Here is a 142830-nt window from a genome sequence, read left to right on the forward strand (position 1 = left end):
GTCAGAGATGCTGGCAGGGCACCAACACCCCTCCTCCTCACAGGGCACCTCTGTTACCCCAATTAGCTCCGAGTGGCTGCCTGGGGACAGACGCCCACTTCCCCATGTGCCTGGGATGGGCACATCCTGCTCGGGGCCAGTGCTGGCCTGGGCCCAGAGCCAGGGCCATGACCCAGGTGCTCTGAAGGGCTCCGTGGCTGCGGGTGTGACAGGATGAGGGGCAGGGAAGGGCATATTCTCCTCTGGACAGTGCTCTGGGCATGGAGCTTGGTCGGGTTTGGCATCTGCGGGGAAAGGGGTATCGGGTTGTGTGGATGTGGGCATTGTCACTGCTGAGGCATTCCCCAGCCCTCAGCCTTGTCTGCAGGTGATCAGCATTGCCCAGTGCTCCCCAGCGTCTGCAGTGCCTGAGATGCCAATCAGCCATCTGATCACATGTCCCTTGTTCCCCTTGTTCTCCCACGTGTTGGGTTTGGGGCCGGGCTCAGCTCTGGGGTGTCCCCCAGGGAAAGCTCTGGGAGGGGAGGGGCAGCAGGAGATGGGGGATCTGGCACTGGGGGCTGTTGGAGGATGGATTGTGTTGGACTGGGGGTTGTCCCCACAGGGTCCCCAGGTGCCTTTGGCTCCCTGCCTGCCCCCCTTGGCCCCCCAGGTGCCTGGGCCCTTCCAGGGGCAGCTGCCCCGTGCAGGAAGCTGGAGGGATGCCGAGCAAGGGGGCTGGATCTGTGCCACAGGTGGGGTGGGATGGACTCTGTGCCAGGGCTGGGCTTGTGGCCAGGGCTGGGGGCTGTGCCAAGCTGGGCTTTGGCCTGGGGGCTGTCAGGGAGGGTGCGGGGAGGAGTCCCGGCAGGGATAAAGGTGCTCCTCACCTGCTGCAGCCTCAGGCAGCGCTGCCCAGAGCGAGAGGAAGATGAAGGTGGCTGTACTCAGCTTGGCCCTGCTCTTCTCCATTCTCCTCCATCCACAGGCCAAGGTAAGGCACCAGCCAAACGCTGTCCCCACATCCTGCCCTTTCTGGCCTCCCATCCCACCCTTTTGGTCCCTCCTCTGTGTCCCATTCAGGGTCCCCAGCTGCCCTCCCACTGACCATTCCTGAGGCCTTTCCTTTCATGTCCCCCCTCAATCCTTCGCCTTTCTTCCTGGCCACTGCAGAGGGGTCCCCTTGTACAATTCCCTGACTCACCCCCCAATCCCACATCATCCCCCAGTCCTGTTGGTTTTGTCCCGACCTGTCCTCATTCTCCTGTCCCCACCAACCCCTCCCTTGCACTCCCATGTCCCTACACCTCAATTCCTTTCTCCTCCCCTGTACCTCACACGCTGCTCCTTCCACACCCCCAGCCCTGTCTCTTGGACTCTCAATGTTTTTGGGTCTCCCCCCACCTCAAACAGATCTTTTTGGAGGCCCTGAATTCCCATCCCTCTGCCTGCACCCTGCTCCCTGCACCCGTGTGTCACCCCAGCCCCACAAGCTCCAGTCCGGACCCAGCCTTTGTTCTCCTTTCCAGGCACTCCTGGAAGGAACCCAAGATGATCTGCGGGAGGTGAGTGGGCTGCTGGCATTGGAGGACATCCCCTCAAGGAATTGGGGGGCAGTGCTGCCCCCCCATCCCTTGCTGGCACCGGGGACATCCCAGTGACCAGCGAGGTCTACTGGTCTCTCTGCAGTTGGATTTAGACAATGTCGCAGTCCTGGAGACACCTCTGGTGGGTACCACGAGTTCTGCCGGTGCCAGACCCTCCCATTGCATGGCCACCACAGCCCAGACCATCCCAGTGTGTCCCAGCACAGCCCAGTGCACCCCTCCTGACAGCCCAGACAATGCCCTGCCCCAGGGCTCCTCCCCAGTGAAGCCTTTGCCCAGGGCCCTGCTGCATTCCACCCCTGTCACCCCAGGACCCCCTGGATGAGCCAGGACGCAGCCCCTGCCCCAGCTGTGGCTCTTGGCCAGGAGGCCAGTGCTTCTGGGCAGCAGCACAGCAGCTCCTGCACCCCATTGCTGCCACAGCCCCTTCCCCAAGGCCCCCCTGCTCTCCCCTGCCTCCCAGTGCAGCCCGCTGCCCCCATTGTGTCTCTAACGCTGCCTTTTCCCCAGCCCCCTGTGGCTGAAGAGCTGCGGGCTCTCCTGCGGCAGAAGCGCCTGGCTGCCTCTCTGGATGCCTAGGTGAGCCGTGCCTGCAGGGACAGGGCTGGAGACAAAGCCCATCCATGTCCCAGTGGGCTCCAGAGGTCACGTTCTGGGGTTTGTCTTTTAGGGTGTGAAGGACCAGTGTACTTTTTCCTCCAGTGGCATGAGGAAATGATCATCGCTGGAGGAAACCCCTGAACTCTTTGAGCCCTGGGCTATTTTCCCTGAAGAATCAATCATCAAGAATCAATAAATCCTTTGAGCAAAGCTTTGCTCTGTGTCCATGTGTGTCCATGGATCTGGATTTCCTCCTTTCCAGTGGTCCAGGGAAGTCAGGCCAGGTCTGGGCTTTGCTGCCTTTACACAGTCTGTGCCTTCCCCCAGACAAATGGTGTGTTGGGAGTTGTGCAGAGTCCAGGGGGAGTGGGCTGACGGGGGGGTGGATGTCCAAGTGGTGAGAAAGGCAGTGGTTCACTGTCAGCATGGTAGGAATGACCTGGGTTTAAAAGAAAAAGAAGTAATTTCAAAGAAACTTTCTTTTACAACTTTTTCTCCCCGTGAGAAATCACCATTTACTTCTCAATATTTTGAAAGGTCTATTAAAAACTTAATAAAACTTACAACAAAAGGACTAAATAAGGAAAAAGTTACAGCGCTGGGAGCCTCCCCCACTTGGTGGCTGGTAACCACGTGGCTGGCTCATCCACACAATGGCTGCTCTCCCTTTTATATCCTTGCTGCTGCAACAGGCAGCCCTAGCTCCTTCCAAAGGCTGTCTGTTGACTCTTGGTCACTATCCATTGGTGTAGACTGCTTTCGTGGAACTGCATTGGAGGGCAGGTGTTGCTAAGCCGTGCCTCTTAGGAACAATCTGCCCCTCCCCAAATGCCTGGACTACCAATATCAGCCCGGGATAACAATGCTGGGTGGGGAGGACACATTGCAGTAACATAACTATACATCTGTACAACTTCTCTTAACATACTTATCATGTTCACCCTTTAACTGGGAGAGCCAACCATCTCATTACTCATCTCAAACATTGTGGCATTCACATTCTCTGAAAAAATCCCTTTGCCCAGGATTTTTCTCCTGGGAAGCTGAGAAGCCTCAGAGAAAAAGGAAAACAATTCTTATCTCATTTGCTTTTCCTGTGTTGTGCTCATGTGCAGAATGTGTTTGGAGATTGTTTACCCACAGGTGATTGTTTAACTGGATTCTGGTGTGAGTTATTTTGACTCATTGGCCAATTATGGCCAAGCTGTGTCGAGACTCTGGAAAGAGTCACAAGTTTTCATCATTATCTTTTGAACATTCACTAAGAATCCTTTCTCTGTTCTTCAGTATAGTATAGTATAGTATAGTATAGTATACTTTATTATAAGATAGTATTATAAAGTAATAAATTAGCCTTCTGAGAACATGGAGTTAAATGCATCATTCCTGCCTTTGTTGGGCAACCCTGCAAATAGAATATTACACCCCCAAAATTCTTGATTTACTCAAAAGAATTTAAATGCCAAAAAAAATCTTTCTATGTCAAAAGTATGTTGAAATTATTTATTGGTCTTGAAATTTGGTTTCCTGGCGGGATGGGGCTGCTGGGTCTACCTGTCCACGGGGCACTGTGGGGCTCTGGGGTTTCCTGGGTGAGGGGCCCTACACGGTCACCTGTAATGCCTGGCCACGGTGGGGTAGAGCCACCGCAGTGTCCTGGAAAAGGGTGAGTGGTTCTACCTGGCTCTTGGGTCGTTCTTGGCCGCTGGGTCCATCGGCTCCAGCAGGACTTGGGTGAATTTTAGGGTGGGCCAGGTGGATCAGTTGTCCCCGGCCATCCTGAGAGCTCACCAGTCATGTTCGCTGACTCCAGTTCCAATACTGAAGGAACCACTGGTGCCAGCATCGCCCCAAGGAAGCCTCACAGCAGAACTGGCACAGGGCATTCCCCTGGCAGAGGGGCAGGGAAAATGTCTTGGCCATGAGCAGCAGAATGGCCAGAAAGCTGCTGGTGCAGGAGTTGCCCACCCCAGCAGATTGAAGGCAGGTTTGGGTTGCATTCCTGCTGTCCTGGCAGTGAAATTCTGAGCAGAGGGCACAAAGGTGTCTTCTCCTCGGGGCTCACAGGTGACACCGAGATGCTGTGGGGGAGCTGAGCCCTGCCTGAGGGCAGACTCAGCCCAGCAGGAGCCCCGGACTGACACCGCGATGGACTACACAGCTGGCTCAGGGGTGCTGCGTGCCATGAGTGGGGAACAGCTTCCCCTGAAACAGGGAGAGCTGAACCTTGGAGCCACCTGCTCCACAGCTGGAATGGTGTCAGCGTCAGGGAGCAGACTAAAGAGGAGAGGGAGGCCTTTGGTGTGAGATTCTGAGGAAGCTTTACTCATCAGAGGGAACAGGCACCAAAGAGCTTCAAGCACCAGTGTGCTCAGGATTTTATAGAGCACTTGAACTGTGGGTGGGCATGATCGCTGAGCCAATAGGGAATCAGGGAGGGAGGAGCAAAAGGAGGGGAATACATCTCAGGGACCAATGGGATAAGGGGGTGGAGAGGGCAGGTCACATGGGCCAATGGGGCATCATCCATGAGGGGAATTCCCGAGGGGCGGAACCTGCAGGGGAGGGGTTTACAGGAGACTGACAGGGAAGGGTCCAGAACAGGGGCAGAGTTTACAGGGATGGATAGGGAAGGCACTGGAATACAAGGTGGGGATTATAATGGTTGAAGGGTAAAAGGGGAGGGATATAACCTGGGAATATCCCAGCTTGGGGAAAGACAACACACAGGGGGTGAACTGGAACAGACCATCCAAAAAGCTATGAAATAAAAGGGCACTGCAACAGCGCCCGATATAGAGGGATGCAGGACACGTTTTATGGTGCAAAAAGAAAGGATCGATCCTGTGCTATTTTTATATGGTCTTTTTATAGGCCTTTTCGTAGGGTTTTAAGAACATCCCCTGTCTATCCCCAGTTGGTCAGCAACAAGTTGTTACCCAGTATTGATTGGTCACTCAAATCCCTGGTGTGTATGTGCAAGAAAAGTTGTTTGTGAGAGATACTTTTCATTTTTCTGTCTAAGAGGGAAAATACAGTTTATACGGGTGGCTGGTGTTTATCACAGTCTTACAGCTCTTTTTCAGGGAAAGTAGGTTGTTTTCCACAGTCCTAGAGCTCTTTCTCAGGAAAAACAAGTTGTTTTTCACTGCTCCACAACTCGGTTCTCACAAAGAGTTGTCAGCTTTCTCATGGCTTCTTCCTCTTGCTGGGATTTATTAAAAGGCCTTCAAAGGATTCACCTTGAGCAGGACAAGAGCCCAGTTGAGGCTACACTCAAAATGGATGACTGGTCAGGAGTTTTCACACTTTTATAAGGTTTGGTCCATTTAAATATTGGAGTTAGTTGTCCAGTTACAGCCTCAGATTATGCAGTCCCATCCTCCCAGTTTGCTTTCCTCAATTCGCTGTTATTTGCACTTTTTGTGCCTGAAGCTGCAACAGTGTCCGGTTCTGGGGCTGGAAAAGGATTGTTTTGTCTGACTACACTGTGAAGAGAACTTGCTAACACTGTGTATGAAGTCCAGAGTTACAGACTAATGCAGTAGAGAATCTGGAAATATGACAGCTAAAACTGAAGGCATCAGCCTGTTCCATGTTCCCTTGGTTCCATGGGGATCCACAGCATCACAATGGCCACTTGTTCCCACGAGATTCCCTGATGTCACCATGGTGTCCTTGGACACACCTGGTCACAACTGACCCATGGTTCCATGAGGTTCCCCAGTGTCACCATAGTCACTATCAGAGGATGGATGAGATCAATGTCCTGAGACACCCTGGGATGAGCTGTCAATCAGTCACACAGTGGGTACAGTGCTAACCCAGCCCTGATTGCCTGTGTGATCAGAAATCCCACCTGGGGGGAGGCCCACAAAGGCCTGGAGGCTTAAAAACATGGAGTGCAAGGTCAGCCCCTGGCATGGACTCTGCCTTCTCCTGGGGTTTGTGTCTCACCCACACTGGAACCCTAGGAGCTGTTAGTCATATGTGTGTCTTTCCATAGAGCTTCTGTCTTTCTGTCTCTCTCTCTTTCTTCTCCTTCTAATGCTCTTTCTATGGAACATTTTTGGATACCCTAACAGCTTGCGTGTTTTAATGTTTCCAGGATAAATGGGCTAATTTAATGAAGTTACTGCTATGATAAGTGTTTTATGTGTAATTTGATGTTGCGTTAAATCCTCTTCCAAAGTTCTTGATTTTTTGCACTTTGCCAGTAAAATTTTGTGTCATTTTGACCTCTTACGAATATCTGCTTGGTGTTTTTCCTGTGCACCAAACTCGAGTAAAGGTGGCAGATGAATTGGTGAATTGGCACGCAAACCCCAAACGGAGCCTAGGGTGCGTGGAGGATCGGGGCAGTGTGAGTCGCACACAATCCCTGGAGTGCAGGGACACGGGTCCCTAGCAGGGTTTAGGGTGCCCCGAGTACAGCAGCAGCACTGAGTAGAGCCAAGAGGGCCCCAGTGCCCAGGGTGGAACGGCGGTGCTGGGGGTTCAGTGTGCCGCAGGTCAGGTAGAAACCATAAACCCACTGGAGGTCCCTGGGGGGATTGGGGTCGCAGGGCAGGGCAGGGCTGGGCTTACAGGGCAGGGCAAGGCTGGACCTGCCCCTCCCCCCCCACACACAAAATGTTTAGAGCCAACAATCTCCTCCAGTCTATCACAACAGGCAATGCTGGAGGTGAAATCCCAATTGTGCCCACAGGCACCTGGCTGAGAAGGACAGTTCTTTCCATGGGAAGGAAAGCACAGAGCCCCAAGATTTGGAAGGCACGTGAGAGCCGCAGTAGGCCAAGGCCAGCTAGACTTGTCAGTAATTGCAGAGTTTGGATTTAGGGAATTTGCAGGTGGAAACCCAATCTCGGCCATGGGCACCTGGAGAAGCAGGACAGTTCTTTCCTTAGGAAGGAGAGCATGGAGCCTTTCCCAATGTTTTGGGGACGGATGAGAGGTGACCCTTGTGAAACTACTGCCAGCCAGACTTATCCTGGCAATATTCCTATGGGAACAATCTCTGGATATAAGGAACTTTGGAGGTGAAATCCCAATTCTGGCCATGGGTGTCTGGAGCAGAAGGATAGTTCTTTTCCATTGGGAAGGAAAGCACAGAGCCCCAGTGTTTCAGCAGCAGATGAGAAGTGACCCTCAACATGCAAAGGTCACTTGGACCAGTCAGGCAGTCCATTGGAAGCCAAAGCAGCCAGACCTGTTCTGTTTTCCCTTGGTTTTATGGGGCTCCATATTGTCACAATGGTTCCTTGGATCCATGGGGCCCCGCAGTGTCATAATGGTGACCTGATTCCATGGGTTCCAGCAGTGTCACAATGGCCCCTTGATTGCAAGAAGACCTGCAGTGTCACTGGCCCCCAGGTGTCATAAGACCCTGCAGTGTCACGATGGTCCCAAGGATTCCATGAGCCCTTGCAATGTCACAATGGTCTCCGTTGTTCCCCAGGCCCCACAATGTCATGTGACTCCTCTGTTCCATGAAGTCTGCAATGTCTCAATGAACCTTTGGACCCTGGGGCTTTGCTGTGTCACAATGGTCTCCTCTGGCTCCACAGTGTCACAATGGACCATTGATGACAGGAGGCCACTCTGTGTCGCCCTGGAGCTTTGGTTCCATGCAGCCCTGCAGTGTCACAATGGTCTCCTTTGGTTGCCCAGTGTCACAAAGGACCACTGATGACATGAGACCATGCAGTGTCACAATGGACCTTTGGTTCCATGCAGCCCTGCAGTGTCACAAAGGCGTCTTGGTTTCACGCGGCCCCACAATATCACAATGCTCCTCCCAGGGTCACAATGGTCTCACTGGTTCCATGAGGCTTCACAGTCTCACAATGCTTTGCTTATTCCATGGGGCCTCATAGTGTCACAATGGTCTCCATGAGTCCCCTGAGTGTCACAATGGTCTCTGTGATTCCATGGGCCCCTCAGTGTCACAATAGCCCTTTTGTTCCATGAGGCTGTAAAGTGTCTTAATTGTCTTTTCATGGTTCCACGAGGCCTTGCAATGTCAAAGTGAACCTTTGGTTCCATGGAGTCCCACAGTGTCACAATGGCTGCCTGGTTCCATGACACCACAAAGTGTCATAATGGTCTCCATGGTTCCATGAGGCCCGGTGGTGTCACAACGAACCCTTGGTCCGAATGGGGCCTCTCAATGTCACGATGATCCCTACATTCCATGGAGTCACACAGCGTCAGTACAGTCCCCTTGGTTCCATGAGGCCCAGCAATGTCAAAGTGGTCTCCTTGACACCATGAGGCCTCACATTGCCAAAATGGTCCCTTGGTCTCACAGGGCCCCACAGTGTCACAATGGTCCCTTGGTGTCACAGGGCCCCACAGTGTCACAATGGTCCCTTGGTCTCACAAGGCTCCACAGTGTCACAATGCTCCCTTGGTTCCATGGCCCTGTGCTGCTGCATTCCCCCCTCCCCTTCTCAGGCCGCCCTGCCAGCTGAGAAATGCTCCTTGGGCCTGGGCCTTGGCCAGCAGCCCCTGGGCTCAGCTCCTCTGTAGCTCATCACAAACACTGTCTGCTCCAGCCACTGCTGCTGCCCAACCAGCTCCTGGTTCCTTTAGCAGCAGCCCTGGGAACTGTTTTTGTTCCCTCAGTGGCACAACATCCCTGTTCTCACACTGCCAAAGAAAGCTGTTGATGCCAAGTGCGGCCAGGATGAACCATTGCTGGGACTGCAGCCCCTCTCTTGGGGCCCTGCACACAGCGCTCCAAAAGGAGCCCTTGGAGCTCTCCTGGGCCAGCGACTCCCTCTGAGTGGGGCCTCTCCCAGCCGGGAACTCTCCTGTTTGCTGCACTTGGGGATCCTGAACAACGACAGAGCCTGGGCCGATCCCCCAACTCCTCCAGGCTCAACCCTTTGCCCACTGGGGAGATGCCAAAGGATCCACAGTGAGCATTTCCTGCCCTCAGGGGAATTTCTCACAGGTGCCTTGCACTGACTCTTTGTGTCTGTGTGCACACACGAGTGCTTGTGCTGGGGAAATGTGGCAGAAATGCTGCTGTCTGAGGGGTTGTTGTGCCTTGGATAGCTGAGTCAGTCAGGCCAGTAGGGAAGGTTAAATCACAAGGCCTAAGTTAAATTAAATGCTGCTGCGAGTTTTTCTTTTGCTAAGTGGTTACCTTTAATATAAGTTTTATGTTAAGTTCAATATTGTTAAATGTTATTCCTCTGTTAAATTGTGAAGTCATAGGTTTAAGTTAGGTTACATGCTGTTACGCTCTGCTCTTTTGCTAAATTGTGAAGTTGAAACTATCAGTTAAGGTTAATGTATAAGTAATGTCCGGTTAAGTTTGAGCTCTGTTAAGGTTTCAGGCCGTGTTCCTTTTATCCTTGCCCTTGCTGTCCTTGTGTCACACACACACACACAGAGGGACAGTTCTGAGTTAATTTCTGGTTTGATTTCCTGGATTCTGTTTGGTTTTGTTGTTGCTTTGTTTCCCTGGTGTGCCTGAAGAGTCCAGTCAGGAGCAGAGCGACTCTTGCCAAGGAACTTTGTGCTGCTGTTGGTTAATATTAAATCTGGTTTGTGCTGATCCCTTGCTGGGGATTTTTCAGCGCTCTCAAGCCCTCGTTCGTAACAGGGTGAAGGAGCCCTGGCCCAGGCTCTGGCTCTGGGGGACACAGGGACCCTGCTGGGGGGTCCCTGTCCCCCTGTGCCACCCCCAGGGCCCCGGCCCCCATCCCCGTGTCAGGCTCTGGGGTCGATCTCGTGGAACATCCTCTGGGGGAGGCTGCGGGGCCGGGGGCGGGGGGACCCGGGAGGACAGGGGACCCCGCTGTGCACGAGTAGGGTTGGACTGCTCTGGGGGGAGCTGTGAGGGGGGCCGGGGCAGAGTGACCTTCCCAGTGACCTCACACAGCTCCCGTGATGTCACACAGCCCCCGTGATGTCACACTGCCCCTGTGATGTCACAGAGCCCCTGTTATGTCACACAGCCTTCTCTGTGATGTGACACTGCCCCTTTGATGTCACAGAGCCAACTCGATGTCACCTTGCGATGTCATACAGCAGTGCTGTGACATCACAGAAGACTGATGTCACAAAGTCACCCTCTGATGTCACAATCTGTTCTGTCATGTCACAGCCTGCTCTATGATGTTCCACAGCCACCAGGTGATGTCACAACCAACTCTCTGATGCCACAGAGCCACCCTCTATGATGGCAGACTGTGTTCTATGGCCTCAGACCCTACTCTGTGATGTCACAGCCAGCTCTGGGATGTCACAGAACCTTCAAGAACCCTCAAGAACTCAGTTCTATTGAAACACTGAAGTTTCTTGTACTTTGAAGAGATCCCTGTAAGGGACACGACAGGGAAAGTGTCCCCAGGCCCCAGGCAGAGCAGAGAACTGCAGGCACTGATGGCAGCTGCGGACAAAGAGAAGCCAAGCCTTGGTGCCCTGGAGCACAGCAGGGTCTGTGTCACCAAGGGCTGTGAGGAGACACCTTGTCCTGAGGCACTGGGGCCTCCTGGCACAGCCCCAGTCAGGCTGGGCACTGTCACCCCCTTGTCCTGTCCTCAGCATCTCCCCCTAGCCCACATCCCAGTGGCCTCAAGGATCTGCTGGAAGGAGTCCCTGGGGAGCCTTGCTCAGCAATGGCCCTGGGGGCTCCTGAATGCTCCCTGCAGGGACTGCAGGTTTTTCAAAGGACTTGGAGTTTTGCTTTTGCTTTGGAGTCTCTGAGAGCTTTGTGCAGTCATGGCCTCCAATTATGTGTTGTAGTTAGTTCTTAGAGAGGCTTTGTCAGTAACACCACTCAGTGGGGCTCATTAATGCTTCAAAGTACTTCAGTTCTTTCAAGGTACTTGGTGTTTCCCTTTGGATAGACTCTGGGAGATATTTGTCCAATCATGGCCCCAATTATCTGCGTTAATTAGTCCCTGGAGAGCTGTGTACTGACACTCAGTGGGGCTCATTAATGCTTTGAGACACTCAAGGTGCTGAAGGTGCTTTGGATTTTCCTTTCCACACTGAGTGTCTGAGAGGTTTTTGTGTCATCCTGGCCACCAGTTCTCTCCTGCAAGGAGTGCATGAGGAGCCTGTGTTGGAGAGGGACCTCAGTGGGAGCCATGAATGCCTGGAGAAACTTGGGGTGTTTCCTCTGCCTTTGACTCCTGGCAAGGTTTGTGCAATCTCCTGCCAGGCCCTGATGTTCAAGGGCTCAGCTCCAAATGCACAGTGAGGCTCATGAGGATCAAGCAAGTCCTGACAAACCCTGGCTCTGCCTTGATTTCCCTCTGCTCCAGTGCAGTTCATTAGGACGGTTTCCTTTGACAGTTATGGAGAAATAGTTCAAAGAGCTTCCAGGAAATATGTACTCCTATTTTAAAGGGTGTCTTTTATTGCTGTTCCTATTACACAAGAGGTGATTGCAGCATTCAGTGACTGATATTGATCCAGGGACTCTCCTAAGGAGCCCTGGCCTGCTCAGAGAAGCTGTGCCTTGAGCTCTGAGCCAGTGTAGACAACCTTGCTCCACATTCCCCAAGCCCATTGTGTCTCTCCTCACTCACCTGGAACCTGCTTTGCTTGAAGAACTGGCTGCACACAGCCAAAGAGGGATTTTCCTTCTTTGATTTTTGAAGCAATCTAAAACTCCTGAGTTTCCCCATTGCAAACAGACATGCTCCTCAAGTGTGTGCCAAGCCCAAGCTGCCACCAGGAGCACTCCAGACCTGCCCTGGGCCAGCTGTGAGGGTGGATCATCATCCCAACATGCAGTGGTGCCATTGCAAGGGACTGTTGCCATGGACACTGCAATGACCCCACTGCTGGGTTTGGGTGCCATGGCAACCCCCATCAGTTCAGGTTTCCTTGGAAACCAGCCCAAGGAGCCATTTCTGCAGCCAGGTTCCATGGCCACTTGCCTGCAGAGCTGTTGCTGTCCTCAGCGGCCATGGCAGCCCTGGGACAAAGCGGTGCCAGGGCTGTTCCAGGTACAATTGCAGTGACACTCGTTGGAGCCACCAGGTGCCATGGCAATGGCCACGGGGACCCGTTCCTTGGTTTGGTGCCATGGCAACCAATGTCGGAGCTGTTGTGATGGTTGGTGGCCATGGAAAGCTGCCCTGGGCCCTTGCTCAGGGCTGGTGTCAGTGCCCAGAGCCAGAGGGGATCCCTTGCTGGGGGCTGTGCCATGGCCACCTGCCCTGTGCCGCACTGGCCGCTCAGGCACCAGGAACCAGCAGTCAACGGCACTGCCAGGGCCAAAGGCCAGGTCAGCCAGACAGAAAGGGGCAGGGCTGGGCACTGTTTCCATGGCAACCGGCACTGGGAGGACACCTGGGTCACCTGGCCTGGCAGTTGCCATGGAAACCCCTGGCAGGCACTGAGGGCACAGCCCCTGGCACTGAGACACTGCTGGGCCGGGTGCTGAGCACAGGGCTGAGCACGCAGAGATGGTTTTGTTCTTGCTGAGCTGCAGCACAGCCAAGGCCTGTCCTGCCCCTCGTCCAGCCACGCTGGGCAGGGGCTGGGGCTGTGGGGGAGCTGGGCAGGGGACACAGCCAGGACAGGGGAGCCCAACTGACCCCGGGGTACCCAGACCAGAGCACATCATGCTCAGGGTATGAAGGGGGGAACAGGGAGGAAGGGGGGAATTTGGGAGTGAGGGCTTTTGCCTTCCCAGGGAACACAGGCAAGAGGGAGCCCTGTTTCACCAGTGGGCAGGGTCACTACCAAAGACACAGACACCAACTGAAGGAATTGTGTCATTTATATCATCCACAGATGCAAAGATTTACAAAAGGATAAGCTCAACAAAGCACATCATCATTAGCAAAGAATTACAAAAGAAGCTCAGCAATCCATCATAAGCCATCATTACATTTTGATGACTGACCTCTTGGTGAAACACTAGAGGTGTTTGTGGCAGACAAAGATTCTGGCTGACTATCAAGGTACACCTTACAGACTTCAGTAGTACTTTAGTGAAACCATTCTTCATTCTTTTTTCTCAATCTCATTCGAGTTAGGAACAAGAATTCTGTTGTCCATGGAGCTGGCACCTTTTTAATTCCAGAATAATGCCCCCAGGCCCTTTGCTGTTCAGCTTTACCATGCTGTCTGTGTCTAACAAGGCTTGGGGGGCCCTTTCCCCTCTGGCTGGAAGGGGCTGGGTCCCAGTGCCTGAGGGGCATCCAGGCTCCTGGATGGAATTCCTGTGCAAGTCCCTCAGTGTCACAGCAGCCTTCACAGGGAGCCCCATGGATCAGAGCATTTCCCAAAGGGTCCCTTGGGGCAAACAGGGAGATCTGGTTTGGCAGGATGTGTAAAACAATATCCTGGCAGATCTCCTTGTTCTCACACAGAATCCTTGGCTGCAGGGACACATTCCCATTGTTCCTGCCCAGGGTTCAGGACTCAGAGTTGTCTTTCCTAGGAGCTGCTCCTTCAGCTGCCTCGGGAGGGCCATTTGGCCTCTGGACCAACACTCTGGCTCCATTATTAGGGCTGCTGGATCCAAACCCTTTATCTCCACAAATGGTGGTGACTGGAGCTGGATCTCCTTTTTTCACAATTGTTCTTAAAACTGCAATATCGATAATCGTGCTACCCTGTCATGGGGTTGAATAATCCAATCCTGGTCACTATTGTTTAACACAATTACTGTAATTTCTCCTTGATATTCTGCATCAATTCCTCCTGCCATGACAGGAACACTTTGCAAGGCCAAGCTCCAAGGGAGCAGTTACCAAAGCAAAGTGTCCTGGAGGAATCTGAATTCCTGTTTCAGTACTGATAGCTCTCATTTGCTTTGAATTTATCCTAATGAATTCCAATGCATGAAGGCCCAGCCCTGCAGCCTCTGGGCTGGCCCTGCCAGGGGCCATCACAGCCAGAACAATTTCCCAGGCAGCCCAAGTCTCACTGCCAATGGTTGGATTTGCAAATTGGGGGCAGCCGTGCACAGCCAGGGGGTTTCCATTTCCCCCGTGGGCCATTGTGAAGGGCATGGAGCACATCTGGCAGATGGGTTCTCCGTGGTTCCCATCTCCTCATTTTTTCAACTGCTCTTTTAACAACCCCTTCACCCATGAAACCAATCTGGCAGCTTGTGGATAGTCTGGTACATGAAAAACCCTGCAGGCAAAATCACAGTATTTTTCACAGCAACAGACAAAGCACTCTGCATCACAGTATCAGCAAACCCTGTAAAAATCACCAATTTCCTCCCTTCCTCCTTTTTCCATTGTATACAATCTCACAAAGTTGACCACTGACTTTAAGGTCATGGCCAGTCCTCTTCTGTAGGGTATTTCGTGTTACATCCCTGAGCAGCCAAAGCTACCAAATTAGCATTGTCAGAACTATTTCACATTATTATTATTTTATATGTACATATTGATATAGAAATATAGATATAGATATGTAGATATAGCCATATATATAAATATATAAACATATATTAAGGTCTTATCATACTATAAATCTGTATATAGTTATTTATTATATTGATATTTCACTTGCTCAAGTCCATCTGAGCATAAGATTAAAACCTTCTTCTGTTGCTCCATGTGGGAGCATTCCAACAATCATTGTTCCTTCTGAAGGTGCTGTTTCCTATGTACTCTCAACAAATTCACCCTCGTCTGCCCAAATCCACATGGTCTTTTCCTTTTTCATGTGCAATTTTTGGATGCATTTGAAGACATCCAGGGGTTCAACCTCTTTTACCCGACTGCCCCACTGCTCCCACAGGGCTCTGACCTCAGCCCACTCCAGAGCCAGAGAACTCCAGGGAAGGGCTTCCCAGCTGGGAATTTCTGATGGGACTGATTCCTCACATTAATATTGAGCAAGTAACATTTTGTTTTCATCTGGCCAGACTGTGCCAGTTTTGTTTTACCAGTGGGCAGGGTCAGCACCAAAGACACAGACTCCAATTGAAGGAATCAGTGTCATTCCCTGCAGTTCAGAGCAGCAAATAATCACAAAAGGAGCAGCTCAGCAATGCACCCAACCATCCTCACCAAAGATTACCTGCAGTGATTAAGAAAGATCCAGCAGCATTTACCCTCAGCCTTTACCATCCCCCAGACCCACACAGCAGCTGGGCAAGCTGTCACAGCCAAGGGCTGCAGAGCCACTCCGGGGCACTGGGAATTCCTGCAGGTGTCTCCAGCCCCAGGTGAGGCTCCAACCCCGCTGGGAGAGGGCCCAGCTCTGACAGTGCTGAATGAACAAACTGACAGCACTGCTAGTGTGGCAACATCTGCTTTCATCCTCCTCTTGGGTCCCTCCCAAAGCCTGGCCAGAGCTCGAGGAGGAACCAAGGGAGGTGACATTGATCCTTCAGCCCCAAACAAGGCCAGATGTCAGATTTCATGGCCTTGTCTGGCTTCTAAATACACAAAGGTCAATACATGTTTCACTAATGAGTGGCTACATCTATTTCAGTGCTAATGATCATGCACATTTCATTAGGGAGCAGATACAAAGATAACGTTTGGTTGGAAGGTTCATCCAGAGGCCACCTCTGGCTCAGGGCCTGCTGTCCAGGCCTCACTCAGGGCTGGTGTCCAGGCCTTGGCACTACAGGGACGTGTTTTAGTGCTGGGCTTGGCACTGCTGGGTGAGCGGCTGCACTGGGTGAGCTCAGAGGGCTTTTCCAACAAAAAGGATTCTGTGATTCCATGATTCTATCCATTGCATTGAGCTGGGGCTATTTTAGCAGCATTACTTGGCTCCAAAAGTTCCCTCTTGCCCAGCATCTGTGGCCTAAGGCTTCAGCTCCTTCAGCTCCTGGTGCTGAGCTGCTCATGCTGAACAAGACAAATCAGAGAGAAGAACACAGTCCATGCAATTCCTTCTGGGACATGGAGAGGGGAGGCTGTGCAAACAGGAGCATTGTTTGGTGTGGCCTCCTCTCTGCCCTTCACGCCTTTCAGCGCTTTGAACCAGCCAAGAGCTTTCTCCAAGAGTGCAATGGAGCAGCTGCTCCTGCTCCGAGGCCTGGCTCTCTCCAGTCTCTGCCCTTGCCTGGTTCTGTCCCTCTTGCTGTGCCCTCTGTTCCCCCAGGGCTCGCTGGCTGCTGCCCAGGACTGTGGCACTGGCACAGATCCAGTGCTCCAGAGCCTCCTTTCTGTGCCCTTGGAGCTGCCTGGGCACAGCAGCCTTTTCCATCTGGAAGCTCCCCATGGACAGGGAGTGCCCAGCTCTGTTCCCTGCACAGCCTCCAGGAGCCCAGGGCTGCCATCTCCAGTCCCTGCTGGCACTGGGGGCTCCCAGGTGCCTCAGGCTGCTGTGACACTGCTGCACATGGGAGGGAAGAGGGGCAGGGGCTGTGCTCAAAGTCAGCTCCATGTGCTGCTGCGGCTGCTGCTGCTGCTGCTGCTGCTGCTGCTGTGGGGTCATTTGTGCAGCCCTGGCCCAGAGTCAGGGATCAGATCCTGCCAGTCTCTTCCAGCCCTGGCTGCTCAGAGTTTGGGCCTTGGAGCCTCAGGTGGCCAAAGGCAGCTGCTGCTGATCCCTCTGTGTGCCCGTGTTCAGAAGTGCTGCTCCATCAGTCTGTGCCCAGCAACGGGGAAAAGCCTCAGCCCTGCAGGGCCAGGAGCTGCCGGGCTCTGCCTGCGCAGCTCAGCCAGCAGGAAGGGAGCTGCTCCACACGGGAACCAGGAGCAAAGGACATTCCTTTGATAGGACATTTTTTCTATTTAAAGGAAAAAAAAGGAAAAAGGAAAAAAAATAGGTAAATTGTAAAAGATAGGAATAAAATCCAGGTGTTAGTGAAAAAACAAAACATAAAGGCAAAGTTAAATTCTTTGCATTAAGAGGTAAATGATCTTTTTAAAAAGAGAACTCAGGTATTTACATTGTAAATGTGCTGATGGCATGCATCCATTTTACTGACCTCAGCAGCGTTTTAAAAGATTTTGGGCTTTGTTTCCAAACATTTGAAATTTGTATTTTAAATTGTGCTCGAAGCAAGAAGAAATTGCTTTGTGCCCTTCCAGCTCCAAGCAGGACTGGGAATGGAAACTCTGTCAAACCCCAAATCCTTCAGAAGATCACCTTCCTTCTCAGCCTGGGAATGAGCTGCACATTCCCTTTGAAACTGTCAGGGATTTCTTAGAGACACAAAGTCCCACTTATGGCTTTTTGCTCTGGTTTGGCAGTGCAGAAGGGCAATTCTCCATCCACCAGCTCCAGACTGCACTGCCTCAGGAGCACGGCCCACTTGCCAGCTTTGGCCCACTTGTGGCACTTCTAGAGGAGGAAGAAAGTGCAATTGCACAATTCCAGCCAATCAAGAAGGAAGAATGGGACAGACAAAACACCCTGTGCAGATCCAGGCGTTCAGCTGGGACTGTGGAGAGTTTGGGTCCTTGCCAGTTGGATGTGTGTCCCCAGCTGCAATCTCTGGGCCTGCAGCAGAGTCTCACTCACCCGCCAAAGCAGAAAGCTCAGGCACTGTGCTCGCAACGGGCTCGTCTGATGCAGAGCTGTGACAGCCATGTCAGGGCAGAGCCAGCCCAGCTGGGCCTAGGGCTGAGCCCAGCAGAGCCCTGGCAGAGCCCAGAGCAGCCTCAGCACCCGCAGAGCCCGGCTGCAAGGAGAGAAAGCAGAAACCACCCGTCAGCTGAGGGCTCCTGTGCCCTTGTGCCAAGGCCTGCGGTGCCCAGGCCATGCTGGCTGTGCCCAGAGCTGTGCCCAGAGCTGCCCATCCCTGCTGCCTTTGGCAGCAGAGCAGGAGGGCAGCACATGTGCCCAGCCTGCAGCCAGCCACGGCACATCCAGCCCTCAGCAGCTGCCCAGAGCAGGATGCTCCTGTGCTCGCTGCCAGCTCCCAAAAGCTCTGATCCCACCCTGCCAAGCACACAGGGACCCACCTCACACCAGCCACGGCTGCAAGAAAAGCTGCTCCCAAACCACGGCCTCAGCCTTCTCCAAGGGCATGGCCCATCCACACCACAGGTGCTCCCAAGCACTTCCCCATCCACACTGGACCACCTTGAATGCTTCCTCTGGAAAAATAAACAACACATTATTGAAAAGAGATTAGATGCAAAAAGGGAAAACAAGAAAAACGGTAAAAACTCTTATCTGTGTCAGGGCCTTGAGGAAGACCCAACCCCCACATGCCAGGGAAAAACCCAGCCATGGGTGAGGGAAGCCCACACTTTCTCTCTTCCCCTCTGCACTGCCGCCAAAAATCACAGTGACCCCAAAGCAAACAAGGGCAGTGAAGCAGCCCAAGCCCTTCCTTGCCTGCACAGCAAAGCAGCTGTGCTCAGGTTCTGGAGTCCCACCTCTGCTCCCACCATAGGGGTTTGTTTGTGTTGGCCTGGCTGCCCCAGCCCCAGCCCCAGGCACGGTGGGTGCTGGGGGCTTTTGGGAGGGCCAGGAGCCCACTCCCATTTCATACCCACCCCAGCCGATGCCCCAGCCCTGCCAAAAGCAGCTGGGCAGCCACTGAAGAATGAGTTGCATCTGCCCCAGCAAAGGGGGAACCTTTGGTTCCCAGCCAGGCTGGGCAATGCCCAAATCTGAGAGCATCCCCCTGCATGTGGACTCATCTGCAAATTCACTGTGGAGCCTGGCTTTGAAGAAGGTGCCAGAATCAAAGTCCATCATCTTCAGCTGGCCAGGCTGAGGAAGAGCTTGTCATCCTTGGTGTCCTCCTCACTCTCTCCAGCAGCAGCAGCCCCACCCAGTACAGCTTCTCCAGGGGCTTCTTCTCCTTCCCTGGGGGGAGACCAGGCTCTCAGGGCTCTGCCCAGGGCCCCAGCTGTCAGGGAACCAGGACAAGCAAAACCAGCTTGGATGGCGGCCACCAGTGCTGGGCAGAGCAGCTCAGCTCCAGCCCAAGGGCTGCGTGTTCCCATCCCATGACCCCGGTGCAGTGACACTGGCAGCACAAAAAGGGCTGGGTTCCTTTGCTTCTCATTGCCAAGGCATGTGTGGAGCTGGAACTTACCAGGGCCCTGGATCAAAGTATGCCTGTGGCTCTCTCCCTTCTTCTAGGGCAGATGAATATCCTGCATCCAAGGATGACAGAACAGCTCTTCTAATGAGGGCCTTTCCAAGTCCAGCATGGATAAACACCGCCTGATCAGATCTTGGCACTCTGGGCAGAGAAACCAGAAACCACCACTTAGTTGGAGAAGGCTCCTATTGGCTTTGCCCCACCATTCCCATGCACAGGCCATGCTGGATGTGCTCAAAGCTGGGCCTAAACTTTCCCATCCATTCCCTGTTTTGGAGGAGAGCAGGACATTTGCCACCTCCTCAGCAGCTGCCAGTGCAGGATGCCCACGAGCCTGCTGCTGTCTCCCAGCACTGGGATTCCCCCCGTGCCCAGAGATGAGGATCCACCTTGAGAGAGCCGTTCTGGCAGCGAGAGCTGATGGTCCCAGCTGATGTTCTGGCACCTCCTGAAAGGGTGCTCCCCACAGACCATCTGGTGCAGCAGGATGCCCAGGGACCAGATGGTAGCTGGCTTGCCATAGTACCAGCCAAAGTGGGTCCATTCCGGGGGGCTGTATGACCGTGTTCCTATGGAATACAGATGGAGTTCATCAGGGGGATGAGGCTGTTCCCAGAGCCTGGCCCCAGCATCCCTAGGCATGTGGGGGCTGCCCCAGTGGCACACAGGGTGAGCATTGCCCTCTCACCAGCACCTGGGACTTGTGTACAGACTTGGGGTTGGAAAAGAAGCCACTGGTGTTTCAAGAGGGCAGTGGAAGCCCTGGCAAGGCCTGACCATAACAAGGAAGAACCCACCCAGTGCTGGGAAAAACCATGCTCTCATCCTCCCTACCTGCATTGCCCCAAAAAACATTATGAACCCCAACAGACCAGGTGAGTGGAGCAGTCCAAGCCCTTTCTCACCTGCACACCAAACCGGCTGGGCACAGGTTCTGGTTCTCCCTCTCTGCTACCCCCACCCACGGGTATTTTTGTTGGGCTGGCTGCCCCAGCACCAGTTCTGGGCAGAGTGGGGGGCAAAGGCTGCCAGCAGGGCTGGAAGATGGCTACCCACTCAGCCCTGAGTTTCAAAAGAAACTCGCTGAAGACTCAGTGACATGAAGGGCCGCAAAAGAGAGAATCCCTGCTGGCACAGTCAGCTTGGGCTGGGAGATGTTGGGTCATGAGATGCTGGGCCCAGGAGCCCTGCGTGGGCTCACCTGCAAAGTGCGTGTAGGCTGTGTCCTGCAGGTAGGTGCCACAGCCAAAGTCAATCAATTTGGCCTGCCCGGTGGCCACGTCAACCAGGATGTTCCCTGGTTTGATGTCACGGTGCAGGACCCCGCAGCTGGTGCAGTGCCGCACGGCCTCCAGCACCTGGCGGAACAGCTCCCGCGCCTCCTCCTCGGGCAGGAACCGCCGTGCCCGAATGAAATGATGCAGGTCCTGACACCGCTCTGGCCGCTCCAGCACCATCAAGATGTCCTTGGGGAGCTCAAGCCACTCCAGCAGCTGGACCACACCGGGGAAGCCAGTGGACACCTTGGCCAGCAGCACAATCTCCAGGGGTGCGCTGGTGCCGTCAGGCTGCGGGAGGAGCACAATGCCGTCAGTGGAGCCGATGCCGTGCCGGGGCTCGTGAAGCCCTCAGCCAGCCCGGGATGCTCTGCGCCCTGCGCTGGCCCCACGCCCGCTCTCCCTCGGGGCGCCCTGGCGGCTCCCACCGTGCCGGGCCTCGGCTCATTCCCGCCCGGCACGGTCCGGCTGCTGCCGCTGGCCCTGCTCACTCACCAGCTTGCCCCAGTGCAGGACGCGGTTCCGTGGCACCCTTTTGATGGCCACCTGCAAGTCAAGGGGAGCAGAGGGCTCAGCTCACCGCCTTCCCTGCCCAGCCCCATTCTCTGCCCTCCTCCTCCTCCTCCTCCGCCCCCTCCCCTCGTCCGCCGCTCACCGGGGCGCCGTCCGAGAGCCGCGTGGCCGCGAAGACGCTGCCGAAGCCGCCGCGCCCCAGCAGCGAACCCAGCCTGTACTGCTCCTTCAGGCCCTGCTGAGTCTGCCCTGCGGGCGGGACGCGGCTGTCAGCGCTCGGCCCGGGGCCAGCAACGGCCCCCGAGCGCCTCTCAAGCGCCCCGGGCCGGCCATGCCCAGGCGTTCGCTCCCGGGAACGCGGCACGGGAGGCTCGGGGCTGGCGGCCGCGCTGCCGAGAGGCGGAGCTCGGGCCGGGGAAGCCGCAGCGGAAGCGGCGGGAGCGGCCGCGCCGCCTGTGTCCTCCGCGGGCCCCGGGAAGAGCCGGGGCCGGGGTCGGGACTGCACCCTGCCTCGGGTCCGGGGCCGGGCTCGGGCCAGGCGGAGCCGAAGGGCGGCGATGCCGCCCCCGCACCAGGCGCTGATGCCCGCCCAGCAGCGCCACCGCCAGTACGGCCAGAGCCAGGCGGAGGCGAGACCGCGGCGGGACGGCCGGGCCCGGGGCCGGGGGCGGGCCGGGGGCATGGCCCAGCCCGGCAGGGGACAGGGAGGCGGGGAGAGGAGAGGGACGCCGGGCAAGGGACCCCGAGAGAAGGGCGCCCGACAGCGGGAGAGAGAGAGAAGAATGAGAATGAGAGTGAGAATGAGAATGAGAATGAGAATGAGAATGAGAATGAGAATGAGAATGAGAAGCAGTGTTTAGGGTCTGTGGTCTTTTTTCTGCCGACGCTGTTGCTGCTGCTGCTGCCGCTGCTGCCGCCGCTGCCGCCGCTGCAACTGAGGCACCGGGGCCGTTCGTCCCCGTGTCCGTTCCCCGCTCGCCCCACGAGCCCCACGTTCGAGCCCCGCGCGCCCTGGGGACAGCCCCTCCGTCTGCCCAAACACGGGAACCTTCCAGCGCTGAGCCCAGATGCAGAGCCCTGACTCCTGCGCACTGGCACAGCGATCCCCTCGCCTGCTGCTGTGCATTGTCCTTGCTGAGGGTCAAACACTGTCGGGGCACCTTCCCTTGGGGTAGGATTCCTACCTGAGCCCAGCACTGCACTTACATGTCCAGTGTTGCTTTCCAGTAAAAAGAGGAGAAGGAAAACTGTGTGTGGCTCATGGTATTTTAGAACGCCTAAAAATCCCTAAGTCACTGATCTTAGAGGTGAGGTACATCTGGAATTACTGGGATGCAGCATGGAAAAGGGGAGCATAGAAATAAATAGAGGAAAACATCTTGGATTGTTTCTTCCATTTTCATTTCACTTTTGGAAAGCTGTTTCAGTTTTACAGGAATCTTCTCCTGTCTGCTCTTCCCAAGAATTTCTCATGGAGAACAAGGTCAAGCTTCTGTCACAAGATTTGCCACCAGGAAATTATGCCACTGGTGAAGTTTTCATTGTGACTGTTTGTGCTGGCTTAGGGCAAATTTTGGGAGGAAATCTCCAAAAGGAATACATCTAGAAAGAAAGTTCAAGCAGCCCCTACCCCTACTAGTTCAGGAAAAGACTTCCCTCGAGAAAAGTGAAAAAAACCTCAGTTTATTAAACAAGTAAAGTATTCACAAGCATGAAAAATGAATAATATTAAATAAAACCTTGGACAGTGCTGAAGAGATGGAAAATTCAGAAAGTCCTTGTTGTGGGTTGTAGTTGGGTCACTCGGTCTCTTCTAAGTCCCTCTGGTGCTGGAATGCAGCGTCCCAGAGCTCGGGGGGCCACAGGTGTGAGCTGCAGGTGTTTGTCTGGGTTTTCAGTCCAGAGCAGGTTTAAACAGTTCCAAGAAAAAGGAAAGTCACAGTCCGAGGAACTTCTCTTCCTAAGGTGGCTAAAACCAAATTGCTAGACCTGGGCTGTGAAGGCATCGGGAAATTTCCAAATCTGTGCACTGGCAGTCTAGGCAAACACTAGATCTGGATGGTGCTGGAGTCAGAACCTTGAAATTTTTAAATTTTAGATTTCTGTGCCAGCAAATCACTGGACTTGGGCTGTGCGGGCACCAGGAAATTTCCAAATCTGGGTACTGGGGCAGCAAACACAAGATATGGGAGGTGCCAGACCCAGTAGCAGGAAGTTGCCGGGTTTTGGATTTCTGTGCCAGCAAATTGCTGCACTTGAGCTGTGCCAGAATAGGGAAATTTTCAGGTCAAGGCACTGGCAGTTCCAGCAAACCCCACATTTCAGGAAGGATTGGATCTGGACCCTTCCCTTCCCTTCCCTTCCCTTCCCTTCCCTTCCCTTCCCTTCCCTTCCCTTCCCTTCCCCTCCACAAGGTGCCAGAGGGGCTGGACAGCAGCCAGGCAGAAAGGGACCTGCAGGGACTGATGGACAGCAGGCTGGGCATGAGGCAGCAGTGTGCCCAGCTGGCCAAGAAGGCCAATGGCTCCTGGCCTGGCTCAGGAATGGTGTGGCCAGCAGGAGCAGGGCAGGGATTCTTCCCCTGTGCTCAGCAATGCTTGGGCAGCACCTCAAGTGCTGTTTGCAGTTCTGGTGCCCCCAATTTAGGAAGGACATGGAGGGGCTGGAGCGTGTCCAGAGAAGGGCAACAAGGCTGGGGAGGGGTCAGGAGCACAAGTGCTGTAAGGAGTTGCTGAGGAAGCTGAGGTTGTTTATCCTGGAGAAGAGGAGGCTCAGGGGAGACAAGGTGGTGTCAGGGCACAGGCTGGACTTGATGATCTCCATGGCCTGTTCCAGCCTTGCTGATTCTGGGATTCTCTGGAACCACCCTTGGAGCAGTTGCAGGATGAGCCCTGGGCCCCCTCTTGAGAAGCTGCAGCAGCCCAGGTCCCTCAGCTTCTCCTGCCAGCCCCAAAGCCCATCCTGTCAGTCCTGCAGAGCCTCTGCAGCTCCTCCTCACTGCCCAGAACAGGGAGCCCCAGAGCCAGACACAGCAGCCCAGATGTGCCCCCTGGCCTGGGGTGCCTCTGGCAAGGGAGCAGCACCAGGCACTGCAGGAGCCTGCAGACAATTCCTGCAGCACTTGTAGGATGATCCTGCTGCCCAAAGGGACGTTTATGGGGCCAAGTCAGGAACTGCAATGGGGAGTGGGGCCAGAGTGGGAAGGGCAAAAAGGGATGAGCTGTTTGCAGGGGAGGGAAGAGGGGTGGGCAATAGGAAGAAATTTGCAGCAGGAAGAGGAAAGAAAGCAAAGGTGAAGCCAAGGAAATGCTCAGGGCAGTTTGGGCTTGGCTGCCAGGCAGCCCTGGCTCTGAGCAACAGCATCTGCAGTGGGACAGGGAACTCCCACCTGATGGGAACAAACTTTCTTGCTGACTGCAGAGGCCAGGACAAAGCTGAGTGGTTTCCCTGGTGTCCCCCAACCCTTGCTGGCCCCAGGGGCTGATGGCATTTGTGCTCCCTCACGTTCATGTCCCCACACCAAGAGCATGGGGGTGCTCCTGCCTGTTGTGTGCAATGCAAAGAGGGGCTGCTGAGCCAGTGCTGCCGTGTGTGTGCCTCCAAGGATGGGGCACCTGTGTGAGCTGGGGGAGAGGCCAGGGCTGCAGAGGGGGGATGTTGTTGGCAGCTCCATGAGGATGCTCTGGGACGCTGCCCTGGGCTGTGCAGCGCACTGGGGATGGATCAGCCCCTGCTCTGCTGCTCCTTCCCATCTCCCCCAGGGCCCTTGCAGAGCCCCAGCAATGCTGTTTGCCCCCAGCCTGCCCACGGCCAGCCTTGGGCTGCTCACGGGGTTTTCTGTGCTGAGCATTGGCCTGGCCGTGTTCTTGAGAGAGCCTGGGCAAGGAGCCTGGAGCCCCCAGGGCCTGGCCTGAGGCGTCAGCACCGCCCCAGCAGTGCCCATGGCCTGTCCCTGCTGCAGCCGCGGCACTGCCACCCCCAGGACTGTGCCCGGCCCCAAGAGCACTCAGGCCCTGCAGCAACATCAGGGCCACCAGGGCAGCCAAGGGAATCTAGATAGCCCTGGCAGCTTTTGTCTGGGAGGTACCTTTGGAAAACTGTATAAGGAATTTTGGAGGTGGATTCTCAGTTTTGGCCATGGATGTCTGGACTTGAAAGTGTTTTTTTCAATGGGAAGAAAAGAACGGGCCCCCAGTGTTTTGAAGGCAGATGAGGAGTGGCCCCCAAGAGGCCAAGGCCAGCCAGAGCAGTCTGTCCTGGCAGGTTTCATATGGGAATAATTCTTGGATATAATCAAATTTGGAGGTGGAATCCCAATTTCAGCGTTGAACCCCTGGAGAAGGACAGTTCTTTCCCACAGGAAGGAATGCACAGAATTCCAGGGTTTCAGGGGTTGATAAGAAGCAACTCTCAACATGCCAAGGCCAGCTGGACCAGTCAAGCAGCCCCCAGGAGGCCCAGCCACCCTCACCTGTTCCATGTTCTTGGATCCTTGGGGCCCTGCAGCATCAAAATTGCCCCTTGGTTCCATAAGGCCCTGTAGGATCACCACAGATCTTTGTTTCCATGAGGCCCAGTGATATAACAATGGTCTCCTTGCCTCTGCAGTGGCACAATGGCCCCTTGCTTTCCAAGTGGCCTTGCAGTGTCCAAATGGTTTCCTTCTTGCCATGGGACTGCACAATGCCACAATGGCCCCTTGCTTCCATGAGGTCACAGAGTCTCCAAATGGCCCCTTGGTTCTATTGGGTTCCCCAGGATCACAGCGGCCCCTTGGTTCCAGCAGGCCTGGATGTGTTACACTGGCCCCTTGCTTCCATGGGGACCCACAGTGTCCCAATGGCCCCCTGCTCCCACGAGGCCCTGGGATGTCACAATGGTCTCATCTCTTCCACAGGGCCCTGCTGTTCCACAATGCCCTTGAAGTGTCACAATAGTCCCAGTGGGTTCCCCTGCTGGTTCACAGTGGCCTCCTTTGTTCTGTAGTGTAACAACGGTATCCTTGGTTCCATGGTCAGAATGGCCCCGCGGTCTCATGGAGCCCCCACAGCCCCTTATGGAGCTCCACAGCCCCTTATGGAGCTCCAAAGCCCCTTATGGAGCCCCACAGTGTCACTTTGATCCCCTTGAGTCCATAAGGCCCTGCCATGCTACAAGGACCCCTTGGTTATACAAGGCCCTGCAGTGTCACAATGACCCCTTGGTACCAGTGGTCCTGAAGTGTCCTAATGGTCTCCATGGTTCCATGACACCCCACAATGTCACAATGGACTTTTGGTTCCATGAGCTTTCCTACTGCCAACAACAGTCTCCTTGGTTCCACAGTGTCACAATGGACCCTTTGCTCCATGAGGTTCAGTAGTGTAACATGGATGCCTTGATTCCATGAGGTTGTGCAGTGTCACAATGATCTCCTTGGTTCTGCGGCCCTGCTGTGGCTGCTGTGTAACAATGGATCTGTAGTACCATGAGGTTCCATAGTGTCACCATGGTGCCTTTGGTTCCACAAGGCCTTGTTGGGCCACAAAGGCCCCTTGGTTCCATGAGGCTCTGTACTGTCAACAATGATTTCCTTGGTTCCGCAGTCACAATGGATCCTTGGTTCCATGAGGGGCCTGGCCTCCCACAGCCCCTCACAGACCCTTATGGCCCCTCATGGCCCCTCACAGCCTCCCACAGCTCATGGCCCCTCACAGTTCCCCAAGATCCCTCACAGCCTCTCACTGTGGATGCCCTGGAAGAGAGAGAGAGAAACAGCAAGTGTTTCTCACAGCAGCATGTGAGAATTTTTAGGGTATGGTAGGGATGTGATAACTTGTTAAGTATAAACAATCTGCAGGTGGTGTTGCTCTACTTCGTCTTTCTGTTTCTGTATAAAAACCGCACAGTTCTCTTGAATAAAACCTTCTTTCACTCTCTCTACACAACTGCCTCCTACCTGTTCCTGTGACATTCTCGACGAGTGACACCTCACAGCCCCTCATGGCCCCTCAAAACCCCTTCACAGTTCCCCATGGCCCCTCACAGCCCCTCATGGCCCCTCACAACCCCTCACAGTTCCCCTTGGCCCCTCGCGGCCCCTCACGGCCCCTCACAGCCCCTCACAGTCCCTCATGGCCCCTCACAGCCCCAGATGCGGAGCTCCTCCCAAAGGAGAAGGTGTCGGGCCCTGATTGCTGTTCTTTCATTTCAATCCTTTCACAGCCATGAGTGCAGAAAGGCTGAAATGGGGTTTCCCTTGGGGTTAATTGCGGGCTGAAGCTCTGTGCTGGCGCTAGCCCCAGCGCCACCATCCCTGCAGCCACCAGGCCTTTGCTGTCCCCCCGTGTCCGTTCCCTGTCCCCGAGTCCCGCCCGGCTCTGGCAGCAGCAGCAGCCGCAGTGCAGGGGGCGCCGGCCCGGCCCAGCCGGGGCTCCCGGCCAGGAGCAGCAGCAGTGCCGGCCCCTTCCCGCCTGCTCCTTCCTCTGCTCCCAAGGGATTTTTCCAGCTCAATTCTGGAGCAGAGCAGCAATCACCCACACACAGCCCTGACTGCTCAGGGCTCGCCTGTGCTGCCCTGAGCCAGCCCTCAGAGCAAGAAAGGATTGGGTTCCAGCACTGTTTCCAGCTCTGACTCACCCTGAGGTGACAGGAGGAGGCTGCTGGTGCCTCTGCCTTGGGAATTGCAGATCATGGCTGCTCTTGGCCCTCGTCTTCTTGCAACCTGAATTTTATCCATAAAAATGCAAGTGCCTCTTTCAGTTGGTTCTACCCACGGTGCTTTCATGACAGTGAAGTCAGTATTTTTGTCACAGACATAAAGATCAGCAGATACTGGAATGCTCACCAGCCCCTGAACACTAAGATGAGGGGAATTAAAGCTTCACAGGCCACATTTGCAGGGCTCAAACAGAGCCCTGTTGCTGGCACTGTTGAAATAGAATAAGCTGACAGTGGCTGCCACAGAATTTGCCTCCGCAGTGTGGAGTTAAATTAAAAAATCAACCAGGAGAAGCAGAAACCAGAACTTCTAAACTCGCTTCATTGTTCCTTCCCAGCAGCAGGAAACACAGATGCCCAGAGGTGTTTTGCACTGCTGCTGCCCCCAGTTTGAGCCCAGGCTCTGCCCAGGCCCAGCGGGAACCTGAGCCCAGCCCAGGGAGCTCAGCGCACGCGGGGCCAGGCCCAGAGCCCTGGGCACAGCTGCCCATTGCGGGGCAGCGGTGCAGATGGAATGTCCTGTGGCCCAAACCTCCTGCTCCTGCCACACAGCACCAGCGCTCTCCCCCTCCTCCTCCTCTCCCAACACGGCACAAATTCCAGCTCGGAGGAGGCTTCCCCAGACAGCGCTCCGGCTCCTGTTCCAGTTGAATGTCCCTGCAGAGAAACAGGGCATCTTTCAGCCACTTCCACAAGCTCAGGCTTCGCAGTTCATGGGGAATCTGGGATGCAAATGGCCTTGTTAAGAAAGCCAAAGGCCAAGGGAATGGATTATAGATTGCTGAAAAAAAAGTCACCCATCTTCCAGGCAAAGTTTACCAAGGCATTTCCTGCATTTCTTCTTTTCAGATTCTTTCAGTTGGCTGATCTGGGAAGTCCAGCTTGTACTGGTGCTTATCATGAACTGTTATGAATTGTGCTCTTGATTTACGCACCAAGACACCAAATGTGGAATCATCTATATGGAACTGTTATGAATGATCAATCAAAAGCCAAATTATAAAAAATCTGAAAAGATTTCTTTATCTTTTTCCGCTACTAAAATATGGTCTTCAAAACCACCACAGCCAAAGAGACAGTGTCGAGCCCGGGGTTGGTGCTGGGTGAACTTGGATCCCCCCTCTATTGCATTGGACCCTCCACCATTCACGAGAGCCGCTTCTTGCAGGGATGCTTTATACAGTTTATTATGCCTGAGCGAAGAAGTCCCAGTTTCTTTTGTAACTCTGCATATTCATAGTTGGTTCTTTCACTGTGCAGAGCTGGACAATCGCCATTTCCTTGTTGATAGCCAGCACTGATCAGATTCAGGGAAGTCACGTATTCACACGTATCTTTCTGGCGACTTTGTCTATCTTAATCGATGTTATCAACAGGGCAATGATCACTCTTGGGTGTCTTCCAATGACATGACCACGATGTCTCGGGATAATGGTGATCATCACACTGGGTGTGTCTATTCTTGGGCTAAAGTGCCGATCGTTATCTGGCCACCTTCAGGAATTTCGGAATTTGAATAGACGCCTGCCTCTCAGGCTGCTTGTGGTCAGAGACTTGTTTGGATTTTGCAATCTTTATGAAATACACGCTTTTATAGCATGAATTATTTCCCAACATATATTACAACATCACTACAATCTCACAGAAGAAGGCAATCATACCGGTCAGTGTATAGTCAAATTGCCCCCTAATTCTCATAAAGTCCATCTACTCTGCACACCCTTACTTTGTATTTTTGTTTCTCAGTCTTCACAGAACTGAGAGCTGCAAGAAAAAGAGAAAGAAATATGAACAGGTATCCCTTAGGTAAGGGAAATACTGGACTGTCAGGAACTAAAAATAGTTGATAGCATCTGTATCAGGCAATTTTTTTTACCCTCTACCAGTGTCCATTTCAGGCATCCTGTTAACATGACCTAGGATTTTGCAGCTAAATGCAATGGGCTGCAATTTGAGAGGCCTACAAGAAAAAAAACTTATCAGACTTTTTTCCCCCCCGACTGACAGGTGCAAATTACAAAATGAAAGGGCCTACAGAAATTTAAAATTTTCTAATTTTAGAAAAATACAGTATTAGCATCAGATTCCAAGGGCATAGAGATATAGGAGCAGCAAGGAAATGCTCCCAGAAATGTTTTCTAGCCTGAAGAGACAAGCTAGCCACAGGAACAAGAGACAGCCACTTCTTTTAAAATGTGTGAATTACTGAATGCAAGAGCCATTGGCCCTTTCAGCTTCTGTTTTTAACAAAAAGTAAGCTATTAACTTGTGTTTATGAAGACTTTAGTTGGACTTCAATGTTTTTGAGACAGCTTCTGAGCAAAATACAAAGAAACTACATTACATATTAGTAAATGCAGCATCTAGAATAACAACTACATAGTCCTATCTCATAGTTAAATGGTTAAATGTTCAGTTTTTCATAAATTGTGATTAAGACCATGAAATGCAGCACCTAATCCAGTTAAATCCCACCTACACCTCAGATTTGCTTGTGTAACTAATATTTTCCATTCCACTCCCTATCCCTTCTCTCACCTCAGTCCTCAAGCTCTCAGCCAGGCACAAGCCAACTTCTCAGCTCAACTGCTGTTAGCAATTACCAAGCACCTGTTGGTAATTGCCTGAGCACCTGCCCCACCCACAGCAGCTGTAGGTCCCTGGCTGCTGGGAGAACGGGTCTGAAGTGCAGACCCGAACACCACCACCCCCCACAAAAAAAAAAAAAAATTAAAACTTTTCTAAATAATTTGAGACTAGTAAAAGATCAGGACATGGAGGGACTTGTTTATCCCCTTTAGGCCAATCAAGAAAAGGTTTATAGCCTTCTCTGGAAAGGGAAGACTGGGGGGTTTTTCTTGAAGCAGAAGCATGTTTTATCAGCCCAGTTTCCTTCCTCATTTGTTCCTGCTGCCCAGGAGGCCATTCACTAGGCATAGATATAAATATCTCTGTCTGAAAACACATCTACAGGAGTGCATGACTTACACTGGTGTGATTTAAAACATAGTTTTTATTGTACAAAAATGCAAAAATCTGTTCTAGGAGAGGCACATCTTGTGGAGCTGTAAGGACCCTGACAGCACATCTGCTACCAAAGCAACAACTCCTGCTCTGCAGTGGCTTAAGCGGGCTGAGATGGAAGTGTTTCTTCATAAATGCATAAACCACAACAAAGTAGTGGTGACAAGCCTTTTTTCCAAGTCTGACTGAAGGTTTGGGAAGCAGGTCTGCCGGCAGAGGGCATAAGAAGCATGACAGGTTTGCCTACTGTGCGCCTACAATTTCTACACCATCATATCACTACTCGGTCACTGAGCAAGCTGACAGTGTATGACACGTTATCCATCCTGCATAGAAAGTCACAGAGAGAAGAAGAGAGGAAGAAAACACGGAAGATGACAATGCAAAAAAAGTTGAAGAAATGTGGCAAGGATTGAGCATTAAGGGACAGAAATAAGAAGAGACCATACCCTTGAACTATAAAGTCCTGTCAGGAAACTGCAAGTACTTGCATATTTGAGTTCACCACCTGGACTTGCATGCTTCTCCACATTACCATTATTTCAAAAATTTTGCTTCCTGGACAAGCTGCCAGGTCTCCAGTACCAATCCTAGCTCCCTTCCAGCAGTCTGCATCTGAGCAGGGAGTTGAAAATAGATCAGGGATTACCTTTTACACTGTAAGCATTCAAGACAGCCAAAGAATTTTGAGGAAAAAGGCCATACTGAGTGCCCAGGACAAAGAGATCTTTAGAAATTGGAAGAAGGAAGTATTGATTGAGGGTCACAGTTATGTTGAGGTTTAGCCTTTCAAAGGTTTGTTGCTTTTCTACTGAAAACTGCAGGTGAGAAAGCCTAGGCAGAAAAGGGAAGGAGAAGCTGTGTGAACAAACCCATAGCTGTACACAAGGACAGAAGCAGATTTCTTCTTCACCAGGCTGAAGAGAGTGGTTTTATTATTCGAAAAACAAAAGCCAAACTACCCCAAGTCAAATATATATTCTCCCACTACATTTAGATATTACAACAATAAAAATGCACTATAAAACTACTGCAGTAAATTAGTCAGTTAGGAACAATAAACAGGGCACATGTTAATAGTATCCATATCTATCTTTGGAAAGATGAGCAATTACAATCTCATCCCAGCTCATGCTCAGTATTTACTACAATCTCAAGTAACAATAAAGTCAAACACAACAGATGACTGATGTTCCTACCTTCTGCTTTCCAAACAGAGTTTTAAAAGATAGTTTATTGCAAAATCAGTCTCAAGTATGTTCAAGGCCTTGGGAGCTCTCTAAGTTTAATTAATATCACACATATAGAACCCATTTTAATATTTGTGTAAAGCCAATATTATAATATTATAATTTGTATTTAACCATCTATCTGTAATATTGCTGAAAGAAGGCACACTTTTGTAAATATCTACTGGCTTTGGTAACTGCTAAAGGTAATGTAGATTGGGCTGTACTACTGTTTACTCATCTTTCTGTTGCACAGAAATCTTGGATGCTTTAGTGCGTACATCTGTAATTCTGACATTTTCTGAAATTAAAGTGAGAGGAGAAATGGGCTAAATTCAGGTACCTAAAGTTACATATCAACATTTGCAGACATAAATCAAATACATAAGGAAAACTTTTCTATGGGAAGAATGCCAGAGCAAATTAAAATATGTATTGATAAGAATAATCAACACAGTAGAAATTAAGAGCATCTGCACCATAGGAGAGAGTGTATAAAATCACACTCTGCATCAAGAGAACATAATCGGTATTTCTTCACAGCCTTCTGCCTTTGCATGCCCCTCTGCAAAGTGCAAGGGGTCAAGGACTGAAGGAAACACAGGGAGTCAAATGGAGACACTTGCACCTGTCTCACTGGGGCTCCTGGGGAAGCAGTTTCCTTGGGAATCAAGCCCCTCTCTGCCAAGGGCACTTCCCCAGATGTGTACATTTCATGGCGAAAACCAACACACCCTTAAGTGCATGGTGTGGAGGTTCAGGGGACATCACAACATAACCAATATGATCCAGTGAAGCTAAATTTATTATTCCTAAAAAGACTCTATTTATAATAAATCTTTACTGCCCATGTGTCTCTAGCTAATACATGATTAGTTAATCCTATCTGTTCACACATCTAAAATAGAATGCTGATTGGATCATCTAATTTTTTACGCATCTTGCTGGGGTTGTCTGGCCCACCCATGGCTCACTTTCCCAAGCCTGCTGACAAACTAGCTGAGTCCTGATGACTCTTCTTCTTGTGTCTTTTTCAGGGATGTACCAAGCTCATTTCTGAATATGTCCATAAATAATGCTTTGTGAAGGTGTTCATTGTCCATTATTACAAGCAGGCTGGATTGTGCATTGGCTGAATATGGCCATTGTCTAGCAAAAACTCCTCCATTCTGTCTCTGAGCCAGCATTTGAGCCGGTTAAACAAAATCCTCCCTCTCACGCTGTAAAGAATGTGGAATTAGAGTTGGAATGTGACCCTGAAATAGAAGCAGCTCAGAAACTCCAGCAGAAAAAAGTTATTCCAGAAGCTATTGTAGAAGGGACTTTTCTCTCCAATGATGTAGAAGCTTTTCCTGTAGTAACTAATGCTGCAAGTAGAGTTTGAGAACCTTTCAATTGGAAGATTTTAGAAAAATTGAGAGCTGCAATTTCACAATTTAGTTGAAAATCCCAACTTGTACAGTCACTTCTGCAGTATTTTTTTCCATCTAACACATTAATTCCAGCTGATATGCATACCCTAAAAAGACTTATAAGACCACCCTATCAGCAGGAGATGTTTCATAAAAGCTGGGAGGAAAAGTGTGCTCAAGAAGCAGCAAGACCTAGAGTGCAAGGTGATCCTCTGTATGGTTTGACAGCACAACAGTTACTTGGCAAGGGGCCCTGGGCTACTGTCACTGCCCAGGCTAAGAGCATTGATCAAATCTTACAGATGAGCCAACAACTAGCATATAATGCTATTCCTTGCACTTCCAGATAAGTTACACACCATGTCTTTTACACAGATTTGTCAAAGAAGAATGAAGACTTTGATAAATTTGTAGACAAATTGCATGAAGCTATCTATAATAATTCTGATTTAAATTCAGACACAAAGATACAATTAGACTTTGGGACCAATTTGGGACAATATGGACTTTGGGATCATTACTCCATTCCAAATGGCTTTCCCTTCAGTCACAAGAGGCTTCCATCTCTTCCAAAAATTGCCTGCTGAAACTCTTCTGCTCCCTTCCAAATCAGTTCACTACTCCAGCATAACCCTTGAAGCACGGACAGACGACTCTTCAACTAATTATAGTAGAAAAGAGGGTATTTATTGCAGCCCTGGTCACATGTGAACTAGTTTCCAAAGACATGTGCAAGGAGTTGCAGACTCCTGCTCTCTCTTTCTACAGAAAAGGTTTTACAATAGGTTTCTAAGGACCCATAATACATAATTATTACCTGCCTGTTTCGCATTTTTATCAGCTGACTATCTACTACAGCTGTGCAATTGTACTCCCTTAACTGGGTCGGTGGGATTTTGAAATGAGGGAGTGGTTTTATGGGAGGAAGAAAGCTGTCTTCCTCATGGTGAACTCTTCTCCCATGGCCAGTTGGCAAGACCTTTGGAACTGCTGCTCACGGTCCAAGCCTCTCCTGACTGTTCAATTATTCTTAAGGCAAGTTATTTCTATGGTTTCTGCTTCTTCACAATTGCTTCCTCTATCCCTGTCACTCCTAGCTTTATGTTCCTAATATATTTGGTACTCTTTAACTAAGGTACGTGATTTCTGCTAGCTGTATTACTAACTTAGCTTCTTACCTCATTTGAAGATCTTAACTAAAATATGCAATCTTCTACTATCCCAATTCTATTCCCAGCTGGCCCCTCAACTCATCTGCACTTTTCAATTATCCTCATTACATTTTCACCTTACCCCTTGACTCACCTCAGGCACATCCCCGACTGCCTCTCTCCCAGCAGCTCAGAGCTGCATTGCACAGCGCTTGCTGCGCGCCAGAGAGCACAAAGCAGACTGGCCTGGTGGGCCTGAATATTTCTGCCAAACATGCTGCATCTCACACCTTTGCTCAGGCTCAGTGCAGAACTGCAGGATTGCAGGTGCTTCCTCCAAGAGCTGCGTGAGGTGCTGGCTCCTGCAGATGTGCCCTGCCAAGCTGTCCCTGCCTCACGCTGGCCTGGCTTCCCCTGGCACAAGTGCCGGGCCTGAAGGAGCTGCCCTGTGCTCCAGCCTGCCGAGCAGCCCGGCTCCCTGCCCCGGTGCCCAGAGTGCTGCACACACTGCTGGCCTTTGCCAGGAGTTGCAGGGCAGCCGGCAGAAGAGGAGGAATCCTCAGCCAGCCCAGTGGCCTGCGGCTGCCCTTGGCCTTTCCCTGCTCCTGGGCACACTCCAGATGGCCAATGCCTCCAGGCCAGGCTGTGGCCAGCACGGATGCGCTTCCCCTCAGCAGCAGCCAGCTGCCACCTGCGCTCTGAGAGCAGAGGATTCGCCTGCTCCCAGCAAGAGGCACCCAGGGCCCGGCTGCTGCCTCTTGCAGCTCCAAGGGCCTCCTTCCAGCCTGCCTCTGCCGGGGCTCAGGCTGCTCCGGCCTCTGCCGGGGCTCCGCTGGGGCTCCAGCCCAGGCAAGGCCGGGCCCGCTCTCATCTCACAGGCGCTGAGAGCTCTGCACCACAGGAGACCTTCCCGAGCACCCTCTCTGATCTTTCTGCCTTCTCACTTGAGCAAGGCTCTCCTCCAGCCAAAGAGATTATTGCATTTAGGGATCCAAATCCAAGTGGCAGGAACCCCAATGCTCTGCAGTCACAGCTGAAGGCCTGCATCTGCACAAGATGTTTGGGCTGCCTCATTCTTCCTTTGGTTTTTCCTTCAAATGCCATTGCCCTTTCTGCCTCAACTAGAAATACCACAGCTGTGCCATAACCAGCCAGTGGGTCATATTTCAAAGGCAGTGTGGTCTGGAGAGGATGAATGAAGAAGAGCCCTCCTCACTTATGAAACCATACAAAAGAAGCCATATGTGTGACTTAGCACCCATAAAAAACAATTGGTAATTCAGAAGGAAATGTTGAATTTTCTGAAGGGGTCAGAAGGAGGAGAATCTTCCAAATGAGTTGATGTTTCAGAAACTTTATTAATTACAACTCTAATCTGTAATTCTATGCTACAAATCTGTTCAGCAACCCTACTCTACAATCCTACTCTAAATTGGTAACAGAGATAACATCTTGACATGATTGCTATGTTCTAGTCTCCCAGGCTTAGGGTTAGAGTTAGGCTTAGGCTTAGGCTTAGGTTTAGGCTTAGGCTTAGGTTTAGGCTTAGGTTTGGGTTTAGGTTTAGGTTTAGGCTTAGGCTTAGGCTTAGGTTTAGGCTTAGGTTTGGGCTTAGGCTTAGGGTTGGGGTTAGGGTAAGGGTTAGAGGTACGGATAGAGTTAGGGTTTGGGTTTGGGTTAGCATTTAAGGTTAGGGTTAGGGGTTAGGGTTAGGGTTTAGGGTTAGGATTATTCATCTTCTTCACTGAGTTGATGAGTTGTGCCAGGATAAATGGTGGCTTGGCTGAAGTTACAAATGGATGCTGTCCACCGGAAAAAAAAATACAACAAAGAACAGTGAACCATTACTTTCCAAGCTCATTGTTTCAGGGACTCAATCAGGATACATCAAGTTCCTGGAAAGACCCAGAAAGAGGAGCAATGGGACCATCTGCTCCCCAGTCATCCCCAATGTGCAAGACCTTGCCATCACAGGCAAACCTGGCCCAGAATCCCACTCATCTGTTTATTGTGATGTCTTCATCATGCTGGGATTTTGGCCCTGCCAGTGCTCTAGAAATGGCGCTTTCTGTCCCTGGGTTTTCTTCCTTTCAGGAAACTCCAGTGACTCACATAGGCCCCTGCCTTTGAAAGACAGGCACTGTGCTGATTGCCACAGGGACAGAAAGCAGTGTCTACCTTTCCATGCCCTGCCCCTCGTGTGCTGGATGGCACCTTCCTTCCCAGCAGGGCCAGCCCAGTGGCACTGGGCCCTGCAGTTCCCTCTCTGCCACACAACCTGGCAGTAACCCTGGCGCAGTTCCCGTCTGCTTGAGCGTGCCAGGCAGCAGATGGGGCTGGGACAAGTCCCTCCCAGCTGTCCCTGTTTGCGTGGCAGAAACCTCTAAGGGTGGGCTGGGGGGCACAAACCAGGGCCTCTCAGTGGCTCACAGTGAGCCCCCCACAGCCCCTCCTGCCCACAGCCAAATCTCTGACCCCTAGGCTGGGACTGGCTTCCTTGGGTTCCTCCACCACCATTTCATGTCTCTGTACCCCGCATTGCTCTACTTCAATTCTTTTGCCATTAGATAAAACTGAACACCCCACCGAATCACAAAAATGGGCAACAGAAACAGTCAGAGGACAGAGCACCTCTCCTCACAGGAAATGCAGAGGGAGCTGGAGTTATTCAGTTTTGTGAAGGACAGGCCCCGGGGAGACTTTATTGCCACTTTCCAAGACGTCACAGTGGCTTTGAAGAAAGTGGGGGACATCTTTTTTAACAGGGCCAGTTACAATAGGATGTGGACAAATATTTTTAAACACAAAGGGCATCTAATCAGAGTAGGTCTAAGGGAGAACTTGTTTACTTGGAGCGTGGTGCCACCCTGGCACAGCTTGCCCCAAGAGCTTGTAGGAGCCCCATCCCCGCAACCATTCTGGCTCCGGTGGCAAAGGGCTCTGAGCAACCTGATCTCTTTAAAGATGTCTCTACTCATTGCAGGACACTTGCACCACAGGACCTTTACAGGGCCCTGCCAGCCCAGCCCAGTCTAGGATTCCTCAGTGTTTTCATTTGAAGAGCAGCAAGAGTGGAGGTGAGGAGGAAGGGGGCTCATCTGCTGCCTTGGACTTGAGTGGAAGAGGAGCCCATCCCTCAGAGCCTGTTTCACCTGCAGCCCCTTCACATTTTACCTGCAGGAGCTCCTTGGCAGACCAGCGCCGCTCCTCGTCTGTCTGCAGGCAGCAGCTCAGGAAGTCACGCAGCAAAGCTGAGAGGAGCTTGGGCTGCCGCAGCTGTGGAGCCCCTACTGTGGCTATCAGATGTGTAGCCTGGAGAAAAAGGAGACACCAGGCTCCACCTCCTGCTTTCACATCTCTAAGGCTCTCCCAGATCCCTTTGTTTAACCTCTGTTCTTCAGTGGCAGTTTCTGCCCTGGCACAGACCCAGAGATGACTTTCCTTTACCAACCAAAAAACCCAAACCCCGATGCAGCCACAGCTTTTCCACCATCCCTCAGATCTTGCCTTGGCAGCTGATTTCATTGTCTGACCTAGTTAGTGGGAACTACATCAGCAAAAGGACATTTGCTTCTCTGAGGATTCATGCCAGCTTGAGAGGCTTTTTGGAAGAGGGACTTTGCTATACTAACTAATTTCATGGGTTAGTACATGAAAGGCATCTCTGCAGTGCTTTTTGGTCCTTTAAGTGCACGTGCCCTAGAACAAAACTCATCCGGCTTTTTGTGCTGTTCTTGAAAACAATGGTAATTGGAAGAAAAGAAAGGAAATCCATCAGTTAATACTCAGGTAGGGAAACAAACATTTACAATCTCCGCTTCAACACAGACACATTAAGATGCCTGCACAAATGTATTGGCATGAAAATGCCTGCTTGGGCACAGAGGAGCCACCTGCAGCTCTGTCTCTCAGCAGTCTGAAAATTTCAGCTTCCCATTTTTGCAGCAAGAGAAAAATTGTCTAGGTCAGAAGAAGGAGAGGTTCCATCCCTATGGCCACCCTCTAGTCATTTGGCTACTCAAGTCAATGCATGAATGGTAGGCCCATCCCAGAAAGTGCCAGGAATCACTGGGAGGTTTTGGCAGGCTCTCCGCCTCACCAGGCTCTGGCTTGGTGATGTGCAGAATGTTGCTTGGGCTAGGAGGAAAACACGGTCACTGAGTGTTTCAGCAGCACTGCACAAGAAGCAGAAGAGACTCTGTGGCCTTTACACCCGCATGCCCATGTTTCCCAATAAGAAGAAACTGCACACAGGGTTAGGTTCCTCTCTAAAGACCACAGTTTTAGAAACTTTGTTGGGTTTGGGGTTGGGTTTCCTTCCTTCATTTCTGGAAAGATAACAACACTCTTAAGATGCTCTTTTCCTGTTATTAAGGCCATCTACACAGACAAAAGAACTGGAACCACTAACCCAAATGAAAGTGTTGCCTGAGAACACTTTGTTTGTTTGGAGTTTGTTTGCATGTGGTAAGGCTTGAATTCCCCCATTGATGCAACCAAAAGTACAGCAGATGCTGATGCGTTGCAGGGACATTTGTAGGAGGGGACCTTGGTGGAAGTAATTCCAGCAGATGGCAATGGGATTTTGTCCAGTGGCACACAGGACCTGGGACAGGTGAGAAAGACAGTGGGATCAGTGAGTATTTGCTCCTTACCATGCCAGAACTTTCACTCAAGTAAAGAGGTTCTTGTTCTATCATTTCAACTCTGACCGCACTCTCTGCTGCTTTGTTTGGGACTCAGAAGAAGTAATCCATGCCTTAATACTCTGTGGATACATCTTGGGATATGGGCAGGGCTTAGGGCTTTCAGGGATGCCTTGCAGATCTCTCCCTACATGCAGTTCCCAAGTGCAGCACTGCAGGTGGCCAAGGAACTACCAGTAACTTTCAGATGGATTTGCCAGCAGCCAGAAATGAGAATTCAGGACTCTGAAGCTGTAGCCCCAAAAAGCAGTGAGGTGCTCAAAGGCACCGCCTTTGTTTTAGCAATGGAGAGCGAGTGAGCGCGTCCTTCTCTGAAAGGAACCGCTGCCCTCTGTGCCTTCCTTCTGGCAGCTGAGGAGGACAAAGTCCCAAATGTGTTCTGTGGGCTGGCACCAGTCTGTGCTTCTTGTGCCTTTTCAGTACAGCTCTGCCCAAAGCTCCAGCCACAGCTCACACCAGAAGGCAAAGCCCTTGAGTGCAGCAGAGCCTGTAGGGGCTGTTGACATTTACCTCTCCTCCTGTGGCAGTGTCGAGTGCTCTGTAAACATCTCCATACCCCCTAGAAACAAAACAGAAGCAGAGAAAGGAGAAGCCATTTAGATCTTTCAGTGAAAGCCAGCCCACACAGCAGATCTCTGCTGGAAATGTCAAAACCTGCAGGATGCAGGAGGGCTCTGCCAGAAGGCAGATGATGCATTTTCCTCTCAAGTGCATGGGCACTGGGCCTGTTCCTGAAGCACTGGGGTTCAACTTCCAAAGGGAGGTTAGTATTTCCTCTTGGGTTTCACTGTCTAAACGGTGTGGTTCCTATCCTGACCACAGAGTGTTTCCTTCTTCAAACCAGGGGAAAGAGTTGTTCCTGGGAACTGTTATCTCACAGCTTTGATAGCGCGTAGGTTGCTCTTTCAGGCAAGCAAGTTTCTTCTCTTTTCATTAGTGTGCCGGTATGATTTTGAGACATACAAAAAATGCTAAAGAAATTAACACAGAGCTGTCCCACACTTGAGAGACATTGAGACCTTCCAGGTCCCATTCCTTGATGCAGGCAAGACCTCGGTAGCAAGGCATCTCTGACAATGCCTTCTGAGCCCACTCACAAATTCTGAGTGAGTGGGACAATCTGAGAGATGGGACAATCTATCCCCAGTCTGTGAACATCTTTGCAACTGCTCTGACTTCACGCTGGATAGACATTCCACCAGAAAAACACCTGGCCCATGGTTGTGCAGGAATAACTGCTGTTGGACTCACCCGCTGCCAATATAATTCAGATGCGTGTATTTCATGTGGGGATTTTCAGTAGGGTTCACCATTCTCCCTGAGGGAAACAAAATGCAAGATGCTGACTTTAAAGCAGAGATCACAGCTTCCAGGAGATACAAAAGGTAGCCCCAGCGCCTGGAGCTCTGAGCCCTTTGTGGTCGGCGGGGTAACAAGGACCACAACCAGGCAGACAGCTCTGCAGCACAAGTGGCCAGCACAGAGACTGATTTGTACAGTCTTTTGAAGAGTTCTCTTGACAGGAAACAAAGCACAGGGACCTGCAATCCCAGGAGAGGAGGACATCTTCCCCACCTTTCAGCAGTTTGCCACAGGAATGCCTTCCCATTTGTAAACCAGAGCACCTCAAGCTGTAACTGATCCTGACGGGGCTTTCAGCATCAGGACCCTGACCTGTTTATGAGCAGGCTGAGCTCCAAGATGCCCCTCTCCCAGCTAAAGAAGGCTCCAGCCTCTGCAGTCCCTCCAGCCCTCAGGGACAGGGCAGCTAGCACAACACGGCTGGCAAAGCCCAAGCATGAGCACTGACAGGCACTGATGGGAAGAAGCCAGAGTGAGCCTGGGCCCCGGACAAGCTGTTGCCCCCATTCAGGACACACCAGGATGGGCTTTGAGATCAGCCACACCGAGGCGCAGATCAGTGCCCTTTTTGTCCCAGCAGGTGATGGCAGACACCAAATCCACTGGGCTCTGGTCTCAGCCCCACCAGGTCTTATCTGAGACCACAGCACTGGCAGCTGTTACGGGCAAGAAGCAGATTCATTGGGTTGTGCTGCAGAATCACAAAGGGCTTGATGTGTTTTCCTAGAGCAGGGCCTGGGCCAATGGGTAGGATTCTAACAGTCATGGGAAAGAGTGGGAATCGGGTATGGAAAAGTGCCATGGATCTGAGGAATATACCATGGCTGAGCTGTAGGCTCTCTCCTGAGAAATGCCTACAGTACAGTTTTATCTGATCACGCCACTTGGATGTGTCTCCTGGACACATCTTGATAAGCATAAAACTAGAAGATTAAATAAAGGTTGTTATCAAAGTCTCTGTTTTTTCTTTGGGGGCACATGGAAAATACCTCGTGCTCTCTATTTGTCCTGTAACCTGATGTTCTTTCAAAGTAGTTCTTATTGACAAAAAGATAGCATTCTCTTATTGACAAAAACAGAGCATTCTCATGCAAATAAACTGCAGATGTAGTAGTGGTAACAGTAACAGTCATAAAAATGACATCAGTAAGATGTAGGGTAGAAAGGCTCCTTCAGGATGGAGAAAAACACAACAAAAAACCCCCACCAAAAATGAACAACACAAAAGCAATCCCACCCCCCCTCCCCCCAAAAAAGATTCCCCAACCAAAAAGACAAAACTCCAAAGCCAGTCCATTTCTGTGAAGTATTTTTGCTCTGATGACTGGTTGGAAGTCAGGAGTCTAAGGAGAATTTAGGAAGCTAAACATTCTGTTCAGTTTGGCCACTAGCACACAGGACTTGCCTAGATCATTTGCTAGGTCACAGCCTTCTGCTGATCCAAGAACAATCCCTGCTTCAGCCTTTAGCATAGAGGGAAGCTCAGGCAAACCCAAGCAAGTCCCAGGTGCCCTCAGAGGCAGCAGGAACACCCAGAGCTCTCTCACTGCCTCGGAGCACAGCACTGCCTCTGGGGAGTCTGAAATGGCCCTGTGACACCAAGCTCAGGAGGAGCATTTGGTACAGCTCTGCTGACACCCGCACACAATTCACTGTCCCTCAGATAAGAAACACCCCAGACGTACCCAGCAGCTCCAGGTACTCCTCCTCAATCTCCTGTTCCCAGGATCTGCCTGAGCTTGAGTTCCCAGGTTTCACAGGAGGGTTTCCTCGAGGTGATGCTGCTGTGGCAGCAGGTTCAGAGCCCAGGATGTGCTGGACCTGGAGCATTTCTGGTGGGCACTGTTACTGTGCCTCACTCCTAACTTGGGGTCCTTCATTGCCACACATTCCCTGCAAGTCTTCGCAGGCTGCCCGGTGAGACATCAACACTTGCACCTCAAGTCAAACAGAACAAAGCAGTCAGACACTACAGCTTGTCCCTGTCAGCCAGGAGTCATCGGCTGTGAGGAAAGGCAAAGAACAGATTGACAGGGGATACAACAGCTTGTTTCAATCCTCCATCTGGGTCACCAAGTTCTACTGTAAAAACACCTCAAGAAAAAAGGAGAGCAGGAACAGGCCAGCAGGAATCAATTTGGATGACTGCTGGCCAAAAGGCCAAAGGACAAGTTTCGCTGTCCAGGGCAGCAGCTGAGATTCAGCACACCAGGAAATGTCCTTCAGAGTGACTGTGATACACACACTACAGCAGCATGGCACTCAGAGGCATGGCCCCACTCCCTGCTGCTCTGCACTGGAAAGGCAAGAAGGGCAGAAACCACCAGATTGGTGACTGCAGTGGCTGCATCCTTGTTTCACTCACTAGGTTTTGCAGAGACTGATGGAAGCGATTAAGTTTCTCTCTGATGATTTTCATTTCTTCCTCCAGCTACTTATGCCTTGCCTTGGTCATACTGTGAGCTATCTGAAGCTCTGCATCCAGCTGTTCCTTCATGTTCTCTAACAAACAAAAGAGAGGACATTTCATGAGTGGAGTGGCTGCCACTCTTTCATTCACCTGGTTTTGTTGATCGCCCCTCTGCTGATGGAGATTCTCCTCTTGAATTCTTCCCATGTCTTCCTTGTTCTTTCTCTTCACGTCCATGATGTCACTCTGAGCTTCGGGCAGCTCTGCTTGTGGCTCTGCATTGATGTTCTGTACACACAAAAGCAGAGCAAGTGACTGGGAGCTGCCGTAAGGCTCAGCTTTTTTCCTCTTTGAGCCTCAAAATCACATTTATTCAGCCCCTTCTTTCTGCTTCCCTCTCCACATCAGCCTCCATTGCAAACCTCCTTTCCCAGGGCTGATCTCTGCAGATTGCAAGGCTCTGTCCTTCCAGTGCCTGTGGGACTCCTGGCCTCCTCAGTCCCAAGAGCTCTGGTTTACGCCCCTCTTCCTGCCCTTCCCTCTGTCCCCTGGCCAGTCAGGCTCACCTGGCCATTCTCCTGTGGCTCTTCCACCTGCTGCCTGAGCTGTTCTTCCTTCCCTCGGGCAGGGAACAGCTCTCCCTGAGTCTGGCATGGCATCTCAGATAAGGCAGTGTGCTCCTGCTCTTTCTCTAGAAGCACCTGCACAGAAAGCAAGAGAAGATGGGTTTCAACTTCCCATACACCCTTTGTGGGCCAAGACTCAAAGGCTGCTGGGCTCACACGTTCCCAAAGCACTGTGCTGCTGCTCTCCTGGGTCGTTCTCTGCCCGAGGGGAGGCACAGATTCCAAAGTGACCCTGGCCCTACAGTCAGGGGCCATCTGGGACTGAAGCTCCAACAGCCTCTCAGGCAGCTGACAGGGAAGGGGTGGCATTTCTCAAGGGTCTGGTGAGAGCCTCCCTCTGCTTCTGCCATGTCCTGTTTGTCTTTCAGTAGTGACTGACACCCCGCCCTGTCCCACAGCTCCATCCTGGCTCTGCAGGGGCTTCCTGGGTGAGCTCCCTCCTTGTCAGAGACACTTCTGGAGTTCACCTTCTCTTCAGGCCTGCACCAGCTTTGTGACTTCCTGACATCCACATTCTTGTTAGAAAACTGGGTCATTCAGGAGATGAGGATGCGTGCAAAGATCTCTGATGGAAGTCAGAGAACCTCTATGGCCACCTCAGTATATGGAGGAGGACCAAGGTGTTTCTTCTCCCTCTTTTGTCAACTGAGAATTCTGACCAGCAGCAACAGAGTTTCTCATAAGGCCCCATTAACGAATGCACTTACACAGCCCTGGGGATGCCAGTGAAGGAAACCATGTGTCATGTATGGCATGTATGAGCAAAGTCACCAGACCCCAGCTACAGCATGGGATAGTTCCACTCCCTTAGGACATGCAAAAATTTAAAGGATAAAAAGAAGGTTTCAGGGCACAAGAGGCTGGAGTAGGAAAACAGGAGGGGAAACAAACAACCATCTCTGGAGGGGGAAACATCTCTGCCTGCTCAGGATCAGTCAATGGAACTTGTCTCTACTCCTCTCCTGAAGGGATGCCTTTAGGTGAGCTTTGCATCTTCCACTGCTTTGGAGCAGAGCCAGGAAGATTCAAATAGATAGATAGATAGATCTCACTTTTATAATCTCTCTTTACTGTACTGTGGTATTTACATTCTTTGTACACAAAGAGATATAGTTCTCTCTCCTAGGTTTTTTTTTTTAAGAGAAGGTAGTGAGAAACTTAAAGAACAAGAGAAAGCAATTACTATCTCTACTTGCTGTTCTTGTTGTTTAGTACATGTAGAATGCGTTCTAGTGATTGTTTACTGAAAGTGATTTGTTAATTGGATTTTAGTGATAGTTGTTTAGCTTGATTAGCTAATTAGATAAAAGATGTGTTGTGACTGTCTGGAGACAGTCACGAGTTTTTCTTTAGTAGCTTTATAGTATAGTATCTCTTTAGTATAGTTTTAATACAGTACTAGTGTAATAAACCATAGCTTAAAAAAGCATTTGTTTAACATTCTAAATCATAAAGTCAAAGCACATTATTCACCACGTGGGGTTCCCCCTGAATCAACACTGTCATTTCTGTCGCTACACACATCAGCACTCGGTAGCAGTGCCCCGATCAGCAGCCATCCTGAACTTGCTCTCCTGTTGCTTCAGTAACCCACACTCTTGGGCAATCTGCAGCGTGTGGGTCCTTATGGAATGCAACCAGACCCAGAGCATTGCACTGTGAACTGCACTCTTCGTGCATCTGTGCTCAGGCAAGTTCTTCTCTTGCCCTTGGCCACACTGATGGTGCTGAAGTGGCTGGAATCAGAAATACAGCCCAGTCCATCCCAGCTCCTCTACTCCCTGAGCACCAGCTGGAATGCAAGGGCATTGATTTCCTGCTCAATTCCCAAACACAACACACACTGATTCCCTGGGCTGCCAAAAGACACAGGAGCCGTTACCCTGAAAGTGATGTGTTTCTGCCAGTGCTGGAAAAGGGCAGGAAAGATTGAGAAAAAGCTCCCTGGAGAAGGAGAAATTACAGGCTAGAAGGCTTCTCCTTCTAGCAAACAAACAAACAAATAAACAAACAAAATATGAAAGTGTTACCCACTCCAGTGTCTAAAGCACTTGGATGCAGTGAAGAGATGTTTGGCAGGGAAGCAGCCCTTGTGCTGAGCAGTGGCTCTATGGGTCTAAGGCAGGGATGTATGGAAGTCTGCCTGAAGGTCCCTCAGGAGCCCCCATTGTCCCAGGCTAAAGCTCCCTCAGCACCTCCTCCCTGGCCTTGTGCTGCACCCCCTTGCCCAGCTCCCCTGTCCTTCTGTGCACACGCTGCAGCCCCTCCATGACTTTCTGCTTCCCAGGGCCCACAGCTGCACACAGCACTCCAGCTGTGGCCGCAGCGCTGCCCAGCACAGGCCACGCTCACTGCCCTGCTCCTGCTGCCCCACTGCTGCTGGCACAGCCACCGTGCCCTTGGCCTTCTTGGCCCCCTGGCCCCACGCTGCCTCATCTTCAGCTGCTCAAGGCCACCAGCCCTGCGTCCTTTTGGCCCACGCAGCTCCCCAGCCACAAAGGTGCCCATTGCACTTCAGATACAGCAGGCACTATTGCAAGATGGCCTTCCTTTTCTACCACCTCATGTTCCAAGTAGATATCATAAAATTTGATAGGAATAGGATTCTAAGTCACTCTGTTTAAATTAAAATTATCTAATTCAACTGTACAGGAAATTGCTCTTAATTAAATTTTCCCTATCTGCTGTCTGCAAGCATGGTTCTCTTTTCAAAACTAGGTTTTAGTTCTTCAAACTCTGAGAAGGAAATTTAAAAATATCTATAGCTGCCTTTGTTACTTTTGTTTCAGGCATGGAAATGGATTTCTTTCAGCCTTCCTAGCTGGCCCTCTACACTCTACTGCTACTGGCCAAGCTCTCAGCTTGCTCTACAATTCCTCAACACCAGGAACACGAAATGTTCCTTTCTCACTCACCTCAGGATCTTTAGCACTGCCGAATACATGCTTCAGGTGACCTGTAGTGGGAAGGGAAAATGAACCAGCTGCTGTCAGAAAACTGCCTGGCCCTCTGAATCCAACAGAACAAGTCAACCCAAACAGAGATGATTTCCCGTTTCACAACCTCCCTCAGGAGACACATTTTATTCACACAGCCAGCAAGGGATCAGGACAATGTTCTTGGCTGTTCCTACACTTCAGCCTGTTTAGCCAGTAAATGAATACAAAGATGATCAAGAAAATGCAAATTGTTCTTTAACACTCAATGCTCCTGTTCTACCAAACACATAAAACAGCTTCTGAAATCCTCTCCTTCAGGTACTCTTTTTTTTTTCCAATCAGATACATGCACTAATTCTCATTAACTTGCAGGAAAGAGCTGCCCAGAAAAGCTTCCCAAAATTCCCCTGAGCTGTGGCAGTTCTGTTGTGGAAGAGCACAGCAGCACCTCTAGGGTTCAGGAGCAGACACTCACTGCTTTAGAGTTTGCACTTCCTTTCAAAGGGAATAACTATTTTTGCACTCAGTGAAAGGTTATTAAGTTAGACAGACAAATCCTTTCATGATAAAATTAAAAAGAAAGAAGCTTTCTCTGAATTTTGGGAACAACTGCAGAGTTTTTAGAAGGCCTTCCCTGAAGCTCTAGCAGTCTACATTTTCAAAGCTGTCTTGCTTGTCCCAGCAACCTGAGTAAATGACATAGTCTGTTGCCACAGACTCCCCTGCGGAGGGAACGGATGCCCTGCAGGTTCCCCTGTAAATGCTGCTCCTGTGGCTACAGACACCCCCTTTTAGCTGAACCTCTTGACAGGAGCTTTACCAAACCACTGGCACTCTAATGCTCTTTCTGTTTCAAAATCAGAAACTCAGCCACCAAGAAAGAGCAGGAAGACATACAAAAGCCAGGTTAGGATACACCCTTACCGAAGTAGAATGGAAAACTCTACTTACGAACAAAGTGTGCAACGTAATATGCGGAAAAACAAACACCATAGGCAGCAAAAGCTGCTGTGGCCAGATGGTGGGTCATTGTCCCAGTGCTGTGCAAGTTTTCTCCAACACTAGAAAAACAAGTGCCCTGTCAGAGTGCAGCTGCCTACTGACCAATGCTCAAACCAGGAGGGTTCTCCTGATGCGAGCAAGGCCTAGGGCTGCTCTGACACTCAGGCCTTCCGTGCACCAAGACAACCTTCTGATGCCACTATGATAATGTGGCAACCATGCCCTGACATCACAAAGCAAACGCTCCATATTGGTCTGTGAATTTATGAAAAGCAATAACCAACCTTCCCTACAGCAAACACAAAAGAGCCTGGGAAGTTCTTCTTTGTCACAAAGCAGCAAAAAATCCCCTCATGGGCCAAACCCTGTTGTTCAGGGATCCAAGAGGAACTCCAAGAGCGCCCCAAGGACCTACAGCCTGTACCCCAGCTGAGCACTCAGATGGGACACAAGCAAAGGAAGCCAGACTAAGAAAATGGCCCACAGCATTGCACATGTGAGAAATGACTCTCACTTTTAACATTTTAAAGGTTTAGTAAACCTTAACAAAGGACTGACTAAGGAAAACGTGCAGCATTGGGAGTCTCTGTGAGCAGCAGCCATGTGCTCATCTACAAAAAGGATGCTCTGCCTTTTATACCCTTAGCCCCTCCAAAAGTTTTGTCAGTCAACTCTTTCTCTGCAGTCCATTGGTGGAGATTACTTTCTTGCATCCTGACTGGAGGTCAGGTGTTGCTACACCCTGCCTGATGGTCACAAGCCAGCCCTCCCCAGACGCCCCGACTACCAAGGCAATTACAAGGGAGACAGGAAAGAGGACTATGGGAGGATATATTACAATACAATCACTACACATTTGAACATCCACATAACATCTACTTCTTAATTGTCAGAGCCAACCATTGCATTACTCATCTAGAACACACAGAACCAGGAGAGAAGCCACTGTTGGCATCACAGCTGAAATCCTTCCTAACAAATCTCCCCACATATTTGCACCTTTATTGGACATACCCAGGGCTCCGGTGCATGTACATCTCTGCCTTTTTTCCCCTTTGGCAACAGTTGAACTTGCAGCATCTGCCCGCCAGCAGCAGCTGCTCCAAGCTGGGAACGCCACTGGCGGTGCTGATTTCCAGAGGGTTCTGTGTGCAGGGGAAGCCAAGGCAGGAGCGGGTTGAACAGTGCTGGCGCTGCGGCTGCTCTGTGCCAGAGAGCCCCGGCTGGGCAGGGCACGCTGCCCACTGCACTGCGGGCTCCTTCTCCTGCCACAGCTGGGCACACCTGGCAACAAGGCATGACGACTTGTGGGAAAGCCAAGGGGTTTCTGGGGCTGCACTGCTCTGCACACACCCAGCACACCTGCAGCACAGAATTTTAACCCTCAAACAGCTAAACCAAAGGGAAACAGCTGGAAAAGATTTCATTTCAACCATTCTTACCTGCTCAACAGAAGTCTTCAAAATGAACGTTACCAAGCAGGGCCCAATCCCTGCTGCCAGCTCAGGGTTAGAACAGAGGCAATCCTTGATCTCAGCACTGGGTGTGCGGGGAATCACTTCCCTATTATGTTTACACCCAGTAATCTCAGTTACTAGTTTGTACCCATGGATCTAAGACATATTCAATACTTTGCTGAAACTCACAGGCTAAATATTCCCCCAAATTATTTGATTTACTGATTGATACTTATTGACTTATTGATACTTAAATCACTTCTCCGAATTTACTGACATGAGAATAGGAGTGTCCTTTAGTCCCTGCCAGTCTTTGACACAGGTTCAGGAGGAGACCCATGCAAAAAAAAACCCAGGACAAAACTGGGATTGCAAAGCAAATTCATTCTATTTGTTGCAGTAGCAAATCATACATACCAAGTCCTGGATTCCTAAAAATGTGCTGAGCAGGAGAAGGAGGTGGAGCGTGGTGCTCGGCAGCTGGGGCAGTTAGGCAGTGCACTTTCAGAACATCCCCTGGATCAAAATGCTGTGCATGTCATCCTTCTCACCCTTCCAGCTCAGAACCAGGCCTTGTATCTCCTGCTCAGGAGTGGATTTTCCCAGTTACAGCATCGGCTCACACATGGCTGATGTGTGAGATGAGGCCAATGAATCCAGGATTTAAAAGAACTGGAAGAGTTAAAATTTTAGCAAGATTTAGTTAGGCAGAAAGAGTATAGCAAGAAGAGTGGAAATAATAAGGGATAGTTAATTTTTAGCAGATAAGGTAGTTAAGGCTAGGGCAATATATCACTTGCCTGTCTTTACTATGTTTAAAGAAGCGGGATGGGATGCGGATTTCTTTGTGACAAAGAAGAGGACCGTAGCCTGCACCTGGGCCCCGAAATTTCAGCTTTAGCCAAGGGGTGCGAAAGCCTGCCAACAGGTCATAAGGAAAGAGGTCAAATTGAGGAAGACGTCTTGGCTTCATCAGAAGGAGACCATTCCCTGCTTTAAAACCCACCAACCCATGTGATGTGAAAGAATCCGCAAATATGAGGGAACTTTGGACTCAATTATAATACATTTTAATACAAAGGGGGTAGATGGGGTTACCTAATGAATATGTATTAGTCGTTTGGGGAATTATATGAATATGTAGGACTTTTTTAGATAAGTAGAGCGGCAGTGATTCTTCACACATGTCTTTAAGAGACAACTCCTTGTGTGCCTGGCGCTGTAATAAACACACCACCTTCTACCTTTAACTGTGGTGAGTTCTATTCCACACGTCATTTGGTGACCGCGGCAGGAATGCTTCTCTGCTCCAGCGAGAACAACCGGGCTCTGGATGTCTCTGGGCGCTGCCAGGACATTCCTTTCCTGGAGGCACCTCCGCTCTCAGCTGTTCCTCGTGGGGGACAGACAAGACTGCTGGGACTGTGGAGAAAGGGAACGTTTAACTCTGTATAAAGTAACCCGTAAGGCGTACACAGGGGAAGGCCTGTTCATAAGTCACACAGAGACGTCCTGCGCACAACGTACGCCTGTCCAGTTTGGGTTTGGGTCTGGCTGCTGGCAGAAAGGATTTGCTGTGTCAATAAGGACCTGCTAGCAATTCTGGGGGTGAATTGAGCAAATCCTGTTTCATTGCTTCTATTTTTGTAATTGTGTGTTGTAATTGTGGTTGTGTTTTCAGTGTGTGAATGTTTGAGGAAGATGATGTGGGTGGATGCTGATGTGGTGGATGGTGTGTTTTGTGTTGAGAAAAGTCAGCATTCTGTCCCCTCATAAAGATATACTCCTTTCCCAGTGAGTCTGTGTGTGTGGACTTTCTAGTTGCAGGGGTTGGTGCTCCCTGTGACACCTGGTGCTTGGGTATACAGGGGGGTTGAGTGATTTTTCTCCCACATTGTGGTCATTTGGGACTGCATGGTTGTGTTTGGGGAGATTTTAGGATTTTGTTTACAACAAGTGCAGCAATTTCTGCAGAAAACTTCAGTGTGGTGATTTATTATGTTGAATTATGGTAGTTCCTTTCTACCCACCCTCCTCCCCCAGGGTTTAAAATCCCCTGCCATGAGGTGGACACTCTCTATCCTCCTCTGGATGTCTTCTTTCCTCTCCTGGACACTCCCTTTCTCTCCTGGAGTTGTTCTCCATTAAAGCTGTGGGACTTTGGTCCCAGGAAGAGAGAGCGCCTCTCGTGCTTTGCTTTTGTCCTTGTCAGTGTCACTGGGCCCAGAGCTCGCCAAACTGATCCCCCACGAGATGAAAACTGACAAATGGCACCACATACACAAAAATTGCTCAAAAATTGGTCACATTTTTGATGGACTGGGGTGTTTGCCACACTTTTGAAATTCCCTAGTCCCACACAGGCCACGCAATTGTTGAAAGGACGCACCACACTCTAAACCCATTCTAGATCAACAAAAGGGGGAGTGGCTCAAGCAACATCCCAGATGAGGTTGAGCAAAGCTTTAGATGTCTTTATGTTTTTAATAGCTCATTTGCAGGAACTAATCCTCCAATTTTTAGGCACTTTTCAAACAGCACACAGGAAAAATTGAAAGAAAATCCTTCTGTTTTGATCAGAAACCTTGAGTTAGGACAAATTGAAGGACCATTTCCACTAATCACTTGGGGCAAAGGGTATGCTTGTATTTGCAAAGGCGTCGGACCTATGTGGGTCCCCGCGAAGGGCGTGAAACCATCTCATACACAAGACCACAGCGACAATTCCACCAGCAGGGAAATGAGCACGCATGTCGGATTTTGGGCTGTTTAGATGGTCTGGAAAAGCCCGAAGATGGCCTTGGGCCGCCCGCGCTCCAAAGGACGAGAAGGGACTTCAGATATTTTCTCGGTCTCGGTGTTTATTAAATGCTTATCTAAAAGATTTTCTCTTGGCCTGACAGAGTTCTTCTCAGCAGTCAGCCATGGACACACACTGAGAGCTCCTGGGGCGGCCACCTATCTTTATACTCGGAGTTACGTATACAATATTTATCATTTTTCTCCAATACCCTCTACCCTTATTAACCAGTGTTCCCCTAGTAAGGTCCAATCCCAGAGTGCCAACATCACCACAGAAGATGGAGGCCTAGAGGAAGAAGAAGAAGGAGAAGGGCACGCCCCAATTCCTCCATCTTACCTCTCTAGACCCCCCTGTACAGAAATCTTAAACCCTGTATCTCACACTCCAATTAACTTGTCCCTTCACCATTCACCCTAGTGAAATCCTCCTATCCTCATACTGATGTCATCTCCCATGTGGGATCAAAGTCCAGCCACCAGACATTTCTGGCAACATTCCAGGACTCCCGAGCCCCCCAGGGGTGGTCTTGTTCACTCTGCCCCTCAGCCCTGAGAGGCTGAGATCCCACACACACAGACGTGAGCCGCATGGAGAAGCGACGGTTCATGCCAGACGATCCTGTTCAACCTGTGAAAGCTACAAATCTTGAGTCTGATGTTGATTTTTGGACTGTGAAAATGGTTTGTATCATAGAGTTCTTTCAGCAAAAGCGTGGTGTCCATTGTGTTCAAAAGAATTCTAAGATATCCAAATTTGTAAAAATTGAAGGTTAGAGGGACAGTTTAGTGCCCTATAGTTGGCCAGTCCCTGAACAAGTGCTAAAAGATTTGCTTGAGAACTGAAATAGATGGGGAAGCTTTTGCCAAAAAACAGCTGAGCAGGAACATGGAGTTTGATCAAATGATATACAGGCGCTTGTTGGTTTTGCTTGCCTGCTTTTGCATGCATACATGCCTGTAGATCAACCAAAAATGAATGTTTGCCTTGCTTTAGCCAAGTCAGCAGGCTCAGACACCATGTGTTTGACCAATTTGAGCCCAGATAAATCCTTTGCAACCCTTTTGGTCGGTGTGCCTGTGCCAGCCAAGGAGTAGCCAATACCCAATGGTGACAAATATTGGTGTGAGGCTGCCAACGAGACCAATCCCATAACCAGCTGACATCACTGGGCCCCGGATCTTCTTAAAGCACCTTCTGAACCTCAAGAATTGGAATTCTTGGTTCATTGGTGATGGAATTTTGTGCTGAGTTTCAGTACCAGGGAGATCCACAGTTAAATGTTACTCCCCATCATCTTGAGGACAGATGCTCAAGTTTGTGGTGCAATTGTACTACCCCAGTGCCCCCTAAGGGTGAAACTGCTGATGAGTAGATGACCAAGATGAGTCCCCATGACAATTAGCAAGAAAATATTGGCTCATTTGTGGAGATAGAGCCTGGCAGGACATTCCCTCAAAAATTAAAGGTGGCCCATGTAGCATCAGGCAACTCACTGTGCTAGCACTTATCGTTAAAAAAGCCATCAAGAGAAAACACAGAGAAAAAAGATGTGTCCATCATTATAAAGAAAACTGTAATAGCAATTTCAGACCCTAGGGCCCTGCAAAATGAGGTACATGGAATTTATTTCTACATCAACTTGCCTCGGGCAAGGCATATAAACCAATATACCGATTGGGTTGTTGGCAGAAGAAAGAAAACAGTGCTACTTCCATTGCAATTAGTGACATGATGACTGATGTTAGTGCTGTCAGACATGCAACCTTACAGAACAGAGCAGCAATTGATTTCCTTAGCAGCCATTCCATGTGTTCAGTGTCACCCCCATGTTCAACACTGTCACTGTCAGCTTTGACAGCTTTTGGACTGTGTTTGAGAAGTCAAATTTTTCTGACTGTTGAAGGGCTTTGGGGCCCAGAGTTCTTGTTAGGAACAAGGGATTAAGTGTGTGAGCCATGGAGTTGTTGGACCAGGTGTTTTGTGCAAGTGGTGAGAAGGGTTTCTTCCTTTCTGTTTCTCTTTCAAGGGGAATATTAATGTTGCCCCTGAGTCCTCAAGAGGGGAGCCTGTGGACAGAGCTGCAGCAGAGGGAGCTTTGCCTGGCACCGAGAGCTGTGGGAACAATTCCCAGGAGCCCGAGGAGCTTGGTAAGGACAGAGCCCCACTGGTTTAGAGAGGGGTGAGATGCTGCTCTGAGCCTGCCTCTGGCAGTGAGGGAGATGAGAAGGGTTGAGTTCCTCTCTGCAGGCTTGGTGCTTCCTGGTGCCTTGAGTTCAAATCCTGCACTGGCACAACCTGCCTGAGCCCTGCCCTCCACGCTCCTCCAGAGGCTCTGTCACTGAGTCCTCTGAGGGAATCCACAAAATTAGAGAGTTTTGGGAAATCTGCAAAAGGCAGGTCTCAGATATAGTAGAACTGTGATTAGAGCCAAGCAGCAGCCATGAGATTGGTCAGCAGAAAAATTATTTAAACTGCAGAAAAGCAAAGAAAAATAGAACAATGGTCTGTGCATTAACGCTGGTCTAGAATAACTCTCTAAGCTACAGAAAAGTTTATCTAGCAAGACATTAGGAAGGTTGAAGCTTAATAATGGAGCTCAGTGCGTTGTGTTTTAAGGCTTACACGTAGGTATTGTATTCGAAATAAGCAAGCATTGTTTTAACCAATGGAACATGTGCTTATAGTGATTGGATAGAACTACTGTCAATAAGCTTTTGCTTTGTGTGATTGGTCAAAAAATTTATCAAGTAAGTTGTAACATTAAGTTCTTTGTCTGCTGCCTGGGATGTGAGCTGCTGGCATCTTCCCATTGTCATACCCATGCAATGAGACTGATGCTGGAAAACAAACAGCTCGAGGCGCGTTCCTCAGAAGCCCCGGCCCATTCGTGATTTCTACACAGCCCCCTGCCAGCGTCAAATGGCATGGCTTGATTTGCAGGGCAGACAGTCTTAAACATCTGCAATACCCTATCAGAGTCCTAGTTTGGCTTCATTCAAAGAAAGAGGAGAGTGCACCTAACACTGACCACTTGTTAGGCAATATTTTCCACCTTGCCCTTGTACCCCTACAGAGAGGCTGTCTGCAAAATGCCCAGAACACCATCCAAATCTGCAGCAAGTACAGGAAAATCAGGCAGAGAATCTTTCTGTTTTCAAGGTCCCCCTTCCTAGGTGACTTGACCCTTTCTACCTGATTCTCACTTGAGATCTACCCATGATAGAGCACTGCAGGAAAACACTTTAAAGGGTCATTAACCAGGACCTGCTTGGAAAGCAAGGGCAGAAACTCTTTCCCTCCCTGATAGGATGCGGGCTGGCAACTGCTGCTCTGAAGATGTGCAGCTGCTCCTCTCTGGAGAGGCCATGGAAGGGCTGTGATGGTCTACGGGAACCAGAGGAACGATGAGCTCAGGTTGGCATTTAAGCTTCATGAGAACAAGCAGAATGAAGAGCTCACAGTGGAGATGAAATTTGCCTGTGCCTGGCTCCTCCGAGGAAACCCCAAGAAGTCCAGATGAAGCAAACACCTTCTCCCAAGAAGCTAGGAAAACCTCAGAGTCCTGAGCACCTGCACTTAGCCTGGAAGGGCCTGGAGGCAGCTCTAAATGCTCAGGTGAGGCAGCACTGAGGTCCTGGTATGAGAGCGCTGTGTAGCAGTGAGGGAAGGAAAAGGGAAGCAAAGGGAAGGCTGGGTCTTCCCTTTGGTCTTTGGATGTGTTTCCCTTGGCAGCAACTGTACTGTCAGGGAAAACAAAAGCTCCCTGAATTGTTAAAACTGAAAATCAGGGACAAAGACTCTCTAACTAGTCAAAGTTACAAAGTAGTGTGTTCATTACGCCGGCGGGCGGCACAGGGGAGGGTCATTCCCGAAATGCGTGACCACTGGCCGGGCTCGGCTCGGCTCGGCACGACACAGCACAGCACAGCAGGATCCCGCAGGACAGGGAAGGGCAAGGCAGGCACGGAAGGGCAGGGCAGGGCACTGGGAGCAGTGACAGGCTCTGTCCCCACGCTGCATCCCATGCCTGGGTAACCATTGGGGACAGAGAGGAAGGACATTGCTCTGTCTTGGCTGCGGAAAGGATGAAAAGGGGGAGTTAGAAAACATTAATTTGGACTCCTTTTCAGCAGACTAGCTGGTTTTATCTCACCATGTCCGCCTGTCTTTGGCAGAGTTGGCACATTGCTCATGAATTGGAGTCAGCTACGGCAGCAGGAATGGGAAGCAATTTTGTCAGCATTAATATCAAAGCCAAAGTGCTGCCCCATGGATGGATGTTGCTTTCTTCAGGGGATTTCGGGCCTAGAGTTGTAGCAAACTCACACTGGTGTCTTCCCAAGCAGCGTTGCCTTTTTCTTTCCTCAGGAATCACCTCTTCTTTTTCTTCCCCCCAATCTGGGGAGAGTTCCCATGCAAATGTCTCCTGCAGCCAACTCTTGTCACTGTAGACAGACAAAGGAGATCTTGCAGTGGGAGAGACTCCCTAGAGCTGCTGTGGAGAGCTGAAGGGGGAAGCTTTGTCCCTTGGTCTTGAAGTGTTTTTGGGGAGCTGCTTGTGCTCTGGGGGGCGGACACCAATGATGTTTATCCAAGCCTTGCAGGTTCATTCCTGAGCTTGCTGACACACCACAGAGACTTTGGGGTTGTCGTACTGGCAAACAAATTTCAGTCTGGGCACTTCTTGAAATGCTTCAATTATTCTTTTTTTGCTTTTCTGCAGAAATGTTGTCATCATCTATTCCTTCCAGAGAATCTTTTCCTTCTTTTTATGGAATTCCTTTTGCTGCCCTCCCAGACCAGGCCAATTCCCAGGGCTCCTTCCCAAAGTGAGGTGCAGCCCATGGCCTCCACTCTCCAGCTGGAACAGAAGGAAACACGGAGTTTGCAGTTGTGGGAGAGGAGCTTCTCTTTCCTGCCTGCTTTCCCTTTGGGACCGATTGGTGTGTGCTCATTTGATAAAGGCAGGTTTAAACTCTGAAGCAGTTGTGTTTCAAACTGCTCCCTTCTCCAACTCTTCTGTGGGTATCCTTGGACAAAAGGCCTCTTGGTGGGAGCTCCCAATGGCAGGTTAAGGAAGGAGGTTGATATTTCAGGGTTGTGACTGCTGAAAGCAGCTGGTTTCTGGAGGTGTCCAGAACTGGGAATGGCTCTTTTTCTCTTCTGCCTGCAGAAAAGGAAGTTGCAAAGTAGGAATTTCATTTGTGGAGACGGCCACCAGGGGTGTTTGCCAAGAGATGGGCTGGCAGAGAGGCAGGTCTCGTGCTAAACTGGTTGTGTGTTTGTTTTGATGGTGGAGAGAGTCAGAGATGTAGACACACCAGCTGAAGGAACAGTGTGATTTACTGTAATGCAGAAGTCCAAAAAAGAGTCAGGAAAGGATAAGCTGAGCAATGCACCTCAGCATTATTACAAAAGGGTGCCTCTGGTGATTCAGGAAGATCCATCACCAGGTAGCCCAATGGTTTCCCCTTCATCCAGAGCTGCACATCAGCTGGGGGAAGGTGTCCCAGCCCAGCCCTGCAGAGCCACAGCCGGGAACCGGGAAATCCTGCGGTGCCTTCACCTTTGGTGGCCACGAGGCTCCCGAGAGCGCTGTGAGAGTAGCCCGGCTCTGACAGTGCTGGACAAGCAATGTGCCAGAGCTTCTGCTGGGGGCACAGCTGGTGTCATTCTCCTCTTGGTTTTCTCCCCGAGCCTGCCCAGGGCTCAAGGAGGAACCAAGGCCAGGTGTGGCCTTGTCCATTTTCCTCATGCAGAAAGGTGAAGACGTGTTTCACCAGTGAATGGATGTAACAATCCTTTTGATAACAACACTTGATTAAGGAGCAGATAGATTGAACATTGGGTTGGGAAGGTCACCTAGAGGGCAGCTTTTGCTCAAGTCCTGTTGCTGAGGCTTCAGTCAGGGTCTGTTGTTCAGGCCTTAGCCCTTCAGTATTTTGTGGTGCAAATCACACCTGTGCAGAGCGGGAAACAGACAAGTCTGTCCTTAGCACATTTGAGACAGGGAACAGGATTAGCCCTGCAAGGCCAGGCTAGGGCCAGGAGCAGAAGGCCAGCACCCTGCTTTTGCCCACAGGCAGCCCTGCAGAGCAAGCAGCCCCTCCTGCCCAGGGGCTGACGTGCCCGAAGCTGCCTCCCCGCTGTGCAGCTCTGCAGAGCCCGCGGGGCGCAGGGTCCTGGGCAGCCAGGGCAGCCCGGCTGCCTTGGGGCACAAGGAGTGCCCCAGAGAGAAGCTGCTGCCCTTTGCTTTGGAACTGTTCCTCAGAGTCTTGTCATTAATCCACAGTGTCTGATGTGTTTTCCTTTCCTCTCCCAAGTTTAACACAGCTTTTTGAGAAAATTGACTGATGTAGCTGCTGCTGGTGGTGATGCTTTTGTCTGAAGGTAAGGGCAGGTGATTTGGACCAAGGACAGAGTCCATTGTTAACACCCCAGCCTTTGCCAAGCCAAGAAAACCATTCACAATTGGGCTACCTGTGCTGAGCAGTTTTCCTAGGTTTTGGAAAGCTACCACCTTAAGAAACCCAACAGATTTTCCTCCAGGAGGATACCAGCAGTAGCATGATGCCAATGTTTTCCACCCCTTTTCTGTGTCTTTTAAGAGTTCCACAGTGCCCAGCAGGAATGAAATGACCTGTGATAATGTGATTTGAGAGCTCTGTGTTGTTTGTTGCCACATGAGTGTTCATGACAAGCTGGACACCCCACTCGTGGCTCTGTTGAGTTAAATTCATCCCAATTCTGTGCAAACAGCAGCCCCGAGATGCTGAGAAGAGCAGGCACAGTGGGTGGGTGTGCATGCACGCACCCGGGGGCTGACTGCTCTGTGGGCAGATGGTTTTGCAGTGTTGTAAATCTTCACTGTTCCAAGCTGAAAGACTATTTCAAATATATATCTTAAATGAAAATATATATCAAAAAATAAAATTGTCCAAAAATACATGTGCATTAAATTTCATGCATATTATATATTATATATTTTGATTAATATAATAATAACATAAAATAACACAAAATAACGTAACGTAATGTAATATAATATAATATAATATAATATAATATAACATAATATAACATAACATAACATAACAATATAATATATACATGAGATCATTTTTGAAGCCATTGCTTGTGGGGGATATTAGATGATGTCCTAGTGTTTGTACATTTTAGTTTCTGCTACTGCTGATCCTAGCAGCAACTCCCTGTCAGTTCTTCCAGGTCACTTCACACTAAGGGATTCCATCATTTCAGTGCCTGTGAGAGTTTGGCACTGAAATGCCAAGTTGATTCCCAGCTCTCCAGCCTCCCTCTGGATTTTGGGGCATCTCAGCACTTGTGTCCATGGCCCTTCCTTCATCCCCAGCCTGCAGCAGTCACAGTCGCTGCTGCCTCCCCCTTGCTGCAGCTCATTTGCCAAAGTGCTGCCAAAGGCAGCAGAGCTGGCTCAGGATCCCTGCTGGCTTCTGCTCTCTGGGATGAGCTTCAGGGGGACACTTGGAGCACTTTCCTAAAGAGCAGCCCATGGGATGAGGAATTTGTCCTCCCAGGTGGCTCCTGCTTGGATTCTGTGCTCATGGAGCCCCGGAGTTTTCTCAGCAGCCTCTGCAGCGAGTTCTGAGCCAACGTGGGGCTCTGCTGCCAGCCCAAATCTGCGCTTCCCCTGCCTAGCCTGAGTGCAGGTGGGGCATGTGCTGGGCATGGCCGGAGATTTGCATGGCCAAAATCCTCCAGCATTTACATCTGCCCATGGCTTTGGGTAGCACAAATCTACACTTACTTCAGTTGAAACATTGCATTATTGCAGATAGTTACACCCGCACTACTAATGTACAAATACACAAACATTAACTTATGTTTAAAAATGAAATTTATTTTAAATTGCAACACCTGTGCTACCAATAAAGAAACACAGAAATATCAATTTATGAATAAAATTTAATTTATTCTGAGAATTGTGCTATGTAAATATATACAGATATCAACGTCAGTGAAAAAAAATTTTTGCAACCCTCTGCAACAACTCACTGTACACAAATATTGAAGTTACTGAATTGAAGTTTAACAATTAAATTCATTACTTATTACTACAAATGTACAGCCCATATACAAATACAGAAACAGCAATATCCCTCTCTAAAGAATCTCTGATCCAGAACTAAAGAAATAGAATTTTAGAACTATACAACTCCATACATAATAAATAGAAGTAAATACATATATAGGCATAACAATACAGAGATGTAAACATGCATTACATATTTCATGACATATAACATGACAATATAATACAAACATAACAAACCTTTCTATAAATACACAAATATCAATGGACCAATAAAAAAATCCATACAACCCCAGCAATAGAAATGCACAGCTACAGAGCTGTACAAGTATGTAAACAGATGAATATACACGCATCAATATAACAATATACATACATAATATCCCTATACAAATATCAGTCAGTGTATGTAAATATCCCTATACTTGTAACTATCCAAATCTAGCTACACATCCATAAACAGCGCTAGATCAGGAGGGATTGCAGCCGCCGATGTTCCCAGGCTCTCGCTCGGGCTCCTCCTCCCGAGCAGAGCAGCTCTCCTGGGCAGGGACAGCAGATGGGACATCTGGCAAGCAAAGGGAACACTGAGTGAGTGTGGGGACGTTTCCCTTGGCAGCAGCTGCGCTTCCATCAGGGAAGAGGAAATGTCAGAGCCTCCCCAGGGGGTTCAGAAGGAAAAGCAGCCGAGCGGGCTGGGCTGTGGTGAGCTGTTCACTTCTTTCTGGCATCCCAGTTGCTCTGAGGGAACTCCCTCATGTCACGTTATTGAACCACCTCTGCACTTATCAAGACTGTGGCCCCCAAATCAATCAGCATTTATGTCTCCAGCTGCTTGCACCAATGACAGGGAATGTCCTCTAACGGTGCTGGGGCACAAAGTTACCTTGCACAGGTCATCTGACAGGGCCTTGTTCTTCCTCTGCTTCCTGTGTTTCTCCTTACCTTCCACTTGGAACTTTTACAGCATTTCTTTTTCTTTCCCCTTGATCAGTGCTGAAATGCGTGTTTCTCTTCCAAGTTACAGTTTGTTCAGTGATCCCGTCAAGCCTTTTCTCAGAAGCTTTTATCATGGAATTGAGAGTTAATTTCAGCAATTTTGGTGATTTTCTGTGAGATTTATGCGAGTGTCCTGTTCATTTGGCACCATTTAGGAAGGTACAAAAGAGAAAAAGGATGTTCTGTAGGTCAGTTCACTAGTGGAATATTCATGGATAGAGAGAGTGAGTAGCTGAATTTTACATCTACTCCTAACCTGAAAGTGCAACAGGTCATTTGGGGAGAAATTAAAGACCAATTTCTCCTTCTACCAGCCTGTATTCAAATGTAAAGGAAATAGAGCAGGGAGAGAATGTCAGTGTTCAGTTCCTGAAGTGCCTTATTAAGGTGTTCTTAAAGTAATGGAGATAAAATCTGGGTGGGCATTCCTAATTTCCAGCCACTCATTGTCAATTTCATTGACTCTGAAAACAGCAGAGATGTGCACATCTCCTTATCAATCCATTTGGGGATGGTTTAGGTTCAGATTCTCTGAGGCTTTAGATTTTTAGATCTCTAGACAATGCTTCCAGGAATCTCAATAGCTTTCAGAAATTAAACTTTTCTCCTTTTTTCCTCAGTCTTTGCACTCATGTGCACCAGAGACCTTCAGTGAATGGATTCCACTCTAATCCATCTCCAAGCTGAATCTCCCAGCTGTGCTCACATTGGTGGTTCGTGTGTCTCTTCTGCACAGTGCGATTTTAAAATCTTCGTTCCTTATTATCTCTGCCCTTCCTTTTCTGTTTTAGCTTGCAAATGCATGCAGATATATCAGAAATTATACATCTAATTTCTGATGCATCAGTTCCTGTCTAGCAATTTCATTTTATCCTGTTCTGATGTTATGCTAGCCTTCTATGTGTTATTCTAAGTGGACTCCTGTTTTCTTGCATGTGGAAGTTTTACAATGCAATGCTCTCATTCACCTGCTTTCATGAAACCCTTCATTAACATTAGCACAAGTAACTGTGTGATTCCCTTCTGCTTTGTAGATTTGGGAAACTCAAGTCCTGCTCAGCTACAGAAAAACATACATGGTGCTTGGTAATTCCCCTAAGAGCTTAAGTTAATGGTAAACAACTGCAGCTTATTCATTTCACAGAAACTGGGAGAAAAGACATTGCAAATATTGAGGAATGTAGTGCAATATTGATGGGCATCCCTCAGTTATCCAGACAGACTGATCTCACTGGCAAAATTCCCTCTTTTCCAAAGGTTTTCATTTGCTTTGGCTGTGCTTCGTATGGCTGCAGGTCACATTTCCCTTGGTTTAAGGAAGTATCTTAGTCCCGTTCTCAGCTGTTTTTGATGGCCTGGAAAGGCTCAGGATGGCCTTGGGACAGCCCGCGCTCCAAAGGACGAAAAGAGTCTTCAGGTTTTTTCTTGGTCTTCAGTGTTTATTAGTTTTTATCGACAAGATTTTCTCCCGGCCCGACAGAGGTCTGCACAGCACATCAGCCATGAGCACACTGAGAGCCCTCGGGGCGGTCACTTATCTTTATACCCAAAACTACGTAAAGGATATTTACCTATTTTCCCCAATACCTTTCACCCTTATTGACAAGTGCACTTTTAGTAAGAACCAATCCCAAAGTGCCACCACCACCACAGAAGATGGAGGCCAAGAAGAAGAAGAAGAAGGACAGGACACGCCCTAATTCCTCCATCTTGTTTCTCTAGACCCTCTGTACTGAAATTCTAAAACCTGTGTTTCACACTATAATTAACCCAACCCTTCACCATTTATCCCCGTGAGATCCTCCCATCCTCATACAGGTGTCGTCTCCTGTGCAGGATCAAAGTCCAGCCACCAGCCACTTCTTGCAACATTCCAGGACCTCTGAGCCCCCCAAGGGTTATCTCAGTGACTCTGCACATCAGGACTGATGTGCTGAGATCCCACATATCTTGGTAGGTATTCTTGGTGTTATATCTTGCTAATTCTGCCCTTGGAGGAATTACTCAGTTCTGCAGTCCTTATTACACGCCCTGTTCTAAAAGACTTTTATACTGTTTTCCCTCTCTCTGTGTTTTCACATGTGGTCAACAAGGTTTTCTTTCTAAGAATATTAATCACCATATCCCAAACGATTAAAAAATGCTTAGGTATTTTTCCCTAAGTATTTACTAAAGAAAAATAATAATAATTAAAAAAACTGTATGCATGCTGGATGTAAAATACAAACAGAAATAAACTTGAGAGTTCTCTCAAAAACCCTTAAGAAAAAAACCCCATGTATTCTATAAAACCCAGAGTATTCATCTACAGCATACAAAAAATGGGCATGTTCTAGAAGACAAAATTTGTGCAACGGTTCTGCACAGAATTCTATGCTTTCAAGCTTTTTGCCCTTCAGGGACAGTGCCAATCTCTGAACTGTAATGCTCTGAGCATGTTCTGCTCACCATGGCAGCTTTCTGCTCTCCCTGGTACAGATCATCCTCCCAGCAAAGTGGCAGTGCAGCCACTACAACTCGCAGCACCTTCCCACACAGCAAGAACCTGAAGGAGAGAGATGGCTTTCACCAGCTGCTGTGGGTTCTAATAGTGCCACCTCTCAGCTGCCGAAACCCTGAATTTCTGTGTTGCAGTGTGTTAGTTTATTGAGCCAAATGTTCTGTTATATAGTGGTATGTTCAAGTGTTCCCCGAGTTATTACAGTTAGCTTCTCCCCTATGTTATGCCCTCCTACCCAAGCGTCCCTCAAGGAATCCCCTCCCTCCTCACCAGATTTTTCCCTGTCTGTCAAGTCAACCCGGCCCCTTTGCCCCATCCATCAGCCCAAACCCTACCCTTTGTTCCAGAAAGTTCCCTGTCCCTCACCCTAAGATCCAATCCCTATCCCAACGCTCTCTCCTCCCCTTGTTCTGATTTGTTGTAGCCCTCACAACCACACCCCAAGAGTTGCTTATTGGTTACTATATGGTGTCCACCCCCTGTTTTCAAAGATTTTAAAAATCCGGTCACAGGGATGTTGGGGGTTCTTTTAACACCTGTTCGCTTTGGGAATTCTCAGCTGTGAACCTTCCCCCTGTCTCTCCTGATGAAATTGCTGCACTTTATGCCGCAGAAGAGCCTCCTCTGCTTCCTTCACTCGGTCCTCCAGGGGTCTCTGCTGCTGGGCATTTGGGCTAGAGGTTCTGGCTCAGGCAAAACCCCAACCTAGCCAGTTCCCCCTCAACTCTTGCCATTGTCCCTGGAGCATCACAGAGCTAGCCAGGGCTGCGGAGGGCAGTGACAGTGACCCATGCCCTGGCATGTCACAGCCCCCAGAGCCACACCTGCCAGACCACAAACCCCAGCCCTGGTCCCCACTGCCTGCCTCAGGGGCTCCTGGGCATCCTCACCCTGAGTGCAAAGGCAGCCTCAGGAGCCCCCCAGGGCGCTCTGGATCCAGGCTGCAGACACCCTAAAGCCATCACTGAAGGGGACATGGATGGGGACTGCAGCTGGATCTTCCAGTGCTCGCCAGTCCTGACTACTCTCTAAGTGAACCCAAACCTCATTGGCAGCACCGTGAGCACATTGACCCTGCTCGCCCCTCCTGGAACGTGGTGTTCCCACATCCTACACCAGCCCTTTGCAGGGAGTGACCAGCTCCCAGCTGCTCTGCTACCCTGGCCTTACTTTCTGTTTGCCAGCAACGAACTTAACGGATACACTCCTGAGAAATCTAGCACAACATTTGCTTCTCAGGAGGTCTTCGGCAAAAAGACTCCACTAATCCCTAGTTTTGCACAGAGAAGGAGGTCCTGACAAAGCATGAGGCACAGGCAGGGCTCTGGCATATGAATTCCTGAGCCGCAGGATTCCACCCATTGTTGTTCCCAGCTACTTTGCTGATATTTTAGAGCCAGTTCTGGACAAGGGCTGCTGCTGACAGGATAGGAAAATATGGAGAAAAAAAGGTGCAGGAGACAACAACAACAAAAAAAAACAACCAAGGGGGAAAACCCTTAGAAATACAGATCACAACAGAAGTCCTTGGAGATGGTTCAATAGAAAATGCCAGCAGCAGTAAGCAGAGCCTGAGGTTGCTCACTGCTACCCCAGGGGCTCCTCAGTCCCCTGCTGGTTTGTGTCTGATGCAGCCCTGCCTGGAAAGGGCTCCATGCTCTGGTGTTCCCAGCTTGCTCCAGGCTACATTCTTAGCAGCACTGAAAGAAGAGGTGAAACAAAGAGCCATTTTCTGTGCTGCCTGCAAACTCTTCTTCTTCAGTGCCACTGCCAGAGATCATCCCTCTGTCAGCTTGGCACTGTGCCTGCTACATCATCGTCCCTGTCCCTTGCATCAGCTCCTGCACATCATCAGCACTCGCTGTCCCACATCAGGAACAGAGAGAGCTGTGTCAGAAGAGCAAGGAGTGCATTTTCTTGGCCTTTCTAACAGACACAAGAAGCATGAGTCCAAATAACTTTGTTGTTTGTTCCTGTCCTCCTTTTCGATAACTCTTTTCTGCTTTAATGCAAAAGCCTCTTTTCCTACATGGATGGAATGATCTGGAATTGGCAGTTGCTTCAGGCTGTCAGGCACCATGGGAGTTTTCTCTTGTCTCTGATGAGGATTTGGTGAATTTTCCATTGGTCACTTGGTGGTGTCACCATGGGCTGAGCTCAGCAGCCGACTCTGCTGTCCCCAGGGGATGCATTGGGATGCCAAGCCCCTCAGGGCTGGGATTCGGGGGAGGGCGGGCTCGGAGCGCCCAGAGCCTGGGCCCGTGAGGAGCTGTTGCTGGCGCTGGCTGTGCTCAGCCCGCTGTGCCGAGCAGCCACGGCCATGGAGACACAGGTGGGAGCTGTGGCCGAGGCCGGCAGGCGGCCCGGGCCGGCTCGCAGCTGCGAGGACGCCGGCAGCCTGTGCCCTGAGGCCGAGGCCGTGGCGGGCAGTTTGCGGGCAGGGCTTTTCGGAGTCGGCCGCAATGTGCTGCCTCCCGTGTGGGGCCGGCTGCGGCAGAGGCAGGCGGGAGCGCAGTGGGGCCGGCAGCGGCGGGCAGAGGCCGCAGAGAGCAGCAGCCCGGCCGGGCCCGCTGCGGAGCGGCACGGAGCTGCCGGGCAGCCCTCGGCCGTGTCTGTGCGCACAGGGCAGGAGCAGAGCCCGCAGCAGAGGCAGGAGCCGCGGCAGGAGCCGGCCATAGCGGCAGCTTGCCGTGCCCGGGGCCGCAGCCGCAGCTCTCCCCTGCCAGCCACAGCAGCGGCCGCTGGCCTCCAAGGCTCCGGCACTTCCCAAAGACGAGGGGCCCGGCCCCCAGCACGCCCTGGAGCCCCGCAGCGAGAGGAGCTGCCGGCGCCGCAAAGGGCAGTGCAGAGGGCGCAGGGTGAGGAGGAGGACATGAGGCTCGCTCTGGGCCGCGCTGTGGCAGCTGTGCCCTGTCAGCCTTCGCTTTGAGCCCTTTGCTTCTTTTCCATGAGCCTTGATCCCCATCCTTGGCCAAGGGCCCCCGCAGCCCTTTGCAGGGCTGCAGGAAAAGCTGCCTCAGTCACAGAATCACAGAATCCCTGGCTTGGAAGACAGACACTTTCAAGATGATCGAGTTCAATCTGTGGCCTAATACCTCAACTAAAGCACTGCACCGAGTGCCACATCCAGTCTTCTTTCAAAGGCTTGCAGGGATGGTGAGTCCACCAGCTCCCTGCAGGGGTCTGTCCCAGGAAGAACCAAGATAACACTGGGGCCTTCTACCCCCCGGCGCTTGGAGCTCTGGAAGTTTGTCTTTCTGCTTGGGCAAAGGCCATGGAAAAGGACTGGGAAAAGTAGTCACTAATCGAGTAACCTACAGAGCTCTAAATTGATGTGCAAGGAATACAGAAAAGACAGAAAAGAAAAAAGGCAAAACCCAAATGGCATCAGCAAAGTCTTGGGCATGAAGACGTAGCTGCAAAGGGTCTTCTCAGCCCTATTTCTTTGTATTTCTGGGAACCAGAGGAATCCTGCTTGAGCCTCTGTGGAGATGGGTTTGGGAGGTAAAAGTTCATGTCTTTTTTCTCCTTGGGGCAGCTCCTGTTCCTAGCATCAGCTGAGCCTCTCTCCAGCCTGATGCCTGTTCTGATTATTGCAGCAAAACAACTGATGGCAGACAGAAGACACTGACACTTGCAGAGACATGACTTTTTCCAGTGCCAGCTGGGAGTGGGAGTCAGAAGAAAAACTCCCGAAAGCACAACTCCATTGGAAGATTGCCTTCCTTTTCATTGCGTAAAGAAGCTCTAGATCCACTTGTGAATTGTCAGTTGTTTGTTAAGGATGGGAAGTTTTCTTTCCTGATTTTTTTCATGTGGTTTGGAAGTGGATGAGGCTCTCGTTCATTCACAAACTCCAGACTAAAGTGCCTTTGGAAGATGGCCCACGTGGCAGTTTTTGCCCAGCCCTGGTACTTGTGGATAGAAGAGAGCAAGGGCAATGGTATTTGCAGCCAAAACCCAGCAAAGCTTGACTCAGCCAAAACATCCTGGGGAGAGAGAGGCCTCCAGCTGTTCCTAGAAATCAGCAGAGTACCAGCCAAATGGTTGTGTAGCACTAAGTGCAATCTCTTTGCCTGGATCAGAGCTTTGCTCAGCTGAAGAAGCATAAAGATCAGCAAGGAGCTCCCAAAGGCCCATCACATCATTTTGATTTTGCTCATCTTGTGTAAGTTTGCAACTAAACGTGTTTGCAGTTGAGCTAATGAGAGAAAAAAAAAGTAAATAGAAGCTTTACGGTGGGGCCATGACATTGCACAAGAGGAATCACCAGTGTGCATTTCATTGGAGCTCTCTCAATCCTATAAAAGTATTGTAGCCCTGATTTAAAATAGGCCGATATGAACCAATTTGGAGAGACAGAGACTAAAATGGCTTATGGGGGTTTTTTTAAGAGTGAGAAAAACTACCCAAAAGGTGTTGTTTTGTGACATTTTAAAATATACTACCTCAAAATTACCAACTGCAATAAATCAAGAGTTTAAAATGGAGTGTTTAGGTATATGAATAATTAAAACCACAAAAATGTGCAGATATGAATGCATGTTTTCATAAAAATCATGAAATTATAGACCAAAAAATACATGCCCTGAACTACAATGCAAAGGCAGGTAGAACTGTACTTGAATGATCTCTTTTTAGATTGCTGGAGTTTTTTCCTTGTGAAGAGGAGCTAGGGTAGTGCTGAAGAAAAGTGGCACCAGCAGGACGGGGCAGCGTGCTGTGCTCCGTGCAGAGGCTGCCAGGGGCTGCCCGAAGAGCGCCCTGCTGCAGCCAGAGCCCTCCTGGCCTGGGGCCCGGGAGCAAAGGGCCAGGGCAGGCACCTCCTCCTCGTCCTGACCCTGCCACCGCTCCCTGCTGCTGCTGCTGCTGAGGGAAAGAGAAGACTCTCCTAAGGCCCCATGAACGAATGCACTTACGCAGTCCTGGGGATGCCAGTGAAGGAAACCAGGTGTCACATAAAGCATGTGTGACCAGAGTCACCAAACACATGGAACACCACCTAAACATGGAATTGTTGCAGCTCTGGGACAGGCAGAAATTGAAAGAATTAACTGGGGACTTGAGGGCAGAAGAGGCCAGAGGAGGAAAACAACTCTGAGGGGGAAAAAAACCCACCATATCTGGAGGGGAAAATATCTCTGCCTGCTCAGAATCGGTCAAGGGAACATGTCTCTAATCCTCTCCTGAAAGGGATGCTTTCGATGAGCTTTGCACCTCCAGCTGCCTTGGACCAGAACCAGGAAGATGCAATTATGTAAATGTTAAATAGATAGATAGATAGATAGATAGATAGATAGATAGATAGATGGATGGACAGATCTCATTACTGAAATCTCTCTTTCCTGTCTGCCAGTACACACATCAGAACTTGGTAGCCAGTGCCCTGCTCAACTACAATCCTGAGATTGCTCTCCTGTTGCCTCAAAAAACCACACTCTTGGAGCATCTGGAGCATGTAGGTCCTTATGGAATGCAATCAGACCCAGAGCATTGCTGGAACTGGACTTTTTGTGCATCTGTGCTCGGGCAAGTTCTTCTCTTGCCCTTGACCACACTGATGGTGCTGAAGTGGCTGGAATCAGAAATGCAGCCCAGCCCCTCCCAGCTCCTGTGATCTCTGAGCACCAGCTGGAATGCAAGGGCATTGATTTCCTGCTCAATTCCTGAACACAACACACACTGATTCCCTGGGCTGCAAAAAGGCACAAGCACTACTAAGCTCAAAGTGACCTCTAAGGCCCTACTGGCTGGCCTGGGACCACAACAGCTCCTTCTGCACCAAGGTCCCTGCACAGAATGATGTATTCTCATGCAAAAATACTGTATTCTCCAGAAGTGACACCTTGGAAATTAAAATTCTAGCAGACCTAGTCGTAGTGCTATAAAAGGGCAGAAAATAATGATGAAAAGAGCCTTAATTGGGAGAAAAAGAAAATGAATAAGCCTCTTCCTCCAAGCAAACAAAAAAAACTCAAGGAAAAAAAGGGGGTAAAGTCGCTTCCAAAAGTGGCTCAAATATTTGGATGCACTGAGGAGATTCTGAAGGTCCCTCACGAGGCTCCCATTGGCCAGGCTAAAGCTCCCTCAGCCCCTCCTCCCTGGCCTTGTGCTGCACCCCCTTGCCCAGCTCCCCTGTCCTTCTGTGCACACGCTGCAGCCCCTCCATGACTTTCTGCTTCCCAGGGCCCACAGCTGCACACAGCACTCCAGCTGTGGCCGCAGCGCTGCCCAGCACAGGCCACACTCACTGCCCTGCTCCTGCTGCCCCACTGCTGCCGGCACAGCCACCGTGCCCTTGGCCTTCTTGGCCCCCTGACCCCACGCTGCCTCATCTTCAGCTGCTCACGGCCGCCAGCCCTGCGTCCTTTTGGCCCATGCAGCTCCCCAGCCACAAAGGTGCCCATTGCACTTCAGATACTGCAGGCAGCATTGCAAGACGGCCTTCCTTTTCCGAGCAACACAAGACAGCAGTCAAGGACTTGCAGCTTCACCCCCACTCTGTGCTCCAATGCACTTGCCAAAGCTGCAGACTTCAGCGCAAAATGGATCAGCAGAAACTTGCCCCTTCTGCTGTTTGCAGCTTCTCAAAAGCCAAAAGGCAGTTGGGTCAACAGTGACTCTACAAGTGAAGAACGACTCAAGAAAACTGCAGAACACTTCCACAAGCCAAAGACACATTTCCAAAAAGGGAAAAGAAACCAGCAAACTTTTTTGACCCTCCAGAACTACCACATGTGCCCTTGGCCGTCACACAGCAGAAGCCCAGAGATGGAGCTTCCCTGAGCCAAGCAGCCAGAAGCTCAGCCGGAGCCCCCAGCTCGGCACTGCCCCAACAAGACAGGTCAAAGGCCAATTTCTAGCTGTCACTGCCTGCAGGAAATAGCTACGTCCTGCAGGACTCCAGCACTCAGCATCCTCGGCCAGAAACATCAAGCGCTGGGTGCTCAGAAACTTGCACCTCTGCCTTGCACTAAAGACAGCACCCCCCACAACGGACACTTACTCTCTTGGGATGATGAGCAGCCTGTGGTGTGACCACAGCTGGACAAAGGCGGTGGTCATCTTTCTCATTTTCCTCTTCTCTGGCCTCTTCTGCAATAGTAGAGAGAGCCAGGGGAAAGACGGCTCTTGCTCTCATCACCTGTGGCAAGAGAGAATCACAGGGGGACAGGCTGTTACCTAGTGCTTATAACCCCATTTCTCCTCGCATCTACAGCCACATCTTCTAAGGAGAGTTCATCAACATTTTTAACAATGGCATTCTATGTTACTCCAATCTCTACCTATGCGCAAAAAGAGTCACATAGTAGATTGAGAAGGAAACATCATATACAGCAAAAAGCGCAGGAGCAAGATGGTGAATCATTATAGCACTGCTCTGCAAGTTTGCAGGCTGTGCTGCAACACCAGAAAAAACAAGGCTTTTGTAAGTGTGCAAGTGCCCACCGAAAAATGCCTCAAGCCTGAGGATGCTCCTGCACTGAGCAAGGCCTAGGGCTGCTCTGACACTCAGACCTTCTGTGCACCAAGGCAACCTTCTGATGTCACTACAATGACGTGGCAACCATACCCCGACAAGACAAAGCAAATGCTCTGTGTTGGTCTGTGAATTTATGCAAAGCAATAACCAACCATCCCTAGAGCAAACAGAAAATAGCATCGGAAGTTCTCCTGCGTCTCAAAGCAGCACAAATTCCCCTTGTGGGCCAAAGCCTGTTGTTCACGGGATCCAAGAGGAACCTCAAGAGTGCCCTCAGGTGTGGCCGCAGCGCTCCCCAGCACAGGCCACGCTCACTGCCCTGCTCCTGCTGCCCCACTGCTGCTGACTCAGGCCACTGTGCCCTTGGCCTTCTTGGCCCCCTGGCCCCACGCTGCCTCATCTTCAGCTGCTCAAGGCCACCAGCCCTGCGTCCTTTTGGCCCATGCAGCTCTCCGGGCACAAAGTTGCCTGTTTGACTTCAAATACAGCATTTCAAGATGGCCTTCTTGTTCCATAATTGCATCTTCTAAGGAGATGGCATTGAATTTACAGAATAGAATTCTCAGTCCCTCTGACTAAATGGAACTGGGCTAATTCTGCTCTCTAGGAAGTTTCTCTTAGTTCAGTATTCCCCTCTGGCTGCTGTCAGCAAGCGACATTTTCTCTGCAAAACTGAGTTTGTAGTTCTTCAGGGCTCTGAGATGGAAACTAGGAACTATCCACTTATGCCTTTGTTACCTTTGTTGAAGGCATGAAAATGGATTTTCTTTCGGTCTCCCTAGCCGGCCCTCTACTGCTACTGGCCAAGCTGACAGCTTGCTCTACAATTCTTAAACACCAGGAACATGAAATGTCCCTTTCTCACTCAGCTCAGGATCAGCACCACTGAATACACGCTTCATGTGACCTTTAGTGGGAAGGGAAAATGAAGCAGATGCTGTCAGAAAACTGCCTGGGCTGCTGAATCCCACAGAACAAGTCAGCCCAAACAGAGATGATTTCCCATGTCACAACATCCCTCCAGCAGACACATTTCATTCACACAGCCAGCAAGGGATATGGACAATATGGACAATATTCTTGCTTTTGCCTACACTTCAGCCTGTTTAACCAGTAAATGAATACAAACATGACCAAGAAAATCCAAATTGTTCTTTAACACTCAATGCTCCTGTTCTACCAAAGACATAAAACAGCTTTTTAAATCCACTCCTTCTGGGTTTTTTTTTTTTTTTTTTTTTTTTTTTTAATCAGTTGCATGCACTAATTCTCTTTAAATTGCTGGAAATGCTTGCCCAGAAATGCTTCCCCAAAATCCCCCTGAGCTGTGACAGACACTCACTGCTTTATAGATTGCACTTCCTTGCAAAGAGAATCACTAGTTAAGCACTTGGTAAAGGCTCAAGTTAGACAGTCAAATCCTTTCATGACAAAATTGAGGAAGAAAGAAGCTTTCCCTGAATTCTGGGAACAACTGCAGAGATTTTAAAAGGCATTCCAAGAAGGTCTGCCAGTCTACATTTTCAAAGCTGTCTTGCTTGTCCCAGAAACTGAGGAATTGACAGACTCTGCTGCCACAGACTCTCCTGTGGAGGGAACGGAAGCCCTGCAGGTTCCCCTGCAAATGCTGCTCCTGTGGCTACAGACACCCCCTTTTTAGCTAAAAGCCTTGGCAGGAGCTTTACCAAAGCAGTGGTATCCTAATGCTCTTTCTCTTTCAAAATCAGAAACTCAGCCACTAAGAAAGAGCAGGAAGACCTACAAATGCCAAGTTAGTTTACACCCTAACCTAAGCAGAAGGGAAACCTCTTACGTGCAAAGTGTGTCATATAATAAATAGAAAAGGAAACGCCACAAGCAGCAAAAGCTGCTTTGGCAATGTGGTGAATCATGCTATTAGTGTTGTGCAAGTTTGCCCCAACACTAAAAGAACAAGCCTCTTGTCAGTGGGCAGCTTCCCACTGACAAATGCTTGGACTGGGGGGGACTCCTGCTCTCAGCAAGCCTAGGGCTGCTCTGACACTCAGGCCTTCCATGCACCAAGGCAACCTTCTGATGCCACTATGACAACGTGGCAACCATGCCCTGACATCACAAAGCAAACGCTCCATGTTGGTCTGTGAATTTATGCCAAGCAATAACCAACCTTCCCTACAGCAAACACAGAAGAGCCTGGGAAGTTTTTCTCTGTCACAAAGCAGCACAAATTCCCCTCATGGGCCAAACCCTTTTGTTCAGGGGATCCAAGAGGAGCTCCAAGAGTGCCCCAAGCACCTACAGTCTGTACCCCAGCTGAGCACTCAGATGGGATACAAGCAAAGGAAACCAGACCAAGAAAATGGCCCACAGCCCAGGGTTCCTGTGGATGTACATCTCTGCCTTTCTTTCCCTTTGGAAGCAGTCAAACTGGCAACTTGAGGGGAAACCAAGGGCTTTGTGGGGGCTGCATTGCTCTGCACACACCCAGGCCACCCGTGGCACAGAGCTTTGGTGCCTAAAAGGATAAACCAGCTGGAAAATGTTTCATTTTGACCTTTCTTACCTGCTAACAGAAGTTGCCAAAATGAAAGTTTCCAAGCAGGGCCTGATCCCTGTTGCCAGCTCTGGGCTAGAAAGGAGGCATCACTTTGTTTCAGTGGTGGGTGCATAGGGAATCACTTCCCTAAGCCCTGCACACCCAGCAATCTCACCTACCCGTTTTGTATCCATGGAACTAAGACATATTCAATACTTTGCTGAAACTCATAGGCTAAACATTACCTCAAATTTATTGACATATTTCAATCACTTCTCAGAATTTACTGACATGAGAATAGGAGTGTCCTGTAGGTCCCTGCTGGTCGTTGCCACAGGTTCAGGAGGCGATCCATGCACAAAAGAACCTAAGACACAACTGGGCTTGCAAAGCAAATTTATTCCATTAGTTGCAGTAGCAAATAATACATACCAACCCCTGGATTCCCAAAAATCCGCTGAGCAGGAGAAGGAGATGGTGCATGGTGCTCGGCAGCAGGGGCAGTTAGGCAGTGCACTTCCAGGACATCCCCTGGATCAAAACGCTGTGCATCATATCTTTCTCACCCTTCCAGCTCAGAACCAGGCCTTGTATCTCCTGCTAAGGATGTGGAATTTTCCCAGTTACAGCACCAGCTCACACATGGCTGGCGTGTGAGATGATGGCTCAGGATGACTCCATGACTCCCTGCCACTGACGGCTCCATTGTTCCCCTTTCACAGCTTGACTGCCCACCGATTGACCAATACATTGTTTCTCTTTCAAGGGTCAAGGTCCCCCATGTTAAACAAGACACTTTCCTTCACTGTCTTGTCAACCTGCTCAAACATGGATCAAATATGGCAGGGCTTCGGGCACGTCTCTGGTTGCTGACACAGTCATTTGGGCAATATTCCCATTCCTCAAATTCTCCTTTGGTGGTCAAGAGCCTCCTAAAAACACTTTCTTCCCTTTGAATGCATTCCAGCTATGTTCTTAGCAGGAGCACTCTCCTTATTCTCAAGGCCAAGATCGCCAGTTGCACACAGTAAGCACTGCAGTGGGGGAATACAGGCTTCAGCACTCCTGTTAAAGCTAAAAGAATTCACAAGACTAAGCCCTGTTTGTTACACGCCTCTTCTTCCTATTCTGGGAATCAAACACAAGCGTTTCATCAATACACCCTGCAAGTGCTCTTGCTGAGTGAAGCCACATTGCTGTGTCAATAAAACAGCTGGGACTCAGTTTCTTCAAGCAGGGAAAGCCAATTCTTTATTCACATAACTCATTTTTACACGGTTTTCACAGATCTCATGTTCAGTCCAGCTGGCTGGTAGTTTCCTTGCCACACAATTTATTGCTTAGAAGGTGTATTAGTGTGTACATGCAAAGACTCACTCTTTTTAAGACTCACTCTTACTCAGGTGATTACATTTTTTTTTTGTGGATGCTCATGGGAGAGATTTCTTGTTTATTACAGATGCAAACAGTTTTCTTAGCACAATAGCTTGTTGTGCTAACTGCACTCATGACTGTTCCCATGGGAAGTTTGCTGGCTGCACATAGAAGATGTAACAGGCTATCTGGGAATTTACTATAGCAAGGCCTGATTTTATAAGGCCTTTCTTTTCTAATAACCCTACCTGTGTGCAACACATTATGACTTTCTTTCAGAAATTAATGAAGAAAACACAAATTGCCTGCTCAAACCCTTCTGCCCCCTTCCAAATCAGTTCACTCCACAAGCACAAACCTCAGGCACATCCCCGACTGCCTCTCTCCCAGCAGCTCAGAGCTGCATTGCACAGTGCATGCTGTGCACCACAAAGCACAAAGCAGGCTGGCCTGGTGGGCCTGAATATTTCTGCCAATCACTCTGCATCTCACACCTTTGCTCAGGCTCAGTGCAGAACTGCAGGGTTGCAGGCGCTTCCTCCCAGAGCTGCGTGAGGCGCTGGCTCCTGCAGATGTGCCCTGCCGAGCTGTCCCTGCCTCACGCTGGCCTCGCTTCCCCTGGCACAAGTGCCGGGCCTGAAGGAGCTGCCCTGTGCTCCAGCCTGCCGAGCACCCCGGCTCCCTCCCACGGTGCTCAGAGTGCTGCACACACTGCTGGCCTTTGCCAGGGGTTGCAGGGGAGCCGGCAGAAGAGGAGGAATCCTCAGCCAACCCAGCGGCCCGCGGCTGCCCTTGGCCTTTCCCTGCTCCTGGGCACACTCCAGATGGCCAATGCCTCCAGGCCGGGCTGTGCCCAGCATGGCTGCGCTTCCCCTCGGCAGCAGCCAGCTGCCACCTGGGCTCTGAGAGCGGAGGATTCACCCGCTCCCAGCAAGAGGCACCCAGGGCCCGGCTGCTGCCTCTTGCAGCTCCAAGGGCCTCCTTCCAGCCTGCCTCTGCCGGGGCTCAGGCTGCTCCGGCCTCTGCCAGGGCTCTGCTGGGGCTCCAGCCCGGGCAAGGCCGGGCCCGCTCTCACCTCACAGGCGCTGACAGCTCCGCACCACAGGAGACCTTCCCGAGCACCCTCTCTGATCTTTCTGCTTTCTCACTTGAGCAAGGCTCTCCTCCAGCCAAAGAGATTATTGCATTTAGGGATACAAATCCAAGTGGCAGGAACCCCAATGCTCTGCAGTCACAGCTGAAGGCCTGCATCTGCACAAGATGTTTGGGCTGCCTCATTCTTCCTTTGGTTTTGCCTTCAAATGCCATTGCCCTTACTGCCTCAACTAGAAATACCACAGCTGTGCCATAACCAGCCAGTGGCTCATATTCCAAAGGCAGTGTGGTCTGGAGAGGATGAATGAAGAGGAGCCCTCCTCACTTACGAACCATACAAAAGAAGCCATATGTGTGACTTAGCACCAATAAAAAACAATTGGTAATTCAGAAGGAAATGTTGAATTTTCTGAAGGGGCCAGAAGGAGGAGAATCTTCCAAATGAGTTGATGTTTCAGAAACTTTATTAATTACAACTCTAATCTATAATTCTATGCTACAAATCTGTTCAGCAATCCTACTCTACAATCCTACTCTTAATTGGTAACAGAGATAACATCTTGACATGATTGCTATGTTCTCGTCTCCTAGGGTTAGGGTTAGAGTTAGGCTTAGGCTTAGGCTTAGGTTTAGGTTTAGGCTTAGGTTTAGGCTTAGGCTTAGGTTTAGGCCTAGGCTTAGACTTAGGGTTGGGGTTAGGGTAAGGTTAGGGATAGGGTAAGGGTTAGAGATAGGGACAGGGTTAGGGTTTCGGTTTGGGTTAGCATTTAAGGTTAGGGTTAGGGTTTAGGGTTAGGGTTTAGGGTTAGGGTTTTTCATCTTCTTCACTGAGTTGATGAGTTGTGCCAGGATGAATGGTGGCTTGGCTGAAGTTACAAATGGATGCTGTCCACCGGAAAAAAAAATACAACAAAGAACAGTGAACCATTACTTTCCAAGCGCATTGCTTCAGGGACTCAATCAGGATACATCAAGTTCCTGGAAAGATCCAGAAAGAGGAGCAATGGGACCATCTGCTCCCCAGTCATCTCCAGTGTGCAAGACCTTGCCATCACAGGCAAACCTGGCCCAGAATCCCACTCATCTGTTTATTGTGATGTCTTCATCATGCTGGGATTTTTGCCCTGCCAGTGCTCTAGAAATGGCGCTTTCTGTCCCTGGGTTTTCTTCCTTTCAGGAAACTCCAATGACTCACACAGGCCCCTGCCTTTGAAAGACAGGCACTGTGCTGATTGCCACAGGGACAGAAAGCAGTGTCTACCTTTCCATGCCCTGCCCCTCGTGTGCTGGATGGCACCTTCCTTCCCAGCAGGGCCAGCCCAGTGGCACTGGGCCCTGCAGTTCCCTCTCTGCCACACAACCTGGCAGTAACCCTGGCGCAGTTCCCGTCTGCTTGAGAGTGCCAGGCAGCAGATGGGGCTGGGACAAGTCCCTCCCATCTGTCCCTGTTTGCATGGCAGAAACCTCTAAGGGTGGGCTAGGGGGCACAAACCAGGGCCCCTCAGAGGCTCACAGTGAGCCCCCCACAGCCCCTCCTGCCCACAGCCAAATCTCTGACCCCTAGGCTGGGACTGGCTTCCTTGGGTTCCTCCACCACCATTTCATGTCTCTGTACCCCACATTGCTCTACTTCAATTCTTTTGCCTTTAGATAAAACTGAACACTCCAACAAATCACAAAAGAGGGCAACAGAAACAGTCAGAGGACAGAGCACCTCTCCTGTCAGGAAATGCAGAGGGAGCTGGAGTTATTCAGTTTTGTGAAGAACAGGCCCCGGGGAGACTTTATTGCCACTTTCCAAGACTTCACAGTGGCTTTGAAGAAAGTGGGGGACATCTTTTTTAACAGGACCAGTTACAATAGGATGTGGACAAATATTTTTAAACACAAAGGGCATCTAATCAGAGTAGGTCTAAGGAAGAACTTGTTTACTGGGAGCATGGTGCCACCCTGGCACAGCTTGCCCCAAGAGCTTGTAGGAGCCCCATCCCCGCAACCATTCTGGCTCCGGTGGCAAAGGGCTCTGAGCAACCTGATCTCTTTAAAGATGTCTCTGCTTATTGCAGGACACTTGCACCATAGGACCTTTACAGGGCCCTGCCAGCCCAGCCCAGTCTAGGATTCCTCACCATTTTCATTTGAAGAGCAGCAAGAGTGGAGGTGAGGAGGAAGGGGGCTCATCTGCTGCCTTGGACTTGAGTGGAAGAGGAGCCCATCCCTCAGAGCCTGTTTCACCTGCAGCCCCTTCACAATTTACCTGCAGGAGCTCCTTGGCAGACCAGCGCTGCTCCTCGTCTCTCTGCAGGGAGCAACTCAGGAAGTCACGCAGCAAAGCCGAGAGGAGCTTGGGCTGCCGCAGCTGTGGAGTCCCTACTGTGGCTATCAGGTGTGTAGCCTGGAGAAAAAGGAGACACCAGGCTCCACCTCCTGCTTTCACATCTCTAAGGCTCTCCCAGATCCCTTTGTTTAACCTCTGTTCTTCAGTGGCAGTTTCTGCCCTGGCACAGACCCAGAGATGACTTTCCTTTATGAACCAAAAAACCCAAACCCCAATGCAGCCACAGCTTTTCCACTATCCCTCAGATCTTGCCTTGGCAGCTGATTTCATTGCCTGACCTAGTTAGTGGGAACTACATCAGCAAAAGGACATTTGCTTCTCTGAGGATTCATGCCAGCTTGAGAGGCTTTTTGGAAGAGGGACTTTGCTATACTAACTAATTTCAAGGGTTAGTACATGAAAGGCATCTCTGCAGTGCTTTTTGGTCCTTTAAGCGCACGTACACTAGAACAAAACTCATCAGGCTTTTTGTGCTGTTCTTGAAAACAATGGTAATTGGAAGAAAAGAAAGGAAATCCATCAGTTAATACCCAGGTAGGGAAACAAACATTTACAATCTCCTCTTCAACACAGACACATTAGGATGCCTGCACAAATGTATTGGGATGAAAATGCCTGCTTGGGCACACAGGAGCCACCTGCAGCTCTGTCTCTCAGCAGTCTGAAAATTTCAGCTTCCCATTTTTGCAGCAAAAGAAAAATTGTCTACGTCAGAAGAAGGAGAGGTTCCATCCCTATGGCCACCCTCTGCTCATTTGGCTACTCAAGTCAATGCATGAATGGTAGGCCCATCCCAGAAAGTGCCAGGAATCACTGGGAGGTTTTGGCAGGCTCTCCGCATCACCAGGCTCTGGCTTGGTGACGTGCAGAATGTTGCTTGGGCTGGGAGAGAAACATGGTCACTGAGTGCTTCAGCAGCACTGCACAAGAAGCAGAAGAGACTCTGTGGCCTTTACACTCTCATGCCCATGTTTCCCAGTGAGAAGAAACTGCACACAGGGTTAGGTTCCTCTCTAAAGACCACGGTTTTAGAAACTTTGTTGGGTTTGGGGTTGGGTTTCCTTCCTTCATTTATGGAAATATAACAACACTTTTAAGATGCCTTTTTCCTGTTATTAAGCCATCTACACAGACAAAAGAACTGGAACCACTAACCCAAATGAAAGTGTTGCCTGAGAACACTTTGTTTGTTTGGAGTTTGTTTGCATGTGGTAAGGCTTGAATTCCCCACTGATACAACCAAAAGTACAGCAGATGCTGATGTGTTGCAGGGACATTTGTAGGAGGGGACCTTGGTGGAAGTAGTTCCAGCGGATGGCAATGGGATTTTTTCCAGTGGCACACAGGACATGGGACAGGTGAGAAAGACAGTGGGATCAGTGAGTATTTGCTCCTTACCGTGCCAGAACTTTCACTCAGGTAAGGAGGTTCTTGTTCTATCATTTCAATTCCCACAATTCCAAAAGACCATATGTCCACTTTGGGGCCATATGGTTGACCTGTCACCACTTCAGGTGCCATCCACCAAGGAGTCCCGGTTACCGAGCACCATCTGCTCTGCTCAGGGGTGAGCTGAGTAGCAAGGCCAAAATCAGCTAAGGAGAAAACAAAATACTGGTTTTATCTGAATTCTGTGCAATTAGGAAAGCAAGCAAAAGAATTCCCCAGTGGAAGTTTGAAAATGTGCTGTTGAATCTCCTGGCATTGGTGACTTTAAAAATCCCCCCATTTTTTTCACTGCCTCTAGCAGTGGCTTTTGTTCTTTGGAAACTTTGGACTTGTAACTCCCTCCCTCTGGAAGGGACACACACAGAGCAAGGCCACTCTTGACTGCTTGTGGCTCCTTATACCTCTGTGCATGTTGCAACTGTGCCTTCAGCTCGCAGCAGGGGTCCCTGCACTGCCACTAGCACCATTTTTGGGGAGCTGGCAGTCACTCCAAGCAGCCCCAGACCCACATCCCTGGAACGCTGCACCTGACCAAGAATATACTGACCCAGTTTGACAGAACCGTCGGTTTTGAGAAGGATGTTGTCACTCTTCACATCTCGATGGATCACATCATTTGAATGAAGAAAATCCAGTCCTTGCAGGCACTGAGCGAGAAAACAGAAACAGAAGGGCAAAAATGAGTGATGTGATTTCATCACACAAGAAAGGAAACAAAGAATCTGAAAGATTCCCTCTCCAGGGGAATGGGGAGTAATGACAGAACAGTAATGGCCACTGAGAGGAAGAGCTTGCTGCTCCAACACCTGCAGAGCAGGACCTTTCTGAGGAAAGGCACGTCAGCTTTTGAAAGAGCAACAGCACCTGCTGTTGTAGGCTGTCCCCTGCCAACCAGCCAGGATGACTCCTGCTGCAGTGCATGTGCTCAGAAGCAAAGAGCATTGTGGCTGCACTCCTATCCTTTTTAGCTGAGGACTGAGAGAAACGAGTCTCTCTCTTTTTTCTTTGCTGTTTGTTTCAAATCCTGCCACCAGCACCTTTGCTTTCACAGGCAAGGAATGCAGTGAAGACAGACTCCAGGCAAACATTTAGAGAGGCAAAGTGGAGGACAGCAAATACAAATACAAGAGACAGAGCGAGAATACAACAGCAGGAGATAAGAGTACTGGCACTGAGTACAGGGAGTGCAGGGGCACTGGCAGGCCTTTCACTTGAGATGCTTTTACTTGCCCATAGCATACCAGCAACACAGAAACAAAGCTTGGCACAGGAAACCTCTCCTGTTCTGAGCCCCTGTTTCCCAGACAATCCTGCCCAAGCCCTTGGAAACACAGCTGGGATTGCTGACCTCCCGACTGATGGCTGCTGTCTCATCTTCAGACAGGCAGGTCTGGCTGACGATATCGCTCAGGACACCTCCATCCATGTACTCTATAACCAGCAAGAGTTCCTCGCCTAGAAGGTAGCTGAAAGAAGGAAACAAGGGCATGGAGATGAACATGCATGGCTACATTGATTTTTGCTTCCAGGTTTCTTATTTCCAGATGCCTTTGTCACCAGGACAGAATCAAAGGAATAGATATTCCCTCTTGGCTGTGCATTGTTTGCAATCTGTGCAGTCTCAGAGAGAAAGACACACCTGTGAAAAAGGAGATGTCTTAGATGGGCAGCAAATGAAAAGTGCAGTTTAGAAACAGCCCAGATAAAAAACCTGTCAGGCATGGTGTTTCTGGAAATAAGCACCTAGTCTTCCTGGCATGCATAGCAATGGCAAAGAGGGGCAACAATCCAAGGGAAATCCACTTTAGGATGCTTCATCTGCACTTAAGAAACTTTAAAAAATCAATCCCAAATAAATGTGGAGGCAGTGAACTTTGAGGCTATTGAGTTAGGAAGATACAGCTGATCCAGGTATTGAATAATTTTGGAGTAATTATCAAACTAGGTGTGCCAGGGAAGACTCATGCAGACAAGATGCACTCTCTTCTCATCCATTGGAGATGAGTAGAGAAATATGAATAAATAAAAATTAACAGCTTTACTTGCTGCCACTGACCAAAGTGGGTTTTTAACCTCTAATGTTTGCTTTATGTAAACACACATCCATGGGATAAGACCATGGCCTCTCACCTGTCTAAATAATTCACAACATTGGGACTCCTATACCTCTTCATGATCATTATTTCATTAAAGGTTAGCTCCTTCCTCCTCACTCCTTGAAGATTTATGTTTTTAATTGCCACCTAAAATGACATTGAAAATCAGTAACTTGGGAGGTTGGTGGCACGAGACCACAAGGCACGTGGAGCGAGTGATTTTGCAATGACACGGCTGAGCTGTGCCAAATTGCCTTGTGATTAGGCACTGCAGTCATTAGGAACTGACATTCCAACAGCCCATTTCTCTGCTCCCTTGGGAGCCAGTTACAGGACACATGGGGGCACTGACATTTTGCCTTGACCACTTGGTAACAGCAGTGTCTCAGTTATCACCCACAAACCTCTGACCGCACTCTCTGCTGCTTTGTTTGGGACTCAGAAGAAGTAATCCATGCCTTAATACTCTGTGGATACATCTTGTGATATGGGCAGGGCTTAGGGCTTTCAGGGACGCCTTGCAGATCTCTCCCTACGTGCAGTTCCCAAGAGCAGCACTGCAGGTGGCCAAGGAACTACCAGTAACTTTCAGATGGATTTGCTGGCAGCCAGAAATGAGAATTCAGGACTCTGAAGCTGTAGCCCCAAAGAGCAGTGAGGTGCTCAAAGGCACCGCCTTTGTTTTAGCATTGGAGAGCGAGTGAGCGCGTCCTTCTCTGAAAGGAACCGCTGCCCTCCGTGCCTTCCTTCCGGCAGCTGAGGAGGACAAAGTCCCAGATGTGTTCTGTGGGCTGGCACCAGTCTGTGCTTCTTGTGCCTTTTCAGCACAGCTCTGCCCAAAGCTCCAGCCACAGCTCACACCAGAGGGGAAAGCCCTCGAGTGCAGCAGAGTCTGCAGAGGCTGTTGACATTTACCTCTCCTCCTGTGGCAGTGTCGAGTGCTCTGTAAACATCTCCAAACCCCCTAGAAACAAAACAGAAGCAGAGAAAGGAGAAGCTGTTTAGACCTTGCAGTGAAAGCCAGCCCACACAGGAAATCTCTGCTGGAAGTGTCAAAACCTGCAGGATGCAGGAGGGCTCTGCCAGAAGGCAGATGATGCATTTTCCTCTCAAGTGCGTGGGCACTGGGCCTGTTCCTGAAGCACTGGGGTTCAACTTCTAAAGGGAGTTTAGTCTTTCCTCTTGGGTTTCACTGTCTAAACGGTGTGGTTCCTATCCTAACCACAGAGTGTTTTCTTCTTCAAACCAGGGGAAAGAATTGTTCCTGGGAACTGTTATCTCACAGCTTTGATAGGGCATAGGTTGCTCTTTCAGGCAAGCAAGTTTCTTCTCTTTTCATTAGTGTGCCAGTATGATTTTGAGACATACAAAAAATGCTAAAGAAATTGACACAGAGCTGTCCCACACTTGAGAGACAAGGAGACCTTCCAGGTCCTGTTCCTTGATGCAGGCAAGACCTCGGTAGCAAGGCATCTCTGACAATGCCTTCTGAGCCCACTCACAAATTCTGAGCAGCATTGAGAGATGGGACAATCTATCCCCAGTGTGTGAACATCTTTGCAGCTGGCCTGACTTCACGCTGGATAGACATTCCACCAGAAAAACACCTGGCCCATGGTTGTACAGGAGTAACTGCTGTTGGACTCACCCGCTGCAAATATAATTCAGATGTGTGTATTTCATATGGGGATTTTCAGTGGGGTTCACCATTCTCCCTGAGGGAAACAAAATGCAAGATGCTGACTTTAAAGCAGAGATCCCAGCTTCCAGGAGATACAAAAGGCAGCCCCAGCGCCTGGAGCGCTGAGCCCTTTGTGGTCGGCGGGGTAACAACGACCACAACCAGGCAGACAGCTCTGCAGCACAAGTGGCCAGCACAGAGACTGATTTGTACAGTCTTTTGAAGAGTTCTCTTGACAGGAAACAAAGCACAGGAACCTGCAATCCCAGGAGAGGAGGACATCTTCCCCACCTTTCAGCAATTTGCAAAAGGAATGCCTTCCCATTTGTAAACCAGAGCAGCTCAAGCTGTAACTGATTCTGACGGGGCTTTCAGCATCAGGACCCTGACCTGTTTATGAGCAGGCTGAGCTCCAAGATGCCCCTCTCCCAGCTAAGGAAGGCTCCAGCCTCTGCAGTCCCTCCAGCCCTCAGGGACAGGGCAGCGACCGCAACAAGGCTGGCAAAGCCCAAGCATGAGCACTGACAGGCACTGATGGGAAGAAGCCAGAGTGAGCCTGAGCCCCGGACAAGCTGTTGCCCCCATTCAGGACACACCAGGATGGGCTTTGAGATCAGCCACACCGAGGGGTGGATCAGTGCCCTTTTTGTCCCAGCAGGTGATGGCAGACACAGCATCCACTGGGCTCTGGTCTCAGCCCCACCAGGTCTTATCTGAGAGCACAGCACTGGCAGCTGTTACGGGCAAGAAGCAGATTCATTGGGTTGTGCTGCAGAATCACAAAGGGCTTGATGTGTTTTCCTAGAGCAGGGCCTGGGCCAATGGGTAGGATTCTAACACTCATGGGAAAGAGTGGGAATCAGGTATGTGCCCAGGGTTTGCTCTCTCCTCCCCAGCAGCCGCCCCGCCCCGGTGCGCGAGTGTGCGGCCCAACTCCTCCTGTCCCTGATGGAGAGAATTGGAGTCACCCAGCTCGCAGGCACCCCCAGGGCTGAGAGGCTGCCACACGTGGCAGGGAAGCTTGCTCAGGACTGTCACAAGGACACAAGGTAATGATCTTCATTTCACCTCCCAAAACAGGAAAACCGTTTTGTGTCTGGCTATAAAAGTGAAACCACACAAGAGTGGAAACTAAAGGGAAAATGAAGTTACCTAACGGTGTGAATAAGGGTCATAGAATCATGGAATATGCTGAGTTGGAAGGGCCCATCAGGATCATCGAGTCCATCCCCTGGCCATGTGCAGGACACCCCAAGAGTCACTCCATGTGCTTGAGAGCATTGTCCAAACTCTTCTTGAGCTCTGTCAGCCTTGGCACTGTGACCACTGCTCTGGGCTGCCTGGGCAAATGGCTGTACTGGGAAACCTGAGGTTGGCCAGCAAAAAGGAGCATTGCCAACTTTTTCCTGTGGCTTGAAGGATTTTTTACTGAGATCAAAGGAGCTCAGATCAGCCAGTCCAACAGTTCTGATTGGCCTTAGGTGCACAAAACAAAGCCAAAGTGGTGGCTAATGTTCATCACTGAAGGATCCCAAACATAAATTTCTCATTAACTTCAGACTTGCCTAGAAATATTTCAGGGGTCTTTAGCCAACATATTCAGTCTTTCTAAACCTGTTCTGCAGATTTTTAGAATGCTGTTATCTGTGGCTTAGTGAGCTCCACATTTCTTCTTGAAAAAAACTGTGGTTTCCTAGTGGCAAAATCAACCCTAAACACCAAAATCCCCTCCCTTTGATGATTAAATTCCCATGAATAGCTGCCAAGAACACCCGAGCAACTAGCTGCCCCTCTGCATACACATAGTATAGAATAATCAAGAAGATGCATGAGGTGTTGTGTCCTGGCTTCCCTGCCAGGTAAAGAAAGGCAAATTATTGTGCAATGGCAGCAAGACACTGCTAACAGGCTCTGACAACAAAGCAGATGTGTTTTGCTTGTTCCCTGGGATGCTTTGATGCCACAGAAGCACACCCCCAGTTTCAGAGTGAAATGCTATTTTTCTGTTGCCCCACATTCTCCTCTTTCCTCTTGTGTTCAGCTGACAGCACTGTGCAGTGTCAAGTGAGGTAAATCTCCCTCTTTGCTGAGTAGGTCATGCCTTCTCGTGCAGGGATTGCACCTGATGAGTTTAAGGCATCAGCCTCTTCTGTTAACACTCTTCCTTTGTTTGTTCACTTTTGTTTTTTTTCCTTCCTGCCTTCCTTCCTTAGGCATTTTGGACAGGAGATGGTGAAGATGTTGCTCAGCCATCAACAATTTAAAATGCTTTTGGAACAATCTCTTTCCCCTTGTGACCATGAAGATATTCTGACAAGAATTAAGAAGAGAGTAAGTGCTTGGCAGGAGAAATGTCTCCTTTGTGCAAGTATTGCCACTGCTAATATGAGATCAAACATACCCAATCTGTCTTTAGCTCATTCCTCTTCTGCTGAATCATTTTGCTCCTGGGAATGAGCTGTTAATCCTCAGCCTGTTCATCTGCAGACCACAAAGGAACTGATATTATTAGGGGAAAAGTGGGGTTTTGCATATTTTCAATATTGGTCACAAAGAGGAAAGGGAAAGGGGAGAAAATGGGTTTACATTTAAGCGTAAGCCCCCACCATGTTCTCCCTACTCTGCCCCCTCTAAAGCAATTAAGTGAGAATTGTGCTTCTGAAGACAACAGAGTCTTTGCAAAGGACACTGGAAGTAGTAGTGCCAAGAAAATTCCCAAATTTACAAAAGACGTCCAGGTCAATCCTAGTTACTACAATTACGGTCTGTCTTCTGGGAATACTGCCCTGCTGTCCAGCCCTGTGGAGCTGGAAGAAGCTTGGTGAATTCAGCAGCATCCAGTGGAAAATCCTCTGTTTGTTTGATGGGGGGGGATTTTATATTTATTATTAACATTACAGAAGAGAGCTTGCCTTTGTGCAGGCACAGGGAGAGTGAGTGTTGAACCAAATTGACTTCCAACACAATGCGCCAACCCCCAAAGAGTCCAGTTTGTTCTGCTGCTTCCTTCACAAACACTCATTGCCTGCCAGTTTGCATTATTCCCATTTCTGCTCAAGACTAAGGAATTTGGGATTTTAGACTGCTGCTCAGTCTGGCAGCACCCATAACCTGCCTTGGGCTGTTGAAAACAAAGAGTTGGCATCACTGAATCTCTGGTCTGTTTCCATCTGTAAGTTAGGAAATGTTTCCCTAAGCCTTGGTAGCAGTGATCCTGGTTCTAACTTCTGTTTTCAACAGGGAATTTCCTGGTTTATGTTCTAAAGATTGATGGGGTTTCTCTATGTCTTTGTAGGGGATGGAACACCAGAAGGCTGAAGGCCCATCTGTCAAGGAGCCGGTGGAGGAGAGGAACGATGGCTCAGAGGAGCCCCAGGCCACATTGTCTGCTAGCAAACGGTACTGAGCACTTTTGTCAGATGTGAGAAAGCACATGGCAAGCTTTACATGTCTCTTCCTCAGGAAGAACTTTCTGGCAGAGATGACCAATGCCACAGATTGTTTCCTTTCCCTACAAATGCTCTAGGATAAAAAATGTCTACTTGTGCATTGTGCTGAACACAACTTCTCTGGAGGGGTTTCCACAAAAATGGAGAGACAAACAGACACCCATTGACTGCAGCTCAGACGATCCAGGGCAGTGGCAAGGGCAGTGTTGCGGAGGCTGGGAGAGGGCCAAGTTTCTGCTGCCTGACTTGGGACAAGTAAATTCAAACAGGGCTTTTCTTTCACCTGAGTGGAGTCATTTTCAGATGGATGTTTTGATGAGAAATCTCAGTCTGGAAGCAAGATGCCATTCCACAAAGATGCAGTTCTCATCCGTGTGCTTTGTCCAGGCTGAATCATGGTTTTCTTACACTCAAACAGTACCAAGTTTGAGTAGCAAGGAGCAAGGCAATTCCTGAACAACTTCAGTCAACGGGTGTCTGAATGTGTACTTTTTGTCTTGATATTCCTGCCGTCCATGTAATTTGCTTGATGGACAGCATGTTTGGTTTATTTCCCCCTGTGCTGCAATCAGCATTTAAGACAGGAATTTGCTCCTTGCTGTCTCTTCATGGCAGTTGCAGAGCTGCTTGTGCCTGTTCTCCTCTGATAGCAGAGGGGATTTATTTAGCTCTGTCTTGCTCAGCAGTGGCAGGAAAGTGACCACATGCCTCAGTAGCACAGCTAGCATCTTCCTGTGCTCATGGAAGAGACAGGTTGATCCAGGAGAATTGTTCCCAGTGGGTTTATAAAGCTGTGCATCTGATCTCTAGGGAAGCAAATGAAATGTGAGTGTAGTTCTGGGATTTCTGGTTTCTGTTTTTATCTCTCTTACTGATTTTCTGAATCCTTTAAATATGGCCCTGTTCATTTGTTCAGATGCATCTGAGCTGCTTTTGCAGATTGTCATGCCTGGTTGTAGAGACACTTCTCCAGAGTGATGAGTTTCCTTATTCTAAGACACACACATCCCTTCTGAGGAGGCATTTAAACTTGGAAGTAGTGTGTCTCTTTCTCCACAAAGCAATGTGACCTATGTGCCCCAGCAGCCATCTGAAGATAGATCAGATGCATCTCATCCTTGGTTTTCCTGAGTGAGCAGTGGTGAGAATGTCACTGGCAGATTGTCTCCTGTAGTGATTGTCATGAGGTCCACGTTGTTCTTCAGACCCTCATGATTTTCCAGCTTGAAATCACATAATTAGGAAAGCTGCTCAAGATGTTTTTCTCACACTTAACTGAAGGTATTGTCTGTGGCTGCAGCTCTCTCCACAGAGAAAAGCAGGCACAACTTTCCCAGGCATTGTCCTGGGGAAGGCTGTGAGAAGATCAGAGAAAAGAATCAGAAACAATTCTTACCTGCACTTGCTGCACCTGTTGTTGTGAACACGTGGGATGTGTTATGGAGATTTATTTACCAAAGAGTAATTTCTTAATTGGCCACTGGTGATGGTGTTTTGGATTCAATTGACCAATCTGGTCTGTCTGTATCAGACTGTCTGTAAGGGTGATGAGTTTCAGTATAGTATAGGTATAGTACAGTACAGTACAGTACAGTACAGTATAATAAAGTGATTGATCAGCCTTCTGGAATCATGGAGTCAATGCTAATTATTTCCACTATGGGGATGCCATGCTACGATAATTATCACCACCAGGTCCTCATTTGGTTTTATTTTCCAGGGTGGAATCTCCCTCTGATGGACACCTCCTACACTGTGCACAAGCCCAGGTCACGTCACCTCCAGCTGTGGAAGAAACGGAGCTGCTCCAGAAGCTTTACCATCTCCTGGAAGCCAAGGGGTTTCAGACAAGGATGGAAGGAGTGGAACTCCTCCGAGACCTGTGCAAAACCAGCCCCCAGCTCATCTCCACTAACATTGCCCAAGTATGTAGGGTATCTTCACTGCTCCTTTCATTTAGCTCCTTTCCTGAGCCTGTAGCAGCAAAGTTAATTCAGTGTGTCTTGGCACTCTGTCCTGGCTGTTTGGGACACGCTGGTCCCTCTTACCCAGACAAATGTAATTCAGGTCCAGGCTTCAGGACAAGTTATTTCAGTCCAGCTGTATTTGTCTGGCGGGTGCATATTGATGCTGTTCATCAGATGATGGCAGAATTTTCTGCTGGTGTAACTGCTGCTCTCTCCTACTCCCAGCTGGGTGAAGGGAATCCAGCCCCTGAAAGCATGGCAATTGTTCCCTAGACCAAAAATGGGTTTGCATAGGGAAGAGAAGTATCAGGCTGGGTTGGTTTAAACCCAGTTGTTTTTTTTAAGAATACTTCTATATACTCCATCGTTTCTTACACAGGCACAGCTCTGGCTACTCATTTCCATCCATGTTCCTAGAACTGTTCAACACATTACATTTCAGAAGTCCACCTGTTACTTAGAGAAATGGTCTGGATCCTGGAAGAGTTGATCAGAGCCCTGCACTTCTCCAGACACTGCCTCTGAGACAAACAAAAGAAAACTTAGATCTCCTCCAGCCATGGTAAAATCATAACTGCCCTCAGTACTTGAGACAGCTGTATAGAAAACCGGACATTGTAAACATCTGCTTGCATTCAAAGCAAAGGTATTCTTAGCATTAATAAATGGAATTGATTTAATGATTTATAGATGGAGAGAAATACCATAGGAACTATTCGGTCCCCAGCCAAACCTCCTAAAAACAGAAGAAAATCTTTCAACCAGCATGAGGCTGTGCCACCATTCCAGTGAGTGGCCCACAGGAAAACAGTGAAATTGTGCAAGCGAGTGCTGCCCTGACAGAAAGGATCACTTTCATCTTTGACATTGCTGACTGCTACAGCCACTCTTCAAACAAGGACATTTGAATGCAGCTTTCACGTTGCTGGTTCTCTTCACAGATTTTTGATTATTTATGTCTGTCCTGAGAATATCTGACAGCCAAAGAAAGTGAAGCAGAGGGCGCTGGACGTGCTGGCTGAAATCACAGGAGCCCTGAAAGATGCCTTGAACCCGGTGATCGTTGGTTTGGTGGAAGGAAGAACAAAGAACCTGAACTCAAAGGATCCCAGGGTTCGTGGGGCAGCTGTGAAAGCACTGGAAGAATCCATTGCTCATTTGGGTAAGGCTGAGCCCTGGCAGGGACTCTCCTCAGCTTCGTCTCTGTCTCTCCTGCACAAGAGAGCGCTGAGTGCCTTGACAGCTGCTCCTGTCTGTGGAACACTGCAGCTGACTCCCACCAGAGGCTGTGCAGGTGCAGCCCTTATGCACCATCCCCAACAGGCTGGAATGGGATCAGCATTTCCCAACAGTCCCAGGAGCCCTTGGCTCTGTGCTGCTTGTCTGAAGAGCAAGTCCTGGGCTACAGCTCTGCTACAGTTCAGAGGCAAAGGGGGTTTGGAGTTTGCTTAGGCCCTGTCTGACTTCCCAAATGAACAGCTTTGCTGTGTGCATGAAGGGACACTGACCCATCAGAGCTTCTGCAGAGCAGCCACCTGGGAGGCTCTACATTAGAGGCATTAGCTGCCTATTTTCCACTTTTCTTCTTTTCTTCTATTTTCAAAGGGGAACTTGTGATTCACCAAGTTCATTTCTTTAGAACAAAGAGGTATAAACCCAGCTGTCAAGGATGCCTTGTTCCACCTGTTGTTTTGCATGGGGCAAGGTGGCCACAGCAATTAACTGCATAGGCAAGGGCTGCTCTAAATTCCTGTGCCACACAGATTTATGTCAGCTCTGAGAATGCTGCACTGGGGGAATATGCCTGAACAAAGGAGTGTTGAAGAGGCAGGTCTTCAAGGGGAGTTTCCACTTTCTCCTCCCCAGCTGCCCTGTGAGCTCAGGAACTGCCTGACTCAGTGCCTTTCTGTGACCCAAGTATGGGGCTCTTCCTTTTTGCTCTGGGGTGCAAAACCTTTTCACTGCTTCCATGTGTCTGAACTCTCGAGGTCCCTGATGTGAAATGTTTTAACACAGCTCCTGCTGCAGCAGACAAGTTTGGATTTACAAATGTGAAAGGAGAGCTTTTCTTTTGGAATTTAAAACCGTGCCAAGTATGCTGGAAGGAAAGAAGAATAGGATTCAAACATCTGCAGAAATGTGCTTGATTTTATAAAATGGGGTTGGCCCTGCCCTTTCTCCTATGACCTGAGGAAAGTGAGCAGAAACCTGTGTTTCCCTTGTAGATAAAGTGTCACTGCTGAAAGAGTCCAGCCACCAATGGAATCAGCTGAGTGGCCAAGCCCTGCTGGATGTCACCGAGCGTATCACAGGTATGGCCTCCCCTTCTGAGCCAAGAGCTCTTCCCAGGGAGCATTTACAGGGAATGCCTGTGAGCAGACAGCAGAGCAGCTCCTCCAAACCAGGAGGTGCTGAGCGTGTCCCTGCTGCCCCATAGCCAAGGCAGGTGGGTTTGGCAGGTTTTCCCTGGCTGCTGCAGAGCTGGGCAGCATCTGAGATGGGGGCAGCGCTTGGTCTGGGGCTGAGCTCTCACTGGGGCATCTCAGAACCACCTCCAGCAAAGGGAGGGCTAAAAATGCCCCAGCTGGCTCCTCTCTGGGGAGCGCAGGGATATCTGTGATTTTTGAGGGGAAATGGTGGCCAGTGCTGTTTCAGGGCATCAGTTTGTTTTGTCCTCACAGATTTCTTGTTTTTCTCTTGGAAAGTTTTGAGGCTGAACCGTGCAGAGCCTGGGGGTCACAGCTTAGGCCAGAACTCAACAGAGGTATCAGAGGCACGGGTTTAGTGCAAGGCAGCCTCTGGGGCACAGGGACAGAAGCAGAGTGCTGAGGCTCCCTGCCTGTGCTGTCAGAGGGGCCTTGGACTGAGCCTTTCAGGGTGTGCAAACAGTGTCTGCCTGTGTCAGCGCTGTCCAAAATGCTACAAATGCAGCTGATAATTGATTCCTCAGAGGAGCTTGCTGTGTCAGCAAGAGCCAAGGAATGGAAAAAGGATAATCTCAATATACAGTAGTGAAGGTGATTGATAGCCATGATTGAACTGGGGCTAAATCCACTGCTAAATATGCCAACATCTTTGAATGCAAGGTTTAATACACTTTGTGTCTTCATTCGGAATCTCAAAAGGGCATGTTCAGCAATTGGGAATGTCAAAGGCCCTTTAAAGAGCATTTGAATAAAGCAGATCTCCAGCAATAGGGAATTTAGTTTAGCAGTTCTTTTGATCTCTTTTTCAAAAAAAGGAATTAACCATAAATTAGGACTACTTTAGAAAAAGCACATGTTCTCTCTGAGATTTAGTAGGAACAGACAGCTGTTCCTCACGTTCAGTAGTCACCGATATCTTTAATTATATTTAAACTCAAATGAATTGCCATCTTAAAATGGGTACCTTAACCCTTTCCTGCTTAGCAGAATTGGTTTTGGTTACTTGCAGGAGCTCCTTCAATGCTGATGGATTAACAGCATAGAGAAAATGAAGTCTCTTCCACCACAGAATATTAAATGCCTACTCGATAACATTTTGTCTGATCAGAAAATAAGAATGGTCTCCAGAGCATTTCAGTTTTTTTTCTCTCAGCCAAATCTGCCAAGCAAGAAGCCTTTTGGTAGTAAATATTTGTCTGTGTTTGATACAGTTTAGTTCAGAAAATGAGCAGAGATATTTCAGGGACAATGTGAGAAAACACTCATATTTTGGTTACATTTCAGTCCCCTGTGTAGCATTTTTCTTTCTCTATGCCCCTATTTCAGTGAATATTATAAGAGAAAATGCCATTACCATTGGGAGGGGAAGTGGCATTAAATGTGGAGATGCCCAAATGCCAAGGCAATGGGGTCTGAGTAATTATCTAAGACACCCTGAGGTTTGAAACAGCTCTTTGTTGGAATCCCCAAAAGCATTCTGCCAAAGACCCCAGCTGGTCACTGATGTTTCTCATCCAGCTGTCAGGCAGCAGCCATCTCTGGTGGGCTGGAGTTTTGAGGTGTGTTCTAACCCTGCCCCTTGCTGTGTGCCACTGAGCACAGGCAAGAGCCAGATTAGACATTTGGCACTTGGCATCAAAGTTACAAAAATGGAATCATCACTTTTATTAGAAGTCTCTCCATTTCCTCTCTATGGTGCATTTCCAAATCTTCAGTGTGGGTTTAGACAATTTCTTAATGGAAATCAAAGGCAATTGGACATTTCATTCATTGTTCATGCAGAAAGAGATTGTGAAATAATTTAGTAAAGGTAAGAAGTCTGCCACAGGGCCAAGGCTCTGGTTGGAGCAATTAGTGCTGAGGGGTTGGTGGTTCTGTTTCCAGGATGCTCAGCTGCTTTGCCCGTTTCTGGACCAAGGGGCTCTGGGTGCTATTTTGCTGCTCTTGGCCAGAGAGACTGGCAAGAAGCAGAAGCAGAGGCAGATCCCTGTTTGCAGTGAGGCTGGTGGGTAAGGAGCTGTGTCTCTGTCCCGGCAGTGCTTGTGCAGGGGGTTCATGCCAGGAGCCCTGAAGTCGCCCAGCGCGACGCCCTGCCCGTGCTCTGGTCCTGCCTGGAGAACAAGGCGCTGCCTGTGCGGAGCGCCAACGTCCGCACCGTGGCCACCAAGCTCGCCTCTGCCCTCTGCAAGGTGATGGGCACCCAGCTGAAGAAATGTGCTGCCAGCAAGCCTCCACATGTGCGGGAAAACCTCTCCAAAATGCTGGGCTGGTGAAGGTGAGATGTTCTCCAGAAAGCTGAGGAAGCGCTGAGTTGGATGCCTCTGGGTTTGCCTTTTGAGCTGTGCCAAAAATGACAAAATCCTAAGGAAGGGTGTGCATCTGCCCCTGCTCTCTCCATTGCCCTTCCTAGTCATGGCATGGGGGGCCTGGAGCAGCTCCAGATGGAGGACAAGGTGAAGGCAATCATGGCTCAGCCTCACACAGAGGTGAGGGGGGAGCTGGGCCAATCCCTGCTGGGAGGAAGGGTCTTGTGGCAGCCCAGAGAGGCTGTGCACAGTGCCAGGGAACAGCTGTGCCCTGCATGTGCCCCTGCAATGAGCTGTGCTGTGCCAGTGCCCCTGGAGCTGTAGGGCTGCTGAGCTGTGGGGCAGGCAGAGGAGCAGGAGGGTGCGTGTGCAGCTGAGCCATTCCTGGGGAGCACAGGGCTCTGGGCTCCCTGCTGTCCCAGGGCAGCCCAGGGGCCAGGCTGTGCCTGTGCCAGCTCTGGGCAAGTGGCTCAGGGTTTGCCCCGGCATCCTCAGTGTCTGCCAGCAGGAGCATGTTTCCCTGTGCAGCTGTATAGACATTTCCAGGAAATGTGTCCCATGAAATATGGAGCTTCAGCTGCTTTAGGTTTGCATGGTGGCCTCTGTTAAACTTTGTGTCTCCATTTTGCAGATCTGACTGGTTACAGTCTTACCGAGAAGTTTTCTCGGACACTTCCCATGTTCCCTTACCCACAAAGTCCTCGCCTCCCGTCCAGAGGAGCTCTCTTTCCTCCAAGCTCAGGAAGAAGCTGCTGCCTGTATGAAGAGTGTTTGAAGAATAGGATTGATGTTTTAGGCTTCATACTTACAGCTGTACATATGTTCTGATCTTTAGATGTAGTTATGAATTAATGTGTTTTGATTCTGTCTTTAAGTTTTGATGACATATTTTTAATTCTATATATTTTAGTTTGATGATGAAAAAAAGTAAATAAATAAACAAAATTGAAAAAACCAAAAGGAGAATGTGAGACCAGGACCTGCTAGCCTAGAGATTATGGGAGTGCAGCTCACTCAATGTGCCAGTGCCTCACCACATCCTTTCCTCATTGGGCTTCTCCTCTTCCTCTTTGGCCATGTTTTCTTTGTGTCATTTCTGCTGCTATTTTAAACTTGTCATTGTAAGAGGGCCACACATTTGGGGGACAATGGATCCAAAAGATCCTGTCTAGTCAAAGGTTTTCTACCTAGGTGTGTTCTGTGCTCACCAAAGGCCTGAGCAAAGAAACCAAGAGAAGTGTGCCCAAATCCCAAAGCTTTGCTCCTTTGCAATCTCCCACAGATCTGGCTCACAGGTGTCTTCAATCACAATTCCATAGGTAAGAAGAGGTCATGTATTTCACTGGGAAAAGATGCACTGCTTTGGAAAAGCCACCTGTATGTATATTACTGGGGACAGCAGTGCAGCTGTGTTGTTTGCCCCTTGTCTGCAGAAGGATGAGTGCACTGGGAGGCCAATAACAAGTGACAAGGGTTCCTCAAATCTGCACTGCAGCCTGAGCGCCATTCAGCCCAGAGCTAGGGGATCATTTGTTCCCATGGACCAGTGCTTGCCAGTGGGATGAATTCCTGCACAGTTGGAAGAAGCAATTCTGGATTCAGCTCCAGCTGTTGGTGGGCTGCATGATCATTGACAATGCTGCCCATCCAGAAATTATTCTGCAGTTTCCTTTCATAGTCATTTGAAGCTTTGAAACTTCACATTTCAATTTGCTTTGCCTTAGGGAAAAACACTTCTGGGCCCAGTGCAAACTGTAACCTTCTGACAGCAAAGTGCTCATGGTTGCCAGCTTCTGATGTTACACAATGTCACCTGGCTGCATGTGCTTGCTTAGCTCTGGGTCTAGTCCCAGCCCAGTAAAGCCCAGGCAGGGTAGCACGTTGCAGGGAAAATTGGTCCATGAGCTTATGGGGTTGCCATCAGCAGCAGAGTGAATGTGCCCTTTGGGGATTTCTCTGGAGGCAAATTTAGTGACCTACTCCATGCCACAATATTCTCTTAGATGTTTCTAAAATATCCTAGAAAAGGCTGTGAAACTTCACACCTCCTTGCACAGCCACTGTTTGAATAGGGGCATTTTTGTCCCTCCTCAAAGTCATTGCTCTTGCACACCAGAAGCATGAACATCCACCAACAAGAATGATGCATGGTCCTGCTGCTGCTGCTGCTTCTGAGGACTGGGCAGTGCAGACCTGGGTGTTACCAATATGAGCACCTAATTAGAATTTCATGCTCCTTCAAGCTGTCCAGATCTCAGGGCTTTTTTGTTTCAAAGCAGCCACTGCACCATCTCTAGGGAAGAACAGGAAATGGGAAACAGCGACTGCCAGCCTTGCAGGGGTGTAGGGGAAAACCTGAAGTGTCTGCATCAAAAGATGAATGGGAAGAGTGTAATTGCCAAAGCAAACACTTCGTTAGGATAGCAGGACCAGTTCTTTACTGCATGCTTGCATGAAAATCATTTGGGATCTCCTTTTTGTGTCTCATGCAGAAAAGGAGCTCTTAATAATACCACACTACTTAAACCAGATTGGGATGTAGCTCTGTAGTGGTTCACAATGAAGCAGACTGCCTGCTGTGTCACTGCCAGCCCTGCTGAGCCTGCGAGGGACTGTAGTGTATCCCATGCCTGTTTTGCCTCCAAGCAAAGCTGGGTTTTCCTTATTAGTGTGGAGTAAATATAAGAGTAATAAAATGGACAATTAAACTGGCCACTTTGGAGGATATGCTCATGCTTTCGCATGTCAGTCCTGTACCTCATGCTCCCAAGGCTTGTTATTCATCATAAAGTATTATAACAAAAAAACCTTAGCTGTCATGTTACATCTGAATAAAATTGCACAAGATCACCAAGAATTCTGATGTCAGGAACAAGACAAGAGCCTTCCAACACTCACGTGCAGCTGTCCTGGATTGCTGCAGCCCTTTGTGAAAAGCTGCTGCAGACAGAGCGTTTGGAGTTGGTTTGGGCCTTTATGAAAGATCTGTGGAGCAGTGTGCAGGGCTCTCCTGGCAGGAAACTGTTTGTCCAAGCCCAGGGACACGGTGCCGGCCGGAGCGGAGCGGCCCCGCTCCCAGCCCGAGAGTCTGTGAGCTGAGCCACGCCGGGGAGAAAAGGCAGCGAGGGGCTCCAGCCCAGCTGCTTCACTGCCCTGCCCGCTCCATGGAGCTCTGCCATGGGAGAAAGCCAACGCTGGACGAGCCCCCGAGCTTCCATCAGCTGCTGGAACTGCTCCGTGACGGCTCCTGTTCTTCCGAGAGAGACCCCAGCACCTTCTTGTAACACATGCCATGGGGGGATTCTGTTTGTTAATAAACTGTTGGGAGTTTTCCACTTTCATCTATTAGTAATAATTTCCTGTTGCTGGAAAGGGATTGTTGGAACACTTTAGAGGAGACGACTTATTGCACAATATCCTGTTTGAAGTTGTCTCAAACTGTGTGAGACAGATGGCTTCACACAGGAGCATCCCCAAGGCTGCTGAGGGGAAGGCACAGAGGAAGACAAACCCAGTATTTCTGAGGGAACTCCTTGACACCAAACCAACCTGAGTTGTCAAACAGCAGACCTGATGTTTCGAGACATGGGCCACAGGGGAAACCTTTCAATGTGTTTGGTCCAGGCTGGGTTATGCTCAGGGCAAAGGTGTGTCAGTGTGTTGGATAATACTCTTTTCTTGACCTAGAGATGGGGAAACTGAGAGGTGTTTTAATAACTTTTATTCCATTTTCAGTCTCATTAGAAGGGTGAGACAATACAGATGTTATAATTCACGCCATCACAGTTAAGAAGCCAACTATTTCCTAATTACAGTATTTCTTGGTCTATCAGCTTTTTGCCATGCCATGTTGTAGATGCCTTAAAGCCAATTATTTAAAACTACCTCTTGTGTGTCCCACTACAATGCATCTTTCATAGCTCTGTTTTTCCAAAGTCTTATTTGCAAGGCCATCTTTTGAAACTTTTTTCCAGCTCCATTTCTCTCTCAACAATATCTGTCCTATTCCATGGCATTTTTAAGTTAGCGTTTCCTGTCTCAAGGGTTATATACAGATGCATACTTTGTGGGCCTTCTATTAGGCCCTAAAAGCTTTCTACAAATCCATTTCCCACATCAGTGCACTTGGCTCCTTCTCTCCTCATTGTGCCTGGCAAGCACAGGAGGAGGCCAGAGCTCCTGCAGAACCCATCACAGCACTCAGTGGGAGCAAACTTGTGTCCAGTCCTCACCTGGAGCTGTGGTGCCCAGCATTCCACCACACTCGAATGAGGAACTGTTCCTGCTCTTTCAGAAAGAGCTACGGAGGTTTGGCCTTCAGATCAATTGTCTGCAGGCTCCTGCAGTGCCTGGTGCTGCTCCCTTGCCAGAGGCACCCCAGGCCAGGGGGGCACATCTGGGCTGCTGTGTCTGCCTCTGGGGCTCCCTGTTCTGGGCAGTGAGGAGGAGCTGCAGAGGCTCTGCAGGACTGACAGGATGGGCTTTGGGGCTGGCAGGAGAAGCTGAGGGACCTGGGCTGCTGAAGCTTCTCAATAGGAGGCCCAGGGCTCATCCTGCAACTGCTCCAAGGCTGGTTTCATGGAATCCCAGAATCAGCAAGGGTGGAACAGGCCATGGAGATCATCAAGTCCAACCTGTGCCCTGACACCGCCTTGTCTCCCCTGGGCCTCCTCTTCTCCAGGATAAACAAGCCCAGCTCTCTCAGCTGCTCCTCAAAGCTCTTGTGTTCCAGATCCCCCCCCAGCCTTGTTGCCCTTCTCTGGACACGCTCCAGCCCCTCCATGTCCTTCCTAAATTGGGGGCCCAGAACTGGACACAGCACTTGAGGTGCTGCCCAAGCAGTGCTGAGCACAGGGGAAGAATCCCTGCCCTGCTCCTGCTGGCCACACCATTCCTGATCCAGGCCAGGAGCCATTGGCCTTCTTGGCCACCCGGGCACACTGCTGGCTCCTGTCCAGCCTGCTGTCCATCAGTCTCTGCAGGTCCCTTTGTGCTTGGCTGCTGTCCAGCCCCTCTGGCACCTTGCTGAGGGTGGGAGGCAGGGAGGGAATGGGTCCAGATCCAGTCCTTCCTGAAATGTGGTGTTTGCTGGCACTGCCAGTTCCCAGATCTTGATATTTCCCTATTCTGGCACAGCCCAAGTGCAGCAATTTGCTGGCAAAGAAAGTCAAAACCAAGCAAAGACCTGGTACCTACAGCAAACCGATCTCGGGTTTGCTGACACCACCACTACCCAGACTGGGAATGTTTCAGATGCCTGCACAGCCTAATTCCAGCAGTTTGCTGGCACTGGAAAATTAGCATCTGGAAATTTCTCAGTGCCAGCAAAACCTAAATGCAGCAATTTTCTGGCAAAGAAAGCCAGAACCCAGCAGCTTCCCGGTGCTGCCGCCAGCACCACCCAGGTCTGGTGTTTGCTGCACAAGTGCCCAGATCTGGAAATTTCTCAGTGCTGGCACAGCCAAGTCCAGCAATTTGCTGGCACAGAAAGCCAAAATCCGGCAATTTCCTGATGCCAATACAGGTGCCCAGACCTGGTGTTTGCTGCCACTGCCAGTGCTCACATCTGGATATTTCCCTGTTCTGGCAGAGCCAAGTCCAGCAATTTTCTGATAAAGAAAGCCACAATCTGGCAATTCCCTGCTACCGTCATTGGCAATGCCAAGATCCGGTGTTTGCTGGCACCCCCAGTGCCCAGATGCGGGAATTTCCCAGTGCCAGTACAGCCCAAGTCTAGGAATTTTCTGTCAAAGAAAGCCAAAACCTTGCAAATACCTGGTACCTACAGCAACCCAATCTTGTGTTTGCTGACACCACAGTGTCCAGATCCAGAATTTTTCAGATGCCTGCACAGCATAATTCCAGCAATATGCTGGCACTGAAAGTTCACATTTGGCAATTTCCTGGTGCTGGCACATTCCCCACCCAGATCTGGTGTGCGCTGGCACTGCCAGTGCCCACATCTGGCAATTTCCCTCTTCTGGCACCACCCATGCCTAGAATTTGCTGGCAAAGAAAGCTAAAACCTGGCAATTTCCCCTTGCCAGCACTGCCCAATCTGGAGTTTGCTGGCAGCAGGATCCCAAGAAAGAAGGAAGGAAAGAAGAAAAGAAAAGAGGAAGGCATCCAGATCCAGTCCTTCCTGGAGCCTGGAGCCTGAAATGGGCTGTTTGCTGGCACTGCCAGTGCCCAGATCTGGACATTTCCCTGTTCTGGCACAGCCCAAGTGCAGCAATTTGCTGGCACAGAAATCCAAAGCCCGTGGCAGCTTCCTGCCACTTGGTCTAGCACTGCCCACATCTTGTGTTTGCTGCACCAGAACCCAGATTTGGAAATTTCCTGGTGCCAGCAGAGCCCAAATCCAGCAGATTTCTGTTGCTGGCAATGACACCACCCAGATCTGGTGTTTGCTGGCAGCGCCAGCGCCCAGATCTGAAAACTTCCTGGTGCTGGCACAGCCCAAGTCCAGTGATTTGCTGGCACAGAAAGACAAAGTTTGGAAATTTGCAGGTTCTGGCTCCAGCACCATCCAGCTCTGGTGTTTGCTGGGACCGCCAGTGCCCAGATTTGGAAAATTCCTGATGCCTTCACAGCCCAGGTCTAGCAATTGTTTTTTAGCTAGCTGGGGCAGAGAAGTTCCTTGGGCTGTGACTTTCCTTTTTCTTGGAACTGTTTAAACCTGCTCTGGACTGAAAACCCAGACAAACAGCGGCAGCTCACACCTGTGCCCCCCCGAGCTCTGGGACGCTGCATTCCAGAACCAGAGGGACTCAGGAGAGACCGAGTGAGCCAACTACAACCCACAAAAAGGACTTTCTGAATGTGACATCTCTTCAGCACTGTCAGAGGTTTTATTTAATATTATTCATTTTTCATGCTTGTGAATACTTTACTTGTTAAATAAACTGGGGTTTTTTCACTTTTCTCAAGGGAAGTCTTTCCCTGAACTAGTAGGGGGAGGGGACGCTTGAACTTCCTTTCTAGATGGACCCCTTTTGGAGATTTCCTCCCAAAATTTGCCCTAAAGTAGCACAAACAGTCACAATGAAAACTTCACCAGTGGCATAATTTCCTGGTGGAAAATCTTGCGACAGAAGCTTGACCTTGCTCTCCATGAGAGATTCTTGGGAAGAGCAGACAGGAGAAGATTCCTGGAAAACTGAAACAGCTTTCCAGAAGTGAAATGAAAATGAAAGAAACAATCCAAGATGTTTTCCCCTATCTATTTCTATGCTCCCCTTTTTTATGTTGCATCCCAGTAATTCCAGATGCACCTCATCTCTAAGATCGATGACTTAGTGATTTTTAGACACTCTAAAATCCCATGAGCCACACACAGTTTTCCTTCCCCTGTTTTTACTGGAAAGCAACACTGGAGATGTAAGTGCAGTGCTTGGGTCAGGTAGGAATCCTACCCCAAGGGAAGGTGGCCCGACAGTGTTTGACCCTCAGCAGGGACAATGCACAGCAGCAGGCAAGGGGATCGCTGTGCCAGTGTGCAGGAGTCAGGGCTCTGCATCCGGGCTCAAGGCTGCAAAGTTCCCGTGTTTGGGCAGACGGAGGGGCTGTCCCCGGGGCGCGCGGGGCTCGAACGTGGGGCTCGTGGGGCGAGCGGGGAACGGACACGGGGACGAACGGCCCCGGCGCTTCAGTTGCAGCAGCGGCAGCAGCGGCAGCAGCAGCAGCGGCAGCAGCAGCGGCAGCAGCGGCAGCAGCAGCGGCGAGAGCAGCGAAACCGATAATTTAAAACTCGCTTTCTCCTATTTTTCTTCCTCTTTCTCTTTGTCCCTTTATTTCTCTTTCTCTCCCTTTCCCGCTGCCGGGCACCCTTCTCTCGGGGTCCCTTGCCCGGCATCCCTCTCCTCTCCCCGCCTCCCTCTCCCCTGCCGGGCCGGGCCATGCTCCCGGCCCGCCCCCGGCCCCGGGCGGGGCTGCCCCGTGCCCGGCCCCGACCGTCCCGCCGCGGTCTCGCCTCCGCCTGGCTCTGGCCGTACTGGCGGTGGCGCTGCTGGGCGGGAATCAGTGGCTGGTGCGGGGGCGGCATCGCCGCCCTTCGGCTCCGCCTGGCCCGAGCCCGGCCCCGGCCCCGGCCCCGACCCAGGGTCCAGTCCCGGCCCCGGCCCCGGCCCCGGCCCCGGCCCCGGCCCCGGCTCCGGCTCCTCCCGGGGCCCGCAGAGGACACACGCGGCGCGGCCGCTCCCGCCGCCTCCGCTGCGGCTTCCCCGGCCCGAGCTCCGCCGCTCGGCAGCGCGGCCGCCGGCCCCGAGCCTCCCGTGCCGCGTTCCCGGAAGCGAACGCCTGGGCATGGCCGGCCCGGGGCGGGTGAGGGGCGCTCGGGGGCCGTTGCTGGCCCCGGGCCGAGCGCTGACAGCCGCGTCCCGCTCGCAGGTGAGGCGCAGGAGGCCCTGCAGGAGCGGCACCGGCTGCGTTCGGTGCTGGGGCGCCAGAGAGCCTCGAGAGTGCCCAAGCTGGCCACTGTGGAGGAGGAGGAGGAGGAGGAAGAAGGCCCTGGAGCTGCTCCAGCACAGGAGAATGAAGAGGCGGTGCCATTCCATCCACCGCAGGAGGGTGAGTGGCAGAGCTGGGCTGCAGGACTGGTGCCTGCAGCCAACTTGGCTCCATCCCATCCCCTGGGGAAATGCCCAAGGACAGGATGGAAGAGGGGCCGGGCAGACATCCCGCAGGGGCCGTGCTCCATCCCCTGGGCCATCCCGGGGCTCTCTCTGCCTGGGGAGCGCAGGGCTGGGCTGTGTTCTCCGGCCTCTCCCGCAGCCCCTCAGCTCTGGCTGCGCTCGCTCTTTGCCAGATGCAGCCCTGGAGCGCACACAGCAGCAGGAGCGCAGACGTGGCCGCTTCCGCAGCACAGCACAGGTACCTGCAGCCACCCCCACCTGGGCTGGGCCTGCTGTCCCTGCTCAGCCCAGCCCCCTGTGTGCAGCATTCTGTGCAACATCCCCGGCTTCTTGCCCTTCTGCTACAGCTTGTTTGCGACTTCATCAGGAGCATTTGGCAGGAAGAGACCAGCACCATGGGCACTGGGCTCAGAGCACACTCAGAGCTCCTCAGTCATGAGACCAGTGCCGCCCTGCTGGATTTGCTCCTGGAGAAGGATGTTGCCAGGCCAGAACAAGTAAGCAGCCTGGGGCCAGGCTTCAATTCCGCCATGAGTCCCATGGCTTTCCCAGCCATGCCTGGTGGTCCCTGGGAGCCTTTGAGGCCATGGCAGTGCGCTGGGAAGGGAAGGACTTCTCTGGGGACCCTGGGGACATTGTTCCCTCTGGCAGCTTTCCAAGTCTCCCCGTGCCTTCTCCAGGTGCCCGCCATGGTGAGGTACATTCACCGCTGGCTCATGGCCAATGATTCTGCCGAGCACAGGCTGGACAAGGCCCTGCTGAATCTCACCGCAGCACACCCGGGTGACGCAGTCGTGACACTCCTGCGTGTGGCCCCGTCCTGTGACAGGTATGGGGCCCACCTGCCCAGAAGGCTCAGGCCTTCCCAGCCCATCAGCCTGTACCACCTGTCCCAGGTGTCTGAGCAACAGAGAGTTCCAGGGCCCTCTGGCTGCTCCTTTTCCCAGCCCTGGCACGTCAGCCCCCGAGCCTGCTGCCGTGCTGCCTTGCTGCCTCTAAGGGCCCTGTCTCCACAGGGCTGGGCTGCCTGGCTGCTGCTGGCCAGGGCCAGTGGACAGAGGCAGAGCCCGTGGTCAGCCGGGCCCCTAGGGATGCCCAGGCCATGGTGCCGTGTCTGAGACCCCCCCTGAGACAGAGCTCTAACCCTACAGAGCTGCTTTGACCATGTGGAAGACCATCATGTGCTCGCTCAGGACTGCAGAGCCAGTGCAGCTGATACTCCTGGATGTGCTGGGGAGCTGGCCAGAGCACAGCATGTGTACCTCTGACAGGGACAAAACGGGTGTCTTTGGCCTGGCTGTGAGTTTCTGACACTGGCCTTTGCTGGCCCCAAGGCTCCCTCTCCAGTAGCTCTCCTTCCTCCTTCCCCCACTGCATCTCCCTGCCTCAGGCACTGATCTGAAACCTGGCCCAGGGGCAGCTTCAGGCCCACCAGGCTCCGTGCTCCCCCTGCCAAGGTCTCTCGGGGCCTCTCCCTGCTAAGCTTGGGCCCTGCCACACGGACCCCTCGGCACTGAGTGCTGTCTCGGGGGGCTTTGTCCCTTGCAGGCAACTGTGGTGATGTGGAAGATCCTTCAGGAGGCCCCTGTCCCACGTATAGTGGCGCCGCATTTCCCCCACCTGTTTGTGCATCTGCTCTTCCAAGTGTTCTTCAGCACAGAAGAGATGCCAGAGGAGGTTGATACCTTCTGGAAGCAATGCCAGGAAGAGCACGGCCTTGCCACCAGCCCCAACAGGTGCTCCATCCCACTCCTCCTGTCCCTGCCACGTGGCCTGCGAAGGAGCCAGTGCTCCCAGTGTGACCTGGGCTTTGCTGTGCACACAGGTTTGCAGTGCAGACCCTGAAGTCCCTGCTCTGCCTTCTCCAGTGTCAGCAGGTGGTGGTGTCAATGGAGCGCAAGCGTGGCTGGGACACGCTGCTCTGCGTTGATACCCATCACTCTGCCGTGGCTCTGCTAGCCAGGTGAGACACCCCCTTCTCCCCATTGCTCCTGGCATTTGTGCCCTGTGCCCGGGCTGTCCCACACAGTCCCCGTGGCTGTGGGTCAAAGGGACGAGCGACAGCCAAGCAGACTGGAAAAGGCTGGAAAAGGGGGAGCCAGATGTGGCCCAGGAGCGGCCACATCTCAAAGGGCCCAGGTCCCCTGGCAGTGGGTGGTGGGGAAGGACAAGAACCATGTGAGTCAGTGCTGGGAGAGGCTTCCCCCCCTGGCTCAAGGTCTTAGTGACACTTTCCACCTTCCAGGGAGATGTGCCATGCATCCAGGCCCGTGTGTAAAAGGATCTTATGCTGCCTCCTTGAGATGCTCAGCATAGAGATGCCATACTGGGATTTCCCTGCCCTGGCATTCCTTGTGGAGGTGAGCCTGATGGCCAGCGCTGCCTGGCTGAGCTGCCTCCCAGCTCTCTGCCCTCTCGTCGCCGCAGCCGCCTGGGACGGTGCCCGTGCCCTGCGCTGCTGCCTGGGCCCAGCCCCGTGCGGCTCCGGGTTCCTGCCGGCCGGCTCCCCCGTCACTGCCCTGTGCCTTGCAGGTCCTCGAGTGCCTGGACTTGAGGGAATGCAGGGACAGCATCATGGATCTTGTCTTGTCATGGCACCTGCAGAGGGACCGCGCAGACATTGGCAGCCAGCTGCTCAGGGCCCTCCTCCCGCTCAGGGACCATTCCCCGCTGGTGAGAAGGGGGCAGTGGCTGAAGCCGTGCAGGCGGCATGGGGCTGGGCAACGCAGTCGCTTGGCCTTGCCTGGCCTTCGGGCGCTGTGGCAGCTGCTCCCAGCTCTCCTGCCTCCCGCTTCAGCTGCCCCAGTGCTTCAGGACAGGCCTTTGGCCTCTGGGCCCTGCGGCAGCAGGGTGGCCTTTCACAAAGTCGTGTTCCACACAGGCCGAAAGAATGTGGAGCCTGACTGAAAGGCTCGTGGAGCTCCTGCGGGTCAGGATGACCACCATGCTACTGGGCTATCTGTTCCTGGATAATGGTGCCCGCATACCCAGTCCCATTGCCCTGCATTTGGCTAAGGTGTTCCTGCCACTCTTTGACCACGTAAGGCTCTGTGCCCTCAGCCACGGCCACTGGCTGCTGCCCGGACACTTGGGGCCCTGTGCAGATGCAGGCCTGTGCCAATGTGGGCCAGAACCAGCTGATGCTGAGCTCTTGCTGCCTTCCTGTTCTACAGGGTGATAGCCAGGTGCAGCAGCTCTCCATGATTGTCTTTCACACCTTGATTTCTGCTGTAGAAGAAGAAGGAAAAAAGCCCCTGATGACACAAGTGTGGCAGAGCCTGCTCCCACTGCTCTTCCACTGCCATGATGAGAATCTGCGTGTGGCACAGGTGAGGACTCGTGGGCTGCTGCTGTCCCCCTGGCAGGGGGCTCGGCTGCTTCCTGCCCTGCACCTGCTGGACCGCAGCCTCCTCCAGGCTGCGGCTCCTGTGCCCTGGGCTGTGGGGCCATGTCCGCATCTCTGCTGCTCTCCAGACTTCTCGGGAAACGCTGCTTTGTGCAGTCAAGTTCCTGAAAAGGAAAGATCTTGAAAAAACTGTGAAGAAACAGAAACTCTTGAAGTTCACTGAACTCCTGGTAAGGAGGGCCTGCATGCCCCAGCCTCAGGCTGGAGAAGGCCCCTGAGGGTGGTGCTCAGTGTGCGGGGCTGGCAGCTGTGCCCCTGCCCGCTGCTGCAGCCAGAGGCCCCGCGGGCTCTTCTCCAGGCTCCCGTGGGCCCGAGCTGGGTGCCCATGGAGCCCCGGCCCGGCGGGGCTGTGGGGCGGGCCGGCACCAGGGCTCCCCGGGCAGCAGCTGGCCCTCCGCCCCCTCCCCTCGGGAGCCCTTGGCCAGCGGCTGCTGGCTGCGCCTCAGGGCTGTGCGGGCAGGGGAGGCCGGCGCTGGGCGCAGGCAGCGCCCGGCCCAGGGGCTGAGCCCGCACCAACCCTTCCTTCCTGCCGCTCTCTCCAGCTGGCAGAGGACAGGAGCCGAGCGGCCGAGCACCTGCGCCGGGCTCTGCGCTACGTGGAGAGCCCACAGGAGCCCCTGCGAGAGGCGGCCGTCGGGTTCATGGGTGAGTCCCGAGCCTGGGCTGCCCCTCCCCTCCCCGGCCCGCCGCAGCTTGGCCCCAGCCCCACCTGCTGCCCCGGCAGCGCCAGCCGTTCCCTGGGGCGCCGTGGAGCCCCGCCTGGCCTGGGCATTGCTGCTGCCGCCCTCTGGCAGCCTGTGCCCTGGGGCGGCAGCATGCGGCAAGGGCCGGGCTGAGCCCTGCTGGGCCAGCAGCCCGTGTGGCCACAGCGCCGGCAGCACCGCTGGCAGGGAGCTGTGCCGCTGGGGCCGTGACAGGCTCTGTGTTCACAGGCATGGCCGGGCGGCGCCTGACGGGGCAGCAGCAAGAGCTGCAGCTGATCTGCACTGGTGAGTGAGTGAGGGCAGCGGGCTGACAGCGGGGGCTGCTGGGGGGAGCTGCAAGCCCTGCCCCGGCTGCGGAGGGCTCAGCTCCCGTGGGCAGAGCACAAGGAGCTTTCAGGGCCCCGTGGGCCATTCGTGGCCAGCAGCTTCGGGCTGATCCCCTTGCTCCCTGCTCCCTCCTGACCACGGCAAGAGCCGGCTGGGATGGCCCTTGCAGGGGGCTCTCCTCGGCTCCCCACAGATCCGGCTCTGACCGTGCCTCTGTTCCTCTCTCTTGCAGCCCTGGAACGCCTGACGGAGGACACGAGCAGTGCCGTGTCGCAGCTGGCACTTGAAACACTGCATGTCCATGGGGAAATACAGCGTGGGCGATATTCCACCATCCAGAGGCTGCAAGATCAGCTGCGCAGGTCATGGAGGGCTCGGCCTCGTCTGTCGGGGCTTGGCTCGCTGTGCTGCCAGAAGACTTAGGAGAAGAGCTGATCCTGGAGGCTGGGGCAACCTGAGCCAGGGGTAATTTTCCTTTTCTTTAATATTTTTCTGTTCTTCTTTTCATTGTTTTATCTATATTGAAAATAACTAAATTATAGGGTATATATAATTATATATATTATTATAGATTATAGATTACTGTAAATAATTATAGAATGTGTTATGATACACAGACTGCCAGGAGCTTTTCTTTGCTGCCCAGGGTCTGCAGGACAAGAGGCAGGAAAGGGTGAAAAGGGAGCTTGTGCTCAGCAGCACAGCAGGCTGAGGGGTCCTGAGGCCCTGCAGGGGGAAAAGGGTGCTTGTGCTCAGCCAACTGCCCAGGTGTGCAGTGTTGCAGGGAAAATGGCCAGAAGCCCCTTGGCCTTTGGTGGCTCTGCTGAAGCCTTTGTGCTGCCCACAGAGCAGCTGGGCAGGGGCCGGGGCTGTGGGGATCCCTGCCAGAGTGGTGCCTGGAGATGGCCACAAGCCCTGTGCCAGGCAGGAAGCGCCATCCGTGTCCTCCTGGCCACGTGCTGCTGGCTGCCTTGCTGAGGGCTCCCAGGCGCCTCTGGATGGGGCTGCTCTGGAGCTGCTGTGGGGCTGCGGCGCTGCTGCCGGGCAGCTTGGCCAGGCTGGGGGAGACCCTGAGGGGCTGGGGCGCTGGCAAGCCCTGGGCAATGGGCTGGCAGAGGCCATAAGCAGCCCCCCAGCAGCTGCCTTGATCCTGACAGAGTTGACTTGCAAGAGGGATCCCGGGCACTGTGTAACTAACATCATTGGTGCTATGGGAAACCCAAATGCAGGGAAATCTCAGACCTTTGGTCTTGTCAGCAAAGCTTAGAATTAAGCACAGGATTTGATCTGAGACCTTGGAAAGGGCTTCCAAACTTAGGTGCTAGAAGCGAGAATGCAGATTTCTAGTTTATAGCAGAGACACGGGGAGGAATGTTGAAGTGGAGGACAGTTTAGAGTTTTAGAGTCCAAGATCTAGAAAAAATAAAAGTAGTTACAATGGAAAACAAGAAGCTTAGGATGCAGTGCTGTAGGTTTGTGTGTCATAACATGATTGGCTAAGGAAGCTTACACTGTAGCATGAGTCCCTAAGACGAAATATTGAAGGGTTGGCTTCAAACCACAAATATCTTTGTTGGCCGTGTCTTCTTGGCCAAGAAATCCTTCAAAGCTCTTGTAACTACAAGTCTTGCGGCCCTGTGAGCCATGCGGTGGAGATGTGAGCCAAACTCACCCTTCCTGTCTATGTAGAAGTGAAGAAAATGCAATGGCATCATGTAAAATACTCAGAGGTCTGCTCTCTAGCTCGTTCCAAACTCCTTCAACTCCTGCAGAGTGGGATTTAGCTACAAAGAGATGACAGGGACCCTTAGTGCTGCCTCTTTGACTCCAGAGCAGTTGCTTTAGAATCTTTCACATAAGCCTGTGTAGTCATGTGCCAGAAATGGATCATTTGAAGAAACTTTCCCAAGTGACTTGCATGGAGGTTTGTTTGAAGGGTATTTGAGGAGAAAGGCTCCCAGCAGAGGTCTGGGCTTTGGCCTAGCTGTGTCCCCTGTCCCCTGCTGATTGTGAAGTGTGCCATCAGCTGCAGGGCTTTCTGGGCTAAAAATGTCATCAAGTCACTTGGACTTGCTCGTTATGGCCTCTAAAAGCTGGACCCAATTTTGGGGCAAATTTGGAGACCGCATCTATGGGTGGATGGAGCACCTAGGATTTTCCCAATTGCTGGGAATGGCTCTCCAGGTCCCTGGAGTATCCATCCCATCTGGTTTTGTTTGTCCTGGTTCCCTGACAGCTGGGGCCCTGGGCAGAGCCCTGAGAGCCTGGTCTGCCCCCAGGGAAGGAGAAGGAGCCCCTGGAGAAGCTGTACCGGGTGGGGATGCTGCTGCTGCTGCTGCTGTTGCTGCTGCTGCTGCTGGAGACAGTGAGGGTGACATCAAGGATGACAAGCTCTTCCTCAGCCTGGCCACTGGAGGCTGAAGGTGATGGACTTTGATTCTGGCACCTTCTTCAAAGCCAAAGCCCACAGGGAATTTGCAGATGATTCCCCAGCTGGGGAAATTCTGCCAGATTTGGGCATGGCTCAGCCTGGCTGGGAACCAAAGGCTCCCCCTTTGCTGGGGCAGATGCAGCTCATTCTTCAGTGGCTGCCCAGCTGCTTTTGGCAGGGCTGGGGCATGGGCTGGGGTGGGTACGAAATGGGAGTGGGCTCCTGGCCCTGCCAACAGCCCCCAGCACCCACCGTGCCCCGGGCTGGGGCTGGGGCTGAGGCAGCCAGCCCGACACAAACAAAGCCCCATGGTGGGAGCAGAGGTGGGGCTCCAGAACCCGTGCTGGGGCTGCTTTGCTGTGCAGGCAAGGAAGGGCTTGGGCTGCTCCACTGCCCTTGTTTGGTTTGGGATCACCGTGATTTTGGGGGGCAGTGCAGGGTGGAAGAGAGAAAGTGTGGGCTTCCCTCACCCGTGGCTGGGTTTTCACTGGCATGTGGGGGTTGGGCCTTCCTCAAGGCCCTGACAGAGATAAGAGTTTTTACTGTTTTTCTTGTTTTCCCTTTTTGCATCTCATCTCTTTTCAAGAATGTGTTGTTTGTTTTTCCAGAGGAAGCATTCCACGTGGTCCAGTGTGGATGGGGAAGTGCTTGGGAGCAGCTGTGGCGTGGATGGGCCATGCCCTTGGAGAAGGCTGAGGACATGGTTTGGGAGCAGCTTTTCTTGCAGCCGTGGCTGGCGTGAGGTGGGTCCCTGTGTGCTTGGCAGGGTGGGATCAGAGCTTTTGGGAGCTTGCAGTGAGCACAGGAGCATCCTGCTCTGGGCAGCTGCTGAGGGCTGGATGTGCCGTGGCTGGCTGCAGGCTGGGCACATGTGCTGCCCTTCTGCTCTGCTGCCAAAGGCAGCAGGGATGGGCAGCTCTGGGCACAGCTCTGGGCACAACCAGCATGGCCGGGGCACCGCAGGCCTTGGCACAAGGGCACAGGAGCCCTCAGCTGACGGGCGCTTTCTGCTTTCTCTCCTTGCAGCCGGGCTCTGCGGGTGCTGAGGCTGCTCTGGGCTCTGCCAGGGCTCTTCTGGGCTCAGCCCTGGGCCCAGCTGGGCTGGCTCTGCCCTCACATTGCTCTGACAGCTCTGCATCAGACGAGCCCATTGCGAGCACAGTGCCTGAGCTTTCTGCTTTGGCAGGTGAGTGAGACTCTGCTGCAGGCCCAGAGATTGCAGCTGGGGACACACATCCAACTGGCAAGGACCCAAACTCTCCACAGTCCCAGCTGAACGCCTGGATCTGCACAGGGTGTTTTGTCTGTCCCATTCTTCCTTCTTGATTGGCTGGAATTGTGCAATTGCACTTTCTTCCTCCTCTAGAAGTGCCACGAGTGGGCCAAAGCTGGTGAGTGGGCCGTGCTCCTGAGGCAGTGCAGTCTGAAGCTGGTGGATGGAGAATTGCCCTTCTGCACTGCCAAACCAGAGCAAAAAGCCATAAGTGGGACTTTGTGTCTCTAAGAAATCCCTGCCAGTTTCAAAGGGAATGTGCAGCTCATTTCCAGGCTGAGAAGGAAGGTCATTTTCTAAAGGATTTGGGGTTTGACAGAGTTTCCATTCCCAGTCCTGCTTGGATCTGGAAGGGTACAAAGCAATTTCCTCTTGCTTCGACCACAATTTCAAATACCAATATTGGAAACAAAGCCCAAAATCTTTTAAGAGTCTACTGAGGTGACAAAGATGGATCCATGCCATCAGCACATTGAAAATGTAAATAACTGAGTTGTTTTCTTTAAAAAGATAATTTTCCTCTTAATGCAAATAATGTAACTTTGCATTTATGTTTTGGTTTTTTTCTCATTACCTGTATGTTATGTTTTTTCACTAACACTAGGATTTTATTCTTATCTTTTACAATTTATCAATTTTTTTCCTTTTTCCTTTTTTTTTTTCCTTTAAATAGAAAACATGTCCTATAAAAGGAATGTCCTTTGCTCCTGGTTCCCGTGTGGAGCAGCTCCCTTCCTGCTGGCTGAGCTGCTCAGGCAGAGCCCAGCAGCTCCTGGCCCTGCAGGGCTGAGGCTTTTCCCCGTTGCTGGGCACAGACTGATGGAGCAGCACTGCTGAACACGGGCACACAGAGGGACCAGCAGCAGCTGCCTTTGGCCACCTGAGGCTCCAAGGCCCAAACTCTGAGCAGCCAGGGCTGGAAGAGACTGGCAGGATCTGAACCCTGACTCCGGGCCAGGGCTGCACAAATGACCCCACAGCAGCAGCAGCAGCAGCAGCAGCAGCAGCCGCAGCAGCAGATGGAGCTGACTTTGAGCACAGCCCCTGCCCCTCTTCCCTCCCGTGTGCAGCGGTGTCACAGCAGCCTGAGGCACCTGGGAGCCCCCACTGCCAGCAGGGACTGGAGATGGCAGCCCTGGGCTCCTGGAGGCTGTGCAGGGAACGGAGCTGGGCACTCCCTGTCCATGGGGAGCTTCCAGATGGAAAAGGCTGCTGTGCCCAGGCAGCTCCAAGGGCACAGACAGGAGGCTCTGGAGCACTGGATCTGTGCCAGTGCCACAGTCCTGGGCAGCAGCCAGCGAGCCCTGGGGAAACAGAGGGCACAGCAAGAGGGACAGAACCAGGCAAGGGCAGAGACTGGAGAGAGCCAGGCCTGGGAGCAGGAACAGCTGCTCCATTGCACTCTTGGAGAAAGCTCTTGGCTGGTTCAAAGCGCTGAAAGGCGTGAAGGGCAGAGAGGAGGCCACAGCAAACAATGCTCCTGTTTGCACAGCCTCCCCTCTCCGTGTCCCAGAAGGAATTGCATGGACTGTGTTCTTCTCTCCGAGTCGTCACATTGAGCATGAGCAGGTCAGCACCAGGAGCTGAAGGAGCTGAAGCCTCAGGCCACAGGAGCTGGGCAAGAGGGAACTTTTGGAGCAAAGTAATGCTGCTAAAATAGCCCCAGCTCAATGCAGTGGATAGAATCATGGAATCACAGAATCCTTTCTGTTGGAAAAGCCCTCTGAGCTCAGCCAGTGCAGCCGCTCACCCAGCAGTGCCAAGCCCAGCACTAAACCACGTCCCTGAAGTGCCAAGGCCTGGACACCAGCCCTGAGTGAGGCCTGGACAGCAGGCCCTGAGCCAAAGGTGGCCTCTGGATGAACCTTCCAAGCAAACGTTATCTTTGTATCTGCTCCCTAATGAAATGTGCATGGTCATTAGCACTGAGATAGATGTAGCCACTCATTAGTGAGACATGGATTGACCTTTGTGTATTTAGAAGCCAGACAAGGCCATGAAATCTGACATCTGGCCTTGTTTGGGGCTGTATGGTCAAAGTCAGCTCCCTTGGTTCCTCCTTGATCCCTGGCCAGGCTTTGGGAGGGACCCAAGAGGAGCATGAAAGCAGATGTTGCCACACTAGCAGTGCTGTCAGTTTGTTCATTCAGCACTGTCAGAGCTGGGCCCTCTCCCAGCGGGGTTGGAGCCTCACCTGGGGCTGGAGGCACCTGCAGGAATTCCCAGTGCCCAGGAGTGGCTCTGCAGCCCTTGGCTGTGACAGCTTCCCCAGCTGCTGTGTGGGTCTGGGGGATGGTAAAGGCTGAGGGTAAATGCTGCTGGATCTTTCTTAATCTCTGCAGGCAATCTTTGGTGGGGATGGTTGGGTGCATTGCTGAGCTGCTCCTGTTGTGATTCTTTGCTGCTCTGAACTGCAGGAAATGACACTGATTCCTTCAGCTGGAGTCTGTGCCTTTGGTGCTGACCCTGCCCACTGGTAAAACAAAACTGGCACAGTCTGGCCAGATCCCAACAAAATGTCACTTGTTCAGTGTCAGTGTGAGGAATCAGTCCCATCAGAAATTCCCAGCTGGGAAGCCCTTCCCTGGAGTTCCCTGGCTCTGGAGTGGGCTGAGGTTGGATCCCTGTGTGGGCAGTGGGGCAGTCGGATAAAAGAAGCTGCACCCCTGGATGTCTTCAAATGCATCCAAAAATTGTATATGGAAAAGGAAAAGACCTTGTGGATTTGGGCCGACAAAGATGATTTTGTTGAGAGTACATAGGAAACAGCACCTTCAGAAGGAACAATGATTGTTGGAATGCTCCCACATGGAGCAACAGAAGAAGGTTTTCACCTTGAGCTCAGATGCCCTTGTGCAAGTGAAATATCAATATAACAAATAACTATATGCATATTTATAGTATAATAAGACCTTCATGTTTATATTTATAGCTTTTAATGTATATATGTCTATATCTACATGTCTATATCTGTATTTATATATAAATATGTACATATAATAATAATGTGAAATAGTGCTGACAATACTAATTTGGTATCTTTGGCTGCTCAGGGATGTAACACGAAATACCCTACAGAACAGGATTGGCCAGGACCCTAATGTCAGTGGTCAACTTTGTGAGATTGTATACAATGGAAAAAGGAGGAAGGGAGGAAATTGGCTATTTTTACAGGGTGTGCTGATACTGTGATGCAGAGTGTTTTGTCTGTTCATGTGAAAAATATAGCGATTTTGTCTGCAGGGTTTTTCATGTACCAGACTATGCACAAGCTGCAGGATTGGTTGAAAGGGTGAAGGGGTTCTTAAAAGAGCAGTTGGAAAGATGAGGAGATGGGAACCTTTGCCCATGGAGAACCCATCTCCCAGATGTGCTCCATGCCCTTCACAATGGCCCACGGGGGAAATGAAACCCCCTGGCTGTGCACGGCTGCCCCCAATTTGCAAATCCAGCCATGGGCAGTGAGACTTGGGCTGCCTGGGAAATTGTTCTGGCTGTGATGGCCCCTGGCAGGGCCAGCCCAGAGGCTGCAGGGCTGGGCCTTCATGCATTGGAATTCATTAGGAGAAATTCAAAGCAAATGAGAGCTGTCAATACTGAAACAGGAATTCAGATTCCTCCAGGACACTTTGCTTTGGTAACTGCTGCCTTGGAGCTTGGCCTTGCAAAGTGTTCCTGTCATGGCAGGAGGAATTGATGCAGAATATCCAGGAGAAATTACAGTAATTCTGTTAAACAATAATGAACAAGATTCAACCGTGTGACAGGGTAGCACAATTATTGATATTGCAACTCTAAGAGCAATTGATAAAAAAGGAGATCCAGCTCCAGTCACCACCATTTGTGGAGATAAAGGGTTTGGATCCAGCAGCCCTAATAATGGAGCCAGAGTGTGGGTCGGAGGCCAAAAGGCCCTCCCGAGGCAGCTGAAGGAGCAGCTCCTAGGAAAGACAACTCTGAGTCCTGAACCCTGGGCAGGAACAATGGGAATGTATCCCTGCAGCCAAGGATTCTGTGTGAGAAGAAGTAAATCTGACAGGATATTGTTTTACACATCCTGCCAAACCAGATCTCCCTGTTTGCCCCAAGGGACCCTTTGGGAAATGCTCTGATCCATTGGGCTCCATGTGAAGGCTGCTCAGACACTGAGGGACTTGCACAGGAATTCCATCCAGGAGCCTGGGTGCCCCTCAGGGACTGGGACCCGGTCCCTTCCAGCCAGAGGGGAAAGGGCCCCCCAAGCCTTGTTAGCCACAGACAGCATGGTAAAGCTGAACAGCAAAGGGCCAGCTCCATGCGCAACAGAATTCTTGTTCCTAATTGGAAAGAGATTGAGAAAAAATGAAGAACGGTGTCACAAAAGTACTGCTGATGTCTGTAAGGTGTACCTTGATAGTCAGCCAGAATCTTTGTCTGCCACAAACACCTCTAGTGTTTCACCAAGGGATTGGTCATCAAAATGTAATGATGGCTTATGATGGATTGCTGAGCTTCTTTTGTAATTCTTTGCTAATGATGATGTGCTTTGTTGAGCTTATCCTTTTGTAAATCTTTGCAGCTGTGCATGATATAAATGACACAATTCCTTCAGTTGGTGTCTGTGTCTTTGGTAGTGGGCCTGCCCACTGGTGAAACAGGGCCCCCTCTTGCCTAGGTGTTCCCTGGGAAGGCAAAAGCCCTCCCTCCAAAATTCCCCCCTTCCTCCCTGTTTCCCCCTTCATACACTGAGCATGATGTGCTCTGGTCTGGGTACCCCGGGGTCAGTTGGGGTCCCCTGTCCTGGCTGTGTCCCTGTCCAGCTCCTCCGCAGCCCCAGCCCTTCCCCAGCGTGGCTGGACGAGGGGCAGGACAGGCCTTGGCTGTGCTGCAGCTCAGCAAGAACAAAACCATCTCTGCGTGCTCAGCCCTGTGCTCAGCACCCGGCCCAGCAGTGTCTCAGTGCCAGGGGCTGTGCCCTCAGTCCCTGCCAGGGGTTTCCATGGCAACTGCCAGGCCAGGTGACCCAGGTGTCCCACCAGTGCCCATTGCCATGGAAACAGTGCCCAGTCCTGCCCCTTTCTGTCTGGCTGACCTGGCCTTTGGCCCTGGCAGTGCCGTTGGCTGCTGGTTCCTGGTTCCTGAGCGGCCAGCACGGCACAGGGCATGTGGCCATGGCACAGCCCCCAGCAAGGGATCCCCTCTGGCTCTGGGCAATGACACCAGCCCTGAGCAAGGGGCCAGGGCAGCTTTCTATGGCCACTAACCATCACAACGGGGCTGGGCATTGGTTGCCATGGCACCAAACCAAGGACCGGGCCCCATGGCCATTGCCATGGCACCTGGTGGCACCAATGAGTGTGACTGCAATTGTACATGGAACAGCCCTGGCACCGCTTTGTCCTGAGGGCTGCCATGGCAGCTGAGGGCAGCAACAGCTGGTGCTCTGCAAGGGCCCTGTGGGAGATGGGAAGGAGCAGCAGAGCGGGGGCTGATCCATCCCCAGTGCGCTGGACAGCCCAGGGCAGCGTCCCAGAGCATCCTCATGGAGCTGCCAACAACATCCCCCCTCTGCAGCCCTGGCCTCTCCTCCAGCTCACACAGGTGCCCCATCCTTGCAGGCACAGACACAGCAGCACTGGCTCAGCAGCCCCTGTTTGCATTGCACACAGCAGGGAGAGCACCCCCATGCTGTTGCTGTGGGGACATGAACCTGAGGGAGAACAAATGCCATCAGCCCCTGGGGCCAGCAAGGGCTGGGGAACACCAGGGAAACCACTCAGCTTTGTCCTGGCCTCTGCAGTCAGCCAGAAAGCTTGTTCCCATCAGCTGGGAGTTTCCTGTCCCACTGCAGACGCTGTTGCTCAGAGCCAGGGCTGCCTGGCAGCCACCCCCAAACTGCCCTCAGCATTTCCTCTGCTTCACCTTTGCTTTCTTTACTCTTCCTGATACAAATTTCTTCTAATTGCCCTCCTCAGGGGACCCAGAACTGGACACAGCACTCGAGGTGCTGCCCAAGCAGTGCTGAGCACAGGGGAAGAATCCCTGCCCTGCTCCTGCTGGCCACACCATTCCTGATCTAGGCCATTGGTCTTCTTGCCCGCCTGGGCACACTGCTGCCTCATGCCCAGCCTGCTGTCCATCAGTCCCTGCAGGTCCCTTTCTGCCTGGCTGCTCTCCAGCCGCTCTGTCCCCAGGCTGTATTGCTGCAGGGGTTGTTGTGGCCAAAGTGCAGGACCCGGCACTTGGACTTGTTAAACCTCACCTTGTTGGATTTGGGTCCTGGATCCAGCCTGTCCAGGGCCCTGTGCAGAGCCCTCCTACCTCCATCCTCCATCAGATCCAAACTCACACCCAGTTTGGTGTCATCTGCAGATTTGCTGATGTTGGACACAATCCCCTCATCCAGACCATTCCATGCAGACATTGAAATCCACGCTGGCTGGCTCTGACCTCTCGGCCATCCTGTGGGCGCCCTGTTGATGGTACTCAAGGTGATCTGTTCCATAACTTTGCCGGGCACCCAGGTCAGGCTGACAGGCCTGGAGTTCCCCAGCTCCTCCTTCCAGCCCTTCTTGGGGATGGGCTCACATTGGCACCTCCAGTCCCCTGGGACCTCCCTGCTGAGGCAGCACTTATGGTAAATGATGGAGAGCAGCTTGGGGAGCTCATCCACAGCTCCCTCATCCCCCTGGGATGGATCCCATCCAATCCCATACACCTGTGAGCATCTGAGTGGCTCAGCAGGTCACCAACTCCTTCCTCCTGGATTACAGGGAGTGTTCTGCTCCCTGTGCCCATCTACCAGCTCAGCAGAGCACTTGTCCTGAGGACAGCCTGTCCTAATATCAAAAATTGAGAGAAACAAGATGTTAAGTAGCTCTGCCTTCTCCTTATCTTTAGTTACTATATTCCCCACTGCATCCAATAAAGAGTAGAGGTTCTCCTTATCCCATGTTTTGCTATTAATTTAATTGTGGAAACATTGTCTATTTTTTTTTCACAGAAGTGGTCAGGTTAAACTCTAATTGAGCTTTCACCTCTTAACTTTTTTTCTGCATGACTTTACAACATCCTTAAACATTTCCTAAGCTGCTTGACCTTCTGTCCAAAGTTGATGCACCTCTTGTTACCCTTGAGTTCCCACAAAATCTCCACGGCCAGCCAGGCCAGTCATTTTCCTCACTAGCTCATCTTTTGCCACACTGGGACAGGCTGCTCCTTCCCCCTTAAGATTACTTTCTTGAAATGTGTCCATCCTTCCTGGACCCCTTTGTTTTTAAGGGATGTTTTCCTTAAAAAAAATTCAGTGCCTGCTTCAGTACTCCCCAAATCTGCATCCTAAATAAGCCAAAGTCTGCCCTTCCTAATTCCAGTGTAGAAGTTTTGTTGCTGCCCCTCCTTCTTTCCCAGAACATTGAAAACTTGATTATTTCATGGTCACTGTGCTCCAGGCAACCTCTGAGCCCCACATCTGCCACCAGCCCTTCTCTGTTTGTGAAGAGCAGCAGACAGAGCTTTCCTTGGCAGTGGGAGTGTTACCAAAAATTTGGTAAAAAAGAAAACTCCTTAACCCCAATGTAGCATTAAGAAGCAGCATTCTTTATTCAGCTGGATGGATGGGGGAGAGCTCTTCCCAAAGCTATGCAGACTGAGTACAGGAAAGTTTCTGTTTATATTCTGTATTTTGCACACATATTCATTGATTGTCCTGGACTAAACATATGATATAATTTCCCTGAAATCATTAACATATTTCCCCTCCCCTTTTGCATGCATTCTTCTGTCCTGGGGGTCTCTCTGGTGGTCCCTGGTGGTCATGGACCCCAGTGTTCCCGTAGGCCTGGCAGACCTGGCAGGACACTGAGGCTGCTGAACTTCCAGTTCCCCTTCTCACACAATGGGCATTGTGTGGCTTCCATAGGCCTGGGGGTGTGGAGAACAAGCTCCAGGTGTCAGCTCACCTGGTGTAGACTATTTATCATCTGGTAGCATGAGGTCACAGAGTGGGCTATGACATCAGAGAGTGCAGTATGTAAGGTTATTGAGCAGGTATGACATTATAGACATCATCACAGAGCAGACTGTGACACCACAGGGCAGAGATCTGACATTACAGAGCAGAATATGACGTCACAGAGTTGGCTGTGATATCAGAGACCAGTTGTGTGACATTAGAGACTGGGCTGTGACATCACAGAGCAGGCTGTGACATCCCAGAGGGGCTGTGTGACATCCCAGCAGGCTGTGTCAGGTCACTGGGTTGGTCACTCTGCCCCAGCTCCCCCTCACAGTTTCTCCCAACAACTCCAATGCTGTTCATGCCCAGCAGGGTCCCTGTCCCCCGGGATTCCCCCGGCCCATCTGGAGCCACAGCCTCCACCAAAGGATGTTCCACAGGATCCACCCCAGAGCCTGACAGGGGACAAGGGGCCAGGGCTGTGTGACCAGGACATCAAGGATGTGCATTATCCAGGTCACCGTGGCCTGGGTTGGGTTGCCCAGGGCAGGAAAGATGTCTGGCAGCTGGAGCAGGGTCTGGGAAGGGCCTCCAGGGTGGGGCTGGAGCCCTTGGGCTGTGAGCAGAGGCTGAGTGAGCTGGGCTTGTCCAGCCTGGAGCAGGGAAGGCTGAGGGGCTCCTCATCCCAGCTTGGCAGTGCCAGTGAGGAGGGGATGGAGAACACAGAGCCAGGCTCTTCACCGGGGGGCTGGGGGGAGACAAAAGCCAATGGGTGGAAGGGGAAAGAGGGGAGATCAGCCAGGACAGGAGGAGATGAAATGAGTCAGGCTGGTTTTAGCATTTCCTCAACACAAAAAGCAGCCTGACCTCCCTTCTCCATCCACCACTGGCAGCTTTCCAAATCAGGAATTGTTTGAGCTTTTTTGCCCCCACTCCAGGTTAAGCATCCTGATACAAGAACTTAATTATGTTTCTATCTATCACAGAACCACGTTGTGAGCCCAGGGCAGGACCTGGCCCTTGGCCTTGGTGAACCTCATCCAGCTGTCCTGGGCCCATGCCTCCAGCCTGTCCAGATCCCTCTGCAGAGCTTCCTGCCCTCCAGCCACACTCCCACCCAGCTTGGGCTCACCTGGGAACTGACTGAGGGTGCCCTTGATGGCCTCATCCAGATCAGCAATAAAGAGATTTCACTGACCTGGCCCCAATCCTGAGCCCTGGGGACAGCCCTGGATGTGACTCCATTCCTCAGCTGCTCTGAGTGCCAGGGGTTGGGTGAGGAAAATGGTGGGGAGGGGATTGTGACAAAGTGTGATTGATTGTCAGCCACAAAGGGTCTTGATTTTCATATCTGTTCAAACTGCATTAGGAGGTGCTGGGTATCAATATCCACTGGGGATTGCTGATATCAATCTATAAAGAAGAAAATAAAACAGGACAAAAGAGTTCTCTCTGCATTGTTTTCAATATGGTATATTCACTCTGAATAGACTAGTGAAATCTGTCTAAATAACCACAGAAGAATTGAAAACTTAGATTATTCCCATGGACTTTTCTTGTTTTGGGTCTTTTGAACAAATATTTATGATCTTTTCTCAATTCCTGAAGTGAAGAGCTCAAGGAAGAAGAGGCCCTGGAGTAGGAAAATTCATCAGCAGCCTCCAAGCAGCTGAGAATCCATCAGAGCAGCAATGAACAGAAATGGGCACAGCTTTGTGGCTGCCCCAGCTTTGGCATGGGCCCTGGGCCTGGAGCAGGAGCAGCTCTTGAGGGCCCCAAGGCCAGGGCTCTTGTGCTGCCCTGGGCAGATGGGATGGCAGCAGGGGCTGCAGAGCTCTCAGCACCTCAGCCCGAGGGAAGCAGGGCAGCCAGAGAGCCTCCTTTGGCTTTGGCCAAGCACCTTCCCCCATGGCTGGGGCTGAGTCCTGTGGCAGTTGCAGCTGCTGCTGTGCCCTTGCCAGGGGCTGAGGCCGTGGGGCAGTGCCCAGAGCAGCCTGGCTTGAGCAGAGCTGTGGGGCCAGAGCCAGCTGGGCTGGGCTGGGGAGAGGCCCTTGGTGCTGCCCAGAGCTCAGGGCAGCTGGCAGAGCTTGCAGGGAGCTGGGCTGGGCTCAGAGAGCCTGGCCCAGAAACCATCAGTGTCCATCTCAGCCTGGCTGAGCATGCAGGGGCAGGACTCAGGCCAGGCCTTGTGGGGCAGGGCCAGCACCTGTGCAAGGCATTGCAAACAGGCAAGTGGCCCAGAGAGGAGGCTGCTCTGTGCCCTGCATGGCACAGACAGAGCAGGGAGGGGGCCCAGGACATTTGTCAGCACCAGCCTCTGTGCCCATGCATTGGCAGCCCTGGCTGCTGAGCCCAGCTTTGGCCTGGGCTGAGTTTTGCTGTGGCCCAGCTCCATCCTCCTGTGGGGCTCAGGGCCTGTTTCCAGCCATGGCTACCCCTGGCTGCCTCTCTGCTGGCCCAGAGGCCAGAAGAGCCCAGGGCAGGGCTGTCTGTGCAGCCCCGCAGGTGCCAGGGGCTCTGCAGGAGCTGGCAGAGGCGGCCCAGCAGGGAGGCCATGGGGCACAGAGCCCCAAGGCTGCTGTGGGCACCACGGCACAGGGGCCGTTCCCAGCCGCAATGCTCCTGGCCTGGGCTGGGCCTGCACAGGGGCTGGGCCACCATGGCTGGGCTGGCACAGGGCCACAAAGGGGCCATGCAGCCGCTGCCGGGGCTGACAGCAAGACCAGGCACACACAAGCAATTGCTGAGCATGGCCTGCGCTGGTCAGGCCTGACTGTGCCAAAGGCAGAGCTCAGCTGCCCTTGGGGCTGCAGGAACAGTCCAGAGCCCAAAGAGCCTCCATGGCTGTGCTGGAGACCAAGGCTGCAGGAGGGAAATGCAGGGCTGCTGCGGGATGGGGAGGGCATTGAATTCCAGCACCTCAGGTCTCTGATGATCCCGGCACCATGCTGGGCCCTGTTTCAGACTGGAGCAGAGCAGATGTTGATGGGCCAGGAGCCCTGTGGGGCTGTCAGGGACCTGCAGCTTGCAAGGTGCTCTACTGTCTCTCAGGTGCTCTCGGAGAGATCCAATTCCAGCTGGGCACCTTTCGTGGGGTGACAGCCTTTATCCCAGTATTGTGTGTTGTGTCTGGCAGCTGTGTTTTCTCTCTCTCTCTCTCTCTCTCTCTCTCTCTCTCTCTCTCTCTCCCCCCTCCCCCGCCCCCGGCCGTCTTGCCGTGGTGGGGCGGGGTGGGAGGAGTGTGGGGGACTGGGGCACTTTCGCTTTCGGCTGTTTTGGCTTTGCTTGCCGCTTGCTTGCTGGCTGGCTGGCCTGCTTGCTTTGCTTGCCGCTTGCTTGCTTGCTACTGCCTTAGCCCTAGCTGATAGCTGCCTTTTTTCCCTTTGCTGCTTTCTGCTTTCTGCGCTGTTTTTTTTTTCCCTTTTCCTTCGTCCTCTCTTTCTTACCCTTCCCTGAAGATACTGGACCGGCTCTGGACCTGACCTGAGACGTCCGGGATCCCCGGAGTCTGTGAGAGAAGCTCGGCGCCCTCCACAACACTGACTGGTTTCTTTTCTTTTCTTGTGTTGGGGAGTGTTCTTTTGTTACTTGTCAATAAATAGGTTTTGTTTTCCACTATGCTCCTCCGAGAAATTCCTTCCCGAACCCGGTATTGGGGGGAGGGGTGGTTGGAGGTTTTTTTTTTGGGGGGGCTCCCTTTTGGAGATTTCCCCTAATTTGTCCTAAACCAGGACATCCTTTTGGTGCGTTGGCCGGGAAAGAGGAGGCCAAAGACAGTGGAAAAAAACCCCTATAACAATAATATTTTGGTTTTGGTTGTTTTTTGGGCATATTGGTATTCAAAATGTCATTTGGGGTGAAAGCTTGCCAGTATTTCTGGTCCCTTGGGGTTTTTGAAGCTTTAATACCTATGTGGTCCCTAGGGTTATTTCCTCACCCAAAAATAGCTCTGGTGTTGTCCCTAATAAGTAGCTTTTGTAAGCAGGGGGCACTAACCAGAATAGTCATTGGGCTGGTCTTATGTGTGCTGATTTGTCGGAGGTTTATGAAAGACTTTGTTTCAGGAATGTATGGATTGCTGTCATGGCTGTGTACTCAGTTTGTTTGGGGAGAAGAAGGGGAAGGGGCTTCTCAGCTTTTGTCTTCCTTCTTCTCCTCCAAATTGTTGACATCTCTATTAGGAAATGTTGAATTTCCCCTGAGTTTAAAATAAACCATCTTTCTGGCATTTAATTTATTAAGCCTTTTCTATACTGTCTGGAATGTATATAAAATGAAAGCCGAGATTTCTAGAGGGGTTAGAGAGACTCCTGATTCAGGAGTAAAACAAAGAAAGAAAAATCTTGACTGGAGTGGGAAATGGGAGGATATGGGCCAGACTTTAAAGGAATTTTCTGATCCTATAGTCTGGGACTTTCCATCTGATCAAATTCAGAACCCAGTCGAGGTGGCAAAGTATTTGAGGGAGAAGTGCCATGGTAATACTAAGGAGGAAAGGCTTACTGCAGTGAGCTAGGTCTTGGCGTTTGTTTACTGTACTCTGCTAGATACTGTGGAGCAGCAGATAGCAGAAAGGGAACAGGGAGATAAGTTAGTTACTATCCCAGTGACCCAGGCTGCAGCTAACATCCCAAGCTCCAGGCTAGCAGCTGAATCAGACAATAGGCCTCAACCCATGGCTGTCACAGCTAATACAAGAGGTGGAAAGTGTTAAGGCAAGACCGATCGAAAGGTGGAAGATGATGATGATGATGCAGGAGTAGGACCCTCACCAAAATCAGAGGCCACATCAAGGGGCACAGATTCTGGTGCTAATACTGACTCCTTTTCTCTGAAGGACCTCAGAGGCCTAAGAAAGGATTACAGACGAAAACCTGATGAATCTATAATTAGTTTGTTAGTCCGCCTTTGGGATGCTGCAGGGGAGGTTACGATTTTGGATGGTACTGAAGCGAGGCATTTGGGATCCCTGTCACATGATACTGTCATCGATCAAGGTATGATGAGCAGGGCTAGCCCTCACAGCCTCTGGGAACGGGTCCTGGATAGTGTAGCACAAAGATACTTATGTGCAGATGATCTCTATATACAGCAGACACGGTGGAAGACCATAGAACAGGGGATCCAACGCCTGAGAGAGATGGCGGTGGCAGAGCTCATTTTCTCAGATGATATAACAACTAGGAATCTGGACCTGGTACCATGCACACCCGTAATGTGGAGGAAACTTGTGCGACTTGGGCCACCTGAATACACTTCTGCCCTAGCAATAATGAAGCAGGATGATACATGTGAGACTGTACTCAATATGGCGAAGAAGCTTCGAGCGTATGCAGATGCTGTGCATGGACCAACTCATGCCAGAATTGCAGCAGTGGAAACCCAACTGCGGAAACTAGAGGACAAAATAGAGGAGAATCATAAGAAACTCCAGGAAGAGATTAAGGAGGACCTTATTCAAATCTCGGCTGTGCAAATTAGAGGCCCTGGTATCCAACGCTGGCACTCCTTTGATGGGGAGAGAAGGTACACCCCACGGGCTGAGTTATGGGTCTTTCTGCGTGAGTCTGGAGAAGACATGAGGAGATGGGATGGAAAACCCACCACTGCTTTGGCACAACGGGTGCGTGATTTGAAGAAAAGAGGAAGTATCACCAAAAAGAGAGCAGCTCCGGTTGCTCGTAGCTGAGATGTTGAGTATGACGATGACATGTCCGATCCCCTTGAAGGAACTTCTAAGGCATACGCCCAAGGAAAGAAGGACAATCTGGCTTAGAGGGGCCCTGCCTCTAGCCAGGAAGAGGCACGGGAAAACCGGGTTTTTTGGAAGGTGTGGATCAGATGGCCTGGCACATCAGAGCCACAAGACTATGAAGCATTGGTTGACACTGGATCACAGTGTACCTTAATGCCATCGGAACACGTGGGGACAGAACCTGTTTCCATTGCTGGAGTGACGGGGGGATCACAACAGTTGACTTTATTGGAAGCTGAGGTGAGCTTGACTGGGAAGGAGTGGCAGGAACATCCGATTGTGACTGGTCCAGAGGCTCCGTGTATTTTGGGCATAGACTTCCTCCGGAATGGCTATTACAAAGATCCTAAGGGATTCAGGTGGGCTTTTGGAATAGCTGCAGTGGAGATAGAGGCTATTAAACAATTGAATACCTTGTCTGGACTATCAGAGAACCCATCTACAGTAGGACTCTTGAAGGTAGAGGAGCAACGAGTACCAATTGCCATCTCAACAGTGCACCGCAGGCAGTACCGGATGAATCGAGATGCCGTGATCCCCATCCACAAGATGATCCGAGAGCCAAGGGGTGGTCAGTAAAACCCACTCACCCTTTAACAGCCCTATCTGGCCTGTGCGAAAATCTGACGGAGAATGGAGATTGACTGTGGATTATCGTGCCTTGAATGAAGTGACTCCACCACTGAGTGCGGCTGTGCCGGACATACTGGAACTGCAGTACGAGCTGGAGTCCAAGGCAGCAAAGTGGTACGCGACCATTGATATAGCTAACGCATTTTTCTCCATCCCTCTGGCAGCAGAATGCAGGCCTCAGTTTGCTTTTACATGGAGGGGAGTGCAGTATACCTGGAACCGACTGCCCCAGGGGTGGAAACACAGTCCTACCATCTGTCATGGACTGATCCAGTCTGCACTAGAAGAGGGTGAGGCTCCAGAACATTTACAATATATTTATGAGACCATTGTTTGGGGGAACACGGCAATAGAAGTTCTCGAGAAAGGAGAGAAGATCATTCATATTCTCCTGAAAGCCAGATTTGCCATTAAGAAGAGCAAAGTCAAGGGACCTGCCCGAGAAATTCAGTTCTTGGGGGTGAAGTGGCAAGACGGACGGCGTCAGATTCCTGCAGATGTTATTAACAAAATCACTGCTATGTCCCCACCAACCGATAAGAAGGAAACACAAGCCTTCTTAGGCGCTATAGGTTTCTGGAGGATGCACATCCCTGAGTATAGTCAGATTGTGAGACCCCTTTATCTGGTTACCCGCAAGAAGAACGACTTCCACTGGGGCCCTGAGCAGCAGCAAGCTTTCGTCCAAATCAAGCAGGAGATCGCTCATGCTGTAGCCCTTGGTCCAGTCAGGACGGGACCAGATGTGAAGAACGTGCTCTACTCTGCAGCCGGGAGCCATGGTCTGTCCTGGAGCCTTTGGCAAAAGCTGCCTGGCGAGACCCGAGGCCGACCATTGGGATTTTGGAGTCGGTGCTACAGGGGGTCTGAAGATAACTATACCCCAACAGAAAAAGAAATCTTGGCCGCCTATGAAGGAGTCCAAGCCGCCTCGGAGGTGATTGGTACAGAGGCACAACTTCTTCTGGCACCCCGACTACCGGTGCTGGGATGGATGTTCAGAGGAAAGGTTCCCTCTACCCACCATGCCACCAATGCTACTTGGAGTAAGTGGATTGCCCTCATTACGCAGCACGCTGGAATTGGGAAGTTAAATTGCCCTGGGATCATGGAAATAATTACAAATTGGCCCGAAGGTGAAAGCTTTAGTGTCGCAGATGAGGAACAAGAGCCAGTGACCTGGGTTGAGGAAGCTCTGCCATACAATCAGTTGCCAGCAGAAGAAACACGTTACGCTCTATTCACCGATGGTTCTTGTCGCGTCATAGGGATGAAACAGAGGTGGAAAGCAGCTGTATGGAGTCCCACTCGACGGGTTGCAGAGGCTACTGAAGGAGAAGGTGAATCCAGTCAATTTGCTGAAATCAAAGCTAATCAACTGGCCCTAGGTATTGCAGAGAGAGAGAAGTGGCCAAGGCTCTATTTGTATACCGATTCTTGGATGGTAGCCAACGCTCTATGGGGATGGCTGAAGAGATGGAAAGAGGCGAACTGGCAGCGCAGAGGAAAACCAATTTGGGCTGCGGAAGAGTGGAAAGATATCGCTACTCGGTTAGAGAAGTTACCTGTGAAGGTTCGGCATGTAGATGCCCATGTCCCCAGAAGTAGAGCTCATGAAGAGCAGCAAAACCACCAGCAAGTACATCAGGCTGCAAAGATAGGGGAGTTGAAGATAGATCTCGACTGGGAGCATAAGGGAGAGTTATTCTTAGCACGATGGGCCCATGATGCCTCAGGCCACCAGGGTAGAGATGCTACCTATAAGTGGGCACGAGACCGAGGGGTGGATCTAACCATGGACAGTATCTCTCAGGTTATTCGTGACTGTGAGACGTGCGCTGCCATTAAGCAGGCCAAATGGGTGAAGCCCCTCTGGTACGGTGGGCGGTGGTCTAAGTACAAATACGGGGAGGCCTGGCGGATTGATTACATCACACTGCCTCAAACCCGCCAAGGCAAGCGCTATGTACTAACCATGGTAGAAGCCACCACGGGATGGTTGGAAACCTACCCTGTGTCCCATGCCACAGCCCGTTACACTATCTTGGGCCTTGAAAAGCAGGTCCTTTGGAGGCACGGTACTCCCGAGAGAATTGAGTCGGATAATGGAACTCATTTTAAAAACAATCTTATTAATACTTGGGCTAGGGAACATGGCATCGAGTGGGTATACCATATCCCCTACCATGCACCAGCTGCAGGGAAAGTGGAAAGGTATAATGGATTGTTAAAAACCACCTTAAAAGCATTGGGTGGGGGTCTTTAAAAAACTGGGAGCAGCATTTGGCAAAGGCTACCTGATTAGTTAACACTTGAGGTTCCACCAACCGAGCGGGTCCTGCTCAGTCTGAGCTCCTTAATATAGTAGATGGGGATAAAGCCCCAGTGGCCCATGTCAGAGGTTTGTTGGGAAAGACAGTATGGATCAACCCTGCCTCGAGTACAGACAAACCCATCCGTGGGATTGTTTTTGCTCAAGGACCAGGTTATACATGGTGGATAATGCAGAAAGATGGAACAACGCGATGTGTACCTCAGGGAGACCTGATTGTGGGATGAGACTCATATATGAATGTCATTGTTTGTTGAATGTGAGACAGAAGGAAACTGTAAGTGTCAAAGGTCTGAGCAAGTAAGATGAGAGGAATGCGTAAGTGTCAAAGGTGTGAGTAAGTGAAATGAGAGTTTTTTATTGTATGTTCACAATATGGGATAAGGGGTGGAGTGTCGCGGGGTGACAGCCTTTATCCCAGTATCGTGTGTTGTGTCTGGCAGCTGTGTTTTTTCTCTCTTTCTCTCTCTCTCCCCCCCCCACCGGCCGTCTTGCCGCGGTGGGGCAGGGAGGGAGGAGTGTGGGGGACTGGGGCACTTTCGTTTTTGGCTGTTTTGGCTTTGCTTGCCGCTTGCTTGCTGGCTGGCTGGCCTGCTTGCTTTGCTTGCCGCTTGCTTGCTTGCTACTGCCTTAGCCCTAGCTGATAGCTGCCTTTTTTCCCTTTGCTGCTTTCTGCTTTCTGCACTGTTTTTTTTTCCCCTTTTCTTTCGTCCTCTCTTTCTTACCCTCCCCTGAAGATACTGGACCGGCTCCGGACCTGACCTGAGATTTCCGGGATCCCCGGAGTCTGCGAGAGAAGCTCGGTGCCCTCCATAACACTGCCTGGTTTCTCTTCTTTTCTTTTCTTGTGTTGGGGAGTGTTCTTTTGTTATTTGTCAATAAATAGGTTTGGTTTTCCACTTTGCTCCTCCGAGAAATTCCTTCCCGAACCCGGTATTGAGGGGAGGGGTGGTTAGAGGTTTGTTTTTTGGGGGGGGCTCCCTTTTGGAGATTTCCCCTAATTTGTCCTAAACCAGGACAGCACCTCAGGGCACAAGTGGCACTGCCTGTTCATGGGCACACAGCTGATGTCTGCCTGGAAAGGGGCACAGGTTTAAATACTTGTTAGTTTCTAATATACAAACAAATCTTTATTATCTGGGTAATCTGAGTACTTTGAAGTTATAGCAAAGTTTTCCCATCAAAAACAGGGATTTCCTGGAAGCATACTGATGGCAGAAGGAGAAAAAATACTGATCTTCCCCTCTGCTTGTGTCCACAATATTCATTCTATGATTTAATCTTTCTTTTCCATCAGGTGTTTCCAGCCCTCCTGGGTAAATGGCCATGTCTAAGGACATCTCTTCTTTTAAAGCAGGTGGCTCTATGTACTTCCTGTTGCCCCCAGATTTACTCCTCTAGGTCCTCTCTGGTCATTGAAGTACCTCTCAACTGACTGATTTCATGCTTTGAGCTGCAAGAATTTGCCCAATATTTCTGAAGTTCAAATAAATATATAATTAAACATCATCTCATTTCTGTTTATATTTATCACAGTATTGTGTTTTCTTATGTCCTTTTTTTAGAACTCTTCCTGTACAGAAATCCCTTGGGGATCGGGGGTATGTCAGATGCTTCTGGGACATCCCAGAGAGCTGAGGGAAGAGCTGTGGTGGTTCTTAAACTGTTCAAATGTTCAACTTGTGTTTGTTGGCAAGAAACCTTTCTGTGCCTCTGGATGCCACCAGTCCCTGACCACAAAGGACACAACCCTGATGAGTTGTGGTTCCCACTGCAGGGGCTGCACTTGGACCTTGGCTCTGCACAGGAGAGCTCTTCATCCCCTTTCTCTCTTTTCCTCGCTCTGGGCATGGAGGGAGCTCCTGACTTCAGCATGTGACTCGTGTGTGCAAAGAGCAAATCTGGGCAGAATTGGGGCAGGGAGGGTTTTGGGGGACCTTGGGATCTGTGCTGGGCACAGAAGGTGTTTTCCATTGCTCTGAGACTGTCTGCTGTGGAAAGTGGATTCAATATCCAGCAGAGGAATGACTTTTGCATTTGATGGAGCTGTGCCTTCCCTTGGCTTTGTTGGCTGACAAGAAATGAACATCCCTCTTTTTCTTGGGAAGCTCCTTCTCCAAGGAAAGCAGGTGGGAGTTGGAGCCAAGGAGCTGAAAGCTGCAGGTGCAGCCTGGGCTGGAGGGAGCTCAGATTTGCACAAGGCTGCTCTGAGTGCCAGGGCTCGGATGGGGGAAATGGTGGCGTGGGGGTAGTGACAGAGTCTGATTGATTGTCAGCCATGAAGAGTCTTGATTTTCATCTTTATTCAAATTGCATGAGGAGGTACTTGGATTCAATGTCAATTGGAGACTACACATACTGATTTATGAACAGGAAAAAAACTGAAGAAGGACCTAAAAAAAGTTTTCTCATTATCTTTGTAAATAGAATATATTCCGTTTGAACACACTACTGAAATCGGTCAAGTTAACCACAGATGATATGAAAACTGAAATCAAATTATTCCCAGAGGCTTGGCTTGTTAAGGTGTTCTGAATGTTAATGAGCCCTGGGCCACTGAATTCCTGAACTGAAGAGCTGAAAGCTGAACAAGTGATTTGGAAAATTAAATCAAATTATTCCCTGAGGCTTGGCTTGTTAAGGTGTTCTCAATGTCAATGAGCCCTGGGACACTGAATTCCTGCGCTGAAGAGCTGAAGGCTGAATAAGCCTCTGGAGCCGGAAAATTCAGCAGCAGCCTCCAAGTTGCTGAGGATATCAGCAGCCCCCACTGAGGCCATCCCTGCCCAGAGACCATGGGGGAATGGGCAGACAAGGAGAGCGTCCCTGGGGCTGGGACAGCACAACTCAGAGGCACCAGGGGCTCCAGCTGGGCAATGGAGTGTGGAATGTGGCTGGGAAAGCCCTGCCTGGGCTGTGCCCAGAAGGACAGACAAGCCCTGACTCCCATCCACTAAAAAACTTTCTCAATGAGAGATTTAAAAGAAATTGCAATTGTTTGTTTCCTCTGAGTTGGACGCAGTGCAGAAAATCTGACAAGAGATCATCAGGAGCTCAAATGAACAAGACAGCTTTTACTAGTTATATTAGAAAATTATGGAAACTTGGCAAATGGTTTAATATGACATTCAATGAAAAAAAAACCCACTTATCAAAGCTTTAAATTGGACCATTCACCTTCACAAACTCTAAGCCTGTGTAGTTTTAAGTTACTCAAGATTTGCAAGAGAAGAGAAATGGAAGAAATATACACAGAAAGAGAAAAACAAAAAACATGTACAGAAGCACCCACACAGCTACCAAGTCCTGGATTCCAGGAGTGTTCAGATGGAAATTCCAAGTGGAGGTAGGGTCAAGATGTGTGCTTGCCTTGTGGTCAGCTTGGTTTCCCTGGACCCTTCCCCCAGGTGGGACTTGGGCTCATTTGGTCCCTCAGGAGCTGGGTTGGGGGCTGCAGAGGTGGCTGTGGAGCATTGCCTGTGCTGTGCCAGGGACTGGCAGCCACTGCTGGGCTGGGATAGAGGCTCTGGGGCAATTGGGGTTCCAGGGCACAGCAGCATTGGAGTTCCAGGGCAGGGCAAGGCTGGACCTGCCCCTTCCTCCCCTGTGCAAAAATGTTTTGAGCCAACAATCTCCTCCAGTTTGTCACAACAGGGAATGTTGGAGGTGAAATCCCAATTCTGTCCATGGGTGCCTGGAGGAGAAGGACAGTTCTATTCCACAGGAAGGAAAACACAGGGCTCCAGTGTTTGGAAGGCAGCTGAGAGCCTCACAAGGCCAAGGCCTGGCAGACTTGTCAATAAGGGCAGATTTTGTCTGGAGGCATTTTTGAACTGAAGGAATTTTGGAGGTGGAAGGCCAGTCTTGGCCATGGGCACCTGGAAAAGCAGGACAGTTCTTTCCACAGGAAGGAAAGCATGGAGTCTTCCCCAGTATTTTGGGGACAGATGGGAAGTGACCCTCATAAAACCACTGGCAACTAGACTTGTCCTGGCAATATTCCTACTGAAACAATCTCTGGATATAGGGAAATTTGGAGGTGAAATCCCAATTCTGGCCATGGGTGCCTGGCGGAAAAGAACAGTTCTTTTCCATTGGGAAGAAAAGCACAGAGGACCAGTGTTTCAGAAGCAGATGACAAGAGAGTCTTAATGTTCCAAGGTCAGCTGGACCAGTCAGGTGGCCCCTGGGAGGCCAAACCAGCAAGACCTGTTCCATCTTCCCTTGGTTTTGTGGGGCCCCATAGTGTCACAATGGTGCCTTGGATCCATAAGGCCCCACAGTGCCATAATGGTGTTACATGGCTTTGCAAGGGTTCCTCAGGGGTGAAGAGATAGACGAGAATCTTGGCTTCATGATCAGAAGGCTGGATTTATTAATTCATTATATATAATACATTATGACTATACTAAAAGGAATAGAGAGAAAAGTTCAGAAGCTGCTAAGCTAAGAAAAGAATAGGAATAGCAATAAATAAGAGAGCTCTCTGTGAACTTGTCCCAGAGAGCTTGGTCCTGATTGGCCCTTAATTGTAAACATGGAACATGGGCCAATCATAGGTGCACCTGCTACATTCCACAGCAGCAGATAACAATAGTTTACATTCTTCTTCTGGGGCCTCAGCTTCCCAGAAGAGGAAAAATCCCAAAGAAACGATTTTTATGAAAAAATATCAGTGACATATTGGTGTCTTGTTTCCATGGGGTCCAGCAGTGTCACAATGTCCCCTCGGCTCCACAAGGCCCTGAAGTCTCACAATGGTCCCACTGATTCCATGAGGCCTTGCAGTGTCACAGTGGTCTCCATGGTTCCCCAGGCCCCACAATGTCACGTGACTCTCTGTTCCATGAGGTCTGCAATGTCACAATGGACCTCAGGACCCTGAGGGTTTGCCGTGCCACAATGGTCTCCTTTGGCTCCACAGTGTCACAATGGACCATTGATGACATGAGGGCCTGCAATGTCACACTGGACCTTTGGTTCCAGGCAGCCCTGCAGTGTCACAAAGGCCTCTTGGTTTCACGAGGCCTTACAGTATCACAATGGTCCTCTTGGTTTCTGTGGGGACCTCCAGGGTCCCAGTGGTCTCACTGGTTCCATGAGGCCTCACAGTGACACAATGCTTTGGTTATTCCATGGGTCTTCGTAATGTCACAATGGTCTCCATGATTCCATGGTGCCCCTCAGTGTCACAATGGTCTCCTTCATTCCATGAGGCTGTGAAGTGTCCTAATGGTCTCTCCACGGTTCCATGAGGCCCTGCAATGTCACAGTTTGGACCCTTGGCTCCATGGAGTCTTGCAGTGTCACAATGGCCCCTTGGTTCTATGACACCCCAAAGTGTCATAATGGTCTCCACAGTTTGAGGACTCCCGGGAGTGTCACAATGCACCCTTGGTTTGATGGCGCCTCTCAGTGTCACAATGATCCCTACATTTCATGGAGCCACACAGTGTCAGGACAGTCCCCTTGGTTCCATGAGGCTCAGCAATATCGCAGTGGTCTCCATGATTGCATGAGGTCCCACAGTGTCACAGTGGTCCCTTGGTCTCACAAGGCCCCACAGTCCCTTGGTTCCATGGGCCCTGTACTGCTGCATTCCCCCCTCCCCTTCTCAGGCCGCCTTGCCAGCTGAGAAATGCTCCTTGGGCCTGGGCCTTAGCCAACAGCCCCTTGGCTCAGCTCCTCTGCAGCTCAGTACAAACACAGTCAGCTCCAGGCACTGCTGCTGCCCAACCAGCTCCTGGTTCCTTTAGGAGCAGCCCTGGGAGCTGTTTTTGTTCCCTCAGTGGCACAACATCCCTGTTCTCATACTGCCAAAGAAAGCTGTTGGTGCCAAGTGCGGCCAGGATGAACCATTGCTGGGACTGAAGCCCCTCTCTTGGGGCCCTGCACACAGCGCTCCAAAAGGAGCCCTTGGAGCTCTCCTGGGCCAGCGACTCCCTCTGAGTGGGGCCTTTCCCAGCCGGGAGCTCTCCCGTTTGCTGCACTCGGGGATCCTGAACAATGACAGAGCCTGGGCCGATCCCCCCACTCCTCCAGGCTCAGCCCTCTGCCCACTGGGAAGATGCCAAAGCATCCTCAGTGAGCATTCTGTGCCCTCAGGGGAATTCCTCCCAGGTGCCTTGCACTGACTCTTTGCGTCTGTGTGCACACAGGAGTGCCTGTGCTGGGGAAATGTGGCAGAAATGCTGCTCTCTGAGGAGTTTGAGTGCCTTGGATAGCTGAGTCAGTCAGGCCCGTAGGAAAGGTTAAATCACAAGGCCTAAGTGAAGTTAATTGCTGCTAAGAGTTGTTCTTTTGCTAAGGTGTTCTTTTGCTAAGTTGCTACCTTTAGTGTAAGTTATAAGCTAAGCAAAATATTGTAAAGTGTTATTCCTTTGTTAAATTGCAAAGTCATAGGTTTTATTTAGGTTAAATGCTGTTACGCTCTGCTCTTTTGCTAAATTGTGAAGTTGAAAGTATCAGTTAAGGTTAAGATATAAATTAAGTCCTGTTAAGTTTGAGCTCTGTTAAGGTTTTAGGCCATATTCCTTTGATCCTTGCCCTCACTGTCCTTGTGTCACACACACACAGAGGGACAGTTCTGGGTTAATTTCTGGTTTGATTGCCTGGATTCTGTTTGGTTTTGTTGTTGCTTTGTTTCCCTGGTGTGCCTGAAGTGTCCAGTCAGGAGCAGAGTGACTCTTGCCAAGGAACTTTGTGCTGCTGTCCCTTAATATTAAATCTGGTTTTTCCTGATCCCTTGCTGGGGATTTTTTCAGCACTCTCAAGGCCTTGTTGGTAGCAGGGTGAGGGAGCCATGGCCCAGGCTTTGGCCCTGGGGGACACGGGGACGCTGCCGGGGGGTCCGTGTCCCCCTGTGCCACCCCCATCCCCCGGCCCCCCGTCCCCGTGTCAGGCTCTGGGGTCGATCTCGTGGAACATCCTCTGGGGGAGGCTGCAGGGCCGGGGGCGGGGGACCCGGGGGGACAGGGGACCCTGCTGTGCACGAGCAGGGTTGGACTGCTCTGGGGGGAGCTGTGAGGGGAGCCGGGGAAGAGTGACGTCTCCAGTGACCTCACACAGCCCCTGTGATGTCACACAGCCCCTGTGATGTCACACTGCCCCTGTGAATTCACACAGCCCCTGTGATGTCACACTGCCACCTGTGATGTTACACAGCCCCTGTGATGTCACACTGCCCTTGTGATGCCACACATCCCCATGATGTCACACAACCCCTGTGATGTCACAAAGCCATCTCTATGTCACCTTTTGATGTAATACAGCAGTGCTGTGACGTCACAGAAGACTGATTTCACAAAGTCACCCTGTAGTGGCACAATCTGTTCTGTGATGTCACAGCCTGCTCCCTGATGTAACACAGCCACCAGGTGATGTCACAACCCACTCTCTGATGCCACAGAGCCACCCTCTATGATGGCAGACTCTGCTCTATGGACTCACACCCTACTCTGTGACCTCGCAGCCAGCTCTGTGATGTCACAGAACCCTCAAGAACTCAGTTCTATTGAAACACTGAAGTTTCTTGTACTTTGAAGAGATCCCTGTCAGGGACACAAGTAAGAAAGTGTCCCCAGGTTCCATCCAGAGCAGAACCCTGCAGGCAGTGATGACAGCTGGGGACAAAGAAGGCAAAGGTGTCTGGTGCTGAGCAAAGCTTGATGTGTTTCAGGAATGCACAGGGCCAAGGCCTGAGCCCCAGCCCCTGGCCAGGCAGATCCTGTCCCTCCCTCCTTGCTCAGGGTTCTTCCCGGGATGGGCACTGGCATGTGGGGATGGGCAATGCCAAGGGCAGGAGCATGGGGCGGCCCCTGCCAGGCTGCTGAGCAGGGACAAGGAGGCAATGAGGCCTCAGCCCTGCAAGGGTCACTTGTCCCCTCGTGGCCTCAGGCCCAGGGCCAGCAGCCATGGCCAAAGTGCTGCCCAAGTTGACTCTGGCAGGGCTGTCTTGCAGCTGCTGCCCATCCCTGTGCCCTGTGCAGCCCAGGCTGTCCCACGGTGTCCCTGCCCTGCGTCTCTGTCCCTGCAGGCTGTCGGCATCCCCCGGCTGCCCCAGCTGGCTGGGCCCTTCCTTTGCTGACAGCTCTGCCTCCTGCCTGCCTCTGCCTTCCCACACAAAGCCTTGGGCTTATTATCAAAAGGGTTAATTAATTTTTACTGTGCCTGTGAGCTTTTAGCACAGGAACAAGGCATTCAGGGGCTGCTTTCCCAGCGAGGATGGTTGGAAGAGAAGATGAAGACATCTGGCTCAAGAATGCAGTGATAGAAAAAGCAAGGACTGAATCTGGGAACTTGGGGTGGGTTTTATGGAAATGGGTAAATTTTAATATACACATAGTGACTGTATATAAGCGATAACACTTGTAGAATCTCAAGTCCATTGTGAGGAGTTATCACCTGCTGGACCACCAGCCTCAATAAATGATGCTCTCCTAAACACCAAATTAGTGTTAAGGAGTCTTACTCTGATATTTTGGACATTTGGTGGCAGCAGAGGCACACAGAACAAAGGATCCAGCTGTAACACTTGGAACCCCATGGAACAAAGGGTCCATTGTGATGCAGTGGAACCCCATGGAACCAAAAGTCCATTGTATCAGAGCAAGGTCTCCTGGAACCCAAGAGACCATTACTGACAGTATGGAAGCTCATGGAGCCATGGGGTCATTGTGAGAGTTTGGGGGTGCATGGAACCAATGGTCCATTGTGACACTGCAGAACCTTCTGGAATCAAAGTGGTCATGTTATGCTATAGAACCTCATGGAACAAAGGATCCAAGGTGACACTGTGGAACTCAGACCATTGTTGACAGTGCGGAAGCTCATGGAACCAAGGGTCCATTGTGGCTCTGTAGGGTTTCACAGAACCAAGGAGACCATTCTGACACTGTGGGGCCTCATGGAACCAAGGGGCCATTGAGACACTGAGGAACCTCATGGAATCAATAGTCCATTGTTACACTATGGGGCCCTATGGAACCAATGGGACCATCATGACACTGTGGTGCTACATGGAACAAAGGGACCATGGTGACACCGTGGTGCTCCTTGGAATCAAGGGGCTTCATGGAACCAAGGGGCCATTCTGATTCTGCTTTGCCTCATGGAATCAAGGGGCCACTACGACACTGCAGGGCCTCATTGAACTAAGGCAGCCTTGTGACACTGCAGGGCCTTTGAAACCAAGGGTCCGTTGGGATATTGCAGGGCCTCATGGAACCACAGCGGTCACTATGAGCCTTCAGAACCCATTGGAACCAAGGGGCCATTGTAGCACGGCAGGGCCTCATGGAACCAAGGGGAACACAGTGACACTGTGGGGTTCCATGGAACAAAGGGGCCATTCTGACACCGTGGAACCAAGGAGACCATTGCTATGCTTCAGGGCCTCATGGAACCAAGGAGGCCATTGTGACACAGCAAGACCTCATGGAACCATGGAGACCATTGTGACACATGGGGCCGTGTGAACCAAAGGACCATTGTGACACATGGGGCCATGTGGAACCAAGGGACCATTGTGGCACTGCAGGGCCTCATGGAACGAAGGGCACAACAGTGACACTGTGGGGCTCCAAGGGACCAAAGGAGCATTCTTTAAGTGCAGAACCAAGGAGGCCCTTGTGACACTCTGGGGTATCATGGAGTCAAGGGTCCATTTTGACACAGCACAGCCCCGTGAAACCATGGAGGCCATTTTTACACTTTGAGGCCTTGTGAAACCAAAGGGGCATTGTGGCACTTTGCATCCCCAAGGAACCAAGGAGTCCATTGGGACACTACAAGGCCTCATGGAACCAAGGAGTCCCTTGTGACACTACGCAGCCCTGTTGGGCCAAAGGGCAATTGTGGCACTGCATGGCACTCTGGAACCAAGGAGAAAATTGTGACACTACAGGGCTCCATGGAACTAAGGACTGATGGAACAATGTGGGGCTCAAGGAACAAAAGCTTCATTGTAACATTGCAGGGCCTCATGGAATACTGGAGCCCATTGTGACATTTCAAAGCCTCATTGAACCAAGGGGCTCTGCAGGACCTTGTGGAACCAAGGAGACCATTTTGACACTGCAAAATACACTATGGAAAACAGTACAGAGAGAATTGTCTTGTCCTGTATTCTTTTCTACTTTGTAGACTGATACCAGCAATGTCCAATTGATATTGACCTCCAGAACCTCCTAAAGCAGTCTGAATAGACATGAAAATCAAAACCCTTCATGGCTGACAATGAATCACACTTTATGCCTAACTCCTCCCTACCATTTCCCTCGTCCAAGCTCTGGGACTTCTATGGATCAGGAATGGTGTGGCCAGCAGGAGCAGGACAGGGATTCTTTCCCTGTGCTCAGCACTGCTGGGGCAGCACCTGGAGTGCTGTGTCCAGTTCTAGGCCCCCAATTTAGGAAGGACATGGAGGGGCTGGATTGTGTCCAGAGAAGGGCAACAAGGCTGGTGAGGGGTCTGGAACACAAGTCCTGTGAGTAGCAACTGAGGGAACTGGGGTTGTTTATCCTGGTGTCCTGGTTTGAAAAGGAAGTGAGATTTTGGGATGCTGTGGTCAAACTAATAGGAGCTTAGATTTGAATATTGGCACGTGGTGTGGCCACTGAAGGCATGGATACGCCTCTGAGAACACAGGGGGTTAAAAGCAGAGAACTGCCAAGAAAACTTTCTTTTGGTTCCGGTGGGTGAAAGAGGTCAGAGCTCCCCTGCCCAGCTGCAGGCTGGGTGGGGAAGGGGAAGCCATGGAGCCGGGTGAGGTAGGCCGGGGCCTTGTACAGAGAGGGGAGGTGAAGGCCCCTGCAGGATGGAAGGGTGGAGGAGCACTGAGAGGCAGCAGGCAGCCCCCTGGCCCCCGAGACAGAGAAAGAGTGAGCCTGTGCCTGTGCTTGTGCCACTTTGAAATTTGATATCATGTGCCGGCAGCGAGGCTGAAGGAGAAGGGGGGCGTGTGTTGGAGAATTTTGTTTAAACATGGCTCATAGAAAGAGGCCATGAAAATATACAGCTGATGGAAAAGTAAAAGGCAGCTGAAAGCAGCAATTCTCAAGCCTGTTTCTATAAACAACAAAGTTCTCAGGCACATTTCTATAAACAACAAAGTTCTCAGGCACATTTCTGTAAACAACAAAGTTCTCAGGCTGTTTTTTCATAACAGGTAAATATTCTGTCCTTGGCTGATATGGGAAAACAAAAGTAACAAACCACAGGTATTGAAAACAAAAGGAGGGGTTGATGTCTAATCTGTAACCTATGATGAGCTTGGGTTTTGCAATATGTATGAACTTAATTAACACTGTTATAAAATGTGCATGGTTGGATCAATAAATGGGAGTTCGATGCTGATCAGAGGATGGGTCGTCTCCCTTCGCCTCTACAAATTGTGACACCCAATCGGGATACGGCAACGCACCATGAAGGAGCGAAGAAACGGGTCAGGTCCGAGCAGCCCGGGCGCAGTAAACGCAACTAAAGGGATAAAAAAGAAGCTGAGACGCATCGTGCCTTGGGTGTCGTACAGGTGAGCCTGACTGATACGTGCTGCACGGACCTTGAAGAGGCTGCAATCAGCGCTGACGATTTTAGGTGTGGAAAGGCAAGCAGCATATTTACAAAAAAGGCAGGTTAAGGAGGTAGATTTGCAAAAGGATTTACAAGGACTTTGGACTTACGGCTACGGTAGAGGAGTTTTTATTAACCTCCATGCGGTTTACGAGTTAACGGAGTGGCGTAAATTCAGTGATTTATTATGGGAGGCTACTTTAGAGAGTGATAAAACTGCCAAGAAGTTAAGTAAGCTATGGCGGGTAGTGCACAATAGACTGCTTCAGCATGTCTCTGAGTGCAAGGCAGCAGCCGCGGCTCGGGGCGTTTGCGGGGCTGTGCTGCTCTGAACTCAGCATGGGCGCTGCGCCATGGAGAGCAGCCGCGGCAAGTGACCGCCTGAAATGCTGCGCTGCAGCCGCAGTAGCGGAGGCAGCCGCGGGGGAAGGGAGCCGCCATAGAAGCCCAGTGCGGGGGGGGTCGCCCGCTCCAACACAATCGGCACACGCTGCCGGCGAGTCTCGTGAAACAAGGAGCCCAGCGCGGGGGGGGTTCGCCCGCTCTGACACAAGCGGCGCAGGACCGGAGCGCTTTTCCAGCGCAAGCGTTTCTCCCTCCGCCCCGCAGCCGCAAAAAGCTTCAGTTTTAGACCTAACAGCCGTAATAAATGTGACTTTTGTCAACAACAGAAAAGACCCCTACTGCAATTAAGAAACCAGTGATAATAAACAAGCGACACCAAGGAGCATTACTATCCAGACGTTCCTTGCCTAAGTTAAAAAGACCTTTTGTTCTTCCTAGCACAGACTGTGAAACAGAAATCAGCGTACTGAATGCATAGGCCAAATTTTGGCCAATTTGGCTTAGCATCCATTATGCGGTCAGAATCACCTGCATTAACATGGCCCGGATAACTCAGTCGGTAGAACATCAGACTCCGAAATTGCATTTTGAAAAATTTAAAAATGTTAAAAATGTGTAAAGTGATTGTATAAGTAAGATGTTATGAGTGTGCTTTTTGGTATAAAAATGCTGCAGCAAACATGTGAAAAAAGTTGTTTTAGCTTAGTATTTTAGAATCAGGCCTGTAAGTTAGTTATAGTAAATGCTATATTCTATTTCTATAGTAAGTTTTATTCGTTGCTAAGTAGTTTAAGTTAGATTATCTATTAAGTGTCATTAAATGTTAAATACTGTTAAGTTTAAGTTTTGTTAAGTTTATCTTCTGTTAGGTTTAAGTGCTGTTCAGTTTAATTTCTGTTAAGTTTAAGTGTTATTAAGTTTAAGTGAAGTTTGATTCTGTTAAGTTTAAATTATATCAGGTTTAAATTATGTAGAATTTAAAGTCAGTTAAGTTCTGTTAAAGTTAAGTTTAAGTGATTTTACATGTAAGTTCTGTTGATTTGAAAATAAGTCTGTTAAGTTTAAATATTTTAAGTGCTTTAAGTTTAAGTGCTCTTAAGTTTGAGTGATGTTAGATAGATTTATGCTAGGTGTTTATTTTATGATCTGCATTTGTTGGGACTATATGTTATGGTGCATACTACTTTCCCACCACTCCAAATCAACAAAGGACCGAGAATCGCTCAGCTGGTGCCATTTGAGCCAAATGACTAAGGGATTACAGACTGTAAAAGGACAAGAGAGGGGGGAAATGGTTTTGAATCCACCGGAGGACTTACCTTACTGACTTTGAACTTTTCTGAGAAACTCAAGAAAAGGGTGGACGTGGAATTTCAAGGACAGAAAGGATCATTTTCAAGCTTATTGGACACTGGGGTTGATTCCAGCATTATTAGCCCTAGCAGTTTGCCTCCTCTCCGGGTTGGCATGAATGAAAACAGCTAACAGCTTTCTTTTCTTAGTCCAATTACCACCTACCGTGCAATGTCTGATAAGGCAGGACATTATGGCTCAGCTGGGGGTGGTTTTAACCCTTTGGGGTAAAAGCCATTGCTCAGACCGTGGCTGGAGAACCTTACAGAGATACTAAGTGTGCTTTAAATTGCTTTTGCTTATTTTGCCTTGTATTTTTGATTGTATTCAAGATACGGTCAGTAGAATAATAGAAAAACCCTAGCAGACTAACCTCCTTGTGCATAAAAGAAAAAACGGGGAATTGTTGGAGAATTTTGTTCAAACATGGCTCATAGAAAGAGGCCATGAAAATATACAGCTGATGGAAAAGTAAAAGGCAGCTGAAAGCAGCAATTCTCAAGCCTGTTTCTATAAACAACAAAGTTCTCAGGCACATTTCTATAAACAACAAAGTTCTCAGGCACATTTCTGTAAACAACAAAGTTCTCAGGCTGTTTTTTCATAACAGGTAAATATTCTGTCCTTGGCTGATATGGGAAAACAAAAGTAACAAACCACAGGTATTGAAAACAAAAGGAGGGGTTGATGTCTAATCTGTAACCTATGATGAGCTCGGGTTTTGCAATATGTATGAACTTAATTAACACCGTTATAAAATGTGCATGGTTGGATCAATAAATGGGAGTTCGATGCTGATCAGAGGATGGGTCGTCTCCCTTCGCCTCTACAGGCGTGCAGCAAGGGTGCGGCAAGCAGGTGCCCGGCAGGGCCAGCGTGGGAGTCCTGGACAGGCAGAGCCTGAGATTTGAACTCTTTTCTTGGATGATGAAATCTTACAAATACTGATCCTTCTGGATCTGAATGATGAGAGATTGAGATGAAATAGAAGGAAATGGACAAGTGTGATGAAAGTCCATGCAAGTGAAAGATATCAGGAGAGCTGAGAAGAATCCTAGGTGGGAGGAGATGATGGAATGGCCTTTGGCTGGACTTCTCCTGTATAGCCATGGACAGAACCATTTTTCTTGTGACACAGAGACTGCATTTAGAGGGAGGCAATGCCTTGGAACCAAGAGAGTATGGTGGTGTTATGTGAAGGAGTGTGTGAACAGAGGCAACGGGTGAGGAGGGTGGTGGTGCCCTCCGTCTTCAGGGAAGAGATCTCTGTTCTCAAGACCCCTCGGCCCCAGGGGGTGAATTTGGGGGGGACGGGTGTCCCAAAGTGAGAGACTGTACTTTTTCTGGAACTGGGCAAAGCATCCTTAAAAGAGGAGCCCTAGAAGCAGCTCTGGTCCATGTGCAGTGGTGAGAGCACTGGGCATGGAAGTAAGATGTCACCATGGCAAATGATCTCCGGGTGGTGCTACATGTGACATGGAAACACAAGAGGTCTCAACTGTGTTTCCAGGGGAAGCCTATGGCACAAGAGGGACTCCTCTCCTCTTGATGAACTGAGAATTGATTATCTAAAGGGTGGTGATGGACTGAGAGTTTGTGATCTGAGGGGTGGTAACTGAATTGTGAGTCCAAGTTGTTGCTTACTGTGATGTATTGGGAATTTGGTCAGGGGAGGAGGAATGTTTGGAAGGTTTTAATCCTGAGTTCTGTGTGTTTCTTTTATATATTCTAAGTTAATAAAGTGGTTTTTTTTCCCCTTTTATTCCTAGGCTGGAGCCTGCTTTGCCTTATTCCTGGTCACATCTCACAGCAGACACCAGGGAGAATGTATTTTCATGGAGGCACTGGCATTGCGCCAGTGTCAAACTATGACACCTTTGCAGCAGACGCCTGGCCCGTCTATAACTCAGAGCTCCTCTGCACCACAGGTAAGAGACCCAACCTGGCAGATGCTTGGGACAGGTGGACAAAAATGCTGCCCAATGCTCTAGAGGAATCTGAAGAATTGGACCTGTTGGGGTCCTCCAAGGCCACATCCTGTGTCAAATTTTACTTTAGACATCTGAAAAACAATTGGCCAAAAATTGACCGGACACAAAACACATACCAAAAAGACATATCAGCAATTAACAAAGCCTGTAACTATCCCTATGGATAACTATCAACTATACTGAAAAGCAGTAAATGCAATGCCTTATTACCTATCAAATTTTAACATGGTCTGATTTCTTTAACAAGAATGCGCACAAATTTGCCATATAAAATGATGCCAGATGCAGTCACAAAAAGCTGTTGGGCTGTTCAGCAATATGCTAAATTGCACGTTATTATGTTTATTTTCCAGTAACCCTGCACTTTAAAAAGTCTTACTGAATTTCTCTTTCCATGGAATTTGCAGTTACCATGGGTTTTTCTCATAACTGATTTACTTATATTTCTAATATGCTTGTTACAACTTGAATCCCTCCAGTACACCATCACGCGGTTATTTCACTTCTGGCTTATTCACCTTCAAGTAGTCTTTTTGTGTTAATAACCTTGGACAAAATTACATCATGTCATATCTATAACTTTTAAGGATGTTCATTTTAATTCTGTTAAATTAAAGCCCAATATTTTG

General features: G+C 50.6%; 1 protein-coding gene across 1 annotated transcript; it reads right to left on the bottom strand.

Annotated features, from left to right (window-relative positions):
- Positions 1-19608: 19608 nt before the first annotated feature.
- On the bottom strand, positions 19609-109506 carry LOC128943468 (serine/threonine-protein kinase pim-1-like; the record flags this gene model as incomplete). Its single annotated transcript, XM_054286404.1, has 5 exons — positions 109483-109506; positions 21085-21186; positions 20925-20975; positions 20354-20720; positions 19609-19721 (listed from the first exon to the last, which is right to left on the bottom strand). Coding segments are annotated over exons 1-5 (657 nt in total), but the record flags the coding sequence as incomplete, so codon positions are not given.
- Between the last annotated feature and the right edge of the window lie 33324 nt (positions 109507-142830).

This window comes from Melozone crissalis, unplaced genomic scaffold, assembly GCF_028551555.1.
Source record: "Melozone crissalis strain CALT ecotype California unplaced genomic scaffold, PUWL_Pcris_2 ptg000046l_1, whole genome shotgun sequence".
Lineage (NCBI taxonomy): Eukaryota > Metazoa > Chordata > Aves > Passeriformes > Passerellidae > Melozone > Melozone crissalis.